The 144,179-nt window shown below is 32.7% G+C and overlaps 2 protein-coding genes across 2 annotated transcripts; one reads left to right on the top strand and one right to left on the bottom strand.

Annotated features, from left to right (window-relative positions):
* The first annotated feature begins 63,899 nt into the window (after positions 1 to 63,899).
* On the top strand, positions 63,900 to 86,835 carry LOC114335488 (ejaculatory bulb-specific protein 3-like). The gene is made up of 3 exons (XM_028285727.2): positions 63,900 to 63,989; positions 66,078 to 66,273; positions 86,497 to 86,835. Exons 2-3 carry the CDS (start codon positions 66,081 to 66,083, stop codon positions 86,706 to 86,708), a joined length of 405 nt encoding a protein of 134 aa, XP_028141528.1. The 5' UTR covers positions 63,900 to 63,989; positions 66,078 to 66,080; the 3' UTR covers positions 86,709 to 86,835.
* Positions 86,836 to 111,698: 24,863 nt separating this feature from the next.
* On the bottom strand, positions 111,699 to 118,020 carry LOC114335487 (allergen Tha p 1). Its single transcript, XM_028285726.1, has 2 exons — positions 117,687 to 118,020; positions 111,699 to 111,988 (listed from the first exon to the last, which is right to left on the bottom strand). Exons 1-2 carry the CDS (start codon positions 117,895 to 117,897, stop codon positions 111,777 to 111,779), a joined length of 423 nt encoding a protein of 140 aa, XP_028141527.1. The 5' UTR covers positions 117,898 to 118,020; the 3' UTR covers positions 111,699 to 111,776.
* Positions 118,021 to 144,179: the final 26,159 nt, after the last annotated feature.

Here is a 144,179-nt window from a genome sequence, read left to right as displayed (position 1 = left end):
ATAAAAACTTTTCCATCGATTTTTAAACTAGTGATGTCATTAATAAAGATAAGGAAAAGTAGAGGACCCAATACTGAACCTTGTGGTACCCCACATACAACATTTTTGAGACTAGAGCCTGTATCATTTGCTCTAACCAGTTGTTTCCTATTATTCAAGTAAGATTGAAACCAGTTCAAAGAAATACCTCAAATTCCATGGAAATCTAGTTTTTTTATCAAAATGTCGGGATTTACACAATCAAAAGCTTTGGCATAATCACAAAAAACAGTGGCAGTGTGCAGATTATTGTTTAATGCTTGATAAACCTCATGTAGTACAGAAAACATGGCATCGGTGGTACATTTATTGTTTAAAAAGCCAAACTGATTTTGTGATAAAATCTTGTTATCAACGAGAAAGGACGTAAGTCGGGCTTTTATAAGTCTCTCAATAATTTTGGAGAGTACCGGTAGTAATGCAATAGGTCTATAATTGCAGGCATTAGATTTTTCACCACTCTTACGAAGAGGAATAACGATGGCCGTCTTTAGGCAATCTGGAAATTTACCTTTCTCAAACGAATCATTAATTAGGGATATGAGGACTCCCAACACATTGTCTGGGAGATTTGAGAAAATTTTTATGGATAGTCCATCGGAACTACAGGAAGATTTACTTTTGATACTATTGATTGTTTGGATCAGTTCATATTTATCAACCGGCCTTATAAAGAATGAATTCGAAACCTTTCTTGAATTAGGGAGATAGGAAATGGGATCTTGTTGTGACACAATAGCAGATGTAATATTTTTACTCACATTAACAAAGTATTTATTTAGATTTTCTGGGGCTGGAAGGGAAAATGTTTGAGCTGTGTGAGTTTTATTTCGAAGATCGTTTATTATGGATCGTTTATTATGAATATTTCGAAGATCTCGTTTTACGAGAGATGTCACTGTTTTGCGTCTCAAAGGTGGAATCATTGCTTCGCGGTGTTTTCCCTTAAATAGGCAGGCTGTTGGTGTTTGGTTTAGAGTTGTGACTGCATAGCTCCACCGAGGATGCATGAGATGCAGAAATAGCTATCTGGAAATGGTGGTCGAATTCTGAATCAAATAAAAACAAAAGCTGCCTTTTCCTACGTTAATTTTTGTTGAATAGCCAGTGTAATGACGTGATCGATGATTTTTTTTAAATATAAAACAGACATCTCATTTGAAAGGTATCCTAATTGCCTTTGCAACTATGCACTTATTTAAATATTGATATATACAGGGATATACAATTAAGAGTGTTACAAACGTAGGTTATACAAATATCTTAATAATACAGCATCGATGGATTCGACCGTTACTTGATGGCAATTCATTATATCTAACAATAAAACACTGAAAACGTTTGTTTTCAACACTTCCACAAAATTTATTACAAATTAGTATCACTACAGCCATTTCGGCAGAGTGCCCCTTTCAAGTGATTTATTTTACTATGTGATGCTACATTTTAAAGTCTCTAACTGAATAGGTTGAGGCGTAAGGAGCTGTTTCTTTTAAGTTGGTCATTCAGAATTATATCTGTATTTTTCAATTTATTAATTTTCATAGATTGTAATAAAGATAGTTTAAGGCCTTTATTTAGAATATCATGAGTTTAAAACTGTTCATTAAAAGAATGATCATGATCTAGAATCTAGAAGGTGAAGTGCGTATGTAGAATCTGTTTGTCTATTGTAGAAAGCCATTCTGTGTTCAGCTATCCGTTTGTCAAGGGTTCTGCCAGTTTGACCGATGTAAGTTTTCGGACAATCACCACATGTCAATTTGTAAACACCACTCTGTCATCGCTTTATCTTTCGGTTCTTATTGTTCTTAATGTATTTACTTAAATTGTTGCCAGTTCTGAAAGCTGGTGTTATTCTTTTTTTTGTGTATTTGGCTATTTTGTTGATATCTTGCCTGTATATCGCACCCTCAGTGCAAGACTGCAGTAACTCAAAATTTTATGAAAATGAAGTAATCATGGAATTTGATTGTAAACATGCATATCTATCTCCTGTAAAACTTTAGTAACTTTCAAATGCTTAATGGGCTAAATATTACAACAACAACAGTTTAACTATTTTGCGTTTTTGAACATAGGTTCCGTGCAAAACTGTTGTAACTCTAATGTAACAGAGTTACAACAGTTTTGCACGGAACATTGCAACGGATTCGGATTCGATAACAAGCAATGAAAAAAGTAAGATATTTGTTATTTTAATATCTATATCTGTGGTGTTTAATTTTAATATACAGAGCGTCTACGTAATCCATTAACGGCTGAGACAATAAACAAAGATTTTCTAGACCAATCTATTCATGTAAATTTTATGTCCTTTGTGTAATATTATATTTATTTTCCATAAGCTTTTAAAAGGAAAAACAGTTATCTTAAAACTTGTGTATTGACAATACTGAGAGGTCAAAAGTATCTATTCTCAGAAAACTTGCCAAAGAACAGCCAAAAATTCAAATGGCAAAAAAAAGATTTGGTATAATTATGCCATTCGGGTATGATACCAGAAGCCCACCATAGTTTTTATAAAAATATTTTGGCACAAGATGATGTACGAGAAGAGGACAACTACGGTAAAACCTGTCAGCAACGGCCACTAAAAATGAAAGAACTATTGGCCGATATAGAAAGGTGGCCGGTAATGCCAGTTTTTGTAGTCTAGATATACAGTAAAACCTGTCAATAACGGTCACTAAAAATGACAGAACTATTGGCCGATATAAAAAGGTGGCCGCTAATACCAGGTTTTGTAGTCCAAAAATTTTGGTTTGGGGAACTTTGAAGCTTGCCGGCTAGTTCAGGTGGCCGGTTTTGACAGGTGGCCGTTAACACAGGTTTCACTGTACATAATTGGTTTGGGTAATTTTTAAACTGGCCGCTAGTACATGTGGCCGTTGTTCGCAGGTTGCCGGTAACGGGGGTTTTACTGTAAAAGTAAATGTGTCTACGCTTTTTACAATTTTCTCCGTGCAAAACTGTTGTAACTTTGAAATTCCTAATTTTTTTTGCGTTAATATTATTTTATTTAAATTTCTATTTTTGGTTAATGTAATATAGGCTAAAAAGCATGCAAAATCATAATTAAATGTTAATTTTTCTTAAAATTTGTGTCTTATTTTACCGATATTAGCACGAAAATAAACAAAATCCTCTTTATCTCGAAACTTACTTATTTTGACTTACTGCAGTCTTGCACTGAGGGTGCGATATGTGATAGGGCATAAAAACCCAGCACCTTCTGCACAAATTATCTTCTTCTTCTTCACGTGTCATCTCCGCGACGGAGGTTGGCAATCATCATGGCTATTCTGATCCTAGATGCTACTGCTCTGAATAGTTCGGTTGATGTGCATCCGTACCATTCCCTCAAGTTACGCAACCATGAGATTCTTCTCCTTCCTACACTTCCCTTGCCCTGGATTTTCCCCTAAATTAAAGTATGTTGTATCTCTCATTACGCATAACATGCCCCAGGTATTGCAGCTTTCGTGTCTTGATGGTTTCCAATATTTCCAGTCTTTTGCTGACTCTTCTCTCGTGGTTTGTTATATGCTCGGTCCATGATATCTTCAGGATTCTTCTATACACCCACAGTTCTAATGCTACCAACTTTTTAGTTGTCGACGCGTTAAGTGTCCATGCTTCTATCCCGTAAAGCAGAGTCGAGAAAATATAACACCTTGCCAACCTAACTCTCAAGTATAATTTCAGTTCTCTTGCACAAAGTACCTTTCTCATTTTATTGAAGTTTGTTCTTGCTTTCTCTATTCGAACTTTGATTTCTTTGAAGTACTCGTTTGTGTGACTAATTATTGTGCCAAAATAGTTGTAGTTTTCAACTTGTTCTAAAGGTTTACCTTTAATTGTCAGGCTTTTCATCATTATTTTGGGTTTTTGATATCCTCATAAATTTAGTTTTCTTGAGGTTTATTGATAATCCATATTCTTCTCCATACTCAACTATCTTGTTCATTAGCTTTTGGAGGTCTTTAAGGTTATCTGCTATTATGATAGTATCGTCCGCATATCTAATGTTCTTAATTGGCGTTCCATTTACCTTTAGTTTATTCCTGCTGTTTCTCCATCAAGAGCTCTTTTCATAATTTCTTCAGAGTATGCATTGAATAGTAGTGTGGACAATACACACCCCTGTCGCACTCCTCTTTTAATTTTGAACTCTTCTGATGTGTGTTCATTAATGCGTATGTTTGCTTGCTGTTTATAATATAGATTTGTTATAATTCGAAGGTCATTGTATTGTAATTGTTTTTCTTTGAGGACGTCCATTAGCTGTTTGTGGCGGACTTTATCGAAAGCCTTGTTGTAATCTATGAAACAGACGTACATATCCTGGTTCACATCCAAACATCTCTGGATTAGTACGTTGAATGCAAAGAGAGCTTCACGGGTACCTACGCCTCTACGGAATACAAATTGGGTTTCTTCAATATCCATATCAAGTGTTTGGTATCTTAGTTCAGAGAAATAAGGAAAAAAATTATGCTGTTGGTGACACAACCCCCTCCAGGCCGAAACCAAATTTTTTGAGTAGTATGGATATCTATAATAATAACCTATATGTTTCCTGCAGCCGATTGTGATGATATACATAGTTATAAACAAATGAAAATCAAAAAACGGTAAATTTTCGCTTTTTTCGTCTATAACCAAAAATTTAAGCACTTTAAACAAATTTGAGAGTAAGAAACTCATAAATCGTCTAAAAAATTTCAATATGGCGTTCGTTAAACATGTCTATGCTTATTGGTTGCTTAGAAAATTGCAAAATAAATCATAAATTTTGAGTTTTTATAAATATTCATAACTTATGTAAAAATTAACTTAGAACGTTCTTATTACACGGAATGCTGAGACTTCTGGTGCTTAAATTATACCCTAAATTTAAAAGAAATTGGACAAATAGTTTAAAAGTTATTTAATTCGTTTTTCCCAAATTAATTTTTTTGCAACGCTATAAGTCAGAAAATGATGAAGTTACACTAATACTTTGGATAGCTTATGAAATAAGAATATTTATACTATTAATTTAATTAAAAAAAACTAAAAAATAATTCTAAATACTGCAAAATTATTTTGCAAAAACATGTGAATTAAAAAAGGGGGGGGGCTAACTTCGTCCCTAATTGTCCTAGGACAATTGTTTTTCTTTCTAAATATGTATAAAAATTCAGTCTTTCCAAATATGAGAAAATAATTTTTTTACCGGTAACGGTTAAAAAGTTATTCTAATTGTTTATAAGTAAGCAGAAAATCGACGTGTTTTTGCAAAATAATTTTACACTGTTTAAAAGTACTTTTTGTCATTTTTTTTAATTATTATCTCAATGGTATAAATGTTCTTCTTCCATAAACTGTCAGAAGTCTTACTGTAACCTCATAATTTTCTGACTTATAGTGTTGCAAAAAAAATTAATTTGGGATAAACAAATTAAATAACTTTTAAACTATTTGACCAATTGCTTTGAAATTTAAAATATAATTTAATCACCGGAAGTATCAGCAACTCGTAAAATAAGAAGGTTCTAAGTTAATTTTTACAAAGGTTATGAATATTTATAAAACCTCAAAATTTATTACTTATTTTGCAATTTTCTAAGCAACCAATAGGGATAGACATATTCAGCGAACGCCATATTGAAATTTTTAGACGATTTATGAGTTTCTTACTCTTAAATTTGTTTAAAATGCTTAACTTTTTGGTTATAAACGAAAAAAGCGAAAATTTACCGTTTTTTTGATCTTCATTTGTTTATAACTATGTATATCATCAAAATCGGCTGCAGGAAACATAAAGGTTATTAATATAGATGTACATAATACTCAAAAAATTTAGTTTCAGCCTGGAGGGGGATGTGTCACGAGAAAAATCTTATTTCTCTGATATGCGTTTATGAATGATATTTAAAAACATTTTAAGTGTGTGAGACATCAGGCTTATGGTGCGGTGGTCGGTGCATTCTCTAGCATTTTTCTTTTTTGGGAGAGAAATAAATGTTGAGGTCAACCATTCATAGGGTATGTCACCCGACTGATAAATTTCATTAAAGAGCTTTAAGAGGACATCTATGTACTCATTTTTTATTATTTTAAGGATATCAATAGTAGGGATGAGAAAAACTTACCGGTTATAACCTAAAGCCGGTTTTTTCCTCGGCAATAATTGGTTTTTTCGGTTGTTTTTTTGTCCCGGTTATAGCCGGTTTTTTCTTTTTAAAGTAATAACCGGTGAAAAGCCTGATAAGTGGAAAAAATGCTGAATTCAGAGAAAAATGGGAAAATTTTTCGCTCCCCGCGCGTAAATGAGTAATTTTCAGCTGACTGAAACCGATTTCACAACACTGGTGACTGATTTCTATACTGATATAGACTGATATCGATTCGAATGGAGTATCGCCAACTAAAGCGCAATGTAAATGTATCCTATCGGTATTGGCTATGAATAAATAAACCGAACACCGGTTTATGGAATAACCGGTTTTTTAACCGCTAGGTTAAACCGTAGGTAGAAAAAACCGGTATAACCGAAAACCGGTATTTTGTCAAAAACCGCTATCCCTAATCAATAGGCAGTTGATCTGGCCCCGGGCTTTTTCCATTGCTGGTGTTCTTTAGTGCATACAATATTTCTTCCTTTGTAATTTCTACACTGGTTTCTCTGTTTTCAAAAGATATATCTTGTAGGTTTCCTCTTTCGTCGTCGAAAAACTCTTCCATATATTCTTTCCATCGTTTTATATTTTCGTCAGTTGTTATAATATTATTTCTATTTTTGTCTAAAAGAGTTGGGTTGTGGTTTCTTTTTTGCAGCCCTGCCATTTCTTTAACCTTTTTATGCAGGTTGAATATATCGCATTTGTTCTGAAGATCTTCTATCTCTTTACATTTTTCCTCATAGTAAGTTTGTTTTGTCTCTCTTATCTTTTTTCTGATTTCATTGTTAATTATTATTTTGTACTTGTGACTGTCTTTGTTCTTGGCTTGTCTTCGTTGGTCCATCATGCCGAGTATCTCGTCGGTCATTCAGTTGTCTCTCTTTCTTTTCGGTTCTTTTAATATCTCTTTGCATGGAACAAGGAGTCAGTTTTTTAGTGTTTCCCATTGTTGGTTTATAGACCAGTAAGGATCTGTTTTTAGGTGGATGTGAGAGGTGGCATTCAGATTTTTGCGGATAAAGTTAGGTGATAACTTCGTTAATAATAATTGATTTATGCTCCTTCTCAAATATGCCCGGAACATTAATAAAAAAAATAAAATATTAAAAATTTCAAAAAATTTCGTTTTTTTTTCTAATTTTTTTGCTTATAACTTAAAAACTATTCATTTTAGAACAAAGTCGTATAGGAATAAAACAAAGATAATTAAATTTTATATTAGATGCGATTGGTTAAAAATGTCTTTATTTTTCACCCTTGCTTCAAAATAGCAATCAATATAAAATAAGGGGGCAAAACAAGCCTGTCCTTATTCAATGATTTTCCATCACTTAGGTTACACTTGGAATTTTCCTAATTCGCTTAGAAAATTTTTGTAATGTGCTAAAACCGTACACCAAATTTCATTAAAATCGACTTACTAGATTTTGCATAATAATTTTGCAATTTAAACTTTTTTTAAAAAATTAAAATTTTTTAAAATCTTTCACAACAATAACTAGAACATACAAAAACTTGTCAACTTTTTTTTGTATATAAAGAAGTACTGCACCTATCTAATGCAATTTACAGAATTAAAATCGGATTATTTAAGCAGCTCCAGCAGTGTCTTAAAAATATAAACAATTTTTTGGCTTATAAACAAATTAGTACTGTGGCCAGGAGGGGGTGCTACGGACTCCTTTATTTAGGTGGACTTACCCAAGTTTCTTTATGTATTTTGACCCGTAGAACACGAATTTTTTGGGTAACAGTTGATCCGGATGTCGATAAGATTGTTATAAACAAAGAACTTGAGGAATTACATAACATCGATTTCTCGCAAAATAAACTTATTTTGCCCCCTTATTTTGTATTTATTGCTATATTGCAGAAAAGGTAATACTTTACGACATTTTTTACTAGTCGTATATCATACAAAATTCAATTATCTTTATTTTATTTCTCTACGACTTTGTTCCAAAACGAATCGTTTTAAAGTTATAAGCAAAGAAAGCAGAAAAAAATCGATGTTTTTCGAAATTTTAAAATATTTTAATTTTTAATTAATGTTCCGGGCATATTTGAGAAGGAGCATAAGTCAATTATTATTACTGAAGGTGTCACCTAACTTTATCTGCAAAAATCCGAATGCCACTTCTCACATCAAAAAATAGACGTTTTTTCGCCGATCCTTACTGGTCTATTATCTCGTAGGTGTTAGTATCTAATTTATCAAAGTTTTCGTATATTTTCTGTTGAAGTTTGTTTTTTGTATCAACTTGTTTCAGTTTTCTAACATCTATATTTGGAGTTCTTTGGGGTTTTCTAATACGTTTAAGCTTAAGCGTTACATTAGCGATTAGTGGGTTATGGTCTGATGTGACATCTGCTCCTGGATATGTTTTAACTGATTTGATGGTGTTACGATATCTTTCTTTAATCAGTATATAATCGATTTGGTTTCTTACCACTTTTTCCGGTTTATCTGCTGGTGAGCGCCATGTATATAACCGTCTCAAAGGTAATTTAAAGAACGTGTTTGTGATTATTAGATTTTGTTCTTGGTAGAATTGTATTAGACGATCTCCTCTATCCTTACGTTTCCCTAGTCCTTGATCTCCCATTATTGTTCCAGTACTTCCCTTGCCGACTTTTGCATTAAAATCGCCCATAACTACCGTGATTTCACTGTTCTTTGTAATTTTCAATGCTTCTTCAATTTGCTGGTAGAATGTTTCTACTTCATCTTCTGTTGCTTTGGTCGTTGGCGCATATACTTGGATCAAATTTAGTTTCGTGTGTGATGTCCTTATTTGTAGTAGCATCACTCTTTCTGAGATTGGGACAAAATCCTCTAGGTATTGACTTGTTGACCTCTGTATCGACAATAATTGCTACTCCACGTCTATGTTAGTTTTCAGTGTTTCCCGAGTAATATAAGGTACCGGTTTTTGTAGAAAGGTATCCTGAGTTAGGTTACCATGTTTCGCTTAGTCCTAGTATATTTATATTCAGTCTTCTCATTTCTCGAAGGATGTTATGCATTTTACCAGGTTGATACATGGTTTTGACATTCCACGTACCTATCTTTGCACGAATTATACATCGTGGTAAAACCGATTAGGAGACCTTTCCAATGAGGTGTCCCGTGACCTCGTTTGTATTTAAAAAAATCGTCGATTACGTCATTACACCAACACTGATGCTACGGATGTAAAGGAATTGATGACAATTAAAAAATTAAAATTGTCGTGTTTTAAGATTTTTTACAAAGTCGACTGTTTCGGAAAGAGTGAATTTATTCCATAGATTTGCATCATTAAGTACCTAACATGTAAGGCCGCTAAAATGTTAAGGATATAATAGAAAAAGAAAATATCTTGTACTGAATATTTTAATGGTAAACCAAACATAACAATTATTACAAATAAAATATTAATTAATTTATTTCATATTTATATCACAAAATTTAATACGTTGGTGTAGAAAATTATTTTAATTTTAATATTCTAATCTGTTATTAGTCTGATTTAATTTCCTCTTCATACTTCTTCTTGTATGTTCTATCTTTGTCGTATTTGGCTTCTAATTCGGTATACCAATCAGGTTTATTGTCAATAAGATGGCGGATTATTTTCTTGCTTCCTTTTTTCTGAGCCTCACTGCATTTTGAACAATCGGTCAATAGGGCATCCGGCAAATACTCTAAAAAAATGTTTCTTAATTAATATATAAAATATGTAAACCATGTACCCATGTAAAGCATTGAAAACCAGAATAATAAGTAAAAAATAATAAAAGTAAAAAATAGGGTAACCAGAATTTCATAAAATTAAAGATACTAAAATAGCGTTTTTCATCATAACACAGAAGCTTCCAATAATTTCCTTTTTGAGGGAACTGATACGGCACAGACTGCTAAGTTCCATTCAGAAGCTATCCAAATGATAAAATTAAAAAACTTGTCGAAGGATTCTATTAAAAAAAATACAACTAATAGTAGAAGTTATAGAGCTATTTAAATGTAGGCCAGGGTAATAAGACAAAAATATACCCTGTTCGTGACACTTCAGCAGCCAGGGCACTGAAGAGTTTTTTCGACAGGTAATGCCTATAGGAACAAATTATAACTATTTCCTGCGTAGGATCTGGCGGCCATTTTTATTTATAAACAAATAAATTACTGTCAAAAAATGGCATTTTCCCCTTTTTTCAAATCAACGGAAAACAGTGAAACTTATGATTTTTTTAGTACAAATATTTTCGAGATTATGGAAAAGCTTTAAAATGACGTATTACAAAGTTTGATATACTCAATTGCGAAAAAAGGTCGGAATTGCAAAAAAAATATTTTCTCAATAACTGTTGTAAAAATTAGTGTACATCTTTGAAATTTTTGTCAAATGAGGGTTCTTTGGTGCTTAATATGTGATACAAATTTCAAAGCGATTCATTCAATTGTTTAAATTTTATTCAAATTGTTTATACCAGAGAGCATTTTTCTGCAATAACAGAAGTCAGAAAAAAATGAACTTAGAACTATTCCACAGGTGTCAAATGAAAGTGCATGAGCTACATTTTTAACATGGTTTAAAAAAGTGAAAAAAAAATGCATTTATTAGTAATAAATAATTATGCAAAAGTATCGTCAATTTTTCTTTATTAACTTTTTGAATAACTTTTTCCAAAAAAATTAACTTTTTTACCCTGTTTTAAGTGCACAACTACAAAGTAATGTTATCTATATCATAATTAATAAAAAATTGTAATAAATATGTATAATTTCCTATATAACCAAATAAAATTTTATAAGGAAAGATTTACGATACTTTTGCATAATTATTTATTACTAATAAATGCATTTTTTATTTGAACTTTTATTTGAATTTTATTTTGAACCACGTTCAAAAAAATATAGCTCATGATCTTTCATTTGACACCTACGGAATGGTTCTAACGTCATTTTCTTCTGACTTATGTTATTGCAAAAAAATGCTCTCTCGGATAATTAAATAAAATTTAAACAATTAAATGAATCCCTTTGAAATTTTCATCACATATTAAGCACCAAAGAACCCTTATTTGACAAAAATTTCAAAGCTGTACACTAATTTTTACAACAGCTATTGTGAAAATAATTTTTCCACCTACCTCTACCGAAAGTATACTTTTCCGGACCTGATTGTAGGGAGCAAAGTTGTACTTTTCCTCCCTAGGGAGGAAAATATTTTTCCTCCCTAGGGAGGAAAAGTAAAAGTGACGTCATTCATGAAATATAACTTATTGACGCCCTGTACAATATCTATTTTCTATTACGTAAGTATCTATACATTTAACGTTTATTTATAAAACAGAATTATTTTGCAGAATGGTAAAAAACAGTAAATTGTTATTTTGATTTAACAATGTTTACATTAATAATTTGACTTATATTTGACAGTTGACAGTTATATTGTACCTACTTGCTAGTTTTAGTTCTAATAAATTTTGTTGGTTAGTTACATAAATAAATTAAGTAAAAATAAAAAAATGACTTGTTATTTGAGGAAGGTGGAAAAACCATATGTATAACATGGGAGTAAAGTGCCTTTTCCTCCCTTGAATGATTACTGCCCTCCGCTACGCGTCGGGCAGTAAACTTCATTCTCGGGAGGAAAAGTAGCACTTTCCTCCCTTGTTATACAAATAGCTATTTTTTGCAATTCCGAACTTTTTTCACAATTATATTAACAATAAATGAGTATATAAAACTTTGTAATACATCGTTTTAAAGCTTTTTCCATAATCTCGAAGATATTTGTACTAAATAAACCATAAGTTTCCCTGTTTTCCATTGATTTGAAAAAAAAAGTGAAAAATGCCATTTTTGACACTTAATTGTTTATAAATAAAAATGGCCACCAGATCCTACGCAGGAAATAGTTACAATCTGTTCTTATAGGTATTACCTGTCGAAAAAACGCTTCAGTACCCTGGCTGTCCAAGTGTCATGGAAAAAACCTTATTACCCTGGACTAATGGGTGACAAGACAATATTGACTCACAGGTATTGCACCACGTGGTGGTTTAAAATTTAATTTTAGCTATGTAGATGACGATTGCATCCAACATTTCTCTGTGTAAAATTAGTCACCCTAGTTTTAAGTGTTTTAAACGTTTGTAGTACATTGAGAAAAGAAACTGCGGAAAAATGCTATAAGAGGGAGTTAAAGAGCAATTCCTCGTATATTATTGTGGATGAACCTACAGATTTATGCAACAGGTATATAGCTAATTTGATGATTAGAATTTGGAACGAAAACTTTCCAAGGAAACCTTTTCGTTTTTATTTAGTTGCTACTAAAGAATTGAAAAACACAAACTATACCAGTGAATCAAATAGTTCTAATGCTTTCAGATGCTGCGGCATATATGTTAAAAGCTGCTGTTACTTTAAATATTTTTATTTTAACTTAATACATTGTAATACTTGTATAGCCTACGGGTTAAATGGAATTACCGAAGTTATTTTCATCTTCTTTTGTAGGTTCTACTTGTGTAACCAGAAAAAACAGTAAAACCAATACAAACTTCTTACTGCCAAGTGCTAGAAATAAATTGTGGCACTCCCGAATAGGAGAAAAAGAAGAACACAGATCGAGTAAAAAATATCTAAGAAATTAATAATTTACTCTTTTAATATCACTTTGTGTCAAATGTAGTCTTTTGTATTGCGTAGTAATTTTGTTATATTAATATATAGGAAACAATAAAAAAATCTGAATTTGTCTTACTAAATTTTAAAGCTTTTTCCTCAAGAACTAATCTGTTCAAATATTTTTTATAAATCCCTGTAATGTCTGAGATAAAATCGAGGCCAGACCATTGTTTCTATAACTACACAGATCTAAATCAATATAAAAATAAACAAATAAAAAATCTGAAAGGTAAAGTTTTCAATCCTAATAGCGACATTAATAATATTGAAAAATATTAAAAATATTACTAAAAGATTTTTAAATTGAAAACTTATTGGTCTATTTCCCTGGTGACACCTCCAAAGCTTCTACAATATGCAAGCCAAATGGATGCTGCAGTGAATACAAAAGGGAAGGAATTCTACACTATGCAATTCACAACCCCCGTCTGCAGCTTGGTAAAGTTCCAACGGAAAATGGACCTAGTTAATCTATATGAGTAATACTAATATAAAAATAAAAATGTATACCATTTTTATGCAGTTGCAATTCGAAGGCAAAACAATCTTATTTTTCACTTAGAATACGTGAAATTCTAAGTGAAAACTAAGATTGTTTTGCCTTCGCATTGCAACTGAATAAAAATGGTATAAATTTTTATTTTTAAAAAATCTGAGTTTGCAGATATTGATCTTCAAAAATGCCTGGATCAACAGAAAGATGTTTACGCCTGTTTTATCGACTATGAGAAAGCATTTGATACTATCAAACATGACAAACTCATAGAACTATTACATCTTTCAGGACTTGACACTAAGGACATCCAGATTATAAAAAATCTATATTGGAATCAAACAGCCCACATAAAGAATGGACATATGGTGAGTGAAAACATAACCATTTCTAGAGGGGTTAGACAGGGCTGTATTCTTTCGCCACTGCTTTTCAACGTGTACACGGAACAAATATTTCTAGAGGCACTAGAAGAGTACAATGAGGGCATCAAGATTAATGGCGTACCAATAAGTAATTTTCGATATGCAGATGATACTGTTATACTAGCCGATAACATCGAAGATTTACAGATGATGCTAAATAGAGTAAATACAACTGGCAACCAATTTGGACTGAAGATCAATAGAAAGAAAACTAAATTTATGGTGATCAGTAAAAAGAACATTCAACATATCGACCTGAATATTGAAGCCAAACGTATTGAAAGAGTACACCGATTTAAATATCTGGGATATACAGTAAATGATAAGTGGGACCCAGACGTAGAGATTAGGATCCGAATTGAAATAGCAAGATCCAAATTCATAAAAATGAGAAAGCTCTTAAGCAACCGCAACCTAAGCGTTAACCTCCGATGGCGCGCCACAAAATGCTATGTACTCTCTACGCTACTTTACGGAGTAGAAGGGTGGACGTTAACAGCAGCAACTATAAAGAAGTTAGCGGCTCTAGAAATGTGGCTGTATCGACGCATACTGAGAATTCCTTGGACAGACAGAGTGACTAACATAGAGGTATTGAGACGAATGGGTAAAGAGTTGGAATTGTTAACAACTGTTAAAAGGAGGAAAGCGTCATACCTGGGCCATGTGTTCCGTAATGATAAGTACAGTCTGCTACAGCTTATCGTCGAAGGCAAGATTGAAGGTAGAAGAGGTTTGGGCAGGAAGAAGAAATCCTGGCTGAGAAACTTGAGAGAATGGTTTCAAATACCAGAAGCTGCGAACATAATACATGCGGCACAAAACAGAGAAACCTATCGTTTGATGGTCGCCAACCTTCGGTAGAAGACGGCACATAAAGAAGAAGATCTTCAAAAATACAACCAATCTTTTTTCTCTTCTGTCTTTGTTTTCACCCAATGATTGCCGGTATAAGCAATCTCCCACTTACTGACCAACGTCTACGAGCTGATAAGTTGGTGAGTGGTAGGGCACTCTTTTTTTCAGGGGTTGAAAAATTATCCTCAAATGAGCATAAGCATGTTTGTGGTTAACGGAAAAACGATGTAGAAGGCAATGGGAAACTAATCCAAGGATTATCAGATTTCCCTAGAGCAATAATCATGTAAAATACGGTCAATCACATAGCTGGTAGTCTACGGCGGATATTTAATTGTCGAGGAGTACTAACTATCCCCACGAGGAGAAGCCACCTGAATATGTCAAATATCCATATAGATCATCTATATCCATATAGATCCTTTTTTAGTTTGGGGACACAGAATATGAGGAGCTTTTCCGAACAAGGAAAAACACACAACACGCTTAAGGAAATAAACAAGCTGAACCTAGAAATATTAGACATCAATCCCAAAAACTGTAACGAGTATAAATTGATTAGTTTGTCACAATTATGGACATTTTTAAGATGATATATACAGGAATACTCAAAATATGTGAAGCGGATATGAATAATACACAGTTTGGATTTCGTAATGGCTTCCAAACAAGAGAAGTTCTATATTATAGTTTTATCAATATTATTAAAAAGTATCCAGACCAACAAACAGATATTTATCTATCTTTTATAGGCTACGAAAAACCTGCAAAATAGTAAAATATGTTCGATCTGAAGATAAAGCGCAAATACCGAAAAAAGAAATAAGAAACGTACTGAGAAATATGTGAAATAGAGAGCGAAGAAAGTTTCACGTGAAGACGGAATATTATTAGAAATGGTGAAGTACGGAGGACAATACACTACATAATAATGAAATTATATTTAACATGTGCATCAAATCTCTTATAAGACTGGTATTTAAAAAGGAAAATAAATATAAATTAGAAAACTATAGACCCACTTACAAACTGGATAGTTATGAGCCTTTGAAACAAGCAATATTTTGTAAATAATAGAGCACCTAGATCATATGCAAGCAATATGAAAACATTAATGAAAGCCTCAATAGAAAACAATAATATACTCTGGATAGTTATGGTAGAGTACCAGACGGCATTTGACTTCGGTCAGTGCATTGAAGATAGCCCAAAATGAAAAGAAAAGAAATGTAACAAAAAGGATGTAATGATGCCTTGAAAAAACAAAAAAGATGTATGTAACTACAAATGGTTTGGACAATGAGAATCTCATCCCAGCTTCTTACTTTATAGTGCAGTCATTGAAGCTTTTTAGCTCAGAAATTTTTTACTATGAACCGATTTACATGAAATTTTGTAATTAGGCTTATTCTACCCTTAACTTTAAAAGTGATATTGACCCGAACTCCATTTTCACCATGGGGGTGGTTGCGACCCCTTTTCGGTGGTGGATTTTTTTTTAAATATCCTCAGATATCGGTAGAAGACCTAATTTTAAGCAAAAAATGTTATATAAAATTTTTTCAAAAACCCAATACTTTTCAAGTTATTGGCAATTGAAAATTCGGAATTTTCTCACGATTTTCAACAGTTTTTGCCAATATCTCCAAAAATATGCATTTTACGATAGTATTACACTAAACAAAATTGTAGCAGGTAAAAAAAATGAACATAATGGTTTTTTAAAGAGTGTTATAAGTGCAATATTAAGCGAGATATTGAAGATCAAACCGTTTTTAATTTTGTGTGAAATTTAATCGATGTATTCAATGCCACCTAGCGGAGAGCGAATAAATTTCATGCAATCTATTGATTAAAGAAAAATACCAAGTTTCTTGTAAAAGGTATATATTAAAATACCCTAAATAAGGGTCACAATACAAAACGTTTTCGGATTAAGGAATCCATCATCAGTGTTTAAAAGCCCTAAAATTAAGTATAACCTAATTAAATGAGATAAAAGTTAAAATTGACAGAGGTTTTCAAGAACAAGAGGTCATACTTACAAAATTTGCATGCCTGAGCCACCAAAATGTATCGGGTAAAAACCCTTTAAATGTAAATAATAAGGATGTTTTACATATTTATATAAAATTCATTGGATGGTATAGATAAACCTGGATGTTACCCAGGGCAACACAGGACTCTCCCCACGTGGTTGGAACTTTTTTTGGAGAAAACCTCACATATTGGATTTCAATGGCCAACTGACAAGTGAATTCGAGAGCAACCCAAAATGACATCAAGAACTGTCAATGTAACCTAGTTGTAATATTACTTCAGCCACAACGTTAAAGATTAATTTAAATGTTTTAAGATAAAAAACAGTATCAAATTTACAAATAGTAAAAATAAAAGATGTTCACAAAATATGAAAGATTTTATTCTAAAAATAATGCATTAATTAAGTACTCAAAATAGGGAAATGTAATGTTTACGTTACAGGAAGTTATGCAGTCAACAATACCAATAGGTGTTGTATTGGCGGTATAAAATTGTCAATACGATTAGACAAATAATGGTAAACCAAAAACAAAAAATGGTTTACCATTATTTGTCTAATCGTATTGACAATTTTATACCACCAATACAACACTATTGGTATTGTTGACTGCATAACTTCCTGTAACGTAAACATTACATTTCCCTATTTTGAATACTTAATTAATGCATTATTTTTAGAATAAAATCTTTCATATTTTGTGAACATCTTTTATTTTTACTATTTGTAAATTTGATATTGTTTTTTATCTTAAAACATTTAAATTAATCTTTAATGTTGTGGCTGAAGTAATATTACAACTAGGTTACATTGACAGTTCTTGATGTCATTTTGGGTTGCTCTCGAATTCACTTGTCAGTTGGCCATTGAAATCCAATATGTGAGGTTTTCTCCAAAAAAAGTTCCAACCACGTGGGGAGAGTCCTGTGTTGCCCTGGGTAACATCCAGGTTTATCTATACCATCCAATGAATTTTATATAAATATGTAAAACATCCTTATTATTTACATTTAAAGGGTTTTTACCCGATACATTTTGGTGGCTCAGGCATGCAAATTTTGTAAGTATGACCTCTTGTTCTTGAAAACCTCTGTCAATTTTAACTTTTATCTCATTTAATTAGGTTATACTTAATTTTAGGGCTTTTAAACACTGATGATGGATTCCTTAATCCAAAAACGTTTTGTATTGTGACCCTTATTTAGGGTATTTTAATATATACCTTTTACAAGAAACTTGGTATTTTTGTGATTTATGGTATACAGCCAGCTACAGGAAGTTTATTTTCCTCCTGGATTTTTATTGATTAAAGATTTTATACTGCTTAAAATAAGCTTAAAAATGAGCACTGTTAAAAGTCTTCTGTATGTAAAATGAAGCTGAAATGAAAAAAAGAGGAACATCTAATGGCTTTTTTTTTTAAATCAATGGATTTCATAAGTGCCGTTTCCACCAAAATTAAAATTAATCGTATTCGGTCTTGAATCAACTTTAATATAAAGAGTCTGATGGATTCTAGCAGTTTCGCTGCTTTGGAACACATATTTTTTGAAAAATCACGATTTAAAAACAAAAATTTCGAATTTAAAAAAAAACACTTTCTTTTCATAATATCTCAAAAATAATGAAAGATACGTAAAAAAGTGTAATTACAAAAAAAATAGGTTTCCTTTGACAAAAATTTTGGTTTGTTTGTTTTTCCTATCACACAAAAATTGACGAAGATATGATTGATTAAAGAGCGCGCTCACAGTCTCTCTGGAGCCCTTTGACCCTTCGCCGTTTCAAAATAAAAGGTTTTTCACTACATATAATGAAAATATTTGTAGCTCTTTTAGTTACCTTCAAAATGGTTTTTTATAAGTTGTGATATTATGGCCCAAAAACTAATCGTATTTTTTTCAACTTAGCAAACTAAACATGCTTAAATGTATAATCATACATATTCAATGTTTTAATTTAGGGGTAGTTTTAAGGGTTAAAGAACTTGAGCATATGATTTTCCAGCATAGCTTTTTCGAGAACGTGGAACGATATTTAAATCTTTTTTAGTTTATCAAAAGAAATTATTTATACAATTTTTAATCGAGGGGTTGATTTTAAGGGTTGAAAGGGTTTAACAATTAAATAATTAAAATAGAGAACGTAAAATATTATTTACTCTATATGTAAGTCTTCTTTTCAAACCAAATTAATTGTTTGTAATTTTAATCTATTTAGGGCTTGTTTTTAAGGGTTGAAAGGGGGTTAACAATACATATGATAATTAAGATAGAGAACGTAAAATATCATTTACTCTATATTTAAATCTTTTTATGTCATAATAAAATAATCTTTTGTAATTTTTTTCGATTTGGGGTTTGTTTGCAAGGGTTGTACGGTTTTCAAGGGGATGAAAATGAGTTTAACATGAGGATATTGTGTTAGAAAACACTTCACAATGTCACTCTTTATTGTTAAACACGTTTTCTGGCGATAAAATGGCTCAATGTCAATTTTTACATTAAGGGGTTGTTTTGACCCCTTAAAAATAAAAAACGGAGTTCGGGTCAATATCACTTTTGAAGTTAAGGGTAAGATAAGCCTTATTCCAAAATCTCATGTAAATCGGTTTATATGAAATAAAGGAGTGATATTACTCGGCGAAAAACTAAAGCATCTGAGATTTGCCGATGATATTGCGTTAATAGCTAAATACAGAGAAGAGTTACATAAAATACCTAACAAAGGAATCTCTAGATTATAACTATGAACAATATTAATATAGAAAAGGTGGGTCGTATGCCCTTTGTTGCTTACGGAAATTTAAAATTAAGTGAACATTCAGTGTTATTAATCACAATTAATGTTTTACAACACCATAAGCAGGTTTAGCACATATTCAGATGAAGATATTATTAAAATATTAGTTAAAATGATTTAAAAATACAGTTTTATTCCTGAAATATTCTTACCGAATTACACTCTAGCTTTCAAAATTACCGATTTGTATTTATTGCCCTCGTGACACTTTCCCTCCCCTTCGCGTCGGGAAATTGAAAGTGTCAAAGTGTCGGGATACAAATCGCTAATTTTAGACTCTTGTGTAATTAGAAGTGATAATTTTAACAAAAAATTACATTTTTTTATAACTAACAAAAACTAATAGATGAGAATACAAAAAGAACTAAACTATTTATATATTTACATACAAGTTAACCCAGACGAAACAAAATACATTTGACTTACTTTTAAGTTCCAGTCCATCAGCAGTACATTTTCCTTTCTCCAACAGACAATTAACATAATTTAACAATAACCGGTCACTTTTGATTATAGTGTCAAGATCAACATTATCATACTTAGTCGTGTATTTTTGTGCATTAACGAAGGCCAATGCAGCCACTATGGCAATAAGGACAATAATTGTTTTCATTTTGTCTTGACTCTGATATTATTACGATTAGGGGTATGGTATTTATATCTGCAATTAACAGTCGCATTGGGAAGGAGAAAATTGTTACAGTTTTTTCTAGTCCATCATGAGAAATAATTGCACTTAATCTGCATAAAATTTATTCCCTTTGTTGTCGGATTTTTATTACATTTTAATTGATTTCTTTGGAAAATAAGTTAATTCCAGAAGAGATTATAATAGAAATTAGCGATTACTATTATAAAAATAATATGATAATTTCGTAATAACTATTTCTTATGAATGACCCATTTTTTATTAAATTAATGAAAGTTGTTGAAGAGCTAAAAAATTGGGTTACCAAAATGATATACAGGAAAGCTATGCCAAACAAGATGGTGCTGATATGAGTAACACAGTACAAAAACCCTAGAAAAAGGCAAAAACTATAAAGGAAGCAACGTCAAAGAACGTATCAATGAAAAGAAGATTAAAAACCACTGGTTCGATGACAAATGTAAAACAGAGTTGAAAAAATGATTGGAATGGAGATTAACAAGTCTGCGATTACCAAAACAAAGCGATCTAGAAAAGTATGCGGAACAACGAAAGAAAGTAAAGGGCATGGAAAACGTATATCGAGGATAATGTAAAACTTGTTGAAGACAACTACAAGAAAAATGATATAAAAATATTCTACAAAAAGGTAAAGTACAAAACGGGATACCAAGGAAGAACCATAAGTGTAAAAGATAAGCAAGGACACATGGTGGTGGACAAAGACCCAATACGTGAAAGAAGTTACTACTGAAGAAAATTATACAATTCTTGACCCCAAATAGTATCTATGAGAGGAAATCCCAAATCCCACAAAAGAAGAAATTGAAGAAATAATAAAAGAGTGAGAAAAAGCACAAAATCACAAAATCGCAAAAGCTTCAGTGAGGGTTGCATTGTGACAGAGAACTTAAAATACAGAGGAGGGGCCTTACGAAACCAAATTAGTGAAGAAATGGGACGGTGAAGAAATGTCCAAAGATTGGAACAAGTCAATTATAATGCCCATACACAGGGCATAATGCCCATACACAGGGCATAATGCCCATAGATAGAGGAATATCTATATTACAGGTAATATATAAGGCATTTAACATATTAATCAAAAATGACTAGAAAAATACGTGGAGAAGGGTCTAGGAGAATACCAAGGAGGATTTCGTAAGGGAAGATCAACAACCGATCAACTACTAACAAAAATAATAAAATTAGTAAAAATGACACTTAGAAAAAACATTTGTGATGTGAAATGCAATGGTACAGTCTCAGAAGAATTCGAAGTGAAAAAAGGGTTTCGTATACCCATTGTCCACTTTCTTATTCAATATAGCTCTGGAAAAAATTGTGAGGGATAATGGGATAAATAGATCCGGAAATCTTTTCTACAATGAACACCAATGCTTGGCGTATGCTGATGTGGTTCTCATTGCAAGAAATGGAGAAGAACTGGCAATTACAATAAAAAGACTGAAGATTGGACTGAAAGTGAATATAAATAAATCACAGTACATGGAAATTGCGAGGAAAAAAAGAAAAGTGTCCCAGCATGGAGTGTTAGAGGTGGAGGATGGATCAGAGGTAAAATTTGAAAGGGGGGACGAATATACATTATGTATTTGGGTATATGTACTTATGGATCAGGCATGTAAGAAAGAAGTAGAAATCTAGTTAAGACTGGCCAAGAGTAATAGTTCTAAAGGCTAAAGTAATATCGCGTATGACAAGGCATGGAATATGAATAAAACCATACAGAATAAATTGGAATCCTGGGAAAAAAGATAATTTGCAGAATATTTCGCAGAAAAATAATTGAGGGAGAATGAAGAAGACGAACGAACGAAGAAGTGTACCAACTGTATGCTAACCCGCCGATATTAAAAATAGTAAGAACACGCAGACTAGAATGGCTCGGCCATCTAGAAAGAATACAGGAAGGCAGACAAGTCAAAAATATTGACTGCAGAACATCTGACGGCAAAAAAGGAGAGGAACACCAAGAAGGAAATGGAAAGAGGCAGTAATGGAAGATGTCAGTGAGTTGGAATCAGAGGTTGGACGCTGACAGCTAAGAAGAGAAAACGATGCAAATTATCCATCCAGAAGTGGTCCTAAAAGGGCCAGTTAACGCCACACATACATACACTTTTGAGTATTCACGAAAATAAGGACAATAACTGTTTTCACTTTGTGTCGACTCTGATATTATTGCGATTAGGTGTATGGAAAATTGTTACAGTTTTTTCCAGTTCATCATGAGAGACAATTGCACTTAATCTGCATAAAATTTATTATCTTTGTTGTGAGATTTTTATTACATTATAATCGATTTCTTTGAAAAACAAGTTAAATCCAGAAGAGATTATAATAGAAATTAACGACTGCGGCTCTAAAAAATAATACGATAATTTCTAATTTGAAAATAATAACTATTTTTTATGAATTATCCATATTTTTATTAAATTAATAAAAGTTCTTGATTTGCAGTTACCTGTTATAAGGAAAATGTGTTGAAGAATTCTTACTTTAAAGAGCTGCAAAAATCTGAGATAGTACAGAGGGTACTTCTTCCTCAGGTACATATTAGCATTATCCGATTATTTAGGTTAGTACAAAAGATATTTTCAAGAAATTATCCAAATCATATAAGGTGATCATTGTTTAAATAATTAAAAGGGGTCATTTTTGCACAATATTTATTTTTTAACTGCTGAGGTTATTTACATTTTAATGAAGGTCTTTAGAGTATTTTTTCTACAAAGCTAAATGACAAATATTTCACCTAAGACTCACTAAATTAAATTTGACCCCCTATTTATTTAAATAATTATATATAAAATTTAAAAATCAAATTTGCAAAAAAATATTTTGTGAGTTTTACATAAGCACTATAAATTAGTTTATTTAATAGAAGTTGCGCTATGTTACCAGTATTAGGCAAAGAAATTAGTTAAAAAATAATTTAATAATTTATGAGGTATGTAATTTGTTTATCAAATGTTACTATAATTCAATTGCAAAAACGCGGTTGTTACCAAAAAAATATAAACCTGTTTAAAATCCCATTACTTTTATTTTTATGCATGTTTTCGATAAATTTATTGATAAATTCAAATTTCAATTTAACTCCCCTCTAAAATGACATTTGAGTATTGTTCTAATTTGTTTATAATTTGTTTTTTTTTTTAATAACATCGCGGGGATTAAACATTTTGAAATGATGTTCCGATAATCGGGTTTCTGGGAATTTTTCACTAATTATCAAATTTTTTTGCCGTTTTTTCTTCTTCTTTTTTTTTCTATTAGTAGAAGATATAGTTTGGCTTATAGAGAGGGTTTCATTAAGAATATCCAATCTCTGAGTTGTCGATTCTAGACCTCAAAATTTTATGATTGAACCAAAATCACTGAAATAAAATATGGCTCCTTATTGAGTTACAGGGTGTTTGATTTAAAAATTTAAAAATTATTTTTGATCAGTATTTTAAAACTATTCGATGTATCCTTTTCATACTTGGTAGAAAGTGTAGGTACTGTACACCCTATGAAATTATGTTAACTGCAGGTTTCCGGCTATTACCAGAGGCGTATGACAGGGGAAAGCTTGACAACAGGTTGACCCTTCCCAAATTTTACGTCACTGGCGAATTTCCCATTTTAGCGCAATTTTTAGATTCTCCAATACTCTCTATGTAAATAACTTACTCTTCACTCGTACCGATAAAGTCATTAGTTTTCCTGATATTTGAAGTTAAACATGTACCTAGCAGCACAGTTATTTTGATTAATGATTTGTGCCGCTTAATTTTTAATTTCAAATATCTCGAAAGCTTATGATTTAATCGTTAAGACTGAAGAGTATATTATTCATTCTTAACGATAAAATCATTAGTTTTCGAGATGTTTGAAACTAAAAATTAAGAGGCACAATATATTAATCAAAATAACTAAATAACTGTGCCGTTACATATTTAACTTCAAATATCTCGAAAACTAATGACTTTATCGTTGCGAGTAAAGAGGATGTTATTTACATAGACAGTACTGGAGAATCTAAAAATTGTGCTAAAATGGCAAATTCACAAGTGACGTAGAATTTGGGAAGGGTCAACCATTTACTGTCCCCTGTCGTACGCCTCTGGTAATAGTCGGAAACTTGTATTTAACATAATTTCATAGGGTGTATAGTACTTACACTTTCTACCAAGTATGAAAAGGATACGTCGAAAAGTTTTAAAATACTGAGCAAAAATATTTCTTTTAATTTTTAAATAAAACACCTTGTAACTCAATAAGCAGCCATATTTTATTTAAGCGATTTTGTTTATATCTTAATATTTTAAGGTCTAGAATGTAATACTCAGAGATTGGACATTCTTAATAAAACCCCCTCTAGAAGCAAAACTATATATTTTAATATAAGGAAAAAAAGAAGAAAAAACGACAAAAAAAATTGTTAATTAGTTTAAAATTCGTTAAACGTTATTAAAAAAAATATAAAAAAATTAGAATAATTTTCAAATGTCATTTTAGAGGAAAGTTAATTTAAATTTATCAATACATTTATCGAAAATATACACAAAAATAAAAGAATTGACGTATTACATAGATTTATATTCTTTTGGTAACAACCGCGTTTTTGCAATTGAAAATATAGTAACAATTAATAAATCAAATTAAATATCTCATAAATTATTAAATATTTTTTAACCAACGTTTTTTGCCTAATACTGGTAACATAGCGCAACTTCTCCTACTAAATAAAATAATTTATAGTGCTTATTTAAAACGCAAATAATATAACAGGGGGTCAAATTTAATTTAGTAAATCTTAGGTAAAATATTTATCCTTCAGCTTTGTTGAAAAGAATCCTAAAGACCTTCATTAAAATTTAAAAATTACCTCAGCAGTTAAAAAAGTAAATATTGTGCAAAAATTACCCCTTTTTAATTATTTAAACAATGATCCCCTCATATGATATGGATACTTTTTTGAAAATATCTTTTGTATTCACCTAAATGATATAAAATTTATTCCAACCTGTACGGAATTACATTTTGATTTTTTTTTATTATATTAGGCTATATCTAGATCTAGCTGGTCCGTTATCACAGTTCTCAAATAAATATGTCATTTTATGAACATCTCAACTTAGACTGGATAATCTGGATGTGAGTAACGACTAAAAATTAAAAATTTGGTTTTGTTTGAGTTTATTTTAATGCCCATTTCCTCTTCTATCTCGTGAATACGATCAAGCCGAATTTGGAGAATTTCAATATTATCTGACAGAATTACTGTATCGTCTGCATATCTAATCACATTAAGTAGTTCGCCGTTGATTTTTATGCCATATGGCTGTCTATCAATTGCCTTTTTAAATAACTGGTCCGAGTAAACATTGAACAATGTTGGTGACAAAATGCAACCTTGTCTGACTCCTCGTTGTATGGAGATTTTATTGGTGTAATTATCTCCAATTTTTACGATAGCAATTTGATTCCAGTACAAATTTTTAATGACACGAATATCTTTGTCACCTATTCCTATATTTTTCAGTATTTTTAGAACAGCGTTACCAAAAGATATACAGAAAAGCTATGCCAAACAAGATGGTGCTGATATGATAGTACGGAATCTGAATATAGGTCGATCTGTACCCATCTGCTTGCCGGATGAAACATTGTTTTTATTAAATTTCATACATAGACAAATATTTCTAGCATGGGTTGTCTATCAAAATCGTGCCATAGCTATCCTTAAGGCCGTAGGGGTTGAAATCAATATTTGAAGCACATTTTTTTAAGTATTGTAGAATTATTTTAGTTTTAAATTTAATTAGGCATATTCAGTACAACTAATTGATTATTCAAGAAAAAATTCAAGAAAGAATATTGAAAAATAAGCCAACGCAAGGGTGGCAAATTTTTAAAGACACCTCAAAAAACAACGACTTTTGCGGTGGACATCACAACTCATCATTGGATCATGCTAAATAAAAAAATCAAAAAGATTTTATTAGCTTATGAGTTTTTCGAGGCAACGCTGTTGAGTTTTTTAGTTTTACCGAATTTTGACTTTTTGATATCACTCAGAAGTCAAAACAACGAATTTTTTTGAAAAAATGGTGAAAACCAACATATTTATTATTGTTAAACAAAAAATTAGCAAAAAACAAGAAATACCTCGACAGCTTTACCTCAAGGAATGTCTAAAGAAAATATATACAAAATTCCAGGTGGGTTGGTCAAGTAAATTTGAGTTACAATGTCTACAGCCTATGAAAAAAGCAGTTTTGAGAAAACGCGTTTAAAGTATTGTCAACTTTTATTTTCAATTTTTTTTTGCCAATCAAATCGTAAAGTGATGGACACCGGAATATGTTCTTGAATCGCGGAGTAATTGACAAACGAAAATGAGAACAGCTGTTGACCGTTTCTCACTCAAGCGTGCTGGCGCGAACTTGCTACAAACCGAGTCGAAGGTAGGGAGATAGGGAGATAGTGTTGAATATCCCTACCAGCACACTTGAACGTACTGAACAACGGTCAACAGCTGTTCTCATTTTCTTTTGTAAATTTCTCCGCGACTCAAAAAGATTCTCCGGTGTTTTACGATTTGACAGACAAAAATGAAATTGAAAATAATAGTTGACAATACTTTAAACGCTTTTTCCTTAAAACTGCTTTTTTCAAAGGCTGTAGACATTGTAACTCAAAAACTACTTAACCGACCCACCTGAAATTTTGTATATATTTTCTTTATACATTCCTTGAGGTAACGATGTGGAAATATTTTTTGATTTATGCCTATTTTTTGTTTAACAATAATAAATATGTTTATTTTCACCTTTTTTGCAAAAAAAATCGTAGTTTTGATTTGCGAGTGATATCAAAAAGTCAAATGTCCATAAAATTAACAAAACTCATAAGCTAATAAAATATTTTTTAATTATTTGTTTACCATGAGGTAATCATGAGTTCTCATGTCCACCGCAAAATTCATTATATTTTGAGGTGTTATAAGAAATTTGGCACCGTTGCATTTTGCTTTGAATTTTGTCTTGAATAATCTATGAATTGTACTAAATATGCCTATTTAATTTAAAAGTAAAATAATTATACGATACTTTAAAAAAACCTACGGCCTCCCTTAAGGATAGCTATTACACGATTTTGATAGGCAATCCATGCTAGTATAGCGATACGCTTTAATTACTATTTTTTATTATTTTATTTCCTTAATTTTTAATAACTTTTTTAAAACGAAACAACATTCGTCATTTAAAATTCACATGTAATACACAGACCATATGACAACAAGTGCCGTTGATTTCGAGAAACGAAAATGTATCCCTAAACAGATTGTATAAAATTAATGTTTTTTTCAAGGAAACACTAATTGATTACGATGCCAGATTGCCACACTCTTTATGTCACCTTCTTAAATACAAAAAGATTCTCATCTTTTAAAAGACAGATTCAGTAATTTATGGCCCGTCTGGCCATTATCTCAAAACCGCAAAACAGTTGACATAATAGTTGGTGGTCCGGCAAGTCAGTCTCTATACAACATGCGAACGATTCAGACACACCATCGCTCTCGCTAACAATACCCTTTAGAGATATAAGCAAAACACCACGCTTGTTTACCCAAAATAAATAAATATATTACTGTTCGTTGTTACACTTATTTTTAATTAATTCCGTCAAACTACCGGAATACTAGAACTAATTTTCTATGTATGAAATTTAATAAAAACAATGTTTCATCCGGCAAGCAGATGGGTGCATCTCGACCTCCTATTCGGATCCCGTACTAATGGGATCACCTCGCAATGTTTGTTATATCAAATTATAATTATAAAAATGATCTAATTTCCTCTAACGATGTAATAAATTTACACCGAGGTAAATCATTGAATAACCACATTTTTAAAATAAATATCAAACATGGATACATATCATTTCAAACAGTTTACGATGGTAAATCAGGATATTTTAGATTAACTGTAGAAAAGTTTGTCAAGTACTTCAAATTATTCTAATGCTAATCATTTTATACCTTCATTCCAAAATTTTAATGAACAAAAAGAAAACTTCAAAATGTACGTTTCGAAAATTATCTTAAAATCAAACACGTTTTCGATGGCAAGCAATTTGCTTTAGATTTACTATTGAATTATATTTGCTCTGCAACTTTTCAATGCTTTCTGCTTTAGTTGTACCTCACAAAATTAAAGATCTTGATTACAACATCATTGCAAAGAAACTTGAGAATCGCCTAAATCGAAAGAAAAATATTTTTGTGTTGCAGCATAAATTTCTTTCCTTATATCGACAACCATTGAGAGGTGAAACTATATTAGAAATTATAGAAAATTCTAAGGACACAGAAAAAAAGTATATGGAGAATAAAGTAAAACATATTAAAAACAACTACAAGAAAAACGATATAAAAAAATCCTACAAAGAGGTAAAATACATTAAAAGTGGGTACCAGGGAAGAAGCATGAGTGTAAAAGATAAGCAAGAAAACCTGATAGTGGACGAAGAACCAATACGTGAAAGATGGAAAGAATATTTCAAGAAGCTGCTAAATGACGGAGTGACTACTGAAGAAAATTAGACTGAAGATCCTCAAATAGTAGATATCTTCTTCTTTTTTTTGTATAGACATGACTCTGTCTGTTTTTTCAATGTGCTTCTAGTAAGTTGTCGTTTTATCGTTTTCGTGGTCTTCCCACTGATCGTCTTCCTATTGGGGAACCGTCTATCGCTGTCCTAACTATCTTATTTGTTGTCATTTGGCTTATGTGGTCATTCTATTCTACTCTTCTGTTTCTTGCCCAGTTATTAATGTTATACACCTTGCATCTCCGTCGTATATCTGTACTTCTAGCTCTGTCCCATAGAGTCTTACCATCGATTGTTCGAAGGGTTTTCATTTCCGCTGTTTCGAGCAATCTTTTTGTCCTCTCTGTGTCGGGTCGTGTTTCTGCCGCGTATGTCATTATTGGTCTGATGACTGTTTTGTAAATTCTGCCCTTCATTTCTTTTCCGATATTTTTATTTCTCCATATTGTGTCATTAAGGCAACCCGCGGGTCCGTTTGCTCTATTTACTTAATCTTCCACTTCTGTTTCGAGCCTTCGGTAGCTAGATAGTGTGATGCCTAGCTATTTAAACTCCATCATTTGTTCTATTATCTGACCTTCCAGCTCCAATTTACATTTTATTGGATCTGCTGTTATAACCATGCATTTTGTCTTTTGTGAGGAAATTAACATGTTAAATATTTTGGCGATTATGTTAAATTGGTGCAGCATACGTTGTAATTCATCTTCACTTTGAGAGGTTAGTATTGCATCGTCTGCATAGCAGATTATTTTAAGTTGTTTTTCTCCCATTTGGTATCCTTTTTTAGTTTTTGCATTTTTATTATTTCGTCCATGATCAGGTTGAACAATAAAGGACTCAAGGAATCCCCCTGTCTTATCCCATTGCCGGCTTCAATTTGGTCAGTTAATTCATCGTCAACTTTTACTTTTATTGTGCTGTTCTGGTATATGTTTTCAATCGTTTTAATTATTCCTAGAGGTACCTCTCTCGAGTATAACAAATTGATAACGTCCTTTAATGTGACCCTGTCAAATGCTTTCTTAAGGTCCACAAAACATAAATATGCCGGTTTGTTGTATTCCAACGATTTCTCTTGAACTTGCCTGATTATAAATATAGCGTCAGTGCATGACCTTCCCGACCTAAAACCTTGTTGTTCTTCTGCTAATGTTATAATTTCATTCAATTTGTTTGTTATCACTTTGGTTGTTAATTTTAATGTTGTGTTTAATAAGTTAATTCCTCTGTAATTCTCCGGGTCTGATTTGTCTCCTTTTTTGAAGAGAGGTATTAGGATGCTTGATCTCCATTCTTGTGGTATTCTGTTTTGTTCTATTATTTTTTGTATTAGTTTTAATCGTTGTTTAGTTAGATCTTGTCCTCCTGTAACGGTCCACCCGTTATAATATAATTTGTAGCGCTTTAATTATTTTTAAAAAATTATTTTCTCTTGACCTCCCAATTAATTTCTTTAATTTTCTCATAAAGGACTCCTTATGTGACGTCACACTGTGCGGAACATAGTTGTTGAACCGTTCCTTGTCATTTAATTCGTGTTCCATGAGAGTTTGACGTTTTCCTCGCTGACTGAGAGAGGAATGAGAGACACTTGGCCGGTGGCTGCGAGGTTGACAGGTTGGGGTTGGTAGTTAGTACCATAAAATGGCGGTTAATTTCTTCAAAATTAATTTTTATTTCAACTAAGTTAAAGTATAGTGAAAAGTTACCACCACTTGTTTCCTGGAGTACGGGTTTCCTGGAGTAAGGATGGGAGTACCATCAGTAGAAGAGGAATAAAAAATTAACCGGTAAATCGTTTTTTCCAATAATGTTTTTAGTTAACCTTGAATATATGAAATAATTGGTTCGTTGTTAAATTTTATTAGCCAGCCCATTAAGTGAAGGATGTAAATTATTTCGACCTTTATATTATATATATATCGATCTTTTATATTAATGTGGTTTGTGGTTTTACATATCCAAACATTTTTGAAGTCCTCAAATTAATATTGGAAATAATTACCATTTCTCTGTACGTTTTAAACCGATTGAACATCCAATATATCTATAAATTGTCATATCCAATATGTCTATAAATTTTCATGTAACTATCTTTGCCTGGTTCAATACCATTTAATTAAGGTATATAAATGGAATGAATATTGAGCAGACTGCATCTTATAAGTACTTGGGACATAAAATTCGATTGGGAAGAGATAACCAGACGTGCGAGCTCCCACGTCGCATAGGATTAGCCTGGGCAGCGTTTGGTAAACTGAGCTATGCATTTAAATCGGACTTACCCATATGCCTGAAAAGGAAAATCTTTGACCAGTGTGTATTGCCTGTACTCACTTATGGAGCGGAAACATTAACACTCACAAAAAAGGTAGTGAACAAGATTCGCATAACTCAAAGGGCTATGGAGCGCCAGATGTTGGGTGTCTCCCTGAGGGACCGAATCCCAAAGGAAGAAATACGTCGTAGAACAAAAACAGCGGACGCCTTCGAAAGAATCCCGTCGCTTAAGTGGAATTGGGCAGGACACGTCGCCAGATTGTCAGACAATCGATGGACAAAACGTATTGTCGAGTGGAGGCCAAGAGAAGAAGCACTACGGAGCAGAGGACGACCACCAACCAGATGGGCTGACGATCTGAAACGTATTGTCGGCAACTGGATGCAAGCCGCACAAAACAGAGAAAGATGGAAAGAGCTGAGGGAGACCTATATCCAGCAGTGGACGCGTACGGGTTGATGATGATGATGATGATGATGATATAAAATGTATGTAGATGGCTATTACTATCTTAATCTCATGTTATTTCAGATAAATCATATTCAAATTTCACATTCATCATTATTTGTTCATGTCTTCAAACTCAAAATAATTCAAGGTTACCTGAGATTAGTTTTTGTTCCATTTTTAATGTTTTTTTTCTATATTATTGCTTCTAAAAAGTTTTCCTCAATTATTTCTTCTTCTCTTTACTTTTGCTTGCCGGTTTATATGAGAAATCAAACGAAGTATATGTTTTTAGCCATTTGGAAGAAAGCTAACCCTCATGTGAAGTCGTACCCACTTTGACCACCACCTAGGGAAGCCACCTTGACCTTATTGCAGCCACCGCCAAGTCAATCTGGGAGTATGTCATTGGGAGCAAGCTTTGGGGAGCATTCCAACTCAATTTTCGTCTTTGCACCTGGATCTACAGGAGGCCTAATTTGGCGCCATCCTGGTGCTCATTTTGGGATACAGTAGCAGACTTTTTAGGAATCATTGGGATTCGTTTGGGAACAATTAGTGTGGTGACTTTAAGTAACTATGGTTTTTATATTTCAGACATTTATGTGATACATTATGTTTATTAATTACTCTTTCAGATTTAGCGTACCTTTTTTTATATGACATATTTGTATATTAATATTTGGTTCCCAAACTATTGCAGCTCCGGTAAGTTACTTGTGTACACAAGGTAATAAGCCTAGAAAATTAGGTTTTTATATTTTATTATTGGTTTGATATTTATTTTTGTAATATTACTTGCTTGTTTCCCAAATATTTTATTGTTATTAGCTTTATTTCATTTGTTCGGTTAATTCATCGTTACTTTATTTCATTCCATTTGTTCGGTTAATTTAGGTCATCGTTTCAGTATTTATCTCAACTTCATTTCTATTTCATTCATTGTATATTTAACTTGCTTTCTTCATCATTGTATTTTCTCTTCGTCAGGCCTGTGCCTATTTATTTATAATAGTTTCATCTTCGTCGGTTTCAATTCAGTTGTACGTAGCAAGCGTACTATAACCATTTGGTAGAAGACTCATGTGAGTTGTACCCTATATGTAAGTAAGAGGTACTTATGTAATTTTGTAACAGATAACATTATAGTAGTTATCTCAAATAATATAACTTTGTATAACTTATGTCATTTTAGAGTCACATGATATGCACTTTTGTAGCTCAGAGATTGTTAAAAATCTGGTAGTTAATTTTAATAAACATTTATTTATTTTGTATATCATTTATTTTTATTATTCCTTTATGTTCATTATTACAGGTTTAATATATTTAATATTTGACAGCAGTGTAAGATACCTGGGAGAATGATCGAAGATCATTTTCATGGCGCCCATGATTTGTTACTTTTATTTATTTTATTCGCCTTTAGCAATTATTCATCTTCATTCATTTTCAGTACATTATTCTTATTTTATTATTTCACCTTTTAGTTATCATTACCATCTACTTAGAGCTACTGTTCTTCGACAGGCATGCAAACGAGCCGTATCCATCCTTGAGTGTCAAGTTGTTCTCTTGCATCTCTTGCTAGCCAATTCTATTCCGTTTGCCTCTGTCTCTTTATACTTCTACTGCTATCCCTTATTATTCCCTTTCTTCAGTACTACTGCTTCTTAATATTTTCCCTACTGCGGCTTCTCAACGTAGAAGCCACTTCACTCTCTTCTTTACATCCCATCTATTTTCATTTTTGTCCCATTTTGCCCCACTAGTTACTTCCCTTTTCCTTACTTCTGTTGGAGTATATCCTTCTCTTTACTTTCACTCCAACAGAGGTTTTCAAGTACTTGTTATACTCCGTACTTTAGGAGTTCGTTCGATATTCTGTCCTCTCCTGGAGATTTTCTATTTTTTAATTTTCTTAATGCTTCCTTTACCTCTCCCTCCTCGATGTCTATTTCTTCGTTTGTTGTAACTTCAGAGGTTGGTGGTTCATTATCGTCGCCTTTAGCAAATGGAGATCGAGAGTAGTCTGCCCATGTTTCCTTCTGAATGTGTTTCGCTTTTATTAATTCGTTCATCTCCTTTATTTGCCATCTGATCATTCTCCATACTTCTTTTAGTGTTCCGTAGAAGTCGTGTTCCATCTGTTTTGAGAAACTCTGCCAGTGCTCCCTCTTTATTTGCCTCACTAAAGTATTCGTTTCGTTTCTAATTCGTTTGTAGTGATTGTATGCCTGTTGTGTTTGTTTCATTCTGTATTGTAAAAAGGCTGTCTTGTTTTCTTCACATTTTATCTTAACTTCCTCTCTAAACCACGGGATTTTCTTCTTTAATATGTGAGTATTCGTTACTTTTCTCTTTCCAAGTGATTCTGTTGCAGCGTCGATAATGTTATCTTTGAGTTAATAGTAGATATCTAGGAGATATCTAGGAGAGGATATCCTAAATCCCACAAAAGAAGAAATTGAAGAAATAATATAAGATATGAAAAATCACAAAAGCCCCGGTGAGAGTGATATTGTGGCAGACAACTTGAAACACGGAGGAGAGGCCTTACGAAACGAAATTAGTGAAAGTTGATAGAGAAAAAATGCCAAATGATACAATAAAGCAAACGATAACCAATATATTAGAACAAAAATTAAAGTTGAAATCAGATAAAGAGGAAAGTTCTGAGGAAACCTGGACTAAGAATTAAAGATATGTTAATGACCGTTTAAGAAACAAAATTAAGTGCAATAAACACAAGGAGACAACAATAGTGGATGACAGAAGAAGTACTGAGACTCATGGACCAAAGAAGAGAAGTCAGAAATAAAGATAAAAACGAATACAAGAGGATCCACGATCCACGTAATAATAAGGCATAAGATAAGACATGTGATAACACAATTTCATTTAAAAGAATATAATGAAATTGAACACTATGAAAATAAACACGACATATTTCATCTGCGAAAATAATTAAAAGAGATCGCCGAAAACAAACGGAAAGAACTATCCCAAAGTTTAGAAGATCTAACGGACACAGAATATTAAACACCAATGAACAGTTAAAAGAATGAAAAAACTACATGTCTGAATTATTTGAAGACTACAGACAAGAACATTATTATAAACACCGATTGCTATAACAACAGGTCCATCTATAACAGACAGGGTCAAAATACTAAAGATTTTGGGAGAGAATGGAATTAAATAACTGTGTAGTCTCTTTAAAAAAATTTATGATACTGGGCTATTACCGACTGATTGGCTTGAGTCGATATTATTTATCACAATACTAAAGAGTCAAAGAAATATCTTGGAAATAAATGTAGTGACTATCAGGCCATGTTTGGACCAACTTTGTGGCTTATTCCTAACTAAAATAGTAAATTGATAAAGCAAAGTGTTAATTTGTAAAACTAAAATAATGTTTCATCTGACTTTTGCATGTTATTCACTTTGTAAAGATTTTTTGCCAGCTCCATATACCTGTACGGCCAAACAACACCATAATTTTTTTTTCAGAAGGGTTTGCACACAATAATGAAAGGCAACAAATTTTTTGTAAGCAAAATGTTTATTACTTGTGAATAAATATTTTTTTTTTTCAAGAGTTTTATTACATTTTATTTTTCCCTTCCACTCCATTTCTTTTTGGAATTTTCAGACTGCGATCGGTAGACTGCACACTATAATAGATATGCACAGGTAGACCACATCCTCGTGGTAAATTGACTTGCTTAAGAAATCCGTGCAGATCAAAAATCAAATTCGTTGAAGCGAATTTTGGGGCGCAGAAAAAAGTAAATGGAGTGGTACGTTGCCAATTAAGTGAAGCTGGGTTAAAAGTTTGCGGGTTAGTTAGCGGAATAAAATTATTTAAGTCCGGTCCTGATAGCAAGCAAATCTTACAGCTTTATATCGGTCCTGACAAATTTATAAATTAAAGTAGTTAAAAGTTGAAATATAATTTAATTTTTACATTGTTTGCAAGATAAAGTTTAAATGTGACAGTGTGTTAAAAAACCAACGATTCTGTGAGTACAAAATTGCATTATTTATATCTAACCATAAAATCAGAAGTTAAAAGGCAATATTTTATCGATTTCAATCCAAATTATCGATTATCGACAACAACTTTTTGCTGATTCAAGTAATTAGGCTGCCGTCTAATTTTGTTAAGAGGCCAGGTCCGGCTTCAGATCCGCTGTTCCAATGCATGTAAATTTTCAACGGGACGATGGCTGAACCGGAATTAGCTACTACTTCACGAAATACACCGACTACGTCACATATCTCTTACTCTCATGCATTAAACAGTTTTAAACATCCTTCAAAAGACCAAGGTATCATACTTTCAACCATACAAGGAATACAAGTTTTCGAATATGTAAAAGCTGTTGGATCAATAGTACAGCCCAAAAACGTTATTTGGGCATCCAGAATCGCAAACAACCGCATCTGCATCTACCTCTCGTCTAAATATATAGTTGACCAATTTCTTAGCTCCCACAAACATGTAATTATTGACGGCAACCAAACTGAAGTAAGAAGATTAATAACTCCTGCCCAGAGATTAATCATATCAAGTGTATGTCCTACTATACCTAATAGCATAATTGAAGACCATCTAAAAACTATGGATATAAAATCCGTCTCCAACATGACGTTTCTACGAGTAGGCATGCAAGACCCGGAATACAGCCACGTGCTTAGCTTTAGAAGGCAAATCTTCATAAGTCCTTTAGAAAATGCATCGATTCCTGACTCATTCCTAATTTCATTCGACAATACATCATATAGAATATACATTTCCATAGACGGTTTAAACTGCTCCAGATGCAAGACGGTCGGACATCAAGATTCTGACTGTCCTTCTTTATCATCATTAAGTAGTCCAATTAATCAAACGGAAACTGACCATCAAGTGAACGTACTCAACTCTGCCAATAAAGAATATAGCCAGCCAGAAGAACAACCACGGAAAGAACACGAAGAAGGTACCCAGACATTAAAGGAACCGAAACTTAACATCACAAAAAATCACGAATTAACATCAGCCACAAACGACCAAACCACTTCCTTACAAACAAACAAAGAACTACAGATTTCGTCACAACCACAAATATCCCAAGATTCAGTAATTGAAAGCGATAGAAAAATCTCTGAAGCTATTCATGTTACTAAAAGACAAATTTCCACTTCTCCCGAAATCCTTGAAAATGACCTACCTCCTCCCACTACTGAAAAACAAAAAAATAAAAAGCCTAAAACTCAAGATTCTATTCCAGATATTCTCAATGAAATTAAAGAAAAAATTGAAAATAGAATCCCTTCCTTCACACTTTCTTTTCATGAAATATGTGATTTTCTGTCAAATTCCCTTCACTCAAAACATCCTGAACTTATTGCTAAAAATTATTCAAATGAAAGCGATGAAATCAAAGAAATTCTAAACTTTATATATTCTCAAACACAAAATAAAAGTTTAAAAAACAATATTACCAGATTGAAGAAGAAACTACTTCTAAGCAGTCTTTCTTCTACTGACGAAACTGACTACGAATCAAGTTCTCAAGTAAATAGTTAAAATGGCCAATAATACATTCATATTACAGTGGAACCTCAATGGTTATTTTACCCATATAGAATCCATCAAGCTTCTTATAAACGATTATCTTCCTTTAGTCATATGCATAGAAGAAACCCATTTCAAACATCAAAATGTAACATTAAAAAATTATGTTCCTTTTCTAAGAAACCGAGTTACAGATCATTCAAGCGGCGGAACAGCAATTTTCGTAAGGGATAACATAGAGTCAACCGAAATACAACTGCAAACAAACCTGGAAATAGTTGCAGTGTCAGTCACCCACAAAATGAAAATCAATATTTGCAACGTATACTTACCTCATCCTACTGATTTAGATATAACTGAACTAAGCAATGTTTTAAACCAAATTCCACACCCAAAAATAATATTAGGCGATTTTAACTGTCACAACAGTACCTGGGGAAGTAACAAAACCGACAAATGTGGTAATCTCTTAAACAATCTCATCGAAAATTTAAATTTAGTGTTACTGAACACTGGAAAATCTACTAGGTTCAATTCATACAATGGTACATTTTCAGCTATAGATCTCTCTTTATGCAGTCCGTCGCTAGCTACTTTATTATACTGGGACACATTGGGGTATTTATATGATAGTGATCATTTCCCTATCACAATAAACATAGATACTAATGATATATTGACTTTTCCAATTCACCAAACATGGAAAATAAAGTCAGCTGACTGGGATTTGTATCGAACACTTATAAAAGGACAAACAAACAACTTTAATTTAACCAATACCGCAAACGAAAATCTGGAACTATTTAATAATATTATTATTTCTGCAGCAACAATCGCAGTGGGAAAAACAAAATCTAGTAAAAGGCAGCCAGTTCCTTGGTGGAATAACGAAATTGCGCAAGCACTTACTTTGTCTAAACACGCTTTCAACGTTTATAAGAAACATAAAACTATCGATAACCTTATAATTTTTAAAAATCTCAGAGCAAAAAGCAGACAATTGATCAAGAAAGGAAAACGAGACAGTTGGAAAAAGTATGTGGCTTCAATAAATCCTTCCACTCCCATAGGCGACATATGGAACAAAGTACGCAGAATAAAAGGAACAAAATACTTCCGAGGCATAGATACGCTATCATACAATAACCAAATGCATTCAAAAAAGGTAGCTATTCCAGAAATACTAGCAGATATATATGAACTTAATTCTAGTGATTCCAACTATAGCATATCTTTTTTAGAATATAAAAATCTAATGGAATCGTCAAATATACAAATCACCGAGAGCGACAATCCAATAAACAAACCCATAAGTCTTCAAGAATTAGAATTTTGTTTAAGCGCAAAAAATTCGACGCCAGGACCTGATGATATCCACCCTCTTTTCTTACGAAATCTTCCTCTAAATGCAAAACTAATATTAGTTGATATTTTTAATAATATTTTCATTCAGCACGACTTTCCTGATCTATGGTCGCAAGCAACTATAATTCCAATCCTTAAATATAATAAACCAAAAGACGATCCAAATTCCTATCGTCCAATCTCACTTACTTGCTGTACCTGCAAACTTTTAGAAAAAATCCTTAATTATCGTCTTAAATGGTATCTCGAAAACAATAACCTAATAAGTATCAGACAAAGTGGATTTCGTACGGGTAGATCCACAACAGACAATCTAATAACCCTTGAATCAGCTGTACATGAATCTTTTCTGCACAATCAAAAACTTATTGCCGTATTTTTTGACATAAGAAAAGCTTTTGACACAACATGGAGACATCTTATACTAAAAACACTTCAAGAATGGAATGTCCAAGGGCATATGTTGTCGTTTATTAAAAATTTTCTAGAAACACAAACTTTTCGAGTTAGAGCCAATGGATTCACATCTTCCAGACGAGTACTGCAAAATGGCACTCCACAAGGATCTACTCTAAGTCCTACACTCTTTCTGATTGCAATAAATAGTATTATACATCAAATAAAGCTGCCTGTATTTACTAGCCTATATGCAGACGACTTAGTCATTTATCTAAAAACAAATAATGTAACTCTGGGATCACATATATTGTAAACGGCCTTACATACAATTGAAAACTGGTCGCAAACCACGGGTTTTATATTTTCTGGCGAAAAGACACGTTATTTAATTTTTAGCAAAAGGAAAGACTATCCTAATATTCAATTAACACTTAACGGAGTTATGCTGAAGCAGTCAGAAGAAATAAATTTCTTAGGACTTTCTTTTGAACGTGACTTAAAATGGAAAAACCACGTAACGAATCTGCAACGTTCTTGCCAATCCAGAATTAACCTACTAAAAATGCTGTCAAATACCTCTTGGGGGCTGATACAACGACTTTACTTTATCTATATAGATCATTAATAAGAAGTAAATTAGATTACGGCTGTTTATGCTACGATACTGCTAACAAAACGTCTTTAAAAAAACTTGACTACATTCAAAATACGTGCTTGAGATTGGTTTTAGGTGCCACAAGAACTAGTCCAGTAAGTAGTTTACAAGTTCTGGCTAATGAACTCCCTTTAAGCCAACGAAGGCAACTTCTATCACTGAATTACGTTGCCAGAATTTCAGCAAACAAAAGCAACGTAACCTACTCAACAATATTCTACAGAACAAATATATCTTCTGATCATTACGAAAACATTGCAAGAAATATGCTACCATTTCCTGAGCGAACAAAACGTATTGGTTTTAATTTAGAACAGTTCAGTCTGACTATACCCATTCATGTAAATTTTCCTCCCTGGATGATCAAACCTCCAAAAATAGATATGTCTCTAAAAGATCTCCCTAAACATTCCACACATCCTTTCCTTATCCAGCAAGCTTTTAAAAATTTAATTTCCAAATACCCAACAACTCATCGAATCTTCACTGATGCTTCCAAATGTGATGAAGGACATGCTGCAGCTTATATCTGCGGAAACATCAAGTCTACCGTACGAATCCCAACAAATTGTTGTATATATACCGGAGAACTTACAGCAATTCACCAGGCAATGAAAAAATGTGGTTCTATCCATGAAAGCAAATTTGTGATTATCACCGATTCAATGAGCGCATTACTTGGGATAAAACAGCTATATACAACTCACGCTATTCTTCTCAAAATCAAAGAAGAATTATCTTATCTACAGAATCAACAGAAAGATATTCTCTTCATCTGGGTACCTTCCCATATGGGAATAATTGGCAACGAGGAAGTGGACTCTCTAGCAAGCAATGCAACTACCGACCAAAGTATTTCTATCACAGATCAAATACCTTGGACTGATCACAAAGTAAATATCAAAGGTCATGTCCACAGAACGTGGCAAACTACTTGGGATCAGACTAACAACAAACTAAAAGAATGCCTAAGTCAAGTAGGAACTAAACTCATGTTACTAAGAAATAGAAAAGACCAAGTCATCATCAACCGACTCCGAATAGGACATAGGTTACTAACACACAAGCATATCTTCAACAAGGAGGCCGCTCCGATGTGTACCAATTGCACCACGCAACTGACAGTGAAACATATAATTATCGAGTGTCCAGTGTACCAGAAAGAAAGGATCGCATGTGCTCTTAGTGACAATATTAAAAGTGTACTGACTTCAAGCCTAAACTCCTTATTAAATTATCTCAAAATGACTAAACAATACACCAGATTGTAAAGCATTTTTATATAATAATATGTATCTTACTGTTTGTGTATGTCCCCCCGCTAATAACCCTTAGTGGTTGATGCGGGTTTATTTGTGTAAATAAAAAAAAAATTATTTAGACGTAACCGGGTGGAAGTTTGGCTTTTGTCGTCTTCTTAATTAGAATTATGCATAATGGCAAAACGTTATGCCCTGCATTCCACCGTGCGATTTTTCTTATTAGTTTGTCATTGTTAGGTGTCTCATAATTACTGTCAAAATTTAAAATCATGCAAAGAAAATGTAGTGTTTTTTCTATAATTTAAGCAAATTTAGATATCAAAACAAACAGAGATATTAAAACACTAGATAAATAACAGTCTAAATAGTAACAGGTCAAGTGAAATACGAGCTTGTGACATCACACATTAGTCCGCCATATGCATAGCTTTAAAGTCTTATGTCTTAAAGCCTTAAAGGTAAACATCGATGGAATAGATGAGTATCGGCGGAAAACGACAAAGCTTAGAATTTGAACAATATCTACAAGCAACAATACAATGTACTTAATTTAAATATCTGTGCATGTACAATATATTACCAATGATGGACGAATTAATGAAGCTATTAAACACTGAAAGACAAAAATGGCGAAAGAAAAAGAACTTTAAGGCTGATTCTCATTATAACGCAAGGCAAGTGCTCGGCCTGGGCAAGGCATCGACTCGGCAAGATACATTTTACATAAAATCTTAAAGGGGTGATACACACGCGAGTAAGTACGCGAACTTATGGCTCGACGACTTTTTTCGCGCGTGTATCACAGCAAGTACGCGTACTTTAAGTCCGCCGAGTAAGTACGCCGTCGATCCAACAAGTTTAAAATCTTACTCGTAACCCGTACGTGTATCACTGCCACGAGCCGCGAGCCTCGAGCCATCATGTTATTGCGTTTAAAGTTACACTTATATTTTCACTAATTAAGCAAATTGCCTAGAAATAAGTCAATCGTTTATTGTTGAAAGGAGACAAATTACATTTTATAAGTTTTGAGAAAACCGTAAAACATTATTTTAAGCTATACCTACTAAATTATTTTTGATTATTTGTTTTTGAGTCAACCTAATTATTTATAGGCTGTTTTATCCTCCTGATGAAAATATTACCTACCCTCTTATCTATGATATTTTGTTTGTTACCCACACTTTTCGATTTCGTCTTTTTCTATTAGTATTAAAAATATATAACATGATAGGATACGATACGAAGTATATAATTCGATAAAATTCCTAAATAGCACAAACCACCGACGGCGACCGCGATCTTTAAAACCGCGTACTTTAAGTCTGCCGTGTATCACCGACGGCGAGCCGAGTAAGTCCGCGATCTTCAAACCCGTGTACTTAAAGTTTGCGTGTGTATCACGCGCTTTATGCACTGCACGGGATGTAATTCACACTATGCGTGCCAGGCATGCGACGTTCTTTTCGAAACAATCTTTGCACGTGCCTTGCCGGTTCCTTGCACGTCTAATGAGAATCGGCCTTTAACAGCTGAATAGTATATATAACAGTTTCATAAAAATTATACCAACTTTTAGCAGTGAGGTGGGGCCGCTGAAAGAAAGAACTCTTAAAACCTTAGAGGCAACCGAAATCAATTTTTGGTGCTGCTCGTGAATCAAGATTACATAGGGTTAGAAATAATGGAATTCGAGCAATTATGAGTATCAGGCATACAATAATCGATGGCATTAAAATGAGCCAACTAACATAATATGTTCACGTCCATAAAATGGGAAAATAAGCAGATACTACATTGAACACCATAAGGTAAAATGAACAGAAAAAGACAGCCTAAATTGGAGGGAGACATAGAGGCATTGACCATTGACGGAGAAATCAGAGAAAGTGAAATAGACGTCAACTTCTGGGAAGGCAGAGAGGAATGTACTGGATTCTAGAGAACATTGTCGTCGTAATCGGATCGAAGTAATAAGCAAATTTGTTGATTGTGATATCTTGTGAGAAAGCTGTCCAGTGGCAGCTCACCAGTATTCATCTAATTAGATTTTTTGAGCGGTATTATTTCTTTAGTCTTCTTTCTACTATTTTCTGATTGGACAGATCTTACAGATGATACTGTTATACTGGCCGATAACATCTAGGATTTAAAGATCGTGCTCAATAGAATAGGTACTACAGGCAATCAATTTGGACTCAAGCTCAACAAAAATAAAACTTTTATAGAGATTAGTAGAGAATATTCAAAATATCGACCTGTATATTGAAACCCAAGATATTTAAAGGGTACACCAATACAAATATCTGGGAAACACAGTAAATAATAAGTGGGCTGTATACACTATATAGGGTGAGGCAGATAAAGAGCCTATTAGAAATATCTCGAGAACTAAAGGCAACAGAATCATAAAAATTGGAATGAAGGGGTTTTGAAGAGTGATCTATTTAATGAAAATATTTTTATCTATTTTCTACTTCCGGTTATACCGGAAGTTGCTTATAACTTCGTTTTTTTTAAATAGGACACCCTGTATATTTTTACATTTTTGGATTCTCCTCGATGTCTCCTTTCTTAATATATGAGGTTTTATATTATTATACAGGGTAGTTTAAAAGATAATTACGTGTTTTTATTAATTTCGTAGCAACTTTCACACCCTGTAGAATTATAGTACTTTGACATCAAAAACTCTGTTTACGTTCAGATGATTTCTAATATAGTCTACTATTGGTAAACATTATTAGTATAGCTATATATTGAATATTAGTATACAGGGTTGGTCAAAACACGGAATGAATATTTTCTGAGTTTTCTTAAATAGAACACCCTGTATTTTAGTACTGTAATGAAATGATATTTTATGGTACTTTTTTATTTTATAAGCATTCCCTATACCTAACTGCTTTAATTTGTGAGTTATTGGTGATTCAAGCCAAGCATTAATTGCAACAAAAAATACGTGAAATTTTATTAGGTTGGCCTTGAAAATCTTCAGCCACAAATAATTTTTCGGAAATAAATACATATTAATCTAGATTGATCGTTAAAATTCCCAATAATGATTGAGCTATCAAAATACTTACGTAGTTAAGATTGTTGGTGCGATTAACAATTAAGCACAAATTAAAGCAGTTAGATATAGGGAATGCTTAAGAAATAAAAAAAGTAACATAAATATCATTTCATTACAATACTAAAATATAGGGTGTTCCATTTAAGAAAACTCAGAAAATACTCATTCCGAGTTTCGACCAACCCTGTATACTAAAATTCAACAATTAGCTATACTAATAATTTCTGACAATAGTAGACTATATTAAAAATCATTTGAACATAAATAAAGTTTTTGATGTCAAACTGCTCCAATTCTACAGGATGTGAAATTTGCTACGAAATTAATAAAAAAACCTAATTATCTTTTAAACTACCCTGTATAACAATACAAAACCTCATATTTTAAGAAATCAAATTCAAAAATGTAAAATATACAGGGTGTCCCATTTAAAAAAACGAAGTTATAAGCAACTTCCGGTATAACCGGAAGTAGCAAATAGATGAAAATATTTTCATTAAATAGATCACTCTTCAAAACCCCTTCATGCCAATTTTCATGACTCTGTTGCCTTTAATTCTCGAGATATTCCTAATAGGCCCTTTATCTGCCTCACCCTGTATACCTTGAGCATGTTATGCGTAATGAGAGATACAACATACTTCAATTAATTATACAAGGGAAAATACAGGGCAAGAGAAGTGTAGGAAGGAGAAGAATCTCATGGTTGCGTAACTTGAGGGACTGGTACGGATGCGCATTAACCGAACTATTCAGAGTCGCAGCATCTAAGATTATAATAGCCATGATGATTGTCAACCTCCATCGCGGAGATGGCACGTAAAGAAGATACACTATATTGTGCTATAAAACGTCAGTCGTTCTACAGATGCTCTAGAGATTGTTTGTTTAAGTTGCTAGAAATCTTAATGTCACTGTTATTCGATCCTCCAGTGAAATGGATTTCCTGATAATCGTATCCTGCTTTATTATATCCATCCTCCTTGACTGCACAATTGAAACTGCTACGTTATTAATCAATATTATTGAGTCGTGTGAGGGCTACGATTTTTTTTAAAATACATTGCATCAATAATATTATTAGTTTAATAGCCCCTTCCCACGATCTGCGATTCTACGGATCATCACGCACAGCCGACGACTACGGACAGGAACGCACCGCGGACAGAGGTCTTCCCATGGTCCGCGGCCCGCGACAGTCTGTGTTTTTGATTGAGATTGAACTATGTATTTAACTTTATTCCTCGCTAGCGAAACGACTGACGGTGTCACTCATGTGACTCATTTAATTTGTAATTTAATTTGGATATTGATTACATTGCGTTTCTGATGTTTCTTATCTCTTTCAATGTTTTCGTTAATAGCATACGGTGTGAAATGTGTAGTATGCACATTCCATGTAAATCAATAATTATACACATATGTGTTTTATTTTTAACACTACTACTACTACTATCGGTTTACAGCGTTCTCCGACGCCTTCCGACTCCTAACCGCCATTCTTCTCTGTTTAACCATAGACCTGGAGGGATTTCTCTTTCCTCTAGTTCTTTTTCAATTCCCTCCCTCCAGCTTCTTCTCGGCCTTTCTCTTTTTCTTCTCCCTTGTGGTGTCCATGCCAAAATCTGTTCAGGGATCCTGTCATCTGGCATGCTCTGTACATGGCCGTACCATACCAGTTGTTTTGTTTTTATGTCATCAATTATTGTATGTGTTACTCCCATCATTTCTCGTATTCTCTCGTTCGGTATTCGATCTCTTCTTGATTTGCCTGCTGCTCTTTTCCAGAAGTCCATTTCTGTTACTAGTATCATTTTCTGCGCTCTTTGTTTCAGTGGCCAAACTTCACTGCCATATGTGATTATACTTTTAAGTATTCTATTGTATATGAGCTGTTTGTTCGCTTTAGATATCGTCTGGTCCCACAGAATGCCGTTCATCATGGATATGGCTTTCCTACCCTGCTGTATGTTTCTGTCTTTTATAGCAGCATCGAGTGTTCCATCTTGAGTTATCTTCATGCCCAGTTTATTTTAACAAATGTGTTAAATTATTTTTAACGGAATGTGTTAAATTACCAACAAAAAAAAATCGTTGGCCAAAAACAAATTTTTGGACCAACTTTGGATATGCTTTATAATAGCCCGGGAGGTAGTGTCAAATTTGACCAGAGAATTTTAGCATGGGTGTTTTTCTTTATTTAGTTAGGTGTTCCATTAACAAATGATGTGTCAGCTGGCCCAAAACCGGATAAAATATGAAATTAGATGGAAAAATCCTGGATGAAACAAGATGGAAAATATGTCAAATATTTATCTCCGTGGCTTACATCCATCATGGCCTAAAATACCTACCTCCTGGCTTTCACCCAGGAGAGCCGGGTTCCATTTTTTAAAAAATTGTTTAAATTGTTTTTTCAAGTTTTTTTTTTGTTTTTAAAATTGACATTTTGATTTGAAAAAGAATTATTTTTATAATACCACGTTTTTATTATTTAGGTATACGACACAATACACAATATAAAAAAGTCCTTTATGTCCTTTATAGAATCGTAAACTATGCATTTGACGATAATATGATGACCTTAAGCAAAGTTGTTGTACATGAACCCGGGAAGGTTTCTGAGTTAATACGACGAACCTAAGTAGGTTGTTTAGGCTGTATGTATCTTTTGGTTCTACATCATTTATATTATAAAATTAAGAAAAAACAGTTTATCCAAAAAAATAAAAAAGAATGTCGGGGGAGGGGGGTGTGGTATATTATGAACCCTCTGTATAAATCATAATTTAAATATGATGTTATTAACCTTTAGGGTATTGAACATACATAAAAACAATAGCTTATAGTTTGTATCACATGTTTATTACGAGTGAACTTGAACTATATTTGTTATGGTTCAGATAGGTATAAAAACACGCTGAGCAATCAGTATGGATATAGATATACAAATAATTATTAGAAGTTAGTATGTAGTAAGGCGAGGCGCTATGAATCATTAATGTTATTGTTTAGATATTGGATACCAGGGAATAAAATATAATGTATAGTAAGACGTGTTTAGTCTTTTTAATTAATTAGAACCAGAAGGCAGTAACAACACACTATTTAATACATGGCTGATCCTGCAGATTAGAGGAGGTCTTCTGAAAGGAGCAGAGATGGCGGTAACAAATTGGAAACGGAGACGGCGAAGATGGACCAGGACGAAGATGCAGAGAACCCAGGGAACAAAGACAAAGTGATAAAATGTAAGTAAGAATGTCTATCTTTATTAAAAATGCTTCCCTCGTTTTTATATTATTATTGAACATTGAATATTTATCTTTGCTGATTTTTGAATAATTTATGAAGTATCGATTTTTTTTATCTATGAGTTTTGAAACATGAAGTGATTTTTTGAATTGAATATTTTTATCAAAGTTTATTATATATGTTATTATTGAATTTTTATTGAATTTTGAATTTTTATTGAATTTATTTGAAAAATCTCTATCCGATTTCGATTTTTAGTCCGGTTATTTTTAAATATTTTATGGAATCTCGAAATTTTTTTCAAAAATTTCTATCGATTTTTGAGATATGAACTGATTTTGAATATTTTTATCTAACTTTTGCATATGCTATTTTTGAATTTTTATTGAATTTTATTAGCAGTTGTTTTTGTTATTGATCTTTTAGATACATTTTTATCGATTTTGTGTTAAATTTTTTTATGATATGAACTTGAATTAATAATTTTTGTGTGACTAATGATATATAAATGATTTTTTTTATTGAATAATGATTAGGGATGACATACAACAAACATTGCTATAATCAAGAGATATATTTTTAACGAACCGATCTGATGAGTCGAGATAAGGAATTTGAAGAAGAACTATATAGATAAGAAGAAGAACTAACAATATTATAAGCTAAATATTATGAGGCAACTAGAGACAATAAGAAACCCACTGCTCTTGTCAAATTAGGAAGGTACTAATGATTTATAGAAGCTTGAAAGCTTATTAGAGACCCACTTTGTGTTTTGAAGGGTACCTATTTTATTCATGATTATTCGTGAATAAACAACGGCCTCAAAGCAAGGGATTGAGGTTGTGATATTTTTAGAAGAATTTGAACCGCATAAAATACCTATTTCGTGTTTTGAGTTAACTATACCACCTTAATGGTGCGTACAGATCAGGGCGAAAATTCGGGTTAATATTGGCGGAGCACTAAGACATCCGAGTGAAACCTCTTTTATTAAGGTAAAACGAAGGTATCGGAGCTAGTATATGAAGTGATGATTATGATGTTATATGAAATGATATATGAGATAAATGATATATGATTGTTATATGAATATATATATATATATATATATATATGAAGATGAATTATATACACTGTAGAAGTGCTATTATATGAAGAAAAATTAATTATATGAGTTGTAGTACCAGACAAGAAGAATAATAGAAAAAAAAGAGAATTTTTAGTAAAATATGTGGGAAAAATGAAAGAAGACACATAAAAATTGCAAGAAAAGAAGCAAAATTAAGAAGATAATAAGCAAATAAGTAGCTAATCATTGAAATATGTCTAAGAATTAATAGTCTAAGAGCTAGTGAACCCTCCGACTAACGGTCGTCCTGTAAGGCTAAAAACTTTTCTAGTGATAATTCATAGCACACCAAGGCTAAAAACCATGACCTGGCAGGCCTCAGCGGTGCACGTGTATCTACCAGGTGAATCGAAAAGTGCAAATTTAGGAGGTAAAGTAAACTTTCTCCTGTAAGGTTTAAATTTAAGTATGTGTTTGAGTAAGTCATTTAGAAGAAATATGTACAATGACAGGCGATTCTGAAGAGCATAAGACCTTGCCAGGCGTGGGGAAAGATTAGGGGTTTTCCTAAAATTATTCTTTTTGCATCGAACAATTTTTTTTAGGTTTTTTGAATCATTCTAAACAGAAAACGTCTTTAGTGATTTTTCTCTTAAGTTAATAGTTTTTGTTATATGTGCGATTGAAAATTTTGAAAGTTGAGAAATCGGCCATTTTTAACCCTAAATCGGACATTTATCTAAAAATTTCAATGTTTCCAAGGTACGTAGATATTCTTTAAACATTGATTGATGAAATCCCGAAGAGTTTTTTGCGATAAAATATGAAAACCCCCTTGTTTTTTTAATTGCTAATCAAGCGTGTGCGACACTGTAGTATAAGTGAAGACGTTTGAGTTTGCATAAATTCATTATCTCGAGAATGGGCAATTTTCAAGAGAAATCCTCAGACAGGTCGATTTTTATTTTTGAAGTAGGCCTTCTTGGCATATATATAATAATAGTGACGTCATCCATCTGGGCGTGATGACGTAATCGACGATTTTTTTAAATAAGAGTAGGGGCTGTGTGATAGCTCATTTGAAAGGTTATTTAATTCTCTATTCATTAATATAAACACTAACATAATTATTTATACAGGGTGTACAAAAAAAATTTTTCTTCTATTTGTCAAATTTAATCAAAGTTAATTTAATAAAAAAAAATTTTTTGTACACCCTGTATAAACAATTATGTTAATGTTTATATTAGTGAATAGAAAATTCAATAACCTTTCAAATGAGCTATCACACAACCCCTACTCTCATTTAAAAAAATCATCGATTACGTCATCACGCTCAGATGGATGACGTCACTAGTATTATATATATGCCAAAAAGTCCTAATTTAAAAATAAAAATCGACCTGTCTGAGGATTTCTCTTGAAATTTGCCCATTCTCGAGATAATGAATTTATGCAAGCTCAAACGTCCTCACTTATACTACAGTGTCGCACCTGCTTGATTAGCAATTAAAAAAACAAAGGGGTTTTCGATATTTTATTGCAAAAAACTCTTCGGTATTTCATCAATCAATGTTTAAAGAATATCTACGTGTCTTGGCAACATTGAAATTTTTAGATAAATGTCCGATATAGGGTTAAAAATGGCCAATTTAGCAATTTTCAAAATTTTCAATCGCTTATATAACAAAAACTATTAACTTATGAGAAAAGTCACTAAAGACGTTATCTGTTTGGAATGATTCAAAAAACCTAAAAAAAATTTGTTCGATGCAAAAAGAATAATTTTAGGAAAAACCCCTAATATTTCCCCTCGCCTGGCAAGGTCTTATGCTCTTCAGAATCGCCTGTCATTGTACACATTTCTTCTGAATTACTTACTCAAACACATACTTAAATTTAAACCTTACAGGAGAAAGTTTATTTTACCCCCTAAATTTGCACGTTTCGATTCACTTGGTAGATACACGTGCACCGCTGATGCCTGCCAGGTCATGGTTTTTAGCCTTGTTGTGCTATGAATTATCACTAGAAAAATTTTTAGCCTTACAGGACGACCGTTAGTCGGAGGGTTCACTAGCTCTTAGACTATAAAGTTGTAAATTTTTTTTCTCTAAAGTAATGTAAATTATAAATAACTTATTTTTAAATGTATATAATGAATTCAGGTTAAATTTTCGCGGAAAATGGAAGTGTTTGAATTAAGGATAGACAATATCTTACAATAAGTGTTAGTAGATAGTAAGCAAAGGGACACAAAAAGTGAAGTTCTTAGAGAGATTACATTTTTATTATAGGTACATTATTTTAAAGTTCGTAAGACATATATAAATAAATCAAAAGAGACTGAAATAGGAATTATTAATAGAGTAAAGGATACATTTTTTTACTTATTCGAGTAATATTAGCTTAGCTTAGGACTTTTAGTTAGATACGAGATTTTTAGTTAGGTAGATTAGATTATTCCCCTGCTTATAGGAGATGCATATAGGCACTAAAAGACTATATTAAAAATCCCGATAGGTTTAGTCACTGTTTTTATGTGGACACTGTTTTGTGAATGGAGAAAAGACTAAAAAGCAAGACGGAACAGAAAGTGAATTAGTGATAATAATAAACAATTTTTAGGATTAAAAAAAAACTCTGAAACGTACCATGTTACAGTTAGTTAGGATAGTTAGGAAATTTAATTTTTGAAAATAGTATTAGGTAACCATAAACATTTTGTAAAAGGGAAAGAGGAATATACCGTCAGATATTCTTCTTCTCTTCTTATGACTTTCTTTTTTAAAAACGGCGGAGATGTGGTATATTATGAACCCTCTGTATAAATCATAATTTAAATATGATGTTATTAACCTTTAGGGTATTGAACATACATAAAAACAATAGCTTATAGTTTGTATCACATATTTATTACGAGTGAACTTGAACTATATTTGTTATGGTTCAGATAGGTATAAAAACACGCTGAGCAATCAGTATGGATATAGATATACAAATAATTATTAGAAGTTAGTGTGTAGTAAGGCGAGGCGCTATGAATCATTAATGTTATTGTTTAGATATTGGATACCAGGGAATAAAATATAATGTATAGTAAGACGTGTTTAGTCTTTTTAATTAATTAGAACCAGAAGGCAGTAACAACACACTATTTAATACAGGGGGGGCAACCCCCAGATTGGTCGTACCAACTCAGCAACCTTCAGGGGTTTATGCACAACTTTGCTTAAGGTCATCCTAATATGATCAAATGCATAGTTTACGATTTGTGTCGTATAAATAATAAGAACGTGGTATTATAAAAATAGTAATTATTTTTCAAAGCAAAATGTCAATTTTAAAAACAAAAAAAATTTGAACTCGGGGAATCGAACCCGACTTGCCTGGGTGAAAGCCAGGAGCTAGGTATTTTAGGCCATGATGGATGTAAGTCACGGAGATTTGACATATTAGTTGTTGTGTTTTTCGACCTAGTTTCATATTTTATCTTTTTTGCCTAAAATCCCCGCTTTTGGGCCAGCTGACACATCATTTGTTAATAAGCTTTGGAACACCTAACTAAATAAAGAAAAAACAGCCATGCTAAAATGCTCCGTTGAAATTTGACACTACCTCCCGGGCTATAAATCCCCCATTCAATTAAATACAAACGCTGAATTCTTTTTGTTACACCCTTATTAACATTAGATGAGAGAATTAATATTGCTAAGGATAATTTATATAAAAAATAGTCTAAACAATATAAACATTTTATTTTGACAAAAGGCACAAGATATACATTGCTAAAACCCGATATTCGAAAGAATTACTGGTTTAAAAATTACGATTATCCGAGAAGTTCCGTAACAACCATATCTCGGATGAAATTTGGACATGCACATTTATACAAAATAAAAATAACTAATAACAATCTTTATGATATTTGCAATGAAACGGCGGACTTGGATCATATATTATTTAATTGTAAGAAGTACACACATCAGTCGGACATTCTTACAAAAAATTTAAGAAGTTTAAACGTTTACGGTCCCTATAATGTTATGTATCTTTTGGCACTGAATGATAAACGTATTTTTGATTTTATTTTGTTTTTCCTATATGACTGTAAAATTAAGTTATAGAATGACTAGATTAGGCTTGTAACCTTAATGTCTTTCCTTTGGATTGCCTACATGCCTGCCTTACCCTGTGGGGTGGGTATATAGGTAATCAATAATTATTAAGAAAAAAGAAAAACCCTTGGATGAGAAAAGTGTGACCCTTGTCCTTATCCCAAAATTTTTATTAAGATTAATTTAGCAAAAATTCACTTTGAAAATAAAATGTTTATTATATCTATTCTTAACAAAAAGGTCGGTCAGACTTAGATAACCTTAACTTAGGTTAGTAATTAGATAGTTTAGATAAGATATATTATGTTTATGTATGTACTATGTACTTTGTTTCTGGCCGCATATTCTAATCCTAAAGCCATTAAAAAAAAACTAGCCCAAAGTGAAATTATACCTTTGTATCCGTTTGTATACAGGTGGCCTAAATGATCAAAATTATTTGTATCTGTAGATGTAAATGATACAACTGGCGTTTAACGTGTTAGAAAATCATGACAGCGCGAGCGTCCGCACGATCCCATAACGCACCTTTGATCTTTACCGATTTTCGACGGATCATCCCAGACGTGTCTGTGCTACCACGGACGACCACTTCCCACGGTGCGTGGTGCGGTCTGGTCTGTGTCCGTCCGCTAAATTGCCGATCCTGGGAAACCGTTGTCACTACGGATCAGCACAGACACCTCTGTGCTACCACGTAGGATACACTTCCCACGGTGTGTGGTACGAGCTGATCCGTGTCCGTCCGCGATATTTCCGATGGTGGGAAGCCGCTATAAGATATGCTTAAGAGAATTGTTCCAAATACCAGAGCTGCAAACATAATACATGCGGCACAAAACCGAAAAATATATCGTTGATGCTCACCAACCTTCAATAGAAAACGGCACATAAAGAAGAAGAATAACAACCTAGAAATCTGATTAGTGAACTGCAGTTCATGAACTGAACAAGCATCTTCTTCTTCTTTGGTGCCGTCTTCTTAGCGAAGGTTAGCGATGACTTCTGCAAAGTCGTTTCTATTTTGTGCTTTTCTTATTAGACTTTAAAAGTCTACGAGTAATCCTGTCCATTCTTTGATGTTGCGTAGCCAAGTCATTTGTCGTCTACCCGGGCCGCGTCCTCCTTCTATTTTCCCTTCTATAATAAGTTGAAGAAAGTTATCCTGACATGTCTAAATATGTTTCCAAGATAAGATGTTTTACGTTTCTTGACAATTTCTGTGAGTTCACGTTCTCTATTCATACGCCTTAAAACTTCTTCATTTCTAACGCGGTCGGTCCATGAAATTTTCAGCAGACGACGAAATACCCACATCTCAAAGCTCTCTAAACGTCATAACGAGCTGACTGTTAACGTCCAAGCTTCCATGCCCTGCAACAGTACACTATATACATAACACTTTATCATGCGGTATCGTAGGGACAGATCAAGATTGCGGGCAGTGAGTAACTGTCGCATCTTTAAGAAGGTGTTTCTTGCCTGTTCTATTCTACATTTAATATCTTGTTCTTGGTCTAAGGTTTCATGTATCCAACATCCTAGGTACTTAAAGTTTTTCCACTTGTTCAACGAGATTGTTGTTGACTAGGACGTTTATAACTGGTGTGTGCTTTTTTGAAATTACCATTGTTTTAGTTTTTTTTACATTCACCTTGAGACCATATAGTTCTCCTTCTCGCACTACTTTGGTTAACAGAATTGGTAGTTCTTCTTCACTGCCAGCAATCAGTACTGTATAATCGGCGTACCTGATGTTGTTCACAATTTTTCCATTGACTTTTATGCCTTTTTGTACTTCATCTAGAGCTCGTACAAAAATTTCCTCTGAGTACAAATTGAATAATAATGGTGATAATACACATAAACAAGTATAACCTAGGAAACTTACTCAATGTATTATAAACAAACACTACTGACGACTTATTGCAGTATCAACAGGATCTGCAGAATTCTGGCAAAATTGCCAATTGCGTTCTTCATCTTCTTTCTCATAATCTTTAGTGCCCTTCTGGTCGTCGGATGTAGGGTTCCGTCTCTAGTACATTTCTTCCATGCGCTTTTATTGGTGACCACCTTCTTCATATCCCTTATATTCGTGTCTCTCTTTTCACTTATATCATGGATCTAATTCATCAATGACTTCCTCGGCTTTCCTTTTTTTTTGTTTCCCATTTTGGCTTCATGTACCTTCTTTCTTAGTCTCTTTATTTTGTTTTTCCTGATATATCCCTATAAATCCGGGCTTGATCTAAAATCTGGATCATTTCTTCCATGCTCTTCTATTGGTGACCAGGTTCGTTATATCCCTTATATTCACGTCTCTCTTTTCACCTATATCATGGATCTGGTCCATCCATGTTTTCCTCGGCCTTCCCTTTTTTATTTCCCATTTTGCCTTCATCTAACTTATTTGTTAGACTCTGTTGTGTCATTCGTTCTACGTGGCCAAATCAGTCTAATTGTTTGTCCAAAAACAAAAAAGTTATTTAATCTCAAATTTTGTTGATATTTTATAGTCTACTTTTTATGCACCTGGGTGTATATGAATATTATTATAAATTAAATTTTAGAGAAATCGTTCATATCTTGATTACAGTTATTACATGTACTAATAATACATCCTTTTTTGTAAATAGTCTGACACATATTCTTAACAAGAAATTAAAGCAAGTGCATAATATTATAATGTTACCTTCTAGAAGTTCAAGGAAACGCATAAATATACTTACCGCAGCCATTGTAAACTGCAATCTGATGTGTAAAGCTAAAATATATTGACCCGCTAAGTCATTTTTCTAGGTCACGTAATTATTTCTTAGATTGTAACTAAATAAAGAAATCATTGCATCCAGCATTTTGCATATATTTAAATATTTGTAACTTTAATTATCAATTAGACATTTTTATTGCTATATTTTGATGCACTGATAATTTATTATGTAGAGGTTACTGTCAAATAGTATCATTGTATATTGTATAATAATATGGATCATATTCTAGTAGATGCCAGGAAGGGTAGTAACTGCCTAGATGTAGCACGCCTAAGAGGGGCGGATGGAGACATGGATCATTTTCTGGAAAAACGAAGATAAAAACAATAATAGCGTCCCAAGAGATCCACAAGAATAGACCAACACCATTATGGAATACCGATATTCTACGGGATAATCAGACAGAACAGAAATTTCAAAAAGCTATAGAAATAGCTCTAACATAGAGATTATAACAACATAGCCTTATCTTGGAAAAATATAAAAGTAGGTTTAACAAGCGTATCAGATTAAATACTAGGACACAAATGGACACCGAAAAAATTGTTCGATGATTATCAGAAATCTATAACAAATATGGCTAGAAGGAACATGCTACAAAACCCCTCGCACAACAACAATGAAAAGTATAAACAGAGAAGACTAGAGACAAGAGAACTAATGAAAAGAAAGAAGAGGTAATATCAGGAACAAATAATCAGAGATTTAGAAGAAAAAAGAGAGAACACACAAGCAAGACAATTCTTCAAGAAGATTCAGAGATCAAAACTGGATGCCAAGCAAGACCAGGAAAGTTCTTTCAAAAAGACAGCGGCAGCTTATCACTGATTAGAAGGAAATCCTAAAAACCTGGGAGGAATTCTCCTATCAAATGTTAAACGACCAATCTAGCAGAAATATATCAACCATAGAAGTACATACAGCTGAAATAGACGACCAATACCCGACATACTAGATAGTGCCTATAAATATTTTGTATTTTGGGCCACATAAGCTCTGCTTTTGCTGGATATCATTATAATCATCATCATGCATAATAATGATGATAATAATAAATAAGAACTTACATGTTAATTTTTTAAAATATGTTATAGACTGCTACTTTTTATAATAGTAATACACTGCGTGTTTTTTTAATTCGATTAGTTATCGATAATAGGCCTGGATCCCGCGTACCAAAAAAAGTTGATTAATAGCAAGCTGAAAATTTGTTCATAGCTTAACGGTGTCTAGTCGGACAAACTTTGATGTACGGGAACACTGGAACAGGGGAAGTTTTAATTGTGGAACAGTTTAAAAATTTGCAACGTCAGATTACGAAAACGTCCCATGTATTTTGTTGGACAGAATATCCAATTGATTTGTTACCCTTTCATTAAACTCTCGTGCAAAAATCAGACTGCTATTACTAACCAACATGATTCCTGTCATTTGACATGTTCTTAGTGTTCCACTCATTAAAATGCCCAGTTGGTGATAAACACTAGTGTGATTCTTGCATGAGAGTTTAATGAAATGGTAACAAATCAATTGGAAGTTCTGTCCGACAAAATATATGGAACATTTTCGTGGCCTGACGTTCCAAATTTTTAACTTGTTCCACAATTAAGACTTCCCCTGTTCCAGTGTTCCCATACACCAAAGTTTGTCCGACTAGACACCGCTAAGCTATTAACAAATTTTCAGCTTGCTATTAATCAACTTTTTTTGGTACGCGGGATCCAGGTCTATAAGATAATATTTAAAATATTAAACGGCAATACAAAGTCCATTGTTGCTGCGCTGACAAATTGATTTGTTATACTATTTAATAAATTAATAATAAAACATAATTGCTTTTGTATAACCAACGGGTAATTAGGTATATATTATATTTATAATTATAATTTTTTATGTTAAGCAATAACACATTAACAGCAAAAAGTAACTGCTCAATAATATATTTTTCAGAGGCTTATATTACATACTCATTTTATGCAATAAGATCTGAAACTAGCCTCAGCTTGATTATGAACTACCTTGGATTTATTTCTAGCTGAAAACTGAATGCGATAGATTAGATAGTTTATTTCCTGCAGGACGGTGTACGGGTCTTTTCAGTTTCGTTGACGTTTCGGGCAAAGTCCTTTATTACGTGTGGGATTGTATACCCATGCTGGATCACCTCTTTCGAGCCAAGTCGTTCCAATAGCATGCCTATCGAACCTGGACTTGGCTTTTTGAGGAAGCTTCATTTCTTTTCCAGTATCATTATCGATAAGAAATAACCAGTTGCTTAATGTTCTGAACTTCTATAGGCTAGCAGGAATAGAGCAATAATTCCTTTACTTTAATTATTAAAGTATCCTAAGCATGTCTTTCGACCATTTCGTGTGATTGTGGATGGAGAGGTGTAGTGCTGAGTTTCCTTAATACCCTAGATTTTCTTTTATTCTTGCCATAATTCTAATTCAAAATTTCGTCTTATATCAGAATACATTTTTAAAATCGTCGTCTTGATACGACGTGTGTTATGAATGCTTCTGCTACTGTAGTCGCTTCTTGATTAGGAGGGGGTGCAATTTCAGGCCATATTGACAAAATCATCCACTGTGACCATCAAGTACTTGTTTTCTCTCTTTGTCATCGGAAGTGGATCGAGAATATCTATTGCAAGTCGTTTAAAAGGATCTCCGTAAAAATATTGTGCCATTTTATTACGATTTTTTTTCTAGGTTCTTTTCTACCGTTATATAAATCGAATTTCTTACACCAATCTTCTACACCTCTGCGACAATTTAGCAAGTAAAATATGTCTCGAACTCTGACCAGTGTTCTTTTCCTCCAGAAAGAGTGCTATGAAGTTGTTGTAACCCATTTTTAATGTGTGTTTTTGGCAGTAACTTGTTGAACTTTATGTACCTACTCCATCGGTTCTTTTCCACTTTATATATAATAAACCATTGGAAAGATACAGAGTTTCCCAATGATTCCAGTACGCTTTTATAGTTTCACTATATTTGATTATTTCCTACCAAATAGATCATACTCCATTTTTAAGCCATTCTGGTATGACTTTTAAGTCATTACCTTTCTCTTGACTCTTTTAATGTTCTTTTAAAATATTACAGATCTACAAAGAACTTTAGATAAGGTTGTTGCCTAGTAAAGAATTTGGTCTGTCACTAAACATGAAGAAAACAAAATTCATGCTTATATAAAAAGAAATATTAGAAACATCAATCTACACGTAAATAATAAGACGATAAAAGGTTGTTGCCTAGTAAAGAAGTTGGTCTGTCACTAAACATGAAGAAAACAAAATTCATGCTTATATAAAAAGAAATATTAGAAACATCAATCTACACGTAAAAAATAAGACGATAAAACGAGTTCAGAATTATATATCTATTTAGGGACAAACATTAATGAAACAAACGATTATACCAAAGAAATCAGAGTTAGAATAGAAAAGGCTAGAAGTGCCTTCTAGCTAAAATTCAATAATATGAAAAAAAATATTATGTAGTACCTAGAGATCTCAACCTAAATCTTAGAAAACGAGTACTAAAGTGTTGTGTATTTCATGTTCTTTTGTATGGTGTAGAGACATGACTCTTAATAAACAATGTCTCAATAGATTGAAAGTATTTGAAATGTGGACCTTTTAAAGAATGCTGAGAATCCCCAGGACAGTACTAAGTAGAATAGAGAACAGCAGGGAGATATTGGATTCCATCAAAATAAGAAAACTAAATTATTTGGTCATACATGGTGTTTGGTAAAGAATGGGCCATAGCTTAACCTTAGATTCCTGAGCTCAAAATAGGTCGATTTAAGCTAACTTACCTTATTACCAAAGTTGATAATAGCGTGTCAAAGTTAAACTTTTATTTTATTTATTTATGAATATTTCCCGACAGGCATAAGCTATTAACACGAAATTTGGTAAGCGGGGGTTTTTGGGGATGGGAAATCTAAATTCGCCACAAAAAGTTATGTATTACCGAGAGGGCGCCACATACGTCTTTCAGCGTTCATTTAATACGTTCAATTTTTTTATCCTCCACTCTACATACTTTTTGAATCAAAATTTGTATTCTCTTAATATTTTTACTTAAAAAAGATATACTACATTCATCTCGCTAAACTTAACAATTTTCGAAATAAACGCATTTTAAATCTGCGATGCAACATAATTTGTTGCATATCATTATAGTTACACCCGAAAAATAAACTTAAAACCATATAGTCCAGAAAGCCACTGCGCATCCGCTAGGAAAAATATTCCGATTCGGACTTTTTGCATAATCTTACTCAAAAAGGACCCCTTTTAACAAATTTGCATGTTGCCAGGACCAAAAATGGGTCAAAATTTTTTTAAACGTTTTTTTTTTGTTTTTTTCCTAAAATTATTTTTTTTGCATGGAACAAAGTTTTTTTAGATTTTTTGGATCATTCCAAACAAAAAAGGCCTTTAGTGACTTTTCTCTAAACTTGATAGTTTTTGACATAAAAGCGAATAAAAAGTTGAAAAATTGCGAAATCGGCCATATTTAACCTTCAAAAACTATGTGAAAAACTTAATAATTTGAAGTTGCCAAGGTAGGTAGATATTCTTTAAACATCGATTGATGAAATCCCGAACAGTTTTTTACAATACAGTATTCAAAACTCCTTTGTTTTTTAATTTTTAATCACACGTACGCGACACTATTTTCCACCGTTGCATGTGTATGCATTATGGTGCAAATGAAAGGAATAAATTCGTTATTTCGTAAACCGGCGACTTTAAGGAAAAATCCCGAAACAAGTCGATTTTTATTTTTAAGTTGTGATACTTTGGCATATATGGTATACTAGTGACGTCATCCGTCTGGGCGTGATGACGTAATCGATGATTTTTTTAAATGAGAATAGGGGTCGTGTGCTAGCTCATTTGAAAGTTCCTTCAATTCTCTATTCAGTAATATAAACATTTGCATAATTATTTATACGCAGTGTCCAAAAAAATTTTATTAAATTAAATAATATGGCAAATTGAAAAAAAAAATTAAATTATTGGACACCCTGTATAAACAATTACGCAAATGTTTATATTACTGAATAGAGAATTGAAGGACCTTTCAAATGAGCTAGCACACGACCCCTATTCTCATTTAAAAAATCATCGATTACGTCATCACGCCCAGATGGATGACGTCACTAGTATACCATATATGTCATAATATCATAACTTAAAAATAAAAATCGACCTTATCGAATTACGAAATAACGAATTTATTCCTTTCATTTGCGCCATACTGTCGCGTCGGTGGAAAATAGTATTGCAAAAAACTCTTCGGGATTTCATCAATAGATTATTAAAGAATTTCTACCTACTTTGGTAACATTCAAATTTTCAGTTTTTCACATAGTTTTTGAGGGTTAAAAATGGCCAATTTCGCAATTTTTCAATTTTTAATCGCTTATATGTCAAAAACTATCAACTTTAGAGACATGTCACTCAAGACCTTTTCTGTTTGGAATGATCCAAAAATCCTAAAAAAAACTTTGTTCCATGCAAGAAAAATAATTTTAGGAAAAAAAAATAAAACGTTTAAAAAAATTTTGACCCATTTTTGGTCCTGGCAACATGCAAATTTGTTAAAAGTTGTCCTTTTTGAGTAAGATTGTGCAAAAAATCCGAATCGGAATATTTTTCCTAGCGGATGCGCTGCGCAGTGGCTTTCTGGACTAATAATAATAATTGTGCAAGTTCTCATATTTATGTTATTTCATCGCAAATTCAATTAGAAGAAGGTTGCGATACATTTTTGGAAATTATTTTGGCTTTAAGTTTATTTTTCGGGTGTAACTACAATGATATTATGCAAACAATTATTATGTTGCATCGCAGATTTAAAATGCGTTTATTTCGAAAACGGTTAAGTTTAGCGAGATGAATGTTGTATAGTCTAAGAGCTGGGAGCGGATTTTGTGCGTGATAAGTAATATGGAAAAACTATACGGGGATATGTTGAATTAGTTGTGTACATGACTTTCACCAACGGCCGGAAACCAGAGTTGGGGCCGAGGGTAGTTATAAGGGGTCAAAGTCGCGTAATTTATTATTTTTTTATGACGCTCATGATCGAGATAGTGCACCAAAATTTGGGAATAAGTTGGTCATGACGTACCTAAGTAAAATGTCTAGGGTCTCAACGCTGCGTGGCCGACAAAGGGGTGGGGGTAGGAGTGAATATAAAAAATATAAGGGGATTTTTGCTACGTTCGTAATTGAGATAGTGCACCAAAATTTGGGTATAAGTAGACCATGACATAAATAATTAAAATCCCCAGAGCCGGAAACCAGAATGGGGAAGGAAGGTAGTTATAAGGGGTCAAATTTCCGTTTTTTATTATTTATTTTGTGACGCTCATGATCGAGATAGCGCGCCAAAATTTGGGAATAAGTAGGTCATGATGTAACTAAGTAAAATCTCCAGGAGTGGAACGCTGCGTGGCCGACAAAGGGGTGGGGCAGGGGTGAATATAAAAAAATGTAAGGGGTTTTTGCGACGTTCGTTATTGAGATAGTGCACCAAAATTTGGGAATAAGTAGACCATGACATAACTAAGTAATATCCCCAGAGGCGGAGACCAGAGTGGCGAACGGTTATAAGGGGTAAAGTCGCGGATTTTATTATTTTTTTTGTGGCGCTCATGATGGAGATAGTGCACCAAAATTTGGGAGTAAGTAGGTTATGACGTAACTAAGTAAAATCTTCAGGGGCCGAACGCTGCTTAGGGTACAATGGGGTGGTAGGCAGGGGTGAGTATAAAAATATATGGGGTTTTTTTGCCGTTCGTGATCGAGATAGTGCACCAAAATTTGGGAATAAGTAGATCATGACATTACTAAGTAAAATCTCCAGGGGCGGAACGCTGCGTGGGGGACAAATGTTGTACCGGGTCACAAAAAAAAATAATACACACTGCGACTTTGACCCTTTAAAACTACCCTTATCCCCAACTCTGGTTTCCGGCTCTGGGGATTTTACTTAGCTAAGTCGTGGTCTACTTACTCCCAAATTTTGGTGCACTATCTCAATCTAGCACGTCGCAAAAAGCCCCTTATATTTTTTATATTCACACCTACCCCCACCCCTTTGCCGGCCACGCAGCGTTCCACCCCTGGAGATTGTACTTAGTTACCTCATGACCTACTTATTCCCAAATTTTGGTGCACTATCTCGATCGTGAGAGTTACAAAAAAAATAATAAAAACGGCGATTTTGACCCCTTATAACTACCCTCATGCCCAACTCTGGTTTCCGGCTCTGAGGATTTTACTTAGTTATGTCAGGGTCTACTTATTCCCAAATTTTGGTGTACTCTCTCAATCACAAACGTCGCAAAAAAACCCCTTATATTTTTTTTATTCACCCCTGCCCCACCCCTTTGTCGGCCACGCAGCGTGGTACCCTTGGAGATTTCACTTAGTTACGTCATGAACTACTTATTCCCAAATTTTGGTGCACTCTCTCGATCATGAGCGTCACAAAAAAAAATAATAAAAACGGCGATTTTGACCCCTCATAACTACCCTCATCCCCAACTCTGGTTTCCGGCTCTGGGGATTTTACTTAGTAATATCATGATCTACTTATTCCCAAATTTTGGTCCACTCTCTCACTCACTAACGTCGCAAAAAACCCTTTATAATTTTACGCAGCACGTTCCGCCCCTAGAGATTTTACTTAGTTACGTCATGACCTACTTATTCCCAAATTTTGGTGCACTATCTTAATCATGAGCGTCATAAAAAAAATAATAAAATCCGCGACTTTGACCCCTTATAACTACCCTCGACCCCAACTCTGGTTTCCAGCCGTTGGTGAAAGTCATGTACACAACTAGTTCAACATATCCCCGTATAGTTTTTCCATATTACTTATCACGCACAAAATCCGCTTCTATCTCTCCGACTAGTATATCTTTTTCAAGTAAAAATATTAGGTGAATAAAAATTTTGATTCAAAAAGTATGTAGGGTGGGGGATAAAAAAAATTGAACGTATTTAATGAGCGCTGAAAGACGTATGTAGCACCCTCTGGGAAATACATCATTCTTGCTGGCGACTTTAGATTTCTCGTCACAAAAAATCCTCGCTTACCAAATTTCGTGTTATTATCTTATGCCTGTCAGGAAATATACAAGAATAAATAAAGTAAAGTTTAACTGTGACACCCTATATTTTAGTTATTATCAACTTTCGTACTAAGGTAAGTTAGCTTAAATCGACCTATTTTAAGCTCAGGAATCTAAGTTTAAACTATGGCCCATTCTTTACCAAACACCCTGTATAGCGCGTAGTAACAGATATGAACTCCTAAAATTGATAATGCGGGGAAAGATTCAAGGCATAGCATAGGTAGAAGAAAAATGTCCTGGCTGAGAAACGTCAGAGAATGGATTGGATGCAGCTCAATTGAACTCTTTCGGGCTGTGGTGCCAGAAGTTAGAATAGCAATGATGATTGCCAACCTTCGTCGCGGAGATGGCACGTAAATAAGAAGAATGTTCTTTTTCTATGTAGGGCCAATCTTACGTATCTGTCGTAATAATACTTCACCTTACCGGCAGACTTTTTACTTCCATTTACCTTCCATTTGACTAGTTAATAATTAACATTAGTTTCAGAGATCTTTGATCCGTTAAGAATATTTAACTATTTATCGAAACAATTTGAAAAATATTGGTTCATGGCCGCCGATTTTATTAAAACTATTAAGGTAATTTTCTCGATTTACTGAAGAAGAATTCGTGCAAAAAATACGTTTGACATTGTTGGCAAATAAGATAATCGAATGTTTCTTCAGATATAAAAGGAAAAATCGGTGGAATTATATTTAGTTGTTGAATTCAGTTTTTTATAGAATTGTGTCCATTTCAATCTTCGGTAAGTAGTGTTTGTGGTAATTTGAAATAAGTTTTATATTACTTTATTTAATGCAGTAATAAAGTTAAACGTATTTTACTTGTACTCAATAAGTAATTTTCTTTCACTATATAAAGGAATATTTATCTTTCACGAGTAATTTTCAATTGCAAGGTTATATAGAACGCAAGATATTTATTATCTTTGCTGTTTATTTATACATATTTAAGAAAGTCTATGATTGTTACTATATTATTTATATTTAGTTATATTATAGTTTTAACTGTCTGCCTTAGAGCACGAAAGCACTATTTTTAAGTTATTTTCACTTACTTACTTATTCGTGAATTTACACATCATATTTATTCTGTTTACAACAAAGATGTAGAGCGCGTAAGAAATTTTAAGTACCTGGGAACCTGGCTATGTGAAGACTGGATGTCGGATGTGGAAATTAAATGTCGGATAGAAAGGGCCAGACGTCCATTCATAAAATTCAGAAACGTCTTTACGAACTCTGACTTTGACCTAAACCTAAGATTCACAAAATGCTATATATGGTCGGTGCTCCTATATGGTATGGAAGGATGGACTTTAAAAATAAACACAATAAATAAGCTAGAGGCATTTGAGATGTGGATCTATCGACGAATCCTTAAAGCTCCCTGGACCGCAAGAATAACAAGTAAAGAAATCCTGAGAAGAATTGGTACAGAACGACAACTGCTATGCACAATTAAACAGAGAAAAACGGCATACCTGGGGCACCCAATTAGAAATGAAAGATACCAGCTTCTGCAAACCTTAATTGAAGGAAAGATCGAAGAAAGAAGTGGAGTGGGCAGGAAGAAAATGTCATGGCTCCGTAATGTCAAACAATGGACAGGACTAAAAACATAGGAGACCTAATACATACTGCAAGGGATAGAGAAAAATGGTCAAACGTGATCGCGAACATCCATTAGTGGATTGCATAAGAAGAAGAAGAATTCTGTTCACGGTTTACTACATCCCAATCATACTTCTTGGCGTATATGGCATTCTTTCCTCCTCCTTTTAAGTTTCCATTTTCAAGATCTTAACGGTATTCTTGTGTCGTCCGTTCTTCGCACCTGTCTATACCAAAGTAGTTTTCGTTTTTCTATTTCATCATTTAGTGATGTTTTCACATCACGATGGTGAGAGTGTGAAGAGCGATAACTTCGAATAAATTGTTGATCAATTACTTACATTCTCTAAAAGTCTTTCTCCTTCATTATTTGCGGCTTATATAACGATATTGCCTTTCCCCGGAGCTTTATTTCTTTTCATTTTCTTCAGTGCATTTCTTATTTTGTCTGTTGATATATTATCACGCATCAACTCCGATTCTTGATTCACTAATATTTTTCCTGAAGTTTCTAACTATTTTATTGGTTGCTCATCATGGTTTTAGGAACTTCTGTATAATTCTTTATAAAAATCTATTACCCTTATTAATTCTTCTTTGTTGGTGATCATATTTTCATTTTACCTTTGAATTTTATTATTTCTATTCCATTTCATCTATCCATTCATGTCATTAGGTAATTTTCTCCTTCGAACTTTGAGGCTCTTGTTATCTTAAACAGTCTGTTTAATTTGTTGTTTTTTATGCTTTCGGTGTCGGTCCTAACAGATTTTTGAATTGTTTTACTTATTTCTCTAAGTTTGTGGCGTGCTTTGCTTTTATTTATTATTTTGCAATATATGGTTTCTTTTCGCAGTGTATCTTCTGGCTTCCCTCTTTTTCTTATTGCGCCATCTGCTTTCGAAGATTGGCGGTCCAAATGGCAATTGTAGCTTTGGAAGCTGTCGCCATGAGTCATTTCCTCAGGTCTTTCAGCCACCAGTTTCTGACATCTTCCTACTGATCGCTTGCCCTGCACTTTACCTTCCAATATGATTTGAAGTAATTCCTATATTTCACCTGTCAACATATTACCCAAGTATTATATTTTCCTTTGGTTATTCCTAGTATTTATTTTTGTTTACTCATGCGCCGAAATGTCTCAGTGTTAATAATTTGTCTCAGCTAGGTTTTGCTGGCTTGTGCTTTAATAAATAGTTAATATTGTTTATGCATTTTAGATAATGAAGACCTTATTTATTATTTGCTGCTTTATAGCAACTTCTTGGTCTGCAGTCTCAGAAAAAGCGAAATATACCACCAAATATGACAATGTTAATTTGGAGGAGATAGTACACAATGACAGACTATTAGAAAATTACGTGGATTGTTTAATGGAAAAGGGAAATTGTTCACCAGATGGTTTGGAACTAAAAAGTAGGTTATATTAATTGATCCACATAACAAAAATATTATTAACTAAAAATGAGTACAGTAGAACCCCGTAAATCCGAACCCCGCGAATCCGAACTTTCGGCAAATCCGGACCAACAGAAAGTGAAAAAAATTTAAAAATTCAAGACAAAAACTTAAAAACATGTTTATTATACAGAGTAAAGCCAGAAAATTGGACAATGTAGGATTACTAGGACTTTGACATTTAAAATTTCTTAAAAATAAATATTATACTTTAATATATGTATAGGTTTATAAAGCGTTTATAAAGGTTAAACACAAACTTATTTGGTTCACTCGTAGTCAACTTGAGTCCAAAAATATTGTCCACACTCTTGCGAGAACGTTTGGCTACTCAAAATCACAATGAAAGCTTTGAACTACTAGTTAAGGCTAACTTTCGGATAATCCGAACTTTTCGGAATCCGAATAGGCTGTCCCCCCAATTAGTTCGGATTTGCGGGGTTCTACTGTAGTTCCCTAGGTTGGCTGTATACCATATACTCTGGTCAACTTACGCATCCGAGGCTACAAAAATTACCATCAAGCTGAAAATTGGCAGGTTTGTTCACAATATATAAATGAAATCTAAAAAGTCCTCATAAATCCGACCCGTGCTAAAAATTTTACGCGGGGTCAAAGGTCACTAAATATGGTTCTTAACGATTTTCAGCGAAACGGTAAATTTTATCGTAAAACTAGTTCTAACAAAAAATGTAGATTAGACGATTATCTATAAAAAATTTCTTATAACTTTTTTTCCTGAGAGCCACCTTTTTTGAGATATAACGATTCAAAAAGTGGTAATCGTCATAATATGCGCACACGTTTCCCCACCACCTTTGAGGTAGTGTACTTAGCGCGTTTTTTTAACGTGGTTTCCCCAGTAGGCCTTTTCCACGGATCTGTTATGATTCTGTTTAATTTAAAGCTATTTGATAATTGATATTGGCAAGAATTAAACTGATAAATGTTACATAAAGCAGTATAGATTAAAATAAAAAGGGAAATTTATCAAACTGATTCATAATTTTCTAATACTTCTGTTTCCCTTGTTCTTTTTCTCATTGTTCTTCTTCCTCTTCTAGTTCTTCTTCTTCTTCTTCTTGTTCATCCTGGGTGCAAGTAAATTGTCCCAATAATGACACATCGCATGGCTCCTCGATAAAATCAAATGAATCCTCAATTGTTGGTGATTCAACATTGGAGCGTGACTGGTTTTGACAATTAGTGCATGGTACCGAACAAAACAGTTCAACTTTTTTGCAACCACATTTAGCGCTACATCCCTTTTTACAGTTGCAAAAAATTGTGTTCAGGAGTTTTTCCGGCGCAGGGGGGAGTAAAGTTTGAATTGGTTTTAATGAACTGTCCACTAATTTCCATCCCCAGTCTTTTGGATCTAGCTGATAACCAAGCCACACTTGAACTTGGTAATATACCCGAAAAAGATGTTGATGAGCAGCCGCTGAGGTTGGAGGAAGACAAGATAACTGCACTTGTTTTTTGGTTCGAGTACTTTTAAAAAAACCTGCATATCGAAACTTATCTAAGCACGTAGTTTTCTTAGGCGCTCCATACATAGAGAGAAGAAAGCTAATTCCGTTGGAAATAACTTCTTGTGGAGTTGAATTAGTTTTTTTTAAACTTCAGCACATTCAAGTAAATCTTGTTTTTCAAACATTTTAAAAACAGTCGTTTTACCCCTCCTGAAAAATGCAGATGTCGTATCACAGTCAGTTATTGCGTGTAAAAATAGTATATGATTTTGACATTTTGCAAAAGTAGATAAACTTTTCGATTAATATATTTCCGATTGGTTTTGAGCTTTTCCAGGTTTTAAAAAAAGATATTTTTTTCGATTGGAGTTCTACCAGTGAGTAATACGAGCAAGTCCTACAACAATAGTTGTATTTGTTAAATTGAATTGCTCTATGGCTGTTTCAATTATCATTATGTCAGCATCAATATTAGCTTGTTTTACCGAGAAATTTTCAGCAATAAACTAATCTTTCAGCATTGAAATGAACCGAGATTTGTTGTGAGTATTTGCAAGAAATTTCTGTTGAGTGGTAGATACTGTCATAGATTGATCAAATAAAATATTAAAAGATGAAGATGTTGCTGAAGTTCTACGACGTTGTTCTGCAGCTTTAATATTTCTCGTAAAATCATTATAGCCATCAAATACGACAGTAACTTTGGGACCAAAATGACGCCGTACATCCTGAACATATTTATCTAAGATAACGTTGAAGGTTTCTTCGCTATCCCACACAATGCGATGTAATAGATATCCTACATCAATGATGTATGTCGCTTTTATGTTGTTAATATTAATATTTACTAATATTAATATTATTATTATTAATATTTATAATAGAATGTTATCTTTCATTATTATGTTCCAACCCTTCTCTGAGAAAAGAATAGGTAAGGTGATTGGATTAGCCGACGAACGTGTTTATTCCGACAAAACCCATCTTTACAAATTGAACTAAGGCGCATAAATAAAAAGAATTATTATAAGTTAATACTGTGTCATATCAATTTACTACCTTTGTTGGGATTAAGCCGTAAAATTCAAGTAATTCTTATTATTTTCGCGTTATATTCACCTTGTAAAGATTTTTTTGTTGGCACTGTAATATAATACAGCTTATACATTGCATCCCTCGGTAGACCGCAAGCTGTATAGTAGAAACATTATCATATTTATAATCTTATATTATTATGTGTAATATAAGTTAAGTTGATCGATAGAATATTATGTTTACTTGTATTACAGCTTCAGTGATGTATATACCTGGTGTACTAATACATATATTATGACGATTAGAAGTTTTTCAACTCTTTGAATCGTTGTATCTCAAAAACAGTGGCTCTTAGGAAAAAACTATTAAGATATTTTTTATAGATAATTATCTAACCTACATTTTTTGTTACAACTAATTTTACTATAAAATTTACCGTTTCGCTGAAAATCGCTAAAAACCATATTTCGTGACCTTTGACCCCGCGTAAATTTTTTAGCACGGGTCGGATTTATGAGGACTTTTTAGATTGCATTTATGATGGTAGTTTGAACAATCCTTCCAATTTTCAGCTTGATGGTAATTATTGTAGCCTCACTCCTATTTTTGAGTCTAACTAGACCGGTCTAATATAGTTAAATAACTCTAACATGAAGTGAAAACCACTTCTATGTAATAGGTATATTTACTAAAAATTTTAAAAATCCCAATGGATTGAATAAAATATGTCAAATTCAGAACGTTTTCGGACCTAGCACTCCATCATGAGTGAATCTAAAATAGAATAAGTAATCCCTCTATTAAAATTAAAAAGACGGTTGAAATTTTGAAAGTTAAAAAATGTGGTTATGATTACTTACTCAAATACTTGCTAAATAGCCTCAGAACCAAACAGTGGTTGTAATTATAATTAAATCTACATTATTTTGAAGTAAAATTGAAAAGCTAAACGCCGATGTTGAAAGGTATAACCTCCGGGAACATGGTGAAAACCTATCACGAAACTTAATCAACCATAGTCAACGTTGGCCTAAGATGGTTGATTATGTATCGTGATAGGGTTTCAGCATGTTCCCGGAGGTTATATCTTTCAACATCGGAGTTTAGCCTTTTCAATTTTACTTCAAAATAATGTACCTATATATTTTAATAGTGGGATTACTTATTCTATTTTAGATTCACTGATGATGGACTGATAGGTCCGAAAACGTTCTGAATTGGACATATTTTATTAAATGCATTGGGATTTTTAAAATTGTTAGTAAATATACCTATTACATAGAAGTGGTTTTTTACTTCATGTTAGAGTTTTTTAATAGTTATTTTCCTAACAAGTGCAGAAAGTCATACTTTTCCGCACGCGACTGCAGTTTGCCGAACGACGCGAAGCGGGAGTTCGGCAAGCAGTAGAGTGCGGAAAAGAGACTTTCTGCAAGCGTTAGGAACAATATTTTTTCTACGAGTTTTTAAAAAATGACAAAATCTTAATCAATTAATTTAATTAATATGAAAATACATTCACAAATTAATTCTTTGACAAGGTTGTCAAAACCAAACTTTCAGCATAAGTGGTCAGCATGACGACGATCTTGGTTTCCATGACGATGATTCAAAACCACGGTTATTGTCTACTGATTTGACTTTCGAATATTATGTCAAAATAATTTTATTTCATCGAATTGTCAGTAGTAATTGCACAAGAGCTCTAAAATTCTATATTAATTTTAGAGTTTGAGTGCAATTTGTTGCGATTATTTCATGAATAAAACTGTTCAAAACCAAAATTTTATTGTAATTTATTTATGTAAGTACAAATTAGTACAATTAAACACAAAGTTTTTATAAATATTTTTTTTTATTATTAAACACACGCTGTGTTTAGACTACTGAAATCTGGTCATCAGTTGACCAATTATCAGTTCTTCTTTAACTTATATTACTAAATGATACATAATCTAAGATCTTAACCCTATGGTGTCCTCTTATTTTTTTAACAAGTATGAAATTTTAAAACTAAAACTAACACACAATACAACACTATGCTCTGCTTTTACACTAACACTTTACACTAACTCAAATGGTTTTCTTCGTTTGAGTCTTCTTTCTAGCCCAGTATTATCGAGGAGCTGGATGGCTTCGATGTTTACATGACTATGGAGCCGTTGTTCGTGACTACCTGCCATCTTCTTGATGACTTTGTCTACATCTTCCATCTCAAGATCTTTGTGGATGTCGACATTTCGGATATACCAAGGAGCATCAACGATGTTCCGTAATACTTTATTCTAGAATCTCTGGATAATCTGAATATTACTTGAATTGGCACAGCCCCAGAGTTGGCAACCATACATCCATACTGGTCTAAGTATTTGTTTGTATAAAAGTATTTTGTTATATGTGGACAATGCAGAGTTTCTTCCCATCAGCCAATACATTTTTTTGTAACGGATACCTAATTCTTCCCTTTTCTTTTTAATGTGGACTTTCCAGCGAAGCCTAGCATCAAGTGTGATACCTAAATATTTTGCAGAAGATGCATATGGTATTTGGGCATCATTTATTCTAATTGGAATGTTTTCGATTTTTTTATTTGTAAAATTGACATGAATAGATTTAGATTCATTTAATTTGATTTTCCATTTTTTAGTCCAGTTGTGTATTTTATTGATTGCCAACTGTAATTTTTCTGCTGCTTCTTCGCTGGTATCACCTACTGCTAAGATAGCGGTGTCATCTGCAAATGTGGCTATAGTAACATTTTCCATTTCAGGTATATCGTATGTGTATAACAGGTAGAGAACAGGACCTAATACGCTTCCTTGAGGGACTCCTGCTCTGATTCCTTTTAGATCAGTGTACACGTCTTCTTGCTTAATTCTGAAATATCTGTCAGATATATATGACTGTAAAATTTCTTAATATTGTTTAGGCATAAGAATTTTGAGTTTGTAGACTAAACCTACATGCCAAACTTTGTCGAAGGCCTTAGCTACGTCTAAAAAGATTGTAGAACAGACTTCCTTTTCTTCTAATGATTTCTCAATTATGTTAGTCATTCTTTGTACCTGATCAATCGTAGAATGTTTATTTCTGAAGCCAAATTGGTGGTTTGGAATCATTTTTTCTCTTCTATTATTGGTTTTATTCTTTTTAGCAGAAGTTTCTCAAAAAGCTTCGACATCACTGGTAAAAGTGATAATGGTCTATATGAAGACACTTCATTTGGTGATTTTCCTGGTTTTGGTATCATTATAACCTCAGCTATTTTCCATAAATTTGGAATATATCTCAATCTAAATGCAGCATTGATGATGTTGGTCAATTTGACTATGGCTTTACGAGGCAGGTTTTTTAGTAATTCTCCAGTAATTAGATCATATCCTGGTGCCTTTTTAGGATTTATATTGTCTTTTATTTCATCAGCTACTTCCTTCGGGGATGTTGGTCTGAATCTCTCCTCTGTCTGATTAGGCTTTATCGATATTTGATCATTATTTTGGTCATCATGCGGTTTAAATGTATTTTCTAAATATGTGGCAAATCTCTCGGCCTTTTGCTCATTACTTCTAGCCCAGCTACCATCTTCTAGTTTAATGGGTGGAGAATGGGTTACTGGTCTTTTTAGCCTTTTTGTAGCTTTCCATAAAGAGTACTCTGTGCTACTATTATCCGTCAACTCTCTCAGGTAATAACTGATTGACTTATTTTTTATATTTTGAATCTCTCTCTTAAGTTTTTGACTAGCATTGATTAAATTTGTTTTATCTTGGGGTGCTCTGGTTTGTTGCCACTTCCTTCTAAGTTTTCTTTTCTCTTTAATTAACTTTTTAATTTCTTTCAGATAGTTGTTTCCTTTGACGTTTGATCTTATAGTAGGAGTACTTTCCCATGCTGATTTTTGTATATTTTATACAAGCAACTTAACTTCCTCATCTAGTTGTTCAGGTTTTTTTAATGGTACTGCTAGTTCAATTCTATCTTCAAGGATTGATTTAAAACTTTCCCAGTCTGTTAGTTTATTTGTTAGTATTGGGTTACAATCCTTTCTGATAATCGTGTCACTCACAGTGAGTATTATGGGTGAATGATCTGAATTCATATCCCAACCTTCATTAATATCTACATAGTTGGATGAAATATTTTTAATAACAAAGAAATCAATTAAGTCCGGTATTTTGTTTGTATCTGTTGGCCAATAAGTCGGTCTACCTGTTGATATTACTTCACATTTCTGTTCTTTTATGGCTGCCAGTAACTCTGTTCCTTTAGTTGTTGTTAATCTTGATCCCCATTGGGTGTGCTTTGCATTAAAGTCACCTCCAATGATATATCTTTTTCGCAAACTTTTCAAGTATTCTACATACTGTTCTTTTTTAATGGAATGCCTAGGGGGGCTATAAATTAAGCTTACATTAACTTCGCAATTAGTTTTGAGTTTGACACATACCGTAGTTGCTTGTATGTGTTCTGTTTCATATTTTAGCTCCTCATAATGTTCAATGTTATCTTTTATTATTAGTGCGCTGCCTCCTTTGGCTGCATTGTCAGGATGTATAGTGTGGTATACCCTGTATCCTCTAAGCTTTATAAAAGATTGTTTCGTGAAATGTGTTTCAGCTATGAGACATAAATCAACTTCTTCTGTATCTAGGATAATTTGCAGTTCATTTTTATGTTGTAGAAGCCCATTGGCATTCCATTCCATGATTCGTAGTTGCTTAGCCATTTCGAATTTTCGGTATAGCTCCTTTAGCGCTATGTTCCAATCTAGTAACGCGTATATCTATTTGTGTTATTTTGTCATCTATCTTGATGAGTTTTTCTAATATTATTTTCAATGTATTCTCGGTTTCCAATTCTTGGTCCGTTTGTTTTACATTATTAACTACATCACTGTATTTTCTATTTGCAGTGACGTTTTGTGCTTTTGGCTTTTCCTTCTCATTGACCCTTTGTGGTGGTTTTGGTAGACTGGCCTTATTTGTTCTCTGATTTCTCAGCTTTTGTATTTTTTTGGCTACATAACATCCTCGGTAGCTTGCAGGATAATTTTCACCACAATGGATACACTTTGGTTCCTCTTTTAGTGGTTTCTGACAATCTTTGGTAAGGTGCTTACCGATGCATTTAACACATCTTGGTTCCTTATTACAATATTTCTAGGTATGACCATAGGCCTGGCATCTTTTGCACTGTGGTACCAGCTTCAAGCTCCTTAGTGGTTCAATTTCTACTCTCATGCTCAAAATGTCAGTTATTCCAAAGATTTTGTTTATATTTTCATCTTGTCTGAACGTCAGGATGAACATATCAAGAGGTTTTTTAGTTCTCCACTTCAATTTCTTATCAGCTTGTATAGCTTTATATCCTCTTCTTTGTAGCTCCTTTACTATGCCATTAGGCTGATAGGAATGATGTAGTTTCTTAACCATTACTCTGATTGGTCTTTCTTGTTTATTTTCATATGTGTGATAGGAAAGTTTACTCGTGTTTAAACTGTTTATTAGTTTTCTATACTCATTACTGTCGGGTGTATTGATTTTTATGACTTCACTGTTTATTATTTTCATGGTGAATTTAATATTAGCATCGACTAGAGTCTTACTTAAGTTGGCAGCATCTTCGAAACCTCCTACTACAACCGAAGGTGGCAGTTTTGGCTTTTGAATTTGCTTTACAGCTGTTGCTTTCTCTGGAGAGGGAGGAGATAATGAAGTATCCATTTTGCATTTTTTGGTCCTCCTGTTCTCTTGTCTTATCCACTCCGTTTCGTTGGCTAAGTCTTCTTCATCGGTAAAATATTCAGATTTGTCTGTTTTGGTTTTTGTTTTATCGGCGCTTGCTGTTGACCCTATATCTTGTTGGGTATTCTCAAGCTTTGCTAATCTTTGCTCCATTGTGATAATTATTTGATTTAGGCGCTGATTATCTATATTAAGTTTTTGAACAATATTTTCTGATTGAACCCATGCATTATATAATGCTTGTTCATTTTGCGAACGTTTAGCCCGATCAAAGAACAATCTGACCTCAAAAAAAATAAAGGAAGGATGAAAATTTGGGAACAGGTAGTTGAAATTGTCTATTATTTTATAAAAAAAAGTTTACAATTCTACACCCCCTCCATTTTACAAAAATAGGGAAATAAGGGTTGGTTTTTCATTAAAAGTGCTGTATTTCGGAAAATAAGGCAATAATAACAAAAAATTTTATTTAAAAATCATCAAGGTACTTTTATCCTAACATCTTGACTAAAAACTTTGTTTGCATCTTGATTCGTTTCTAACCTATAGCCCTTTTTAAAGTACTTAACAGGGGCGCTTATTTGAATTGCGCGCGCAACAAAAATGTCACATTTTAAAATTAACTAACTTTTAAATCGATAATTTGGGGCATTTATCAAACAATAAAATGTACGAAAAAAACACAATACCTTTCGAGAAATATCAATTTTAACGTGAATATATTTTCATTGTGAATTACAAATTATTTAATTTAGAAAAATATGTTTTAAAATATACTAATACAAGTTTTGAGAGCAACACATATTTTTTGTCACAAAAATTTACATAATCATTTAAATTAAAATTCCTTTTAGATTTACGTTTTAAGATGGCTAATTAACATTTAGATTTAAAATTGCACAACGTTACTTTAAAGGATAAAAATTTGTATGGCGATAAAAAATGGATATTTTTTTGATTTTTATTTTAAGTCAATTTTCAAGATTTCAATCAATAATATCTTTGTTGAAAATTCATAAAAAACTTTAAAAATATGCTTGTAGGTACTTGAAAATGCACTCTTTCGAAAGCGGTATCTATTTTTCTTATGCATAGAATACTTTTTAAATAAGGCTCACTTATTATAAACAACTACAAAAAAATGTCATGTTTTAATAAAATCGATGCCATTCTTTTCTGAAAGCCTTTTTTTAAATGAAAATATGGAAACATATTAAAAAAGGCTTGAGTAACATATTACATATATATACAACAGGCCTATTGCAAAAGTAAAAATATATGGGGCACGTAAACACAGGTGAAAAAGTTGCTTAAAAGAGAAAACGGCGCGCTTCCTAAACACAGTAGACGAACATAACCTAAAAAATTGGAGCAATGTTCACGCTGCAATGTTTTGTTATCGTTTTCGGCTGTCAAAGTTTTTGAATTTATAACTTATTATCAATAAAAGTAATCTGTTTTTTATAAAATAATTGTGTAAATATTTACAATGAGTGCGAACAGTGAAACAAAAAATAATAATTCTTGTTTTATTTGTGAAAAACATTTAGAATGTGATAACGAAAAAATTGTAATTGTCAAACGTGGAATAAAGTGTAAGTTCAGAAAGAAAAGATGATAGACACAAAATGCTTTTGGACTGTGATGAAATTAGAATGTAGACAAAAATATGTATTAAAAAGAGGAGAAACGTTTTCATGCTGCATGCGGAAGTTGTCAAACTGGTAATTGCACAAATCATAAAAAGGAAGACATTATAGTTTCTGATTATTAAGATGATAATAGTTTAGATGGTAGCTGCCAAGAGACCCAAAATTATGATTTTACAGTTGATTCTATTATAAATGAAGTTGATTCAGACACAAATTTTACATCAGACGAAGATGAAAATGAACTTTGAATAATTTAGATTAATTAATTAAATGTAAACAGTGACGATCCAGTTCGATATACAATAAACGATTTTTCATTGCACCTTTTATCATTTTAGTACTTCATGCTCATTTGATCCTTTATAACTTAGGAGGCAACATCAGCGCGCGAAAAACGCGTTCCAAGATTACAACTTTAATTTTGAATATTCTGTCGAGATATCTGGCACACATATTCGCAATATAGTAAAGAATTGTGGTACAGAGCCCAATTTAAGAAACATGTTGGTATGTAGAAATTACTCTAAAATTAAATTAAATATAAAAAACGAGTCTGTGACGCTTTAAGAAGAACAAAAAAATACAGTTTATTCAAATAAACTTTTTTATCCCATGTCTAGATTTTGTGTCACAATGGAATTACTAAAAAACGATTATCTATAAGAAGAAATCGAACTTGACTGAAATGGCAACATTTAGCGCGCCTATGAGTATAATAATTATTGTTATCACATTACTGTGCCTTTGTTTCTGATAATATAGTGTATAGTGTATAGTGTCACTGGCACTGTAGTACTGCCGACACACTGTTGCCGCACTGTTGAAAGTTCGGAGAACTATCGAAAAAAAAAATAGATGACGCGCTGATGTAGCCTCTTAATAGAGTACATTTATTTTTAATTAAGTTAATTTAATTTTTAAATGAACTTTAGAAAACCTAATAACTATTTAGTAAAAGAAATATTTTTTTGAGAAATTTTGATATATTTTCATTTTATATGTTTATATTGAAATAATTAACTTAAAAATACAAGTATGTACTTTAAAATTATAGTTTTTCAAATTATTAACTTAATTCAAAAAGAAAATAATATAGGATACGTACACGCGCATGTAATTCGTTCAAGTAAGTACATACTTACAGGAAAACCAAAAGTTTTCAGTTCTTTTTCCAAAAATTCAAAAAAAAATTTCCAAAATTTTTCCACTGGCCGTAAATTTTTTTTGAAAATTTTTGGAAAATCTTAACCTCATGCCCTTAATAGATCTGTAAAGAGTGTGTTCACCAATATTCAGATTAATTGATACAAAACTAACCGAATAAAACCGTTTTAAAAATTTTTGGTTTTCAACCCTTATTAAAAATAGGCTATATCTCATAAAATAATCGAGATCTAAAAAAAATTTTTAAGACAAATATTTGAGGTTAAATCACACTGATGACTATTTTATTTTTCACTGTTACATTTTTTTTTATTATTTCATTATTTTTAAAATACAGCACTTTTAATGAAAAACCAACCCTTATTTCCCTATTTTTGTAAAATGGAGACGGTTTAGAATTGTAAACTTTTTCTTATATAATAATAGACAATTTCAACTACCTATTCCCAAATTTTCATCCTTCCTTTAATTTTTTTGAGGTTTTTGTAAAGTTTTGTGTTCCTTGATCGGGCTAGTTGTGCATTTTCTGAAAATAAAACGTTCTTTTCCTGAACTAATATTGCCTCAGTTGGCGTCTGATTAGGAAACATTTTAAAATAATAATTGTTCCTTAATTTTTAATAAAAATAAAAGTAAAAACTTACTTATTAATCGACTTTTGGTTTCTGGTTTCGTGATAACATAACGACCATTTAATTGGATCGTCGGACATCACTCACGATAAATAATATCCTTAATATACTAATTTAACTACTCGTTGATAAGAACGTCTCGGATACAACCTTACCGTTCGGAAGTCTATTTGTTACTTTATAAATATTTGACGATGGAAAGTCATCACTTTTATAATTTTTAAAACATTAATTGTCATTAATGTCACTGAATGTATTTTTTCGTAGCAACGAAGGGCATCTGACGTAATATATTTAACGACGGGCAATTATCAAAAATTATCGATTTAATTCAGATTTCTGTAGCTTTCTATTGGTCAGAATCTCTTATGAATGAAATAATCGCGTTAATTTCATTAAAACATGAACACAATAAGATACATTTGAAATAAATTAGTAAATAATATCTAAATATTAGATAGACCATATTTTAATAGAGAAGAAGCATGCAAACAATGGAATACATGTAAAGAGCATGAGAGGAGCGGACTGTAACTCTGACCACTACTTGGTGAGAGCAGAATACAAAATCGAGCATAACATAAAGCGAAACAATAAAACAATGGAAAAAATTGGAAAACAATTCAACATAGGACTACTAAAAGATAACAACACACAGAAGAAGTATGAACATGGAATAACCAACAGACTAATCAGGGAACAAAAAACGTCAAGCCCAGACAAACAATGGCAAAATATCAAAGAAGCAATATTGAACACAAGTAAAGCAATCCTAGCGAAAACCAAAAGAAAATACAAAACAAAAGATTGGTATGATGAAGAATGTCAAGAAGTAGCAGAAACAATAAGAAAAGTGAGACTCAAAAATCTCACAAATGACGAAGAAAGCACTAGAGAAGAATACAGAGAATTGGGAAAAATCATGAAAAGAAAATGTAGAAGCAAAAAGAGAAAATACAATGAGAACAAACTGAAAGAAATAGAAGAAAAATTTCAAAAAAAAGAAATAAGATCATTCTACCATGAAGCAAAAAAAATGGAAAGAGGATATCAAAAAAACAACCCATATATGAGAGATGATAAAACTATTTCACAGAACTGCTAAATAAGAGCGAAGTACAAAAGGAAACAAGCCATGAAATTGAAGATGATCAGATAGCAATAGAAATACCCACAGAACAAGAAATAAAGAACGAAATAAAGAGCTTGAAAAATAACAAAAGCCCAGGAATAACAGAAATATCGGCCGAAATGATAAAATAAGGAGGGAAAAGACTACAGAAAGAGATATATGACCTGATAAAAAGAATATGGGAAGTAGAAAAAATGCCAGAAGATTGGACCATAGCAAGAATATGCCCTATACATAAAAAAGGTGATAGAATGCGATGCGAAAACTACAGAGGCATCGCACTATTAGAAATAGTTTACAAAATCTTGGCACAAAGTATAAGAAAAAGGCTAAGTCATTATTCGGAAAAAATACTGGGGGAATACCAGGCAGGTTTTAGAAACAACAGATCAACGACTGACCAAATATTTGCCTTAAAATAAATACAGACTACCTGTTACGAACATAAAACAGTACTATATGCTTTGTTCATAGACTTTAAGCAGGCTTACGACACAGTAAATAGACAGCAGATGTACGAACTGATGAAAAAATTGGGGATACCAAGTAAAATTGTCAGGATGATAAAGATGACGATGGAAAACACAACAAACGAAATAGCTTGGAAAGGGTATACATCCAAAAAGTTTGAAACCAAGGAAGGATTACGACAAGGAGACCCACTATCAACAATGGCATTCAATCTAACATTGGAAGGAATAATCAGGAAAAGCAGAATAAACATGCAAGAAACGATATTTAAAAACGGCCACCAATGCATAGCATTTGCAGATGATCTGACGCTATTAGCAACAAGCAAAAAAGAACTACAAAAGTTAATGAAAAACATAATAACAGAAGCCAAAAAATTCGGACTTAAAATAAATGAAGAAAAGACAAAATATATGATAATGGGAGAGATCCAAAAAGAAAAAGAGAATAACATCATAGTACAAATAGATGGAGAAAAAACATACTCGTTTAAAAGAGCCAAAGAAATTATTTACCTGGGAGCCAAAATAGATGAAAATGGTCATGAAGAAGGGGAGATAAAGGCAGGAATAGCTAAAGGAAATAAAAAATATGGAGCATTACGCACATTATTGAAATCCAAATACGTATCAAGAAAAACAAAAATAAGAATTTATAAGACTGTTATCAGACCCACAGTAACATACGCAAGCGAAACATGGGTGCTCAAAAAGTCAGAAACAGACCTGTTAGAAAGATGGGAGAGAAAAATGCAAAGAGCAATATATGGAGGTGTAAAAATAGAAGGTCAGTGGAGAAGAAGAACCAATAAAGAATTGGAAGAACTATATCAAGAGCCAACGATTACGACGACGATCAAAGCACAGAGAATACGATACTTGGGGCACATAGAGAGAATGGGAAGTAAACGAATGCCAAAAATGGTACTTTCACGAAGACCAATACAAAAGAGGAGGAAAGGCAGGCCAAGGAAAAGATGGAAGGACAGTGTATATGAAGACTTGAAGAAAGGTAACATTGAGAGGTGGAAAGAACTAGCATTGGACAGAAGGAGATGGAGAGAGGTTGTGAAGGAGTGTATAAAAAGACTGAAGTGTATTTAAATAAAATTTATAAGTTATGTAAGTTATATTAAGTTATTTACTATATTATTTATGTAATCAGAAATGTAAAAATTTTAGCCCTAGGCCTACAAGGCCTGTTGCGCTTAATAAATAAATAAATAGAGTCTTACATAAGTTGGCAGCATCTTCGAAACCTTCTACTACAACCGGAGGTGGCAGTTTTGGCTTTTGAATTTGCTTTACAGCTGTTGCTTTCTCTGGAGAGGGAGGAGATAATGAAGTATCCATTTTGCGTTTTTTGGTCCTCCTGTTCTCTTGTCTTATCCACTCCGTTTCGTTGGCTAAGTCTTCTTCATCGGTAAAATATTCAGATTTGTCTGTTTTGGTTTTTGTTTTATCGGCGCTTGCTGTTGACCCTATATCTTGTTGGGTATTCTCAAGCTTTGCTAATCTTTGCTCCATTGTGATAATTATTTGATTTAGGCGCTGATTATCTATATTAAGTTTTTGAACAATATTTTCTGATTGAACCCATGCATTATATAATGCTTGTTCATTTTGCGAACGTTGTGCATTTTCTGAAAATAAAACGTTCTTTTCCTGGACTAATATTGCCTCAGTTGGCGTCTGATTAGGAAATATTTTAAAATAATAATTGTTCCTTAATTTTTAATAAAAATAAAAGTAAAAACTTACTTATTAATCGACTTTTGGTTTCTGGTTTCGTGATAACATAACGACCATTTAATTGGATCGTCGGACATCACTCACGATAAATAATATCCTTAATAATATACTAATTTAACTACTCGTTGATAAGAACGTCTCGGATACAACCTTACCGTTCGGAAGTCTATTTGTTACTTTATAAATATTTGACGATCGAAAGTCATCACTTTTATAATTTTTAAAACATTAATTGTCATTAATGTCACTGAATGTATTTTTTCGTAGCAACGAAGGGCATCTGACGTAATATATTTAACGACGGGCAATTATCAAAAATTATCGATTTAATTCAGATTTCTGTAGCTTTCTATTGGTCAGAATCTCTTATGAATGAAATAATCGCGTTAATTTCATTAAAACATGAACACAATAAGATACATTTGAAATAAATTAGTAAATAATATCTAAATATTAGTTTATTGCATGTATTATAATTACTTTAAGGCCCTATTAACATATCTAAATTAACACGCGTGCGGAAAGGTAAAACGCCTGCGGAAAAGTAAAACGCGTGCGGAAAAGTAACACACGTGCGGAAAAGTAAAACTTTCTAAACTAAAACGCGTGCGCGAAAGTAGACATTTTTGCACGCTCGTAGAAAAAATATTATTATTACTGTATATCCATATATTAGGCCTGGATCCCGCGTATGAAAAAAAAATTGATTAATAGCAAGCTGAAAATTTGTTAATAGCTTAAGGGTGGCTAGTCGGACAAACTTTGATATATGGGAACACTGGAACAGGGGAAGTTTTAATTGTGGAACAGGTTAAAAATTTGGAACGGTCAGACCACGAAAACGGCACATGTATTTTGTCCGACAGAACAGACTTAAACTCTTAGAACAGAGATTAAACTCTCATGCAAAAATCAGACTGCTATTTATCACCAAATGGGCGTTTTAATGAGTGGAACATGTAGAATATGTCAAATGACAGGAATTATGACAGGAGATAAATAGCAGTCTGATTTTTGCATGAGAGTTTAATCTCTGTTCGGAGAGTTTAAGTCTGTTCTGTCGGACAAAATAAATGTGCCGTTTTCGTGGTGTGACCGTTCCAAATTTTTAACCTGTTCCACAATTAAAACTGCCCCTGTTCCAGCGTTCCCATATATCAAAGTATATCCGACTAGACACCCTTAAGCTATTAACAAATTTTCAGCTTGCTATTAATCAACTTTTTTTTCATACGCGGGATCCAGACCTATATGTTTTTAAGTATTATTAGAAAAACTTTTTGAGGACAGCTTTATAATAATAAATAGTTTTTTTGCTATTTATACGTATTATCTATCCAATGTCGGTTTGTAGAGTCTATTAGTGGATATTACACATCAGTTCACCAAAGTTAGTTCAGTTATTGATATTTGTCTTCCGCTGACGTTTTTCTTAACTTACACTATAAAATGCATTTCAGTAACTTATATTTAGTCTCATTGCTTGTGATCTAATGTTATAAATATTCGGTAAGTAGGTAACCTCAATTGATTGTAAGAAAAATTACATTTTACATTTATAGTCCAAGTAATGAAGCTTAAAATAGAACAAAACTTCGCAATTTTTACAGAATGAATCGATTTGCTTGAAAATTTAAGAATAAGTAGTGGATAGTCCAGGGATCAAAATCTATATCATTCCAAAAGGCGCTTTTACCATGGGGGTGGTTGCCACCCCATCTCGGGGGCGAAAACTTTTATTATATTTTGATCGCAAGAGTTGGTAAAAACATTCATTATAAGCAAAAGACGTTCTATACATTTTTTTGATAAAATTAATAGATTTCGATTTATACGCTATCGAAAGTGTCAGTTTTATATCGAAAAAAATCCATGTTTTTAATCAGTTTTCTGCTAATAACTCAAAAAGTTTTCGTTTTATCAAAACAACTTTACTTAACAAAAATGTACCTTTTGAAAAAATAAACAAAACCGTTTTTTTATTTTCCTTAAGACCAATAGTAATCGAGCTATACTTTATTATATGTTCGCTCTTCTTCGTCAAATGCTAAATATTGCAGTTTCAAAGTCAAAGAACCGGAAAACTATGCATTTTTCGAGGAAAACTTGTTGAAACTAATTTAAAGTATTTAAAAGTATGTATCTTCAGAAATAAAAAACAATCTCAAGCTAAAGAAATTAAGTGACTTATAATGCAAAGAATGTCAGTCCCTATTTTATTTTCAGTAAAAAATGATCGTAAACAACTCCTAATCACCACCCTAATTTTTTTATTATTTAGCTAATGCCTCAACAACTAATGGCCATTGGCATGGTAGGTACGGTCATTTTGAACAGTTAGGTACCTAGTGTCATGTGTAGTGTGTGTGTTGAGTAAGTGTCTTGTTACTTTGCAAAGTCGACGTCATTGTCTTTGCAAAGAGACGCTAATTGTATCCGAACGTCTGCGGCCCTCCGGTGAGTACCGATCCCACAAGGACAGAAAATATATTCATTTACTAATTTATAATGAATGAAAAATTTCTGACCCTGGTGAGATTCGAACCCACAACCTTTCGGATTTTTTCGATCCAAAGGCAGGCGCTCTTACCACTGAGCCACGGAGGGGGTACCACCCTAATTAAAATTTGTTATTGACCTGATTTGGTTTTCTTAATTTATGTAAAAGCGAATAACGAGTTTTTGTAGTTTGGTAAAAAATGCATTTTTCTTCAGAATATAAAGATTAGCATCAGAGATACAAAAATATTTAAACATGAAATTGTAGCTTATTTAATTCCCAAAAAACTGGTTTGCAAAAATTTTTTACGGCAAAAATTGAGTAAGATATTGACAATTAAATCTTGTAATATCATGCAAAAACCACCTTTACCAACCCTTTCAATGCCACCTATTTTTGTGACTGAGCATTTTAAAATGATTTAATATTAATAGCCTTATAGATCTTGTAAAAACCTACAAAATTATTTTTTAACGAACTTTCTAAGATAAAAAATAAAAAAAATTACGGTTAAAAAATCAATATATTTTTTTGAAAAAAAAAAGGAGAAATCCAATTGGAAGCATAATAATGTAAGTTAGCGGTGTTTTTAGTCATTGGCCTTATTTTTTCTTCTTTATTTATGTATTATTAATAGATTCTAGAAGTTTGACTGGTTTAGAATTATTAGTTTTAAAAAAACTGAAGTTTAAAGCAAATAACGAATGTTTGCAATTTGGTAAAAAATACCATTTTCTTCAGAATAGAAAGATTAGCATTAGAGATACGAAAAAATGTTTAAATATGAAATTGTAGTTAATTTAATTCCCAAGAGCTTGGTTTGACAAAATTTGTTCTACGGCAAAAATTGAGTGAATCGTAAATGAGAATACCATCGAAAAACATTGATTTTTTAAGAAACACTTTTGATAGCGAATAAATCAAAAACTATTATTTTTATCAAAAAAATGTATAGAAAATTTTTTGCTTCGAATGAATGTTTTTATTAACTTTTGCGGTCAAAATATAATAAAAAATTTTCACCCCAAGATGGGGTGGCAACCACCCCCATGGTAAAAGCGCCTGTCGGCATCATATAGATTGTGATCCATGGACTATCCACTACTTATTCTCAAATTTTCAAGCACATTGATCCATTCTGGAAAAATTGCGAGGTGAAAAGCTTTGGTTCCTGGACTATTAATTTGACGTTATGATCTTCAAACCGAAAATCGTTTTAAAAAAATTCAGTCAAACTACAATCTCTAATCTGTCACTGGCATACTTCTAAAGTTCTTTCACCTTTCAGTTCAGTTGACACTCAATTTTCAATATGTAAGGTTCATTCCTTGCATATCACATCCACGTAGCTTAGAGTCCTGTGTTGCCCTGGGTTATATCCACGAATATTTGCAACATCCTTCTGTTTTATTAAAAATATGTAGTATCATTTAAAATCTTGTAACTTTTAAAGGGTTCTTACCCATAACTTTTTGATGGCTTACGCATGCATGCTATTGTAAGTATGGCCTCTGTCAATTCTTAACCTTAGTCAACTTTTATAACATTATCTACTATTAATTAGGTTATACTTACTATTTTAGGGCTAAACACTGATGATGGATTACCTACTAATCCGAAAACGTTTTGTTTTATGATGTAACCCTTATTAAGCTCTTTTAAATATACCTTTTACAAAGGATCTTGTATTTTTCTTTCTTGGATTTCTTCTATTATATTTGTTTTCCTATTCATAACATCTCGAACTGGTTCATTCGTTATGTGTGAGACTCTAGGGATGCAGGCCCATCTTTGCCAGAAGTCCATTTCCAGTGCGAATAACTTCTGTTCTGTTCGCTTATTCAGTTGCTAGGATTTATATCCATACAGTACTACGCTATTAAAGATGCTATTATATATTTGTGTTTTCTTCTCTTTTGATATAGTTTTTGACCAAAGTAGTGAGTTCCAAGCTCCTATAACTTTCTTTCCTTTAATAACCCTTTCTTCTACTTCAAATTGTGTCCTTCCACGTTGTTGGATTCTCGTTCCAAGATAACCATCGTCTAGTTGTAACTCATTTTGCTGTCCTCCTGTACACATGTATTTGGTTTTCTCTATATTGACGTATAGACCCCATTTTTTGTATTCTCGAAACAGCCGGTTTGTCATAAATATTAGATCATCTTTATCCTGGGCAATCACCACCTGATCGTCAACAAAATGTAGTGTGTATAGTGTTGAGTCGTCGTTTAGCTATATCCCCATGCCAGAACATGATTTTCGCCATTTATTCAAGACCTGGTTGTAGATTTTAAACGGTGTTGGCGATAAGCTGCATCCCTGTCATAGTCCCTTATTCACCATGAAGCTATGGGATGATCTGTTGTTTATTTTTATGTTTGCTTAAATGTTGTTATATCATTATTGCACTGATTTTATTAAAGTTATATAAATGGGAGATTTTTCCATGACTTAAATGGTCATGCTATAATTTACACAGTGTAACGGTATAACGGTAGTCGATGCAAAATCTTCCTGCTCGGAATCCTGCGTGTTGTTCGATCTCTAAAGGTGCATATTAATTTTCTATTAGAGTTTTTAAAGTTTTTCTTTTTTGAATTAAAAAAATATTTTTCGTTTTAGAAAATATGCCTGACGCAATAGAGACAGATTGCAGTAAATGCAGCGACAAGCAGAAAGAAGGGTCTGAATATATTATAAGGTATTTAATTGACAACAAACCTGAATATTGGAATCCTTTGCAGGAAAAGTATGATCCCTCCGGGACTTATAAACAAAGATATCTTGAATCTAAGAAAGAGGAAGTTAAGGTTGAACCCATTAGCAAATCTTAGGTTTCCTAACTTGTGAAAAGAAGTTGATTCGATGTTAGTATGCATTAGTAGAGTATTGCTTTCAACTTGTGATAAAACCTGTTATTTTTAATACTTTTATTGTTAGATAAAGCATAAGTTATTCTTGCATGTCATTTTATTTATTTAATTCCCATTTCTAAGTAAGTCATGACATTTTTAATTCTACTCTACAGTATGGTGCAAATGTATGGAATAAATTCATTATTTCAGAAACATACGACTTTTAAAAAAATCTTAAAACAGGCAAATTTTAATTTTTGAATGGCCATAACTTGCTATATCCAATGATGAGTGCACTAAGAATCGTTGAAAGAAATACGTTGTGAAATAAAAAGAGATGGAAATAGTAGAGGTGGGAAATTATCGATATAAACCTATAAAATATTACATTACCACTATCGATAGTTTTCCACCTTTAGATTCCTCTTAAGGTCTAGTTGACTTCAGTCACATCTGGATAGTCATTATAATACCTTATCAGTAATAAGAACGTAGCTTCTAATTAAATAATTAGATAAGGCTATAATGCTTGATTAGTTTAATAATGATAATTTTAACACACTTAAAAAAATAAGAATTAAATCTCAGCAATAGACAAAGAAAACCGGGAATGCTGAAAAATGCTACCAATGGGAAACTTGTGTTGAATACTAACGAAAAATTAAATTGAGGGACAGAAGACATCAGTGAATTATTCAAAGACAATAATAGAATAAACCGATGTAAGTAGGAGTAGAAGACGGTGTGGTTTTAATGATTTTAAAAGAGGAAATTAAAATGGCATTACAAAACCTGCAAAAATCGCAAACTGGTAGGATTTAACACAGTGTACAAAACGGGACGATGAGGATGCCAGGAACTTCCTGGGAACGCGTTCATGGAAAAGAACAGCGGTAAATCGAAATGATTGGAGAAGCTTATTGAAGGAGGCCAAGGCTCGATTTGGGCTGTAGTGCCATTGGATGGATGGATAAAACGGGACACATACCGAAACAATGGTTACTCTTCACATCTTGTGCTAACCCTAAAAACACAAACATTATAGACTGCAGTGAATACAGAACAATATCATTAATAAGTAATGTTGTAATAGTTATTTATGAAACAGTCGTGAAGTATGGTTTTTGCGAACGCACGCGATGTTTAGAGCACGAGCGACAGCGGAGCGAGTGCTATACATCGCGTAAGTTCGCAAAAAATACTTGACGCACAGTTTCATAGAATATTTTATCTACGATAAACAAATAAAAAAATGTAACTCTTCGTCACTGGAATTTATTTCTATTCTACAATTTTTAGAACTTTGACATTTAAAAATCCTAGCTTCTTTCAAACCGCAAAACTGTCAAAATTTTGTTGTAATTTATTGCTCACATGTCATCACCATGACAACGCGAAAGTTAAGGATATTTGATTATATGAAAGTGTGCCAAAAAACAGGGCGAAAAAATTCATTTTAAAATGCATTGTTACTTCACGCACACTTTAAATCCTTCACGCACTCCTATCTATAATGACAGTTTTCACAAACTAAAATATTATACATAATATGAGATAGAGTTGACTAAATTATTTTTGAAAATGATACAGGGTTGTATAAATAAAAAAATGGACATGAATGTGGATGTGCCTGTTAGTTACATTGATTTTAAAAAGCATTTGACAAAGTGAGATATGAAGAATTAGTCCAAATTCTAAAGACAACAGACATGGTCAAAAGCGACTTATGAATAATAACAAACCTGTTCTGAAATCAAAGAACTTAAATTGTAATAGATAATGAACCCAGTCCAGAAATTGAGATAAGGAGAGGAGTTAGGCAGAGATATATTATATGTCTCCATTACTATTCAGTGTACATATATGTATATTGAATCCATTTTTGAAGAAGCATTACTATCTGCAGGTGAAGGGATAATAATAATTAATGGAAGAGCTATTAACAACATAATATAAGCAAATGACACCGTTATTACGGCCAACTTTCCTGAACCACTCCAACTACTACTAAACAAAACAAACGGGTGCTGTGGAAAATATGGACTAAAAATGAATATAAAAAAGGCTAAAAAAATGAAAAATCACACAATCACACATAACGTACATTTGGGAAATATACCAATAGATAAAAAGAAAGGGCTTAATAGTTAGTGAGACAGTAAGCCAACAACATAAGCTGCTTGTTCTGGACATCGAAGTAAAAAGCGAAACTAAACAAAAATATCGGAGAGGACCACAAAAAATCAAGTGGTGGATGCTAAAAGATGAGAAGGAAGGTCTATTCAGGGAAAGAATAGTAGAAAAAATATATTGGAACATGAAAGGAAGCCCTAACACAATTTGGAGAAAAATGGCCAATATTATTAGAGAGACGGCTATTGAAATACTTGGGAAAACGTCAGGAAAGAAGTTTGAAGATAAAGAGACTTGGTGGTGGTCAAATGAAGTACAAGGAAACATAAAAGAGAAGAGAAAATTATATAAAAAGTGGCAAGAAACCAGATCGGACATAGATCTTCAAAACTATATGGTCGCCAAAAAGGAAGCGAAAGTAGCAGTAGCAAAAGCTAAAGCAGAAGCGTATTCAAACCTATACGATCAACTTGATACCAGGGAAGGCGAAACGAAGATATATAAAATAGCCAAACAGAGAGCAAAGAAAACAAAAGATTTTAATCAGATTAGATGTATCCGAGATGAAAATAATAAAATACTAGTTCACGAAAGGGATGTCAAAAAGAGATGGAGAAAGTACTTTGACAGCTTATTAAATGAAGAATTTGACAGACAGCCTGTAGAGTCAACGGAGACAGTAGCAGCAATGGTCACCAAAATAACCAACGAGGAAGTGGCTCAAGCGCTTCAAAAAATAAAGAAAGGAAAAGCGGTAGGACCAGATGATATTCCTGGGGAAGTATGGAGAGCATTGGGAGAGACAGGAACAAGGTGGCTAGCAGGTCTATTTAATAGAATTATGGAAGTTGGACAAATGCCAGACGAATGGAGAAGCAGTATACTGGTACCTGTTTACAAAAACAAGGGAGATATACAACAATGTACAAACTACAGGGCTATAAAACTGCTTAGCCACACCATGAAAATATGGGAAAGAGTAATTGATAGACGGATACGTGAAGAAACCGAAATATCCGAGAATCAATTTGGCTTTATGCAGGGTAGATCAACAACAGATGCAATTTTCATTATAAGGCAGTTGATGGAAAAATACAGGAGTAAAGAAACAAACGCTCATATGGTATTCATTGATCTTGAGAAAGCATATGATAGAGTTCCTCGAGAGATTCTGTGGTGGGCACTCAATAAGAAAGGAGTCCCTGGTGAATATGTAAAGATTGTGAGGGATATGTATGAGGGAGTAACGACTAGTGTTAGGACAGGTGTGGGAGAGACTGATAAATTTCATGTGAAAGTAGGATTGCATCAAGGTTCTGTGCTTAGTCCGTATTTATTCTCATTAGTTTTGGACCAGATAACAGCGAAAATACAGGGTAACATTCCATGGTGCTTAATGTATGCTGATGATGTCGTGTTAGTAGGAAATAGTGAAAGAGACTTAGAACAAAAACTTGAACAGTGGAGACAAGCTCTGGAGGAAAAAGGTTTAAAACTTAGTAGGACAAGAACAGAGTATTTGGAATGTTCATTTAAAGATGGAGCTACTACAAATAAAATGGTATCTTTGGATGGTGAAATGATTGTAAAAAGCAATAGTTTTAAGTACCTAGGATCGGTATTACAGAGTAATGGAGAAATAGATGGAGATGCATGCAGTAGAATTAGGGCTGGATGGATAAAGTGGAAAGAAGCGAGTGGTGTGTTGTGTGACAGAAAAGTTCCAATGAAGCTGAAGGGAAAATTCTATAAAACAGCCATAAGACCAGCTATGATGTACGGAACTGAATGTTGGGCAGTGAAAAAGAAAGAGGAACAGCGAATGCATGTGGCGGAAATGAGAATGCTTAGATGGATGAGTGGAGTGACAAAGAAGGATAAAATTAGAAATGAGTATATTAGGGGAAGTCTAGGTGTGGCACCAATTGATGCCAAAATGAGAGAGCATAGGTTAAGATGGTTTGGTCATGTTCAACGTCGAGACGTTAACCACCCAATACGAAGAATAGCTGAAGTGCAGATTCCTGGAAGGAGTAGGAGAGGAAGACCAAAGAAGAGCTGGGGGGAGACGATAAGGCAGGTCATGTTGGTAAAGGGGATTAACATTGATATGGCCCAAGATAGAATTGTGTGGAGAAATGCAATTAGGGAAGCCGACCCCGCATAGGGATAAGGCAAAGAGAATGATGATGATGATGATGATGATAAAAAGAAAGGGTTGATAAATACAAATATCCAACAACCTGGATTTCAGAAAATAATGATCAAACAGCAGAAATAAGGACCAGGATAAAAAGAGCAAGAATTTCGTTTGTAAAAATGAAAATAATTCTCTGCCATAAAGACCTTAAATAAGAACTGAGAGTAAGAGCTCTGAGATGCTACGTGTTTTCAATAATATGTACTACAATATGGACTTAAAAACAGCTAGACGTTGAAGTAAGAGCATACAGGGTAGCGAGAAAGTATGGAAACACGGTGATTTCTCGGAAACCGCTCGAAAGATTTTTATAAATTTTGGTGGGTAGGGGTGTCCTAATGCGGCCGATATTATACTGATAATTACATTGTTGTCAAATCTTCCATTTTTCTGAAAATCTAATGAACATTCTTATTTTAAATGGAACATCCTATATATTTTTTACGTTGTGAAGTCTTAAGAAATACTGATTATTTTTTATGTTATATTCCCTACACCTAAATGCCATAATTTCGGAGTTATTGCTACATTTATTAATTTTTTTTTTTAATTATACAAATTTATTTTTTTGGACCGGGTAGATAATATTTTAGATTCTTTGCGTCATTGGGAACAAAAAAGGTCTTTTGTAATTTTCCTCAAAAGTTAATCGTTTTCGAGTTATAAACAATTTAAAACTGAAAAAATCGAAAAATGACGATTTTCAAGGTTCAAAAAGACAAGTAAAAAATCATTTTTAAAATTACAAAGTACCTTAATTCAAGCTCAAACATTTTTCTATCAGATCTCTACATATAAGAATTTTTGGCATATTTTATTCCAAAACATTGTTTTTTTATTGTTAAGAAAGTTCATATGCGAGGACGGGCTAACAACTAAAAATAATGTTTTAGAATGAAATAAGATCAAATAACTTATCGGTATCTGATAAAATAAGGTTTCAGCTTGAATTTAGGCACTTCATAGTTTCAAAAATAATATATTTACTTATGTTTTTGAACACAGAAAATTGTCATTTTTCGATTTTTTTCAGTTTTAATATGTTTATAACTCGTAAATGATTAACTTTTGACAAAAATTACAAAAGACTTTTTTTGTTCCCAATGACCAAAAGAACCTAAAATAATATCTACCCGGTCCAAAAAAATAAAGTTGTATAATTTGTTAAAAATTTTCTTTTAATAAATGTAGCAATAACTCCGAAATTGCGGCATTTAAGTATAGGGAATATAACATGAAAAATAATCACAATTTCTTAAGGACTTCAAAACACAAAAAATATATAGGGTGTTCCATTTAAAATAAGAAAGTTCATTAGATTTCCAGAAAAACGGAAAATTTGACAACAATGTTATTACCACTATAATATCGACCGTATTAGAATACCCTTACCCACCAAAATTTAAAACAATCGTTCAAGCGGTTTCCGAGAAAATTTCGTGTTTCCATTCTTTCTCGCTACCCTGTATAAATAAGCTACAGCCATTTGAAATGTGGTGTTGTTCTGAAGCTATTTTCTTGTGGCATTTTTATAATTAATTACTTTTACTGGGAAATAAGCCACAATTTTACCAAAAAATGATTTTACTAACGTTTCGAAGCCCAAATCGGGTTTCGTTGTCAAAATACAAAATACTACTGAAATATAATCTAATAATACAACGAAACCCAATTTGGGCTTCGAAACGTTAATAAAATCATATTTTGGTAAAATTGTGGCTTATTTCCCATTAAAAGTAATTGATTGAAATGTGGTGTTACAGAAGGATGCTTAGAATATCATGGATAGAGAAGAAAGCGAACAGGAAAATACTGAGAGAAATGGGCAAGGAATACGAAATAATAGGCACAATAAAAATAAAGGAGTTAGAATATCTGGGACACATAATAATGAGGGGAAAGCGATAGGAAATGCTAAGACTGATAATACAGGGAAAAATAAGAGACGGGATGAATATAGGCAGGAATGTGTCACGGTTGAAAATTTTAAGTGACTGGTTTAGATGCACCTCCATTGAACTCTTCAGAGCAACTGTAGATAAAGTAAAGCTAGTGATGATGATATCCAACCTCCGAATAGGAAACGGCAGTTAAAGAAGAAGTAGAAGGTACCCACAAGAATTTTTTTAGGTCACAGAGTGTTAATATATACGAGGTCAGACAATACTTTGAAATCTGCGGTCATTATTTATTTATATTTATATATTTATCTATTTACGGGTACAATTATGTTACAATAATTATTAGATTTTTTTTATTTATTTAAAAAAGACAAAGTCACATCCACTCGAAGGTTACTAGCGACATTTCTGTAACATTTGTAACAATATTAAATCAAAAATTGGTAAAAATAAATTACAATTTGTAGACGATTAAACCTTTGGAGCAATAATTAAATTCCACGCACTTACACTTTTTTTTTTAAATGAACTTTTAGAAAGATAGCGACACTCCGACACTTTCTTTCTGATGCATCATTAGTGATAGCGTTACGCGCACTAGTATCTGCTTGTTCATATTTCCTTCTATGCCTATGTGGGATGGTATCCACAGGAAGTGGATTCTTCTGAAACTTTCTTGAGCTTCCATTAGTTCGGCCTTGGTTATTGTCTCAATGGGATGTTTATGGTATATATTTTTCATAGCTTTGACTGTGCTAAGAGAGTCGAAAAGGACTGGACAATAAGGGAGGTTTTTAACATATACTTGTTTGATGGTTTTAAACAAACCAAAGAGCTCTGCAGTATAGATGCTGGAATTCAGAGAAAGATGTAGGAGCGATTAAAAAATCCATCAATATTCTTTTGAAGTAGAAACTTGAAACTTAATGTTGGCTTGATCGAGATGTGTCACTTTCCCAGTCCGATGCCTCACTGCCAAGATAACTATTGATTTTTTTCTTTATGAACGTGAATTTTCGTTGTATGGATCTTTCCTTTAAATGGGGGTAAACTTGACTGAGCATATGGAACAAAACTAATAGGTCTGTGGTATATTCTTGAATTGTGGTTATAGGATTTGTTGATCCCGTGATATTCGTTAGGAGCATGTTAATTTGATCAAAGTTTAGAGGGAAAGGTAGAGGGCGATTTTCTATGAAGTTTCTAGCAGGGTCAAGTAAGAGAGAAAATGAGCATTCAGAAGTGCTTGCTGAACTAATTTTTTAGCTTTTTTAGATTTCGCTTGGACTTTACGTGGTGGAAAAATGTTACATTCTTTTGAAGATAGATCTGCTTCAGGTGAAATAATTTCATCAAAGTTACGTTTTGGTTGGTTAATTATGTGACTGTCCTTATTTGATGCATCTACTTTGTTCGATATCTCCGGGACATTAGAAATAGACATTTGTTCACACTGAGAAGGGTTTGTATCATTGGGTGCTTGCAAAGATATATTTGTTGCGCTGGATACCGATGCTTCATTGTTTTGGTTGAGGTTTAGTTGAGCTAGTGGTTCGGAGCACTGTGATGCAATGTGACCTGGTTTCTTGCATCTAAAGCAAACTAAACTATCTTGAGAAATGAATATTCTACACATATACCGTGTTGTCAAAAACAAGAGTAAATGACTCTTTTAGTGTTAGATTGTGAGGACTGATATAGATTTGTCTTAGAAAACTAAGGATGTGATTGTACTCAGGCATAGAAGCACTAATTTTGAGGAATGTCATGGGGACAGGAACTATGCCGACGTTTTGTAACTCATTGATTAGCAAGTCGTGCGGTATTGAAGGACATACGCGTTAGGGGTTGTATTGTAGCAGTATGTGAACATCCTGCAACACACATCCCAATTTTCTCTGTCTTCATCTATGAATGCTCTTACGTACTCGTTTAATGTTCTGTGTAGTTTTTCGCAACTTCCAATGGACTGTGGATGGTATGCCGTTGAGAAGTTGTGATCTATTTTTAATAGCTTTGTTAATTCCTGCATTACTTCATTTTTATATTCTGTGCCTTGGTCTGTTCTTATTTGCTTCATGAGTCCGTATGTTGGTATGAAATGATCAAAAATTCCTCGGGCTATTGTATCTGCTTCTTTATTGCACACGGGTATGCTGACCGCGTATTTAGTAAGTTCACATAACATTGTTATACAGTATCTATTACCTTCGTTACTTTTAGTGAATGGACCTATCGTATCTATGTATACTATGTCCCATGGTTTGGAAGAAGTGTCCGATATCACGAATTCTTCGACATGTGTTTTTTTCGGTTTATTAATTTGACATTTATGACATTTTTTAACGTATTTTCTTACGTCTTTTTCCAAATTTTTCCATCTAAATCTTGCTTTTAGCTTCTTTATGAGTCTGTTATTTCCTACGTGTCCTCCAAACATCGGATGCTTGTGATATTCTTCTATTAGCCTGTGTTTTTCTTTGTCTTCTTCTATTGTTTCTGGTACTTCACATATGTATATTTCAACATTCTTTAATATTTTGTTTCCTTGTTTAATAAATTCCTCAATTGTGCACACTTTAAAAATAATATCGTTTACGTATATTTTTACTTTACGTACTGCATTTTCTACCGCCAGCTTATCAAGCTGTGCCAACGTTTGGTTTAAATCGAAATGATTGAATCCTGTGGCTATGCTCTTGCTGCACTTTATTTTGTTTTTGACCCTAATGCTCAGCCTTGGTGAGATTAGTTCTGCTCCAAAAGACAAAATTGGTAGTCTATGCGCCTCTAAATTGTTTAGTACCTTTCTTACTGTTTGTTTGTGGGCTTCTGGCTGTAGTGCGAGTTCACTTTCTGCCTTCGTTTGCCTTGCTTCCTTCTTTTTTTCTCTTGCTTGAGCTCGTGTTATAGCTAATATATGGGTATTGTCTATGTATAGGTTCTTTAGTTGATGTAATGTTATTCTTGAAAGACTATCTGCATAGTTATTTTTCCCTGTTATGTATTCTATTTCGAAATCGTATTCCTCTAAATCTAATCTGATTCTTGTAAGTTTCGAAGTTGGTTCTTTCATTGCAAATAAATGTGTTAGTGGTTTATGATCCGTTTTGACTAAAAATGTTGGTGCTCCATATAAATAACATTTGAAATGATTAATTCCCCAACGAATCGCTAGTAATTCCTTAACGATTATAGGTTTATTACATTCTCCTTTATTGAAACTTCTTGATGCGTATGCTATTGGTAGGTCTATTCCGTTATAATCTTGACTTAAAATTGCTGAACAACTCTTGTTGGATGCGTCTGTTGTTAGGATGAATTGTTTATTGAAATCTGGATATTTTAGGATCGGTGGCTTCATCAGAGATAATTTAAGCTTATGGAATGCCTTTTCACATTCTTCTGACCAAAAAAATTCTACTCCTTTTCTTGATAATCTGTTGAGTGGTATTTTCAGTAAATTATATTTTGAGTAATATATTTCAGCAAAATTTTGAATAAAACGTCTATAATAGTTACAAAATGCTACGAATCTTTTGGTTTCTTCCGCTGTCTTAGGTGTCGGGTATTGTTCAATCGTTGCATATTTCGCTTTGTCTGGTGATACTCCTTCCTGAGAAAGATCATGTCCTAAATATGTTACTTCTCTTCTAAAAAATTGACATTTTCCTGGGTTAAGTTTCAAATTGAATTTTCGACATGTCTCGAATGTCTTTTTAAGGTTGTCTAGGTGATGTTTTTCGCATATTCCTATTACTACTATATCGTCCATGAAAAGAAATGCTTTGTCCGGTGTTAATCCCGAAAATGCTATTGACATCATCCTTGAAAAACTATTTGGGCTTACATTTAATCCAAAAGGTAATCTGGTAAATTGGAATGCTCCATTTTCTGTGCTAAACGATGTGTATTTTCTCGATGATTTTTCTAATGGTATCTGATGAAAAACCTGACATTAAGTCTATAACTGAAAACCATTTTGCTCTTCCTAGTTGATCTAATATCGAGTCTATTCTTGGTAAAGGAAATTTGTCTGTGACTATTTTCTTGTTCAGTTTTCTAAAATCTATGCATAATCTCCATGCTTTATTTCCATCTATCGCCTTTTTCGGTACCAGTACTACTGGGCTGTTGTATTCTGATGTAGACGGTTCTATTATCCCTTGGTCTCTCAGCTTTTGTACCTGCCGGCCGGTTTAATTCCTCTGTTTGTGCATGAGGTGTCCTATAGTTTTTAATGTATACCGGTGTTTGGTCTTTACCTCTCAGTTTCTGCTCGTATAAGTTGTTACATGTTAGCATGTCATGCCTTAGGGCGAATATATCTGAATAATCTTCACATAAAGATACTAACTTATCGCGTATGTATTCTGGAATGTCTAACTTCAATGATTCCCGTAATCCCTTTTTCCTATCCTTGCTGTCGTTGATCAGTCTATATATGTTGAATAATTTAATGTCTAATGTTTAGATTTCGTTTGTCTCTACTTTTACTGTTTCGTAGGTTGTGTTCAAAATTTTGATGTACGGATTATTACTTGAAATAATTGCTCTCGCTATGAATATTCCTGGTTGTATTTCTTGTTGTTCCACTATCCTGTCGTTCTTCAGCGTTTGAAAAATTTTTACAACTCTGTAAATTTCACATCTAGGCGGTATTATTATCGTGTCATTATCTATATTATCCAAAATGTTTGTACTAATGTAACAATCGTTGTCCTCTTTAATCTGCATTTTAAGGTTAGCGTAGTCTAGTATGCATTGAAAATTTGAAATAAAGTCTCTCCCAATGATTCCGTCGGTTGGAATAGGAAAGCTAAGTTCCACTAACTGAAAGATGTGCTCAAATCGAGATCCTCTTACTTCTAGCGTTGTTTCAACTTCTCCCATTGTTTGTAATTCTCCTTTAGTTACTCCTTTTATTTTCGCTTTTGTGTTTGGTTTCACATGTTCCTTCATAAAATCTTATGAACACTTCAGTATTGAAATATCAGCTCCTGTGTCTATGATAAAGGTATTTGTGTTTTCTAGGATTCCTGTTTTCATTTGTACAAAATTCGTTAGGTTTAAGTCGAAGTTGTAAATATTATATTCCACTTCTGACTGTGTACTTTCCTTGTTTCGTTCATTCAAAACCCCAACTGCTGGTTTTCTGGTTCCTCTTGGCTATCTTCTAACTTAAGTAGCCTTACGTTTCTGTTACGTCCTCCTCTCTGGTTTCCTCTGTACGTTTGGTTGTTGAATTGTCTATATCCTCTGTTGGAATAATTCCGTTGGTTTCCTGTTTCTTCTCCTTCGTTCCGTTGTCTGAAGTTATTTCTTCTTCCTCTGTCGTATTTGTTATGGTATCCTCTTCGGTATTGCTGTTGTCCTCTCCTATTTTGATAATTCGTCCTATAATTGAACACTCTTCCTTGTGTGTTCTCCTCTGTCGTATCAATCGATAAAAATTTAGATACTACTTCCTGCGGTGTTGTGAAATTACCTGCCTCCAGTATTAACTTTGCTCTATCCGTATTAACGTTTCGCTTCATTGTTGCTACAACTGTTTCCGTTGTGTATTTTTTCGCTAGCTCCAATGGCATTCCTTCCGCTATGTATGCCACCTTCAACTGTTCCGCTAATTCCTCTACTTCGGATGCGTACACTGCTGTATCTTTGTTTCCTTGCCTTTTCTTTGCTAACTTGTCTATTATCGTTTTCGGATTGTTGCCTCTTAATTCCTTCTTCAGTGCCGCTGCTATAAGTGGGATCGTATCCTCTGTGGTTATCAGGTTTCTAGCCTTATTAGTCAATCTTGTTTTTATTAATGTTATTGCTGTTTCTTCATGTCCTTCTGCTATTTTTCCAAGTAACTCTAATGCGTCTAAAAATGGGTGTAGTTTCCCTGCGCTTCCATCAAACTCGTTGGGCAATACCTTGCTTGCAATATTCAAAAATTCGTTGATTGCCAGAGCCATGTTTAATATTTTTATCTCTTGTTTTATGTCGCTTTTTCCCTCTTTTATTTCCTCGTCAATTTTTTCCTCTATCTCCTCGTCACTTTTTTCCTCTTCTACTTCTTCGTCGCTTTGTTCTTCCTCTATTTCCTTGTCGATTGGTTGGTGTATTTAACTTGGAACTACTGTTCTTAAGTTTGCAGCTTGAAATGAGCGTATAACTTTGTCTCTTATTTTTCCGAAATATTTGTTGCACGCTTCTCTTTGTTTGTCCGATAGCGCTTCCCAATTTTTCTTCGTTAAATGTGTGAATTTGTTATACAATTTAATTAACTGTGTCGTTACTTCTCCTTGTATATCCTTAGATTTAGGTACTTTCTTCTTCAAGACCCTTTTGCTTTGCGTTGTTACTTCTTGCGTAATATCCTCAACTATTTTGACGAAGTCTTCCCAAGTAACTTTGTTGCTACTCATTTATTCATAATTTTCTTATTCTTGTACCCGTAACGAACGCATAAATTTGACAGTCTTACGAGGTATAGTAAATATATATGAAAAATATTATGTCAAAAATAGTAAAAAATATAGTAAATTGCCATAAAAAAAATCAGTATATCACTCAATATAAATCACCATTAAAAGCAGTAGACCAATAAAAATGTAATAAAAATCAGTAGTCCAATAATAAATGGATAAGAATCAGCAAAGATAAAATATGTTGGTAAATATATAAAAAATCATATAAAAATCAGTATCAAATAAAAATGTATCATTACGTCCTATAATAACTAATATCAGGGTTAAAAAAAAATTCTGTATATTTTGGTAAATATTGGTATCATAAGGAAATTAAAATAGAATAATTAAGTAAAAATAGGTAAAACTTAAAAGGTAATGTGCGTCTTAAATTATAATTACGTTAATATTACTTTATACTTTATACTTTATACTTTATACGAATCAGGAAATACCATAAAAATAGCTAATATGGACTTACCACTTTAAACGGTCTGTGTTCGTATCACCAAAAAGTCCTCGCTGCACGTTCCATAGCATTGTCCCACGATGTTCCATATGGTAGTTCCGTCTCCATTCCATTCCATTCAGCTCCATGTCAAGCCTGACGTCTCCATTATTTTCCATGTAGGTACCACACTGTTGTCTAGGGTGGTCGAGGTGCCGGAACATTGACGTTTTTCTCCATTTCTATACTCGTCTACCAGTCCTGTGACGTCTTTCCAGTCTTTCTTCCCTGGTCTTGGATCGCCCTATGGTGGCTCCTGTCCTCTGAGCCACCCTGGATACTTAGGGGTGGTTACCCCGACTATGAGGGTTGATGTAGTAAATATCGTTCGTTGTTAATACATTTATTTACACGTTAAATATATCACAGAAAGTAACTGGTGGTATAGTATTTACTTGAAATCGATGATACCCCCTGGAATCTCAACTGCTAATTGATTTATCTGTTCTCGTAAAAATATAATTAAAGTCGATTATTGTTTATTTACTGTTTTGGTAAGCCAAGGTGAACGTGATTCAAAAGTGCTGACTGTTAATAAACACCCACTGAATATTATTGCAACTCGACCTTGTATCAAATACTAGCATGCATCGATGCACAAACTAGGTTAATCGTATTTATTAAAAACAAACATTACCACGGGCATTTAATTATTAAAAGGTTTATTTTTAATATGATGTTTACTGAGATGCTGTGTATCCCAATTCACACAAGTCGTTCCGATGATGTAACTAACCTTCTTGCTCTGACAATTTCACCTTGTATTTCTATTTAACCATGATTATTCATAACATCATCCACTATTTGTTTATTGGATAAATACATACATACGCGATTATAAGATAATCTAGAAGAGAAGATTATATTTTCCGTTGAATTATATTTCCAAGCGGTAGAAGGTAGTCTTGAAGTTTGGTGTTTTCTAAGGCACTAAAGATAATTGCTTGGGACTTTAAAGGAAATTGCACTCTCAACGCTGCCAAAGAGTATGACTGTGATGCGTTTATTTGACTTTGATGGTCTTGTATTGTAGAATTGTTGTGTGATTCCATGTTTGAATTAATTTCGATAAACGTTAAGTGAAAAGTAAGTCCGACCCTGTACACCTGCTAAAACAGATATATCGGTCCTTACTAAAAGCGGTTATTTTGCTGGTAAAACTGGATTTGTTTATTGACAACAGAAACAAATAATTGCAATTTGCTGACTTTGATGCTAATTTAACTCGATATTATGTAGAGAGTTTGTACACTTGCAGTTTATTACAATATATCACTGAGATTCACAATTTATAACTTATATTAAACTTTGTTAATATTAAAAATATTCGGAGCCCACATTAAATACAACATTATAGTTATCGATGTAGGACCGGTCTCCAATTAATAAATTGTTAACAGCATCTTGCCGTATTACCATCATCCTTTGCCAAACCTTTCTGTCCAAGGCATCGTTTTCTTGTAAATTACGGTCATACATTGATCTCCTGACGCTGTCGTTCCACGATCTTCGCAGTGTACCCTGCTTTCTTTTTCTTGGTGATATTCACTGAAATATTTGTTGAGGCCAACGTTATTCAGGCATTCTTAATAGGTGCCCAAACCATTTCAATGATCATCTTTCTATTCTATCTACTACCGTTTACTCAACGTTCCGTCTTGATCTTACTTCTTCGTTAGTTTTTCTTTCTCATCTTTCTTCGTCCGTTTCTTGAGAGTCCATACTTCCGAATCTTGAGAATCCAACACAATACCGACTCCACTATTGCTCTGCACACCCTTTTCTTGTTTTTATTAGAAATATTCTTATCCCACCAAAATGAATTCAGGCTTCCCGCAATTTGCCTGCCTTTCCGGATTTTCTGCTTTATCTCTGCTCTCCCCCCAATCCGGTCTTGTGGTATTTAAATGTTTCCACCTGATTAATGTTAACGTCATTGACAAGGACTTGAAAGTGAGCCTCGCTGTTTACTACCAAATGCTCTGTTTTTCCAGACTCACTTGCAGTTCCCACTTTTGATATTTATGATACAACCTTTTCATCATAAATTCTAGATAGAAAGTATCCTGAGCTATTACGAGCTGATCATCTACAAAACTAAGAGAGAAAAGGGGTGTTGTCATTAACTGGAATAACCATTCCACCAAATCTCTTCTTCCAGCTTCTAAGGGATGCTTCAACATACAAATTAAATAAAAGAAGAGACATACTACAACCCTGTCTAAGGCCATTTGTGGCATTATGGAGTGCGACAATATCTCTCCCTTTCTAACTTTTACTGTATTATTCCTGTACATTTCTATGATAATCTGCAAAAGGTGGTTGTCAATATTCAGGTTTTTTAAGGCTTCCCACAGCTTTTTTCTAGAAACGGTGTCATATGCCTTTTCTAAGTCAACAAAAGCTAAGTGTAATTATTTTCCTACGGACACAAACTTTTTTGCAAGTTGTTGCAAAACAAAAAGGTTATCTGTACAAGATCTGTCTGGTGTGAATCCAATCTGATCTTTTCCTATTTCATGACCTATGTGCTGTCTAATTTTATTGTTTAATATTTTGCTGGAACATAGTATTGTTTACACTTAAGCATTGATAACAGTTTGGGTCTTTTCTATAATCCTTTTTAAAAATAGAAATTAATGAGCCGTCTTCCATTCAGATGGTATCTGCACAGCCGGCCCGAGGGCCTTGCGAGCCGTGCTCCCGAACAGGGCGCCAAGGGTTTGGGCGAATTTCCCCCTCCCCAAAAAAATTAATAAATTATTTAAATTATGTCAATTTTTTACGCCAATTATTCATTCATTTATGATGAATTAGTAATATTTCAGAAAGCCTTAGTAAGTTTTAATTTTATTATAGACAAATAATTTCCATGTTCAAAATCATCCAGGAGGTCGAGAATTTCTTCACAGGATCACCACATCGTTGGTATGTTGTGAAACAACACGTAAAAAACTTGACCCTGAAACCTTTGAGTGAGACTAGGTGGGAGACTCGAATTAATGCTGTTGTGCCACTGAGATATCAGCTTGGGGAAGTCTATGACGACCTTTTTAATGTAATCAAGACCAAAAAAGGCTAGATGCATATGCAAGACATACAACTTCAAGTTTGGCCAAAAAGTTGAAAGATTTCCGATTCGTCTGCTGCTTAGTAACAAGGCATTTGATTTTGTTTAAGATAAACTTCATAAGCAAGAAACTTCAAGAGGTTGACATGGACATAGCAAACTCTCTTGCTTTGATTTCTTCAACGAAGCAATTTTTTCAAGAAACAAGGAGTTATTCAGGATTCAACAGAATATTAGTCGATTGCAGGGAAGTGGCCGAAATGATTGAAGTTGACCCAGCATTCCCTAAAGAAAGTGAACTGCGCCCGAGAAAAAAGAAGAAAATGATTTCTTATGAATCAAGTGATGAAACAGTTCTTGATCCTGAGATCGTGTTCAAAACTAAATTCTTCTACGCGGTCTTGGATCAGTGTATCTCTTCTCCAGGAAACAGATTTGAGAAGCTTTAAAAGTATTACCAACTGTTTGGGTTTCTACATTCAAAGACTACAAGTATTGACAAAACCTTATTAAAATGCTGCAGGGACCTACACATTGCTCTTTCTGATGGCCAGCAAAGTGACATTGATGGTCTTCAACTATATTCTGAATTGAAACTTGTCAACAGCATGATTCAGAATGTCGAAACGAAACCGAAGACAAAGGCAAAATAAAAGGCCCAGTTGACATGTTGAGATACTTACCAGACAACGGATTTGTGGAGAACTTTCCTAACCTGTGTGTAGCACTGCGAATCCTTCTTACTTTCCCAGTGTGTGTCGCGAGTGGACAAAGGAGTTTCTCCAAGTTGAAAATAGTAAAAAATTATCTGAGATCTTCTATGTCGCAAGACAGATTGGTGTGACAAGCTTTGATGTCAGTTGAGTTTGCAGTGCTCGAGAATATTGATGTTAATTCAATTGTAAATGAGTTTGCCCAGAGAAAATCTAGAAAAGTTAACTTTGTTAGACTTAAACCATAAAAACACAATGTCATGTCTCGTTGCCTTACAAGGCCTACCACTTTATGCCCAAAACTCAGCATTGCCATTTTCAAGTTTAATTCATTTTCAAGTTCAATTCTTATTAATTTAAAACTATTTTTTCATTATTACGTTTGATAAATAACCATAGTCATTAAATTTGTATAACCATTTTCCAAACTGTATTCAGGACTTTTAAATAAAATCTAATTGTATAACTTGTCAACTTAAGTTCAAATAAAACATGTTGTATACTATTTTACTTTTACAACCATGATTTTCCTATAAAGTTAAACTTTTGAAAATCAGTAGCCCCTTCGGAGGGGGGAGGGGGCGCCACAATAGTAATTCGAACGGGTGAAATATTGCCCACGGGCCGGCTCTGGGTATCTGTATTTGGTTGCAGCAGCAATTTATAATCTGTGTAATTCTGTTTATCAAACAGGGACCTCCTGAATTTAAAAGTTTGACAGGGATGTTTTCTGGACCAGGTGATCGGCCATTTTTCATTATGAATAACGCTGCCCTTGTTTCCTCTTCTGATATACCGATGCTTCATCTATTTCAATGTTACTTGATTGGGGTTCGTACTTGTATATTCTGGTCTATTTTCCATAAGCAATTTTTCGTAGTGGTTACTTCATTCTGATATAGGGATTAAATATGTGACTACTTTGTTCGTTGCATTCGTTTTTAAGCTTCTGACAGTTCTCCATGCTTCTGTGGTTTGAGCACCTCCTATTAGGTTTTCTATTAGAATGTATTTTTGTTCCCAAGTAAGATTTTTTTCCATTTTAATCCTTCTTCGTAACTCCCTATTTTTTGTTTGATATTCTTCTCTGTGTTGAGCTGATTTAGTGGCACAAGCCATCTATCGTAGAGCGTATTTTTTTCTTTTGTCATTCCTTTTATGTCGTCAAAGAACCAAGTAGGATCATAATATATGTTCTCTTTATTTTTTTCTGTGTCCCTAATACTTCTCGTGCAGCTTTAGTTATAATTCCCTTCAAGGCCTCGTGTTCTTGTTCGATGTTGTTCCTCATAATTAGAGCTCGGGAAATATGCACTTAAGAAACCCTAAAATATGCATGCACATATGCAACAAAAAGGTTGAAATATGCACTTAAATATGCTTTTATGCATTTAATGCATATAAATAAAAAACGCAGTAATCCTTGTTTTGAAGGTATTTAATTATTTTTATTTGATGCCAATGGACTGTCGAGGTATTTGCTAAAAAAATATTTATTTGATGCTAAAGTCATAAAAAATATTTATTGAAATTTCCATAACCTACCTTATTGTATTAATTTTTTATTGAAGTTATACTTCTTTAGGCACGAGGGTGAATTTTTACATTCCCTGACGCATGCGCACACCGACAGTATGGTATATATTAGTCGCTCAAACGTTATACGGGATCTGATTGGGTGTTAAAATCTGTCAATAATTGTTCAATATGGAAATTATAGATAGAAAAACGTTGTGTATATTAGTTTTTATTGTTGTGATGGCAGAGAAAAAAGCAAGTTTATATTTGTAGTGACTTTTTAAATAGTTTTTTAAAAGCGACAGGTACGTAATAATTGTAAAAGTTTCAGTATCTTAATAGAAAATTAAATAGGTACCTACCTATTTGGAAAATTTAAACTGAATCTACCAAAATAGTATGTAATGCTTTGCTATACATAATTTGATTACCATCAAAATTTCTACCGATATTCACCTAATATATTGTTATTCCACAAAATATTACTTTAATTCCACAAAAATCAATCTGATTTGATTAAACTCATATAAGTAATAAACAACTACTGTCAAAAAGTTTATGGGGTAAACGTTCAGTTGGTGTATATTCCCACATGACAGAAACGCGAAGTTGGCGCAATGGGAAAGCACTTCGATTTTCGATTGGCGGAATCGACAGGAAGCGGCTTCGATCCCCAATGCAAGTTACTTTTTTTTATTGTTTTATACATTTTATGATTGTACGTATATTATTATATAATTTTTTCAGAAAATACGTATTTAGTTAAAACTTTTGGCAATAATTATTGTTCAGAAATCATTTCTTTTTGGCATTTTTCAATGTGTTTGTGTGTGTTTTATTCTTTTATTTTTTGAATTTTTGGTATTGTTTTAATAAAAATTTGTGGAAAGTAGTAATTATTAAAATTAGTTTAATAGTTAAATTAAATATAAATAAACTGTTTAAAGTATATTGATTTCGTTGAAATCGTATAATAGAAGTATAACTCCTTACGTGCATACAAAGTACACACATTCTTTTTTCTTTATATTTATCATCATTCTTTATTATTTATTATTATAATTATTATTAATACTATACATTGTTAAACGTTTTTCTAAATTTTCTACAGAAAAACAATCGTAGGTATATCTGATTGTAATTGTTTAAACATACATGGAAAAACTTATTTCTACTTCACATGAAGTTAAAGAAGAAAATTTAAAATATTGTTTAATTAAGGATTCTAGCTATAAAATTAAAATATCTTCACATTTCCCCATCTTAGTAATATTTTTTTAAATTATTTTTTGATATCACTCATTTTTTAACACCATGCAGATTTTTGATACACTTTGGTGGTGTCACCAAGGTGTTTAATTATTTCATTTAATGATTAATTATTTATATGGGAAATAAGCCACAATTAAAATGAAAAAAATAATTTTATTAACGTTTCGACGCCCAAATCGGGTGCCGTTGTCAAAATACAAAAATTCATTTAATGAATTGATAATTTCAATACTTTGTTCTAAAGAAATGTTTCGCTTTTCTAATTTAGTAATTGGCTAACTAATATTTACAAAATTGGTTTGGATATGTGTCAAATTACTTTTTAATTACGGTTTTTTTAAAACATCCACACGTTTTTCATAGCACCTGAGTTACGTCTACATCGAAAATACAAATGTCTCTCCCTCAAAATTCTCTCAAAATTATCGGTTATGAAATTTACAGAATTTAACCATGTTCTCCATCTAGTTATCATCACAAATTCAGGTGGTAAAGGCACATTAGGTAAACGATCTTTATACACCTATACTCGCGGAAAGGCTTTTAAAAATATCTTTTATATTTGATACAAGGGTAATGACCATTGTAAATTCCATAGTTTGTAGCATCCTGCTACTCTATTTGTAGCAGACGCGTGCTCTAGACAAGTAACAAATTTGAAAAAAAGTTCTGCTGCATATCTCTTACTTTCAGTTTTCTGAATAGTCCAGAAAGCCACTGCGTATCCGCTAGGAAAAATATTCATATTCGGATTTTTTGCACAATCTTACTCAAAAAGGACCCCTTTTAACAAATTTGCATGTTGCCAGGTCCAAAAGTGGGTCAAATTTTTTTAAACGTTTTTTTTTTGTTTTTTTCCTAGAATTATTTTTTTGCATCGAAAAAAGTTTTTTTAGGTTTTTGGATCATTTCAAACAGAAAAGGTCTTAAGTGACTTTTCTCTAAAGTTGATACTTTTTGAAATATAAGCGATTAAAAATTTAAAAATTGCTAAATCGGCCAATTTTCACCCTCAGAAACTATGTAAAAACTGAAAATTTCGATGTTGCCAAGGTAAAAAGATATTCTTTGAACATCAATGGATGAAATCCCGAAGAGGTTTTTGCAATACAATATCGAAACCCCTTTGTTTTTTAATTACCAATCAAGCGGGCGCTTGATTGGCAACCGTTGCCTGTATATGTAACATGCGTAAATATATGTGCGGAAAAATTTTTCGATTAAATTTTTTTTCACCATCTTGCTTGAAAATATCTCCTCTTAACAAATTTGTATGTTGCCAGGATCAATAAGTAAAACAAAATTTTAAACGTTTGTTCTTTTTCCTAAAACTAATGTTTTTGCATCGGACAATTTTTTTTAGGTTTTTTGGATCATTCCAAATAGAAAAGACCTTAAGTGACTTTTCTGTAAATGTGATAGTTTTCGAGATATATTTATTTATTTTGGTCAACAGGCCATGTAGGCCCTGATCGTGAAAAACACAATTACATTTTTTTTACTATACATATCTACAATATACAATATTAATGTGTCTATTAAAAAATACATTATATAAATATATACATATATTATATAGCTCTCATTTTACAATTCATGGCACATTCTTCTGTTACAATTTCTCTTGCGCTCTTCTTACCACTCCTCTCCATTCTCTTCTGTCTAATACCTTGTTTCTCCAGTTATCTATTTTTAATTCTCGTAAATCTGCTTGGACGCTGTCAAACCATCTTTTACGGGGTCTTCCTTTCCTTTTTTCCCTACTGGTTTTCTGTTCACTATCATCCTGGTCATTCTATGGTTTTCCAATCTTTGCACATGTCCCAGCCATCTTATTCTATGCGCCTTTATTATTGCGGTGATTTTTGGTTCCGTATACAGCTCTTCCAACTCTTTATTTGTCCTTCTTCTCCATCCCATTTGTGTATTTATGCCTCCGTAAATTAATCGGAGAGTTTTCCTCTCCCATCTTTCTAATCTTTCTTCATCTGCCTTTCTTAAAACCCATAATTCAGCTCCACATACAACCGTAGCTCTAATCACTGTCTTGTAAATTCTTTCTTTTGTTTTTCTTGAAACAAACTTAGACTTCATTAAGGATCGCAGCATTCCGTATTTCTGGTTGCCTTTTGTAATTGTAATTTCGAGATATAAGCGATTCAAATTTTAAAAATTGCAAAATCGGCCATTTTTAAACCTCAAAAACTATGTGAAACACCAAAAATTTCAATGATACCAAGGTACGTAGATATTCTAAGAATATCGATTGATGAAATCCCTAAAAGATTTTTGCAATACAACATCGAAAACCCGTTTGTTTTTTAATTGCTAATCAAGCGGACGCGACACTATTTTCAACCGTTGCATGTGAATATGTAATCGGAGAACATTTTAAGTTTAAAAAAATTGAAAGTGGTTATTCATTTAAAAAAAAAAATTTTAAATTTTTTTTAACACATTTTTGACTCTGGCAACATGCAAAATTGATAATAGGGAACATTTTTTAGCAAGATGGTGAAAAAAAATTAATCATATTATTTTTCCGCACATAGCTTTACGCATATTACATACAATGTTGTATACATGCAACGGTTAAAAATAGTGTAGCGACCGCTTGACTAGCAATTAAAATACAAAAGGGGTTTTCGATATTGTATTGCAAAAAACTCTTAGGGACTTCATCAATCTTAGAATCTTATAATCTTAGAATCTTTTAATCTTGGTATCATCTACGTATCAGAATATCTACGTACCTTGGTATCATTAAAATTTTCGGTGTTTTCCATAGTTTTTGAGGGTTAAAAATGGCCGATTTTGCAATTTTTAAATTTGCAATCGCTTATTTCTGGAAAACTATCACATTTACAGAAAAGTCACTTAAAATAGTTTCCATTTGGAATGATCCAAAAAACCTAAAAAAAAATTTCCGATGCAAAAAATTAGTTTTAGGAGACAACAAAAAATAAACGTTTAAAATTTTTTTTTTTACTTTTTGATCCTTGCAACATACAAATTTGTTAAGAGGGGACATTTTCAAGAAAGATGGTTAAAAAAAATTGAATCGAAATATTTTTCCGCACATATATTTACACATGTTACATGTACATGCAACGGTTGTAACATGCAACAATTAAAAAACAAAGGGGTTTTGTAAATTGTATTGCAAAAAACTCTTCGGGATTTTATTAATCGATGTTCAAAATATATCTTCTTACCTTGACCGCGTCGAAATTTTCAGTTTTTCACATAGTTTCTGAAGGTTAAAAATGGCTGATTTCGCAATTTTAAAATTTTTAATCGCTAATATGTCAAAAACTATCAACTTTAGAGAAAAGTCACTAAAGACCTTTTCTGTTTGAAATGATCCAAAAACCTAAAAAAACTTTGTTCGATGAGAAAAAATAGTTTTGGAAAAAAAACAAAAAAAAAGTTTAAAAAAATTTTGACCCACTTTTGGACCTGAAAACATGCAAATTTGTTAAAAGGGGTCCTGTTTGAGTAAAATTGTGCAAGAAATCCGAATCGGAATATTTTTCCTAGCGGATGCGCAGTGGCTTTCTGGACTAGAATGGATAGTAGTACATTATTTCACGGTTTTTGCTCTAAATTTTAAAGAACCGCTTGAATTGACATGGAATTTGGCATACGCATAGCTTACATGTCAAAGAAAAAAAGTGATATTGACTTTCACCCCTCTTGGGGGTGAAAAATATATGTCCAAAATAAGTCCGGAAATGGATAAACTGAGTAATTTTAAGTAACTTTTGTTCTATAGTGCTTTTTCGCCAAGTCAACATTTTTCGAGTTATTTTCGGGTGAATATGTTAATTTTTCAACAAAATAACCACATTTTTAGAAAGTGTTAAAAAAAAGCTTCATTTCTGTTTTTATAAAAAGTTTCTAGCATCAAATTTAAGCAAGTTACGCTTTACGCTCAAAATAAAGTTGGTCCCTTTTGTTTTGGCAAAAAAAAAATCGGGAAGACCAACCCCTAATTAGCAACTTAAATGAAATTAGTCGTTACCGCTCCACAAATTATTTTACTTATGTTGTGTTTATATGATCTGTAAGTTTCATCGATTCAAAGTGTTTATTTTTGAAAAAGTTTGGTTTCAAAGTAAAATTTTAAAAAATTTTAATTTTGAAAAATATGCTGTTTTTCCAAATAACTTAAAAATTGTTGGAGATACCAAAAATCTCAAAAAACAAAAAAAGTCAGCATTGCTTTTCTGAATATCCTGTATTCTTTTGTTTTTCTGTAAGACAAAAATTGATTAAGATTTGGTGTTTCTAAATTTGCATACATTCGTGATCAGTGACTCGTTCAACCCCTTTTAACTACAGCCCTTTCAAAAATAAGGACTTTGAACCGATGAAACTTACAGATCATATAAACAATACATACACGAGTTAAGAAACTTGTGAAGTCGTAAAAATTAAGTTCATTTAAGATAATAATTAAGAGGTGATTTTCCCGATTTTTTTACCAAAAAAAAAGGGACTAACTTTATTTTGAGTGTAACTTGTTTACTTTTGATGCTATAAAATTTTTTTATAAAACAAAAATGAACATTTTTTTATACACTTTAAATAAGTTGTAACGAGTTTTCCCCGAAATGTGCTTTATTTTTGGTTATTTCACGTTAAAATATACCATTTGGAATTTAACGTATATGAACCTATTTTTCATTAGCTATAACTCTGCTTCTACTAGGTATAGAGACGTGGCATATACACCATTTTTTTTTAATTTTTTACAGGCTATATTTTTGCTAAGAAATTTTTTTTGACAAAATACTTACTTTTTGAGTTATTTGCGAAAAACTGTCTAAAATCGTGTTTATTTTGTTTAAAAAATGAACATATTCACTGGCAAATAACTCGAAAAATATTGACTTAATGAAAAAACTCTATATATCAAAAGTTACTTACAATTATTCAGTTTATCCATTTTTGGATTTACTTTGGTCGTACATTTTTTCACCCCCAAGAGGGGGTGAAAACCACCCCGAGTGCAAAAGCACACATCGGCACAATATCACTTTTTTTTCTTTGACTTGTTAAAATTTAGAGGTTTTGCAATATTTTACCGTTAAAGAACGTACTATAGATCAATTTCGATACAAGAATATAATGGTCGGATCCACAGTTAGCCCCACGTTTTGTAATTATTTACTTATAAAAATGAAAAAAACATTGATTTTCAAATTTATTTAACAAATATTCTCCACATATTAAACTTGGCAAAAATATTAAATAAAAACTATTATTTATTTATACTTTTATAGAATCATCATTAACAATAGCTTCGAGTTGTTTCTTGTATTTGTTACGGTATTCCTCATCTTTATCTAATTGTGCAGCTAATTCGTCCCACCAATTGCGGTGTTTTACATACAGATGCTTTATAACTTGTTTTACTTTTGTCTTATCTTCTTCGGTGCACTTTTCTTTACAGCGATTGTCAAGAAGCTGTTTCCAGGTTGCTGCAAAAGAAATATAAAACAATTAATACAATCGTGTAATTAATATATTTAATTATGTTATAGAAAAAACGTGTTAACGAACAGTTGTCAGAGGAATTTGAAATTAGACGTGGGGTGAGACAGGGATGCGTATTGTGGCCAATTCTCTTTAATGCCTACTCGGAAGAGATCCTAAAACAAGCTCTTGAGGGTGAAACAGCTGGAATAAAGGTGAACATTAACAACATTAGATATGCGGATGACACTATCGTCTTAGCCAAAAATATTGAAGATCTTTAGAGACTAGTTAACAGAATAGCGACATATAGCCAAGAATACGGTCTAACAATGAACATCAAGAAGACAAAATTTATGAGAATATCTAAAACTCAAAGAAATAACGAGAATTTCCTCATAAACGGAACCAACGTCGAACGAGTAGACCAATGTGAATATCTTGGAACAATGATCAACTCCACAAATGATTACTTTCAGGAGATTAAAATTAGAATAGAAAAGGCTAGAACGAATTTTAATAAAATGAGAAAAGTGCTCTGCACAAGAGATCTAAGGTTAGAGCTAAGAGTAAGGTTAGCTAGGTGCTACGTTTTCTCGGCTCTGTTTTACGGAATGGAAGCCTGGACCTTGAATGCGGCATCAATGAATAAACTGAAATCATTCGAGATGTGGGTATATAGAAGAATTCTAAAAATATCATGGACAGAACACGTCAAAAACAAAGAGGTTCTTAGAAAGATGAATAAAGGAATGGAAGTCTTAAATACAATCAAAACCAGAAAATTGGAATATCTCAAACATATTACACGTAGAGAGAGATACAACTTGCTTTAACTCATTATGCAGGGAAAGATTCAAAGAAAAAGAAGCATAGGGAGACGCAGAATATCGTGGCTGCGCAACCTGAGAGAATGGACGGATGTACATCAAACGAACTTTTCAGAGTAGCCGCCTCCAAAGTCCGAATAGCTATGATGATTGCCGACCTCCGTCGCGGAGATGGCACTTGAAGAAGAAGAAGAAGATAGAAAAAACTTGTTGAACAAATACTAATAAAGATAAGTGAGGGACAAAATTAATTTAATAAATTCAATTTTTTTTTAGAATAGGTCATTTTGGTGAATAATTCCGTGACAGGTAAAAACAATGACACAAGTTCAAATTTTTTACAAATTGAGTTATCAACCCTACGATATTTATATTATACAGTGATTAATATTACTGTGGATACTAAATAGTCTAGGCGCCAGAGGGGTCACCGTGTCATATTCAATTCTGATTGACAAACTCAACGGTTTCTTAAGAATTTTTGGCTGCTGATTACGAATTTCAAGGGTGGATTTCGATCCGAATGATACCCGTTTGAAGTTACAATTTTCTTAAAAATATTGTACATTCATTTGTTTATAAGAGTTTCAAGCAAATTTGAGCTATAAACATTTATACTTTAATGAACAATAATGATAGAAAAACTCAAAAGGAACAATTTGAGGTTATGAAAATGTTCATAGGTTTATTTTTGGCCAAGATGTCGATATTTTAATGGCGCGCGCTATGAGGCGCAAGATCGGCTCACCGCGTAAAGCTCCACGCGCTAACTTCTCGATGCAAATTATAATTTCTATGTATACATACGTTATCTTCATTTTTCATTTTTGAAGATCCTAATAAAATTTTATCATATAATTCTTATAATTAAATCATCATACTGTACCTCGTATCACCTCTCGTTCTGTTTACATTGTCTTCTATTTTTTACACTAAATGAGAAAAAAACATTAAAAACTAATATTTCAGAAGTATAACTAAAAAGTAAGTTGATATTATTTATTAATACTATTTTTACAAACATTTTTTTCATGCATCTGCAAATCTGCAAATATACAGGAAATATCAGCTTTTTTACATCTGCATAAGTTCTTAGCGAAATTTCAACAGTTACATGGTGGTACAAGTCTGTTCTTGTAGGCAGTAAAACTAAAACTTTTTGAGGCTTCAGAGTCTAATTATCTATATGATATTCATATAAAGTGGATCTAGTTCTTTTGCAGCATCATCAAGTCCCGTAAATTGTGTGTATGCCGCCACATCATAAATGCTCGTTTTATATGCAATGATGATGCTGCAAAAGAACTCGATCCATTTCTATATGGATATCACATATTGGCTCATTTTCATGCGTAGAAGCCGAGTTACGATCGATAAAGCGTCGAAGAATACATACTTACTTGACTGTGAGCCAATCTTGCGCCTCATAGCGCATTAAAATATCGACATCTTACCAAAAATAAACTTACGAACATTCTCGTAAGCTCAAATTGTTCCTTTTGAGTTGTTTTATCATTATTGTTAATTAAAGTATAAATGTTTATAGCTCAAGTTTGCTTGAAACCTTTATAAACAAATTAATGTACAATTTTTTTGAAGAGAATTTTAAATTCAAACGGGTATAACTTTAAAACAAATGAAGATCACATAATTTAACAAACTTTGTTTGGAAGCCTCTTAATTAAGCTTTAAAAGGACACCTTATAAGGCGCATTTGCATGCGTAGAAGCCGAGTTACGATCGGTAAAGCTTCGAAAAATACTTATTTTGCAATTTGCAATTTGCATTGTGCACTAATTTTACAATATCTTGAGTTCTAATTGTCGGATTTAAGTTTAGTAAACGGTTGTTTCCTCGTTTTTTATTAGGGAACAAATTTTATTTGAAACATTTTTTTTTATCTCTTTTAGTTTATGAGCCAGAGCCTTATAAACAATTTATAAACAATTAAATTGTTTATAACAATTTTTTGACCACTCGGATCGAAATTCCCCCTCGAAATTCGTAATCAGCAGCCCAAAATCCATAAGAAACCGTTAAGTTTGTCCATCAGAATTGAAAATGACACGGTGACCTCTATTTGGCGCCTAGACTAAAAGTTCTAGTTTACCTTATAATGTGTACCGCATTTTTACAAATAAAAGTTTCAAAGCTTTAAATGGATTTTACCAATAATTATCAGCGTTTAATACCAATAATTTAATCAGTGTTTCCCCAAAGGTGCGATATACATAAAGTGTCCTTTTAAACTCACGGAATTATAAATTTTCCATGCTTGGAAAAGTGCCGCTCTAATATTTTTTACGTCAAATACATTATTTAATACTGATGTTTCGTGGACTCTAACAGACAGAGACATAGAGTTGACAGAGTCTTATTAAAGGACGTTATCCATTTGTTGTACTTAAGAGAGATGCCTCTAGGAATAATTAAAACGATCGAAAATATATACCAGAACACCACAATAAAAGTAAAAGAAGAAGATGGACTAACTGACCCAATTGAAGCTGACAATGGGACAAGACTCGGGATTCCATGAGTCCTTCATTATTCAATCTTATCTTGGATGAAATAAGAAAAAAAGTAAGAACTAAAAAAGGATCCCAAACGGGAGAAAAACAGCTTAAAATAATCTGTTGTATGTACTAACGACACAATAATTCTAATATCTCGAAGTGAAGATGATTTACAACGTATGCTGCACCAATTATTTAATATATCCGCAAGAAAATTTAACATGTTAATTTCCCCAAAAAACTACAAAATGCATGGGTATAACGGCAAACCCATTAAGACAACATTAAATCAGAAAATACAACAAGTTATGCAGTTAAATATCTATACTAAATTTACAATCAAGATGCAATAGAAATAAACAAACCAAGGCACGCTATATGCTACTAGGTGCACTCCAGAATCATAATTTAAAATTTATAAACATTATAAATCCCAAATCAATCATGATTTCCAAAGTTTATACATTGTAAATTATGATTCGGGAGTGCTCCTAGTAGCATTTAACGTGTCTTGGTTTGTTTATTTCTACTGCATCTTGATTGTAAATTTAGTATAGGCATCACACTATCTAGCAACGGGAAGGTGGAAGCAGAAGTGGAACATCAAGTGAATAGAGTAAACAGAGCCTCAGTTTGCCTGAATGAAACAATATAGAGAAATAAAATTATCGAAATCTACTGAACACCGCACTTAAGCTAACCACAAAAGTCCTAACCAACAAAATCAATAAACTAACAACTTTTTCAGATGAACAACAAGGATTCAGATCCGTAAGATCCTGCGTGGACGCCGTATTTGTACTAAGACAAATCACAGAAAAGGCCATTGAGTATATCTATGTTTTATATACCTGACAAAGGCTTTCTATAGCATCCAAGTCGAAGAAGTCTTACATTTACTGTATAGAAGAAATATACTAATCAATATTATACAAACCATCGAAAACATCTATTTTCATAATCGAATACAGGCAAAGATAAATGGAAAACTAACGCAGTTTATACCAGTACAATGCGGAGTCAGACAAGGTGACTCATTAAGCCCACTGCTCTTTAATATAATAATGGACGAAATAATAGAAGCAGTATGTAAAGGTCACGGTTACAGAATGGAGAACAAAGAAATCCAAATATTATGTTATGCAGACGACGCCGCAATAATCGCCGAGACAGAAGCCGATCTACAAAGATTAACACACATCTTCAATACAACAGCCAAGAAATACAGTATGATAATATCAGCAGAAAATCCCAAATGCATGACAACATCTAAATACCCACTACGATGTAAAATCGAAATTGATGGGAAAATAAAAAAGCAGGAAGCAAGGTTTACATATCTGGGAATAGATATAACCAGTTACGGAAATGTTGAAGAGGAAGTACGACAACAAAGCTTAAAAGCAAGTAAAGCGGCGGGATCCCTTAATGACACAATCTGGAAGAACAAACACCTAAGACAAGATACAAAAGCAAGAATCTATAAAGCAGCAATTATACCTATATTGACATACACTGCGGAAACAGGATCTGACACATCTAAAACAAGACGACTACTAGAAACAACAGAGATAAAAAAATTTCGACGAATATCAGGGAAAAGTCTGTTGGATAGGGAGAGAAGCAAAAACATAAGATCATGCAATGTAGAAGACATAAATAGATGGGTGACAAAACGGAAACAGGAGTGGAACGAACACATTAGTAGAATGGCAGAGGTTAGGATAGTACGAATAGCACGAGATAAGTCACCAAATGGACGAAGAATTATTGGCAGACCAAGAAAAAGATGGTGCGATAATTTAAATAATTTAGGATGCTAATATTGAAAAAGAAACAGGCTTTAAAGTCTACATACAAGAAGAAAGAAGAAGAAGAAGAAAATTATCAAAAAAGTAATGAAAGGCAGAATTGACAAAACAGGCACCACAGCAATAATGATACACGCGCCAGAAACACGACCTGATACAAAGATGACAAAAGCTTGCTAGAAATAGCAGAGATAAAAACTCTTCGAAAAATCGATGATAAGACACTAAGAGACAGAGCTAGAAATGCATAACTATATACGACGGAGATGCAAGGTGAAAAAAACTAGTAACTGGGTAAGAAACAGAAGAGCAAAATAAAATGACTACATAAGCCGAATGGCAACAAATAGAGCAGTAAGAACTGCGAGAGACGGTTCCCTAATGGGAAGACGATCAGTGGGAAGACCCCGAAAACGATGGAACGACAACTTGCTGAAGGCACATTGAAAAAACAGACAGAGTCATGTCTATACAAAAAGAAGAAGAAGAAAAAGAATAAATACATTTAAAAAAATGTATTTTCATATTTTAATCATAAATTATTACCTTTCAAAGCCGTTCCTTCATGGGTGCAAGTTTTTGTACCGCACATACAATCGACAAAACTTTTGACAAGGCGGTCATTCGGAAGTACTTCATCCAAATTTATTTTCCTGAGAATTGCCAAATTTTCCTCGAACGACTTCTCTGGGGCGCCTAGTACTACGCCTAGTACTGCAAGCGCAACTAAGAACACAGATAAACAGTAACGATTCATTTTAGAGCTAGAACTATACTATGTTCGGTTATTGTTTTGTCTTAATATTTATAGCCCCCAAATACTAATTTTATGCTGTAAATTAATATTGTTTACCACTGTTTTTATAAATATGTGTTCATGTAGATGGATTGATAACATTTTTTATTCCTAATTAAATTATAATATTAACAAATTCAAGGGTATTCACAAAACATTTGTATATGTTGAACAAAAAGAAATATAATTAACCAAAAAATGGGGATATACATAATCTATTATAGTCTAGGAGCTAGGGCGGGTTGGGTATGCACTTCTACTCCGCCTCGGTACTTTGACGTTTTTTAAAATTGTTTGGTCCTTACATTCGATTTTTCTAGGATCATCATTCTCTTTGCCTTATCCCTATGCGTGGTCGGCTTCCCTAATTGCATTTCTCCATACAATTCTATCTTGGGTCATATCAATATTAATCCCCTTTACCAACATATCCTGCCTAATCGTCTCCCCCCACGTTCAGCAATTCTTCGTATTGAGTGATTAGCTTCTCGACGTTGAACATGACCAAACCATCTTAACCTATGCTCTCATTTTGGCATCAATTGGTGCCACACCTAGACTTCCCCTAATATACTCATTCCTAATTTTATCCTTTTTTGTCACTCCACTCATCCATCTAAGCATTCTCATTTCCGTCACATGCATTCGTTGTTCCTCTTTCTTTTTCACTGCCCAACATTCAGTTCCGTACATCATAGCCGGTCTTATGGCTGTTTTATAAAATTTTCCCTTCAACTTCATTGTAATTTTCCTTTCACACAGCACACTGTGCTAATTCTACTGCATGCATCTCCATCTATTTCTCCATTATTCTGTAATACCGATCTCAGGTACTTAAAACTATTGCTTTTTACAATCAGTTCACCATCCAAAGATACCACTTTATTTGTAGTAACTCCATCTTTCTAGGGTACCGGGCTCAAAAAAATATCAAATTACAAAAATGTTAAATTTTTTAATTACAATGTAATTGTTTAAATTATTGTATCTCCTAAACTATGAGAGATATTACTTTGCCAAAGTGAAAATTGTTCCTTTTGAAAAAATGAACAAAATTGCATCTGGTAAGAATAGAAGAGAATAAAAATATGCCTTATTGTCATGAAAAATTGTACAATTTTATCGACAAAGCTTATAAAAGTCCAGACAAAACAATAACAATTAAATTTACTAAAATTACATAAATCGTCAATATAATTAAAAATAGTAATAATAATGAAGTTAAACAGAAATAATCAATTGCAAAATTTAAAAATTTAAATAAACTGCAAATTGCATAGTCTACCAGTATTGGAGAGTACCGGTAGTAGTGCAATAGGTCTATCATTGCCGGTATTAGATATTTCACCACCCTTATGAAGAAGAATAATGATGGCTGTCTTTAGACACTCTAAAAATTTACCTTTCTCAAAAGAATCATTAATTAGTGAGATGAGGGCTTCCAACACATTCTCTGGGAGATTAAAAAAAATTTTATCGATAGACCATCAGTACTTTAGGAAGATTTGCTTTTGATACTATTGATTGTTTGGATCAGTACAGATGTATCGACTAGTTTTACAAAGAATGAATTCGAGACCTTTCTTGAATTAGGGAGATAAGAAATGGGATCTTGTTGTGGCAAAATAGTTGATGTAATATAATGTAATATAAACTTCGATGCGATTCTTATAACCGGAGTTATAACAAATTTTGTGAAAAATAATTGCAAAATAATCATTCGATGTGGCTTTTCCATGTCTGGACCTCGGAGGTAAACTACACTATGTCCTTTCTGGCAACTGTGTTTAGCGTCTGTTTGCAAAAAAAGTTTAGAGCTCCTAGGATGTTAATAAAAATCTGATATATTCCATAATTGATTGAAATACAATATAACAATATTTTAATGATAATATAAATAACCAATTTGTATAATCCAACTAATAAAATAAGTGGATTAAAGAAACTTATTCAAAACACCGTATCGAGATAGTGTAATTTACCTCCGAGGTCCAGAAGTAATAACTCAGCTTTCGTACGTAAGATTACCCTAAAAACCTCTAATTTTAAAGGTATTAATTCAGTAAAAAAAATAAATAACCATTTTAAATTTCGTTACAACACGAAACTACAGTCGCATCATATTCTAGTTCACTCAGAGAGTGCAGTACCTCTACCGGTTTCGAAACTTACTAGTCTCTCATCAGGAGGCACAAATGCTGCTCTCTCTGACCCAATCAGGACAAACCCCGGCGTGCAGTTACGGATTGCATCGAACAAAATGGCAGGGATGCCCTAGAGGCAACTGCTAACAAAAGACTAAGTTTTCGATCTAATAGCACATAAAATAACATTAAAAATATTACTCTACATCCCACCAGATTGAAAACAATGGGAACCTTCCCTGGTTACACCTCCGAGGCTTCTAAAATTTGCAAGCCATAACGGATGCTGAGACTAAAGAAGATGAGGGAATTCTACAATTTATAATTCACGTCCCATCTGCTCAGCGCGGTAAAGTTCCAAAGAGAATGGCTTCCTTCGTACTCTAAAATTACGAAGGAAACCAACGTTTGGAGTATGAAGGAAACCATTCTTGTTGGAACTTTACCGCGCTGAGCAAATGGGACGTGAGTTATAAATTGTAAAATTCCCTCATTTTCTTTAGTCTCAGCATCCGGTTTGGCTTGCAAATTTTAGAAGCCTCGGAGATATAACCAGAGAAGGTTCCCATTGTTTTCAATCTGGTGGGATGTAGTGTAATATTTTTTTTCTACAACCGTGTTAAAATGCAATTTTTAGCACTCCATACGAGCGTTAAAAATGCTACTTTAAGGCACTAGTGCTTTAAAAATTTTAAGGCTCTGCAGTTCGTATACCGTATAGGCAAATTTTGATGTAATGTCAAACAAATATAAAAATGGAATGTCAGTCAACTTCAAGTAAAAGTTTTTGTAGATATTGTCCTGTAATTACGTTTGTAGAAAAAATATTGTATGATATGCGTGTTAAAAAGTACATTTTTAAGGCACTCATGTGAATTGCAGGACTCGCTATCGCTCATTCTGCAAACTTTCACATGCGTGTCTTAAACGTGTACTTTAACACTTATATCATGAATAATTATTAATGTTATTTTATGTGCTATTAGATTGAAAACTTAAGTCGACTTTACACTACATGATTTATCATGTGATTTGTCATATGATTTTTCCCATGACGAGCCGCATGACAATGCTTATGACAAAACGAGCCGTATAAACAATGCAAAATCATATGACAAATCACACAGTGTAAACATGTAAATTTCACTCCATGACCAAATCATATGACAAATCACATGATAAATCATGTAATGTAAAGTCGACTTTAGTCTTTTGTATTAATTCAGCTTAAAAAAAAACTTAAAATTATATTGTCTTTATTAATAAAAAGTTATGGTAGGGGAGCCCAAGCGGGGATTTTTGCAGCTCGTCAGATTATGACATGGGGAGAAACATTGTAGGTACCCTGTAAATGTACCCCTACCATATATCGGATGTTAATACATGGATGTTCGTTAAGGGGGTCCGAAAAAATATCTCCCCTTAGAAAAACTCGAAATCGTCAGATTAAGATAAGGTAAGTTAAGTACATGCAGAACAGTGTATATTTCAAAAATATGACGATTTGGGCGGGGCGTAAGTAAATGGGCGAGTCACAAAGTTTCACAAGAAAAAGCGAATATTTCGCGAAATTAACGATAGATCGAAGAACTAAAAATCTATCGAATGGTACCAAACTCGACTCCCCAGGAGAGGGGTGGGGGTAAATTTAAAATTATAAATAGGAACCCCGCGATATTTCGCGAAATAAACGTCAGATCGAAAAACTGCAAAATACTCTGATTCGGTATTTTTGAAAAATTTATCGAATGACACCAAACACGACCCCCCGGGAGGAGGGGTGGGGGATACTTTAAAATATTAAATAGGATCCCCTATTTAACTTTTATTTGAGACATTTTTCAAATAATGGATAGATGGCGCTATAATCGGAAAAAACGGTTGTTGGAAGTGGAAAATTAATGTTGTTCTCAAGCTATTTTCTTGTGGCATTTTTACAATTTTAACTATTTAGAATGGGAAATAAGCCACAATGTTATTAAAAAATGATTTTTTATTAACGTTTCGACGCCCAAATCGGGTGCCGTTGTCAAAATACAAAATACTATTAATATAAACAAAAATGTTGTTGCTTAGTAAAAAAATTCTTCTAATAATTTATTTAATTTGACTCATTTATATCGGCAATTCAGATACATATGATACATTTTAAAGTAGAAGACTTTAAAATGATATTGCCAATATTTATGAGTTGCGTTCCTGGGACGACTTTACTGAAAGATAGTTCATTCGATTACATGAAATCAACCCCAACTCAAGAATATCCGTCACAAAAAATCATAGCATGTGATCTGTCTTTAAAAAGACAACCACATGCAACGGTGACATTAAAATTCTCGCGTTAGAGATCTCATAGTAAATCACGAGGGAATGCAGTAGGATGTGGATACCCATACTGAAAGAGGAAGTCAATAGAAAGAAAATACCACAATTAGTAAGTCAATAGTCGAGTTAGTACATATTTTATATTTTAGTATTACTTATATACCCATGTATTATTGATATTATTTATAATTTAAACAAAATTATAGTAAAGTCAGAATTTGGTATTAATTTTGAGAGTAAATTAAATGTAAGACCAAATACTTACGATGTCGGGATAGTATCACGAGGTTTTTCCTGGTTTTCCCTCGTGATTTACTATGAGATCTCTAACGCGAGAATTTTAATGTCACCGTTGCATGTGGTTGTCTTTTTAAAGACAGATCACATGCTATGATTTTTTGTGACGGATATTCTTGAGTTGGGGTTGATTTCATGTAATCGAATGAACTATCTTTCAGTAAAGTCGTCCCAGGAACGCAACTCATAAATATTGGCAATATCATTTTAAAGTCTTCTACTTTAAAATGTATCATATGTATCTGAATTGCCGATATAAATGAGTCAAATTAAATAAATTATTAGAAGAATTTTTTTACTAAGCAACAACATTTTTGTTTATATTAATAGTATTTTGTATTTTGACAACGGCACCCGATTTGGGCGTCGAAACGTTAATAAAAATCATTTTTTAATAATATTGTGGCTTATTTCCCATTCTAAATAGTTAAAATTGGAAAATTAAATTAAAAAATGCAAAGTTCCCACTTAAATAGAAAAATTTACTTAGCTTCTTTTGGTTTTAGGACCTAATATTCACAACCCAATAAGTCCCCATAACGCTAGAGTAACTGCAAATTTAGTATACTTTTCTTCCTTACTATTTTGAGCTGTTCTCTAATATATAACTTTAATGTTATTATGAAGCTATTTTATTGTGGCATTTTTATAATTAACTATTTAGATGGGAAATAAGCCACAATTAAATTGAAAAAAATAATTTTATTAACGTTTCGATTTGGGAATCGGGTGTCGTTGTCAAAATACAAAATACTACTAAATTAAACACAAATGTTGTTGCTGAGTTAAAAATTGTTATAATAATTTATTTAATCTGACTCATGTATATCGGCAATTCAGACATATATTATACATTTTAAAGTAGAAGACTTTAAAATGATATTGCCAATATTTATGAGTTACATTCCTGGGACGACTTTACTGAAAGATAGTTCATTCGATTACATTACATTTCATTACGATTTGAGCGTCGAATTTTTTTTTTCAATTTAATTGTGGCTTATTTTCCATCTAAATAGTTAATTATATTATAAATATAACTTTAATTTCCAGTATTCTGATTTTCAAAGTTTATAGCTTCATTTTTGTTTATATCTCAGAGAATAATTCAGAAGTTATTACAGAAATTAATTCGTTATTTTTAGTAAAATGTATAATTATTATTAATAATTGTGAAATCAACTTTTTTTATTAAGAGGCTACATCAGCACGTCATTAATATTAATTCGAGAGATAGTAAGTAGCCGCATCGGTTTTCGAAAATTTGCAAACTTTTGGCGAGAGTGCGTCGGCAGTACGTGACACTATCAAAGACGAAGGCACGAAATTGTTTTTAATATACATTGAGATGTATATATATATATATATATATATATATATATATATATATATATATATATATATATATATATATATATATATATATATATATATATATATATATATATATATATATATATATATATATATATATATATATATATATATATAATATCGGTTTACAACGTTTTTCGACGTCTTCCGATTTCCATTATCCATATCGTTCTGTCATTCCATAGATCGTCCTCGAGTTCTCTGTCCCTGATTTCTCTATCAACTCCTTCTCTCCAACTTCTAGGCCTTCCTGGTCTGCGCCCTCCTCTTTGCTGCCATTCGAGGATTTATCTTGGGATTCTATTCTCCGGCATTCTCCGTACCAGCCGAGTTGTTTGGTCCTGATGTCGTCAACAATAGTATGTGTAACCCCCATGACTTCTCGGACTCTCTCGTTTGTTATTCTGTCGCGTCTAGATATTCCCGCTGAACGGCGCCAGAAGTCCATTTCTGTTTAGAAATCGCCGTCATACATTGAGATGACGGTGACTATTTCTCTATGTTGTCAAACTATTCAGCTAATTTCGATTGCATCTTATATATAATCGATTTTAGTAGTTCCAATGTAGCATAAAATCTCTAAAGAATTTCACCTCTGATTTCGTTGAACCTCCATCGATTTTCATGAAAATTGGTGAGTTATTAGAGGATAGCTCAAAGAACAAAGGTGACATGATTCCAATTTGCGCTTTTACTCTGGGGGTGGAGGCCACCCCTTCTCGTGGGTTAAAATTATTTTATTAAAAATAACACCATAAATAGATATAGGGATAAATTATAGGCAAAATTTTTAATAGAAAGTTATTAATATAAATCAACACTTTTTGAGTTATTAAAGATCAAAAACTTTATTTTTTCTAAAAAAAATGCATGTTTTAAAGCGGTTTATCACGTATAACTCAAAAACTATAAGCTTTCACAAAAAATTTATTGTTACCGAAATTGAAGATATTAAAAAATGGAGTACACGCCTTAGTTAAAGAACTAAACTAATGTTAATTCAAAGTGAGTTATGGGCAATTGAATGTACATTTTTTTCGACGAGTACTCAAATCTAAGTATTCAAGCTTAAATTACGGGAAAACGATGCAATTTCTAAAAGCACTTGTCAAAGTAATTTAAAATACCTATCAAATGGAGAGATTAATTGTTTCTGGAAACGTTCCGGGGAGAAGATCAAGAGGACGATCACCAACTAGCTGGTCTGACCAAATAAAGTATTCAGCTGGAAACTCATTCTGCGAAGCTCTTAGAGCAGCTGAAGATAGAGACCAATGGAGAAACATTGTTAGGAATATTGGAAGAAATCACGATCCTCAGTAATGGGGAAACGACAGGAGAGAGAGATCAAATGAGCTCCAGAACAAGTTAATAGCATCAAAATTAATCAGGTTATGATGAAAATAAGAGAACCCTTTCGAATTTTTAGTAAAAAGTGAAAAATGAAACATACGCCATTTCCACAAAAAGTAAAATTTGGAGTAATCCTTACAAGAATTTTTATATATCAGTATAAGTAATGATTTCAATAATTTTGACCGTTTTACAATGCATATTTTTTAAAAAAAGATATAATTTTAAAAAATCAGAATTTTTAAAATTATCGTAATTTTCATATTCGTTTGATAATAACTCCAAAAATACTCAATATACGTAAAAAATTATACATAACCAAATTTTAGTTTCTTCTGTTTCAAATAGTTTACCTGCCTTACTACTTGTATAGGGTAAAACATAACTGGATAGAAACGTTCAAAGCTTAAATTTTGCTGTGAGAGCCATGCAACCGGGATCATTTAACGTTTATTTTTAAAAACGTAAGGGGTTTAAAAGATTAAATTCAACGTAGTTAAATAAACTTGGAATTAACTTTCAAATGGTTTTTAGGTGAACCTCATATCGTAAAAATTAACGAAGTTATTAAAAAAAAACATTAACATTTTTTGGAAAAATTGTTAAAAGATTAATTTTGAAAAATATTTGGAGCATTTTTAATGCTATCCACATGTTTGGGGACTCATTTGATAGATATTTCTAAGTATGACAAATATTTAATAAGTTTATGTTATAGAATGCATCATTTTCCACTTACTTAACCTTGAATACTTTGATTTGGTTACTCGCCGAAAAAAATATATGTACATTCAATTACCTATAACTCATTTTTAGTTACCATGAAAAGATTTTTCTAGTGAGGAGTTTATTTCATTTTTATTGGATTTAATTTTGGTAATTATACCTTTTTTGCAAAAACTTTTTTGGCTAAAAACAAGAATTTTTCTCAAGAAAAATTAAAATTTTGATCTTTAATAACTCAAAAAGTTTTGGTTTATTTTAATAACCTTATATAACAAATGTTGTTAGAATTTGTCCCTCTATCGAACTATGGAGTTATTTTGAATCAAATAATTTTCACCTCCCAGAAGGGGTGGCATCCAACCCCAAGGTTAAAACCCAGGTTGGCACCATGTCCCCTTTATTCCTTGAGATATCCTCTAACCACTCACCAATTTTCATACAAATCGATTGAGGTTCAACGAAATCGAAGGTAGAAATCGAAGGTAATAGTTCATATCCACCTTCAGTGACTTCACTATTAAGGGCAGTACAAACTCGCGGGAGGTTGTGTAATATTTTATTTAAAGTTAGAGTAAATAATATAGTCCAAGTAATGAAGCTTAAAATAGGACAAAACCTCGCAATTTTTACAGAATGGATCGATTTGCTTGAAAATTTGAGAATAGGTAGTGGATAGTCCAATGATCAAAATCTATATCATGCCGAAAGGCGCTTTTACCACCCCATCTCGGGGGTGGAAATTTTTTATTATATTTTAATCACAAAAGTTTGTAAAAACGTTCATTCTAAGCAAAAAACGTTCTATACATTTTGTTGATAAAATTTATAGTTTTCGATTTATTCGGTATCGAAAGTATTAGTTTTATAATACCTTCTGAAAAAATAAACAAAACAGTATTTTTAAATTATCTTTAAGACCAATAGTAATCGAGGTATACTTTATTATATGTTGGCTCTTCTTCGTCAAGAGCTAAATATTGTAGTTTCAAAGTCAAAAGACGGGAAAGATATGCATTTTTCGAGGACAACTTGTTCAAACTAATTTAAAGTATTTAAAAATATTTATCTCTAGAAATAAAAAAAAAGTCTCTAGTTCAAAAATTAAGTGACTTATAATGAAAAGAATGTCAGTCCCTATTTTTTTCAGCGAAAAAGTGATCGGAAGCAATCCCCTAATCACCACCCTAATTAAAAGTAGTCATTGACGTTATTTTTGGTCTTTTTTATTTATGTATTATTAATAGGTTCTAGAAGTCCGGTAAAACCACCTTCACCAACCCTTTCAAAGTCACCTCGTTTTGCGACTGAGGATTTTAAAAAGATTTAATATTAATAGGCTTATAGATCTTGTAAAGACCTACAAATTTTTTTTGCCAAACTTTCTGAGATAAGAATAAAAAAGTTACGGTTAAAAAATCAATATATTTTTTTGAAAAAAAAAGGAGAAATCCAATTGGAAGCATAATAATATCAGTTAGCGGAGTTTTTAGTCATTGGCCTTATTCATTCTTATTTATTTATGACTTAAAAATAGATTCTAGAAGTTTGACTGGCTTAGAATGATTACTTTTTAAAAAACTGGAGTTAAAAGCGAATAACGAATTTTTGTACATTGGTATAAAATGCCATTTTCTTCAGAATAGAAATATTAGCATCATAGATACAAAAAAATGTTTTTGTATAAAATTGTATGTTATTTAATTTCCAAGAATTTGGTTTGAATAAATTTTTTCTACGGCAAAATTGAGTGAATCGTAAATGAGTATACCAATCGAAAAACATTGATTTTTTTTTATATAAAACTAACACTTTCGATAGCGAATAAATCGAAAACTATTAATTTTATCAAAAAATGCATAGAACATTTTTTGCTTAGAATGAATGTTTTTATTAACTTTGGTGGTCAAAATATTATAAAAAATTTCCACCCCCTAGATGGGGTGGCAACCAATCCCATGGTGCAAGCGCCTTTCGGCATCATATAGATTTTAACCCTTGGACTATCCACTACTTTGTAAAAATTGCGAGGTTAAAAGCTTCTTCTCAAATTGGGCTCTGTACTGCTATTCTTTACTATATTGCATATATGTGTGTCAAATAACTCGACTAAATATTCAAAATTAAATCTGCAATCTTGGAACGCGTTTTACGTCTTGATGACGCGCTAGGGAGTTTTGAAAGTTAATTTCACATAAACTTACGTGAATAGAAATTTGGTCATTTTTGATGTCTCATATTTCCTAAACCTGTTGGCCGATTTAAGTGTTTTTTTAACATGTTATATCTTGATTTTTTAAAAATACCACTAGAATAATATTGTTGCTAAACAGGTAAATTTTCATTTTATACCGGGTGCACCAATCAAACTGTGTTTTTTTCTCAAAGTTCGCATCACCCTGTGGAATATTCTAGCATTTATAAAATACTGAAATTATAATACAACTGTTGGATAATAATAAAAAAGTTAGGTACTTTAACAGCTACACATTTTCTTCATCAATACACGGTGTTTCTAAATAAGTGCGACAAACTTTAAGGGATAATTCTGCATGAAAAATAATGAGAGTTGGCTTTATAAAAGTATGTCCGCAAATGTTTCGTTTCCGAGATACGGGATGTTGATTTTTTTCTTACAAATTAACGATTTATTTTATTGCTTTAAAACCGGTTGAGATATGCCAATGAAATTTGGTGGGTTTTAAGACTTATTTATTGCACATTTTTTGACATACAACTAAGAATTTAATACTCACTATTAGCGTGCATACGCGTAATATGAAATATGACCGATCTTATTACCCGTATGCACGCGAATGGTGAATATAAAATTCTTAATTTTATATCAAAAAATCTGCAATAACTATCTCTTAAAACCTACCAAGTTTCATTTTCATATCTCAACTGGTTTTAAAGCAATAAATAAATCGTCAGTTTGTAAGAAAAAGTTCAACATCTCGTATATCGGAAACGAAACATTTGCGGACATACGTTTATAAAGCAAACGGTAATTATTTTTTTATGCAAAAGTACCCCTTAAAGTTTATCGCACTTATTTAAAAACACTGTGTATTGATGAAGAACATGTCTAGTTATTAAAGTACATAACTTGTTTGTTACCCAACATAAACGAATGAATCAAAAAACATAATATTAATAAAACCTGAGGCTATAGTTGGGTTTTAATTTCAGTATTTTAAAAATGCTAGAATGTTCCACAGGGTGATGCGAACTTTGAGAAAAAACACAGTTTGATTGGTACACCCGGTATACAATGAAAATTTACCTGTTTAGCAACAATATTATTCCAGTGGTATTTCTAAAGAATCAGGCTATAACATGCTCAAAAAATCACTTAAATCGGCCAACAGGTTTAGGAAATATGAGACATCAAAAATGACCAAATTTTTAAGGGCCGATTTCTATGCACGTAAGTTTAATACAGTAAAACCTGTCAATAACGGTCACTAAAAATGACAGAACTATTGGCCGATATAAAAAGGTGGCCGCTAATACCAGGTTTTGTAGTCCACAAATTTTGGTTTGGGGAACTTTGAAACTGGCCGGCTAATTCAGGGGGCCGGTTTTGACAGGTGGCCGTTAACACAGGTTTTACTGTATTATGAAAGCTGAGATACTAATCTGAGAAACTAAATAGTTTAAAGATACAATCATTTAAAAAATGATACTGATAATTAGGGGAGTGCATATAGATTTTCACTTCGGAAAAAATCAAACAAAATAGAACTTTTTGTAATTTCATTAAGAAATGTTTAATAAACAACATATTAAAAAGTTCTACTCGAGAAGGGGGTGCTTTATTTTTTATTAAACAAATGAACTGCGAAATTAGGTGTTTTTTTAAATAACTCCGAAAATATAAATTCTAGAAAAACCTGACTTGACAGTTAAAAAATTCAGAAAATTTTACAAAAAGAACTTTCTATAAAGATTTTTCTAAAATTAAATCTGTAGCTTCTATAATTTTTTATTTATAACTCTAAAGTCGCCCTTCTCACAAACATTGGCGCACTGTAAGCTAGCGTACGGCGAAGTGCACGGTTCAGTTATTTTAATGTAATTCTTTAACTAATGGATCAAATGAAATTTTATAAATTGATCATGAAAGAACAATAATTTATCTATCTTATAGTTGTAATAAAAAGAAATAAAATTTATGCGCATAAGTATGGTGTGGGCGGAAAATGAGACATACACGAATTTGGTTTAAAAATGATTTAAAAGTGTGTAACTAATACAATTTTTCTTATAAAGCTATCAATTTTGCACAGCTTATCTTTTAGACATCTTACTAAACGATGCTTCTTTAAAAAAAAATCTCAAAAATTTAATTCAAATGATACGACTTCTCAAAAAATGTAATTTTTGGAAACTTCGTAGTTTTACAGAATTACCACAACTTTAAGACGGTATTACTTAAGTTTGAACAGATTTATTACATTTTTATAGGTACTTTTTTAAAGCTTGGGATGCAATCTTTAAAATTCACTGAATTATTTTACTTTAGAAATAAAATAAACTATTTCTTTTTGAGAAAATTAAGGAAGATAACAAAAATGTAATACAAAAACCGAAAATTACCAGTTAAAAAAATGTTTATACAAAGTGATCAAAACCTTTTTCTATAAAACTTACCTAAAATACATTTAATAATAAGCTTCAACAATAACAAGTGTTCAACAAAAAAAATTTTTTTTTAGCTCTTATACAGCATGTCTGCGTAACTTGAAACCTATTCATAACTTTTTTATTATCAGTTTTACGAAAAAAAGTTATTTTTTATAAAATACTCTGCATCATATATAATCTAAGATGCAACCATCAAATGTCAAATTTTATTAATTTTATACGAGGTATGTCAAAATATATGAATTTCACTCAAGAGTAAAGTACCTTTATATTTCACAATATCGAAAATTGTTATTAAGAAAAGTTGTTTAGAATTAAAAAATATGTTTCAGTTTTCAATAACATATTTCTAATTAAAATATTGTGAATAATAAAGGCACTTAACTCCTAAATAAAATCAATATTTTTACATACCTCGTATAAAATTGCAAAAGTTTGATATCTGTTAGTTGTATCTTAGATTTTAGACCAGGTATTATTTTGTGAAGAATAAATTTTTTCGTAAAGTTGATAATAAAAAATTTTTGCATGTGGTTCCTAGCTACCCAGACATACTGTATAAGAGCTTCTGCATAAGAATTTTTAAATTGTAATGCCATATTCGGATTCAGCGTAATCAAAAACAAAATAGAAACATATTTGATCAAAGTAAAATGATGAATTGAACGATATTTTTAAAATTATTTATACAAAACAATTGTTATTGTTTAAACAATTAATAAACAATTAGCGGCCAAATCTGCGAGTAGAACTTTTTACTTCAACAAGTATATAAACTAACAAAAAAAGTTTTAGAAAAATATAAGCTTGTTTGAATTTTTCCGAAACCATGCATGTTTTCGTTCTAATTGCACTCCCCTAAATAAAAAAATGTTATCTGACGTGTTTTCAGACTGGTACCCTCAAAAATCGAATCTACGCACCAAAAAACATAAAAAACGTCAAAGTACCAAGGAAACAGTGCATACTTAAGTTCCTCTGGCTCCAAGACTATTATTAAAAAAGGTATATATCTTTTTTTAATAACAAGTCTAATAAATTAGCATCTATTATATAATTGTATTTGCATATATTTAACTGCATATGTTCAAAATTACGTGCAGATTTTTTATAATTTAGATACAAACGTAAGTAAGATATTGTTTTTTAGTTGTCAAAGTTCAATCTCATTCAAGATGAATATTAATTAAATATTAAGTGATAAATAATACATTTTTATTTGTACCAAATAAAAGTTTTATTAGACTCTAAAAAACATATAATAACATGGTTTGTTGACCACTTGAGTCTCTTTGGATTAGATGTCGGACCAGAAAAAGAAAAATGCATGAGCATAATATATTGAACACCAGATAGGTAATAAAAAAACGAGGGAACACAATATACCAATGCTGCTCTATTTTATGAATTAAAATAAGGCTTCTGATTTAGCAAAATGGGCCCATCTGGAGTATAATGGAAAATAATTGAGTACCTAATAGTCTAGACCCCAGAAGGTTCACCGTGTCCTTTTCAATTCTGATAAACAAACTCAACCGTTTCTTATGGATTTTTGTCTGCTGATTACGAATTTCGAGGGTGGATTTCGATTCGACTGGTCAAAAAATTGTTATAAACAATTTAGTTCTGAAGCTATTTCCTTGTGGCATTTTTATAATTACGTATTTTTTATGGGAAATAAGCCACAATTTTACTAAAAAATGAATTTATTAACGTTTCGAAGCCCAAATCGGGTTTCGTTGTCAAAATACAAAATACTATTAAAATAAAACAAACATGTTGTTGCTAAGTAAAAAAATTCTTCTAATAATTTATTTAATCTGACTCATTTATATTGGACATTCAGACGTATATTATATATTTTAAAGTAGAAGACGTTAAAATGATATCGCCAATATTTATGAGTTGCGTTCCTGGGACGACTTTACTAAAAGATAGTTCATTCGATTACATGAAATCAATCCCAACTCAAGAATATCCGTCGCAAAAAAATCATAGCATGTGATCTGTGTTTAAAAAGACAACCAAATGCAACGATGACAATAAAATTCTCGCGTTAGAAATTCCAAACCCGATTTGGGCTTCGAAACGTTAATAAATTCATTTTTTAGTAAAATTGTGGCTTATTTCCCATAAAAAATACGTAACAATTTAGTTGTTTATAAGGCTCTGGCTCATAAACTAAAAGAGATAAAAAAAATATTTCAAATAAAATTTGTTCCTTAATAAAAAACGAAGGAAAAAGCGTTCACTAAACTTGAATCCAACAATTAGACCTCAAGATATTGTAAAATTAGTGCACAATACAAATTGCAAATTGCAAAATAAGTACTTTTCGAAGCTTTATCGATCATATATCTGCTTCTACAAATGCAAATGAGCCTTAGAAGGTCTCATTTTAAAGCTTTATTAATAGGTTCCAAACGAAATGTGTTAAATTACTTTAACTTCATTTGTTTTAAAGTTATACCCGTTTGAATTTGTAATTTAAAAAAAAATGTATATTAATTTGTTTATAAGGGTTTCAAGCAAATATGAACTAAAAACATTTATACTTTAATTATTAATGATGATAGAAAAACTCAAAAGGAACAATTTGAGCTTATGAAAATGTTCCTAAGTTTATTTTTGACTAAGAAAAATATCGATATTTTAATGGCGCGCTATGAGGCGCCAGATCGGCTCACAGTCAAGTAAGTATTTTTCGACGTTTTATCGATTGTAGCTCGGCTTCTACGCATGAAAATGAGGCAATCTATTATGATATCCATATAAAAATGGATCCACTCCTTTTGCAGCATTATCATTGCATATAAAATGAGCATTTGACTCACAGTGTGATGTGGCGAAATACACACAATGACGTGCCTTGATGATGCTGCAAAAGAACTAGATCCACTTTATATGGATATCGTATAGATAATTAGACTCTGAAGCCCCAAAAAGTTTTAGTTTTACTGCCTACAAGAGCAGAGTTAATACCACCATGAAACTGTAAAAATTGCTCTAATGTGCAGTAAGCACAAAAACTGCTATGCAGATGAAAAAAACTGAGATTTCCTGCATATCTCGAGGCAGATGCATGTAAGAAAATGTTTGTAAAAATAGTATTAATAGTTTCAACTTACTTTTGAGTTATGTTTCTGAAATATTGGTTTTTAAGGTTTTTTTTCTAATTTAGTACAAAAAATAGAAGAGAAAGTAAATAGAATGAAAGGTGATACGAGGTACAATATGATGATTTAATTATAATAATTATACGATAAGATTTTATTAGGAACTTCAAAAATGAAACCTGAAGATATCGTATATATGTTATAGTCAAAGCCTGAATTACAGGCAGTCCTAGGTTTGACTAGGCAATCCTCAGGTCTGACTGACGGTCTAAGTCAAAGCCCGAAATAAATTACAGTTTCGGCCTCTGACTAGTCAAACCTAGGAGTGACTAAGTTGGTCAGGCCAAGGTCGAAATTTAATTTTATGAAATCGGGGTTTGACTAGTCAAACCCTGATCAGCTATTATGATGTTGTAATTTGTTAGATTATGTTTAATAAAACGTAATTTTTTAATTTTAATGCTAATTATTTTTATATTGTCGTAATTAAAATAAAAAAATTAGTGTTTATTCTCACATGTTGAGGCATTATGGCATGTAGAGATTTGCAAAATACGTTAGACCTTTTGCACTTTCATAATTTTGAAGAGCATTTTTTATTGCAGTAGCATTTTATAAAGCTCCTCCTAATTTATAATCTTTTGTACCTACTAATTTCTCTTAGAGACAGCTTAACGTCTGGAGCATCTTCGAAATTAAGAAGATTCTCTCTGCATTCTCTTATTTGATTTCTTCAAAAAAGTGTGTTTATTGTTTCATATTTCGTATCAACTCTATATAAACCGTCAATAATTATTTTATCTTGTATGATACCCAAAATATTTCAAGCATCTCCTTTGGCTCTATCAAAGCTGGGGATAATTAGGTATTGTTACAGTTTTTCCGATAGAAATTGGAGGAATTTTTTTTTCACCTAATTGTTTCATAGCATTAGCCTGGACATGAAGATCTTCAATCGCTTTTCCTTTATTAATTTGGGTAGAACCAAAGGAGATGCTCGAAATATTTTGGGTACAAGATAAAACAATTGACGGTTTATTTAGAGTCGGTACAAAATACGGAACAATACATAAAACTTTTTTCAAGAAATCAAATAAGAGAATGCAAAGAGAAATTTCTTAATTTCGAAGATGTTCCAGACGTTAAGCTGTCTAAAAGAGAAATGGACCATGATAGTCGTGACGTCAAAACGTCAAAAAAAGTTTTCCAAACACGTTATGTCTAGGTACACGCTAAAATGTACGCAAATAAAAAAGTTAAACTTCATCAAGCTAGTGACTATTTAGCGTGGGCAGTGACTGTATATTTTGATATACGCTATTTTGATATGTTTAGTGTTTGTTTGATAGCAAAATATTTGTTATGACGTTTAATTCTACCTAACTTTTTTATTTGCATACACGTTAGCGTATACCTAGACACAACGTATTTGGAAAAAATTTGACGTTTTGACGTCACACTATCACGGTCCATTAGTCCAAAGATCCTAAATTTCGAGGTCAAGGTTTTATAAAACGCTACTGCAATAAGAAATGCTCTTCAAAATTATGTAAGTGTAAAAGGTCTAACGTATTGAGCAACTCTAAATGCCATAATGCCTCAACATGTAAGAATAACACTAATTTTTTAATTTTAATTACAACAATATAAAAATAATAACTACTAAAATTAAAAAATGACGTTTAATTAAACCTAATCTAACAAATTACGACATTTTAATAGCTAATCGGGGTGTGACTAGTCAAACCCCGATTTCATAAAATTAAATTTCGACCTTTGCCTGACCAACTTAGTCTCTCCTAGGTTTGACTAGTCAAAGGTCGAAACTAATTTATTTCGGGCTTTGACTAGGACCGTCAGTCAGACCTGAGTATTGCCTACTCAAACCTAGGAGGGCCTGAAATTCGGGCTTTGACTATAACATATTGTTAAGATATGTAAAATTTGAATTAATATGGTTTCGATCTTAATATTTTAGAAAAGTTAAAACATATAATAAAAATATACCAAAATTCATTTCGAAGAAATGAAAGTCAATTATCTTTGGATGGCCGTAGGTAAACAAAATTTAAATAGGGATTAAGTATTTTCTTTGTACAGTTAGTATGATAAGGAAGTGGTTATGTGTTTGGACAATGAGACCTGGTTAGGGAACAATTGTATTTAGAAATTTAAATGAATGTAATCTCCTTAAAAACCGATTGGCATGTAATTAGTTTTAGGAAATTTCTAATGGTAGGAAAAGTTGGTGTTGAATCTGACATTGACAATTTTGAATTTAATTCTTTGGAATCGTTGTCAGTGGACTTTCATAATTTTTTACATAATTTAATTTTACGGTAGAATAATTTTTTCAACGTTACTGTTTAGTGCTGGCCTTTAAACGAATGTGATTCTAGACGATAGTTGTTAAATGATCGTCAAGTCGAATAGTGGTGATCTCTGAGAGTCTCCTGAAGTAGTAAGGCAGATAAATGAATAGCTGTGAGTTTGTTGAAATAAGTGTCCTGACGGAGGCTCATCACGTAAAGCATTGTAAGTTATATTGTTCTACTTATATTCCAAGAGTCACCGTTGCATGCCGGAACGAGAAATAGATTCAGTTTATTGAGAGGAGAAAAGGCTAGCATTGTTTTTTGAAAGATACGTGCATCTGTAGGGGGTCATTGATGACAATAGGCTTGCAATAGTTTGTTGCGAGATTGCTGACTACATAGGGGGCTGCTAAGAGTAAATTGTAGGCGACCAGAGACAAGAATTTGGACAACTCATCATCCGAGAGACAGTTTTATTTTTTTTTGTAGAATTATTCATAACGCAAATTTCAATAAGTACTTTAGATAGTGGTAGGAGTATTTCAATAATCAGAATAGGAGATATTATTTTTAGAGGATATTTTGAGGGTGAATTTATTTCAATAGATGTTTTTGTACCATATATGTGTTTTATTCCGTTAGTCTTTGACCTTATTTATCATATGTAAAGCAAAGGAGATATTGAAGCACGAGAATATAAAACCCTGAGATTAGAGCATTAAATAGTGTGATTAAATCATAAGTGCATCATTAAAATTAAATTTAATTAATTAATTAATTATCTAATCAATTACTTTGAGCACACCGATCTTTGAATATCACATTAACTGGAGCCCAGAACGTGGTGGCTTAAAAAATATCGCAGCTTTGCATTTGATGGTAGGGAAAGAGATAAGGAATAACTACAGGTGATCCAGAGATAATTTGACAATTTTTCCAGGTGTAAAAATATTTTTGATTTATGGATTGATCGTAGGTAGTTGATATTTACTGCTATTGAATTATTTAATATTTTTACCAATCGTACATTTGATATTTATTTTGAAATTTACTGATTGCATATTTGATATTTGTGGCGAAAATTTATTAAATTTGGGGAGAAATATTTGTCGTGTTCTGCAACTTATAGAGTGTTGTAAAATTTCACATTTGGCGGGGACAAAGAAAACAGTAACAAAAAGAAACAACATGTCGACCACGAGGAGGCAAAGCAAAATGCAAGAAAGCAGAGAGAATAACAGAGAAGAGGAAAAAATTGTTGAAGAAGGATTGGGTAATGAAGGAGATACAACGATTATGGAGAGAAAAGAACAGGAATTAACAGGAATAGAGAAACTATTGCAACTGATGCAACTCCAATCACAACAAATGGATAGAAATCAACAGGAAACAAAAAGGACAATGCAAGAAAATCAACAGGAATCAAAACGAGCCATGGAAGAAACACAACAAAAAATAGAGAAAAATCAACAGGAAGCAAAACGAGCCATGGAAATAACACAACAAAAAATGGAAGAAACACAAAGAGAAATATCACAGAGAATAGAACAGAAATTGGAAGAGAATGATGGCAAATTGGAAAAGCGTTTGGAAAAATATGAAAATGAAGTGAAAGCCTGTTTAGAAAAAGTTAGAGAAGAAACAGAAAGGAAACTGAAGATGCAACGAGAAGAAATAGAAACTAAAATGAAGGATATTAAGACTGTGCAGAAGATGGAATTAGAACAGTTAGAAAGCAAATTTGAAAATGCAATACAAGAAGACAGGCGAGAAATAGAAGAAAAATTTAAGCAAAACGAAAAACAAATTGCGGAACTCAAGAATCAACAGAATTGTGGAGAAAGAAGGGAAATGATTATCCTTGGTACAAGCGACGCGAAAATACAATTTGGGGGGGATATTAGAAAAACACACCCAGTACCATTTGTTAAAAATTTGAAAACCAAATTGCAACATATTAGATATTTTGACGACTGCAAAGAAACAATTAGAAACCATCTGAAAGAAGGAGCAGCGTTATGGTATGAAAGTAAAGAAGATGAGTTTGAAAATTGGACAGATTTCGAAAATAAATTTCTCAACTATTTCTGGGGGAAAGTTAAACAGAGGGAAATCAACCAAGAGCTACAGAATGGAAGATATCACGAGAAAATGGGAATATCGGAAGAAAGATATGCTTTGCAGATATATAACAATTCCAAATATCTAGACTACAAATACTCTACCGAACAACTGGTAGAAATGATAAGCAGACATTTCGAAGAAACGCTGGAGGACCACGTGATTTTGAGAAACTATCAAGATATTGATAGTTTGTGCCAATTCCTTCAAGTAAGGGAAGCAAAAAGAAGAGAAATGCGAAACAGAAGACAACATGAACAATATAATGGACCGGCAAGAAGGTATCAATCAAATTATGACCAGAGAAACCGACATGCCCAATCAACAAACGAAGATAGGCCGAGAGAATACCAAAATTACAATAGACAACAAAATTATGATAACAGGAATCACGCAAAAAATAGAACATATGAAAATCACAACAGAAACAGAGATGCACAAAATCCTCCGACTAGGAATACGAACGAACAGAGGGACGGTAGAAACAATCAGAATTTCCAACGACAAAATAGAAGGGAGATGAATCATGTAACAATAGAAAACGAGGAAGAAGATGTATGCAATGAATCCAGACAGGATTTTCAATAAAGCATCCACTGAACAAACATAAACAACTCTCCGGTATATTTTGTCATCCGAGAGAGTTTATACAGTTGGCGGGAAATGAAAGACAAAGTTCTAATTCAAATTTAATATTCTTAGATGCATTTATAAAAAATAAAGCGATTAAAATTTTGATTGATTCTGGATCGGAGATATCGTTAATCAATAAGAAACTAGTAAAAGAATTAAATTTGGACAGATTTGTGTATAAAATTCCTAGGGTTTCTTTAGTGGGTGCAAACAACAAAAAATTGACGACAGTAAATGAAGGTTTGGGAGTGCGGATCAGAGTGGGAGACAAATACTATATTATGCAATGTGTGGTGATCGAAGATTTAAACCATGATATGATAGCGGGAATTGATGAATTGAGTGAAAAACATATCACCATAAATTTTTCGGAGAATAAACTGGAAATCAGAGCAGAACCAGACAACATAGAAGAAGAAATGGAAATAGATAGGAAAATAATTGTTGAAAAGATAAATGAACAGGAAAAACATAAAGAAATCAATATGACTGTAGAGGAAAAACCGAAAGTACAAGAAAAAAATCAACAAAAAAAAAAAGAAGGAAGAAAAAGAAGAAGAGTTCAAAAAGAAAGAAGGAAAACAAGGTGGATACAAGAGAAAGACAGGAAATCGAAGGTACGGAAGAATTGTCGGCAATCGACGATAAAACAGAAAGGAAGCAGGAAGAAAAGGAAGTTCTCATAAGAGAAATGAAAGCAGTAGAAACATGGTGCTCGGGATACCAAATGGAAATTGAAGATAAAAAAAAAACAGAAGAAGAAATAAAGGATGAGGACAGAGAAGAAATGGCAATAATGGACGAGAATCCAGAATTTTATGAAGAAATATTATGGACAGTGAATACATGCGAACAAAATGAGGATGAAAGAAAATTAAAATGTGGAGAAAACATGGAAAAGGAAGTAGAGAAGATTCTAGAAAATTATGGAGATTTGATTAATGAAGAAAGCCGAGTGGCTAAAAATTATGAACATTCTTTTAAAGTTAAAAACTTAGAAAATTTTAAATCCAAGACATATCCAATCCCGTATAAATACAGGCAAAGCGTCGGAGAGGAAATTGAAAAAATGATCGAAGACAAGGTGATAGAAAGATGTGACTCTCCATATATCAACCCGATAGTATGCGTTAAAAAATCGAGTGGTGATTTGCGATTATGTTTAGATGCAAGAAACATTAATTCACACACAATCGCGCAATACGAAGCGCCTTTGAACATCGAAGCCATATTTGGACGAATCACAGGGTCACACATTTTTTCCAAAATCGATTTGAAACATAGTTTTTGGTTAATACCTTTGGCAGAGAAATGTCGAAATTATACCGCTTTTTCGATCGACGGAGTGGTATACCGATTTAGGGTGGTACCATTTGGCCTACAGAGTGCATGCGCTGCTTTGGTTCGCGCATTGAACACAATCTTAAATAGGCATGGAGAATTTGTTGTACATTACATAGATGATTTATTAATTTTCTCACCAGATATAACAAGCCATCTACGACATATTCACACTGTGCTAGAAGAACTGGATCAAGCGGGATTGAAATTAAATATTCAAAAGTGTCAGTTTTTCCAAAAGGAAATACTGTATTTAGGATTCAAATTAGACACAAAAGGGATTAGTCTTGCAGAAGATAGAATCGAAATTATAAATAACTACGCTAGGCCAACCAATTTAAAAACATTGCGGGGATTTTTGGGAATGGTAAACTATTTCAAAAAACTAATACCAGACATCAGCACAAAAGAAATACCGTTGATAGCATTACTTAAGAAAAATGTTAGGTGGAAATGGGGAACGGAACAAGAAATGGCTTTCAAAAATTTAAAAGGAGCTTTCTCCACAGCTGTAAGAGTACACCACCCAAGATATGATCAACCTTTCATTCTCCGGACCGATGCTTCCATAACAAAATTCGCAGGGGTGTTATCACAGATCCAAGACGATGTAGAGGTGCCAATCTATTTTGTCTCCCGTGTAACCAAAACATATGAGAGAAAGTACAGCGTTACTGAATTAGAGTTCGCCAGTGTGTTATTTTGTGTAAATAAATTACGGTTTTACCTACTAGGGGCAAAATTCACCATTGAAACAGACCATGCAGCTTTGATACATATAATGAAAAATAGGCTGGTAAATAATAGAATTCATAGGGGCATTCTTTTACTTCAAGAGTATGATTTTGAATTTAAATATATCAAAGGAACTGACAATATCTTGGCTGATGCGTTGACGAGAGATGAACAATTCCGCAAAGAGGACCACAAAACTCTCCACGTTGGCATGAACATAATGAGAGAAGAAGCAGGCTTATTTTCTTTGGCTCAGATCAGGGAAAATCAGGAACAACTGGATGAAAGAGAAAAGCAAAGGGTCGAACAAGAGGATAACTTATATTTTAAGAGGGTCGATGGTAGAGAACTATATGTAATCAAGGAACAGATGGCAAAAGAAGTTTTAGCAAAATTACACTGTGACAACGGACACATTGGAAGCAGGAAGGTGTGGCTTATGTTCAGGGAGAACTACATTTGTCGAAAGGACTATACAATAGCCAAAGAGATGACTCGAAATTGCGAGACATGCCAAAAGTGTAAAAGTAAGAATTTCAAAAACGAAAACATCACAAAAAACGTCATAGCTCGGAACACATATTAGTTATGGTGGATGTTTTTTCAAAGTATTTAAAACTGTACCCATGTAGAACCACGAAAGGAGCTGAAATACTTCGGAAGATAGACGATTTTATCGAAACAGTGGGAAGGCCAGACAATATTTTGTTGGACAATGCAACATACTTTAGGAACGACCGTTTTAAAGGGGAATTAAGAGAGAGAGGCATAAATACAAAATTTGTAAGCATCCGACATCCACAGAGCAACCCATCAGAGCGTTTTATACAAGAAGTCACAAAATTTCTAAGAATTGCTGCGGAAGAACATCATCGACATTGGGACAGAAAAGTGTTTGAAATAGAGACGTATTTGAACTGTGCACCAAATACGGTTACCAAGGAGACGCCTTTATATGTAATGAAAGGAACAATGCCTACGAGACCGTGGGAAGACACCGCCCCCAGACAATACGAAGAAGTGATCGAGGTGGTTCAACGAAGATTGAGACGAAGTGGAGAGAAATATCTCCAAAGGCAAGAGAGGACCCGAAGAAGAAGGCCGGTTACATTCCAGAAAGGGGATAAAGTTTTAGTGAGGGCACTAAGGGTGTCCAATTTACAAAATGGTATTTGTGCTAAATTGATGCCGGTATTTGAAGGTCCATATAGGGTCAATACGGAAAATGGGGTAAATAGTTATGAATTAGCGCATATAGAGACAGGCAAGATACGGGGTATTTTTAACATTCACGACATTTATAAGTATCATGAGTAGAGTTTGGTAACATAATGGAATAATTTGATCCTAAAAAAAACTTGTGTCATTTAAATAAATAACAGAGTTTTTCGGCAAATCAAATGGCGGGGAGTTGTTAAGATATGTAAAATTTGAATTAATATGGTTTCGATCTTAATATTTTAGAAAAGTTAAAACATATAATAAAAATATACCAAAATTCATTTCGAAGAAATGAAAGTCAATTATCTTTGGATGGCCGTAGGTAAACAAAATTTAAATAGGGATTAAGTATTTTCTTTGTACAGTTAGTATGATAAGGAAGTGGTTATGTGTTTGGACAATGAGACCGGGTTAGGGAACAATTGTATTTAGAAATTTAAATGAATGTAATCTCCTTAAAAACCGATTGGCATGTAATTAGTTTTAGGAAATTTCTAATGGTAGGAAAAGTTGGTGTTGAATCTGACATTGACAATTTTGAATTTAATTCTTTGGAATCGTTGTCAGTGGACTTTCATAATTTTTTACATAATTTAATTTTACGGTAGAATAATTTTTTCAACGTTACTGTTTAGTGCTGGCCTTTAAACGAATGTGATTCTAGACGATAGTTGTTAAATGATCGTCAAGTCGAATAGTGGTGATCTCTGAGAGTCTCCTGAAGTAGTAAGGCAGATAAATGAATAGCTGTGAGTTTGTTGAAATAAGTGTCCTGACGGAGGCTCATCACGTAAAGCATTGTAAGTTATATTGTTCTACTTATATTCCAAGAGTCACCGTTGCATGCCGGAACGAGAAATAGATTCAGTTTATTGAGAGGAGAAAAGGCTAGCATTGTTTTTTGAAAGATACGTGCATCTGTAGGGGGTCATTGATGACAATAGGCTTGCAATAGTTTGTTGCGAGATTGCTGACTACATAGGGGGCTGCTAAGAGTAAATTGTAGGCGACCAGAGACAAGAATTTGGACAACTCATCATCCGAGAGACAGTTTTATTTTTTTTTTTGTAGAATTATTCATAACGCAAATTTCAATAAGTACTTTAGATAGTGGTAGGAGTATTTCAATAATAAGAATAGGAGATATTATTTTTAGAGGATATTTTGAGGGTGAATTTATTTCAATAGATGTTTTTGTACCATATATGTGTTTTATTCCGTTAGTGTTTGACCTTATTTATCATATGTAAAGCAAAGGAGATATTGAAGCACGAGAATATAAAACCCTGAGATTAGAGCATTAAATAGTGTGATTAAATCATAAGTGCATCATTAAAATTAAATTTAATTAATTAATTAATTATCTAATCAATTACTTTGAGCACACCGATCTTTGAATATCACATTAATATATACGTAGAAATTATAATTTGCATCGAGAAGTTAGCGCCTGAACCTCTACGCGGTGAGCCGATCTTGCTCCTCATAGCGCGCCATTAAAATATCGATATCTTAGTCAAAAATAAACTTACGAACGTTTTCATAAGCTCACATTGTTCCTTTTGAGTATTTCTATAATTATTGTTAATTAAAGTATAAATGTTTACAGCTCATATTTGCTTGAAACCCTTATAAACAAATTAATGTACATTTTTTTTTAAATTATAATTTTAAACGAGTATGACTTTAAAACAAATGTAAATAAAGTAATTTAACAAACTTTACTTGGAAGCCTATTAATTATGCTTTAAAATGAGACCTTCTAAGGCTCATTTGCATGCGTAGAATCCTAGTTACGATCGATAAAGCTTCGAAAAATACTTATGTTGCAATTTGCATTGTGCACTAATTTTACAATATATTGAGTTCTAATTGTTGGATTTAAGTTTAGTAAA

This window comes from Diabrotica virgifera, chromosome 6 (assembly GCF_917563875.1).
Source record: "Diabrotica virgifera virgifera chromosome 6, PGI_DIABVI_V3a".
In the NCBI taxonomy this organism is placed as follows: domain Eukaryota; kingdom Metazoa; phylum Arthropoda; class Insecta; order Coleoptera; family Chrysomelidae; genus Diabrotica; species Diabrotica virgifera.
This window is presented reverse-complemented; position numbering and strand designations above follow the sequence as displayed.

Excerpts from the sequence above, each read along its gene's own strand:
- LOC114335488 (XM_028285727.2), top strand. The coding sequence starts at position 66,081 with ATGAAGACCTTATTTATTATTTGCTGCTTTATAGCAACTTCTTGGTCT. Across the intron at positions 66,274-86,496 it reads AGATGGTTTGGAACTAAAAA|AAAATATGCCTGACGCAATA; the intron begins GTAGGTTATATT and ends TTTTCGTTTTAG.
- LOC114335487 (XM_028285726.1), bottom strand. The coding sequence starts at position 117,897 with ATGAATCGTTACTGTTTATCTGTGTTCTTAGTTGCGCTTGCAGTACTA. Across the intron at positions 111,989-117,686 it reads TGAAGGAACGGCTTTGAAAG|CAACCTGGAAACAGCTTCTT; the intron begins GTAATAATTTAT and ends TTTCTTTTGCAG.